The following is a 144,179-nucleotide window of genomic DNA, read 5'->3' on the forward strand; positions in this document are numbered from 1 at the left end:
CCTAAAATTGAAGGCAGTAGATAAAGCCCAAATCACAAAATGATTCTTGTGGACTATTTTAAAGCTCAGACTCCCACAATCCATGCCTAGAATAGGCATGCAAATATGAGACCTTTGGCATCAGAAAATATAAACCAAGAACAAACAAAAAGCAGATACTTAGGAATTCTAAAATTTGAGAATTTTTACAGTGCCCAGCATTAAAAACAATACTGTACCCCAGAGCAAACATGATATTTCATATGTATTACACTATAAAAAGACCAAAAGAATTTGAAAATAATTTTTGGAATCTCAAGAGAATTGGGTCAAACTTTTGAATGTTCATGGCACTGTAAAATAAATAAAGTAGGGATTTGAATATAATCTCTTGAGTGTTTTAATCAACAATTATACTACTCAATTTAGATTTCAAAGTAGAATTTGTTTGTTTAAATTTAAATATATTCATCGACACATTAAATGTCGTGCTATTTTGGGATGAATAGATTATTTTTATTTAGAAATAAATGTATAAGTTTTACTGTCATGCTTCATTTCTTTAATTCTTCACTTGGCTTCTGAGACATAGCACTCTCCTGAATCCAGTCCTTCCTCACGGATCATTTCTTCTTAGTCTTGCTTGCTGGGTTCTCCTTATCTCCCTGAACTCTAAACAATGAGTGTCTAAGAACTCAGCCTTTGGACTTCTTCTCTTCTTCTCATGGCCTCAAAATCTTGAAGCAAAAGCTGTCTCCCTGACATAGAGACTCCTAGATGCAATTGCTTACTCAACCCCATCCTTAAATGTTCAAACCTTTATCCACTTGCCTCCACCAAATCTGCTTCTCCCAAACTTTTCTCCATTTAATAAATGGCAATTCTGACCTTCCATTTGCTCAGATTAAAAACTTGCAATTATCCTTGACTTTCATTCTTTCACATTTTTAATCCAATTTGTTGGCAAATCCTATCTACCCCAGCTTCTAAATATATCCAGAATGTAACTTCTCCATCCCATCTCTACTGATAATACAAACCTTCCTCATCTCTCATCTGCATTATTTCAACAGCCTCTTAACTCGTCTATTTCCTTCCCTTTTTCTCTCGAGGGTCTATTCTCAGGGTAGCTCAGGTTTTCTTTTCTAAGTCATAAGGCAGATCACATCACTTATCTGCTAAGGATCCTTTGAAAGCTGTTCATCTGACTCAGAGTAGAAGCCACTCAATGGATGCCCCCCCAACACACACACATTCTCTACCATCACCATTTCTCTGATCTCATTCACTGCAGTTCTCTTTTTCTTACTCCCACTGCCTCTGCCACATTGGCTTCCCTGATACTCTTCACATGTTCCAGGGAGGCCCCTGTCTCAATGCTTTGACAATTGCTTTTCCCTCTGCCTAGAACATGGCTAGCTGCATGGCATCCCTAGCTGCATGGCTTGCTTCCTTACTTCCTTTGGGGCCTTTTGTGCAAATGTCATCTTTTCAGAGAGGCTCTCCCTAAACATTATCTTTTCTGCCTGATTTTTCTCCATAACACTTATCACCAACCAATATACTATATATATACGTATCTCCCTACGATAGTGTACATTCCACTGAGACAGACATTTTTGGAAGTTTTATTCATTTCTTCATGGTAAAATTATAATTTAAAAATAGCTAATATGCACACATTAAGAAGCACGTGTATCACACATTTAATAACTAGATGAGGCACATGGCATAGTGAAGTCTCCGTGTGGACTTAGTTTTGAAACAAATCATGGATAGTTAAGGTTCATCAAATGATTTAAAGATCAAGGCTTTTGCTTAGATGAAATTATGACAGAGTTTAAAGATATAATATTTAAGCAATCATGAAAAAGTGACAAAAACTGTTCCTAGAAAAACATTAAGTTTAAAATGTTTGCTAATTACATTAACCTATAATTACCAACAGATTTTTATGTATTAATAAACCATCAAACAACTCCAAGAAAGCAGCAAAAGAAACTTCTGTCTTAAATAGAGTGGATAGCTGACTATAATAGAAGACAATTCTACAATCCACAGTACAAGACAAGTTCTCATGACTATTAAAAATCTGTATAGATCCCAAGAGACTCCAAATAGAAGCAGGCCAGACATCATGGCATCCATGCAAAATTAGGTATGCCAATTTATTAAAAGTACCTTTTAGAAAGGATCGATGGTTCTTTTAAATTCTCTTGCTGCAAAACAAAACAAAAAAATAAGATGAAATCCTAATATCATGTTTAACTGGCTGACATTCTTTCTGTTTTTTAATAAAAAAAGGATTTCAAGTGCCACAATACCATATTCATTGTCAAACATAAGAATGATGTGTATGAATAAGAAATAAGTGGAGATGAGCGCAGCATGCATCGGTGTCCATATCAATCTTGTAAAGTTGTACATATTTACAAATTCTCTTGGCTCTGTACTTTCCCTTTCTGGGAATAATAATCTCTGGAATTTAGGACTGCTTGTTTACAATTTAGGAATATGTTTAATTTTTTCTGATATGAATGGGACTTATTGGTAATGGCATAGTCTTATTGTAAACACACCCATTTCTCAATAAATTCACAGCTTGGTGCTTTGGCAAAAAGGAAATGCCATTTAAAGGACAGACTGCAAACTGAAATACGATGCAGAGAAGCAGGAGTGAGGAAATTATTCAAAATAAAACTCATTCCACTACTAGTTGAACATTATTGAATCAATCAAGATTATAATTTGGGGGCTAATTTCACCTGCTAATGGAGAAGTTTGTCACAACCTCTAAGATTTTGAACTCAGATTTTATATGTTTTACAAACTTAAAAGATAAAGCAAAGGTTTAACTACTGTTTCCCACCCCTTTCTGAGTCTTTAACTTATGCAAAAGCTTTGTTAGGCAGGCTGGCAGCAGCCTTAAGTATTTTATTTCTCCACTGCTACATGAAGTCAAATTGCCATGGAGTGATAATTGCTCAGAAACTGAACTATAGGAGGCTCTGTCCATACAGTGTATCATCAGACAAATATTTCAAAGGGAATATTGAAACTCAGGCACAAATGATCTCGGCTGTGGAAGTCTTAGGATTTCAACTTCAATCAAAGGGAATAGGACCTGCTTCAAAATAGTCGTCTCCACGCACACTGCAGCCTGAAGTTAGCCCTGCATAATTACAGACAGTCCGTGTCAAGTGAATGGAAGGCTCCCCTTAAAGCAGGAATGCATGCGTGGCTCTCAAGGCAGCCCATATGGATGATTTGTGGCATAGGATCAGAAATCACTTCAACTTGTTTGAAAAAAAGAGCAACATACTTTAGAAAAAGAACACAAAATCCCATGTGATCTTGATTCTCGGAAACACCTATTTTCTTAGTAAATGTAAAGCATAGAGGAGTGCATCTTGTATTATTTATTCCTGGCCGGGAGTGTATATCAGAGTGGAAGGGCTTTGTGTGTGTGTGTGTGTGTGTGTGTGTGTGTGTGTGCGCTGGCATACAGGATTGGAATGAGACAAACAGAGCAACACAGATATTCCATTGTTTGCCTCTGTAGACTGAGGGATTGGAGACAAAGGCGCTAGAATGCTGGAGAAGCACTTTTGCAGAAATGCTGGTGAGAAGCACCAAATGCTACCCTCCCATCTCCCCAGCTGCTTTCATTTCTCTGGAGCTGAAACAAAGGTGACTCTAAAAGCACACACACACACCCACAAGTAATAGAAAGGTGATGTGCTGAGTCACAGTTACAAATGAGAAGAATATTCTCATAACATTTACAAAAATGAGAACCTACTCGGAGCCCCCCTCATCACCATGCATACACCCTCAATTAAAACAATGCCCCTGAAAGCAGGCAGTATAATCTGCATTTTATTTCACTCATGAGCAAAATAACAAGTTACTCAGGCCTGAGGCACTCATGAGTGATATGGGGCGTGTAATATCCTTTCCATTGAGTTTCCTATTATTAAGCTTGAAATAAGGAGTTCAGAATTAACTGTGACAATGATTTTATCTAGTGTTGGCATCACCATTAGCTTTTGCAGTTTACTGCTAATAAAACTTTAAATTTGCTATTACTTCTAATAACCTTCTTGCCACCTTAGCTGTAGAAATTAGACAAAGAACCCTGCTGACATGTGGCTAGTGACATTTTCTGGAAGTGTAGAGAACTCTGATGACAACAGTGACTATTATTTACCAAAGTATAATAAAGCCAGGCCCCACTGGCCTTCGGCAGCCTAATTTAAAGCACCTGTTCCTGGGGTTTGACGGGGCCTGTAAAAGAACAAAGCATAAAATTTTGGTTTCTGTTATTGTCGTTCCAAGCATTAGAGTTTTATTTTATAGCAGTCCAGTAGATTCTAAAGTAGGAAAAATAATTTGTGACAAGGGCTACATGAGTGAGATGAAATATTCAAGTCATTGCTCAACACAGAAACTCAAATTCATTCACCTAAAACATTAAAAAATGAGGCAATGATAGATACGTTTGTGAGCTTGATCACTTTCTGTCAAATCTCTAGTTTCTTTCAACCCTCCCTCTGTGATATTGGACATTGCCCTTCCCCAATTCACAACCCTAATTATAGGGTAATTGTTGCTCCCATTTTCTCATATTGTCCACAGAATTAATGTGTGTCTGAACATTATGACTTCTGGCTGTAGCTGAGATCTATCTTGTTACCTTGTCCCAACAAAATTTTCCCAAACTATGAATAAACAAACAATAATGAGACAATAGACTTAAGCACTCAGAAAAATATAATAATGAATCATTAAATATTTTTTAAAGTATTTGCTTTTAATCACAGTGAAAAGCATTAGCCAGTCACCAGACTTTATCTGGGAACCAGTGTGTATTTGGGAACCATCAGGATTATGTCTGGCGTATGAAGTCTTTCCCTCACACGTGTTCATCTCAGGGTATATTGTGATATTGGCAGGTTTGCCGTTTACTCTCAGTGGGCAGTGCAATTGTTTGCTGAGAAAGTCTGAGTTCCAGAAGATTGGGGAATCAAAATAAAGCCTGTCGGTCAAATAAAAACATATCTTTGTGCAATGGTTCCTTTTCATTCTATCTTCTTTAGTCAACTCTCTCCTCGTTTTACATAATTGAATTTTATTAAGAAATGTGCAGCGAAGAAATTTTTCTCCCAAGACACTCCAGTGAAGATGTTCTCTTCGCCAGCACTTCTAGCATCACTTTGAGCAAGATGGTCTGTAAGTGGCAATAGAGAAGGGAGCAACCTCTTGAGAGTTCCTGAGTTGTGAATGGGTTTTTGATAATTGGAGGAACATGCTCAGACCCTTTGCAGCCTTTACAGACTTGATTACAGCCACAGCAAATGGTGGTACTTCCTTTCTCAAGTAACTTCATCATCATTCTGTTTTCCCAGACCACTATAATCACTTTCCTAGTGAAGGATAGGCATGCACCCATTTCACCTTCCTCCTTTTTTTCTTTTTATTATTTATTTATTTATTTTTGAGATGGAGTCTTGCTCTGTCACCCAGGCTGGAGTGCAGTGGCACGATCTCGGCTCACTGCAACCTCCACCTCCCAGGTTCAAGCGATTCTCCTGCCTCAGCCTCCTGAGTAGCTGGGACTACAGGCACCTGCCACCACGCAGAGCTAGAGCTTTGCTACTGCTTTTCGGGGCCAGCCTTTCTGAACCAGAAAAAAGGTATATGGGTACCAACACGAGGTCTAACTAGGAGTCAGAAAAGGTGAGTATGTGTGAGATGGCTAGGAGGCTAAGTGCCAAGGGAAGCCCTTGGAACTGGGTGGGATATCAATGGTATTCTCTTGTTATGACTTTCTTGGTGACCCAGGAAGTATTTCTATGGCTTTTGTTAAATTTTCCAGTTCGCTGTCAACTCTGGGAAATGCTATCTTGGTATTCTAAGCCAGGACGGAATGTTGTCTTCCCTTTAATGAGCCAGGACTTTATTCTCTGTGAATGTGAACTATTTTTTGCACATCTGGGATGCATCTGTTCAACCACAAAGCGTCAGTTAAGAAAGAAAGAATTCAGTAAAGACAGGGATATTCAAGGCCAGCCCATTCTGAGCTGGCTCGGAATTTGGTTATAATAGATAGAAAATGACTGAGCACCAGGTGAAAATTACTGATGGATAGACAGTGTGAAAGGAAGCACACAGCTCCTGGCCCTCATTGCTGACCCCTCCAGTTGCATGTGATTCCTGCTCCTGTCAGGGCCCCATCCCACGTTCCTGTCTTCAGTCCAAGCATCCTGTTTCTAAAAACTCCATTTTGATTTTGTAAGTTATAGACACGACAGCTGGGGAAGAAGGAGAGAGAAGGATCTCCTGCTTTAGCATCCAGGGGGTCTTGCTCCTGATCTGCACCAACTTAGGGGTATGAAAAGGTGATTGCAAGTTCCCATGGGACTCTTGTGGAAAACGTGTGTTTGGACTCGAGTTAGAGCCACTGAAAGTTAAATTGTCAGTAGGAATGGCATTGCTAATATGAAGTAATGCATTTTGCGTTTCTGAGATACCTCCTCTCAACAGAGCATTGGAAAATACAATTGATTCACACGTTTGTCTTGCAAAAATGGGGGACTAATTTCCATAGATTGCCTTGGATTTTATTGCCTTTGGATAGCTACAAATAATCCATGTTTGTTAAAATTCTTTTTTCTTATTAAAATAGTGAAAACATTTCTAAGCTCATTATTTACCCCATAAGACAGTACTAAAATTGCATGTACTTGTCCCCAAATTGCCTTCTTCTCTGGTAGTTACTAATCACTTGGACTACTCATCTCAATTGCTGAACCACAACAACAAAACAAAAGGTATCTTTGGTTATATACAAACAGCTTTCAATTCGTTAATTAGGGCTAATTGGAGAGCAATTGAACTTTGATCTACTTATGTTGTTCTCTCTTTAAACCGCAAGCTGATGGCATTTTGCAGGCAAATAGAATGAGCAGCCTTCCTGAGCCTCATACTCTTTATTCATTCTGGTTCTATACTTTCCTTGTCAGTGCTGGTTTATATAAACTCTAGGAGTGCATCTGTGCTTAGCACACATGCTAGGGGGAGACTAAGGTGGCCGGATAGAGCTTGGTAAAGAGAACCTTTGGTGTAAGTTGGGGTAAGGAAACGTGTCCAGGAAATCTCTTCGGATTCACTTATTCTCTGTGCTATTTACAGATATTTCCTCTGTAAAAGTAAAATAAAAAAGTTAGACTTTTCTGTTACTCTGTTCCAAATTATTAACTAACATGATTTCTCTGATTCTTTTTATCAGCCTTGTAGGGTGGGCAGTTTTCTTAGCCCCATTTCTCTGATAAACAGAGGTTTGGAGAACTACCTGGAAAGGGAACATGACACAGTACAGTCTTTGAAGTAAGACAGCCTTGGGTTTAACTTCTGCTCCACTCTTTCTGTTGTTTACTTTAGCATGTTTCTGAAACACTTGGAATTTTATGTTCCCTCATTTCTTTATGGAAGGATAGTACCTAAAGATTTGGTGAGGCTGGGAGTCAAAAGTTAAATTCAGTGAGTTCAAGATTCATTTATTCATAAAACTCTCATTGAAATTCTAACTATGTGCCATATAAGGTACTGAAAATATGAAAGTAAACAAAAAAGGTGCTGTCCTCCAAAGAATTTTTATCCAGTGGAGAAGACATGCAAGGTAACAGAAATTCAAAAGACAATGGGATAGCACTGTGATATAGGAGATATGTACAGTGGCCATAGGAGAATAAGAGCGAGGCAGTCATCTGACTCAGTTTGGAGAAATTCAAGAAGGGAACCTAGAGAAGGTGACAAGTTAGCTGAGACTTGAAACAAGAGACAAGTTAACAAAATCAAGTGATGAGCGAACTTAAGGCAATGGTACTTAGGAAGCAAATGAGTGATGGCAGATGCCTATACAGAGAGTTCAGGGAATTACAAATATATAAGTTATGGATGAGAGCACAGGGTTCAGGGGAGTTGCTAGAGAAGTAATTGATAGGGTAAAAGGTAGTGTAGGTTTAAGATTATAATTAAGAAGAGGTGGAATCAGGTTTGAATGCCAACTTTCTGATTTCAAATCCTATCCTTTTTCTTCACAGTCCTATCCCAGGTCAGCATGAGTATGGATGTGGATGTGTGTGTGTATATGTATGTGTATGTGTATATGTGTGTATGTCCGTATGTATATGTGTTCATTTGTATGTGTTTGTTTATGTGTGCATGTGTTTATCTGTATGCATGTGATATGTGTGTATGTATGTGTGTATATATGTGTGTATGCCTATGTGTATGTGTGTATATGTGTGTTTGTGTACTTGTATTATGTATGTGTTTATGGCTGGATATGTATGAGTATGTATATAGGTGTATGTGTGTATATCTATGTATGTATGTATGTACGTATATGTGCATTTATGTGTGTAAGTGTATGTTTATATGTGTGCATATGTGTGTCTGTGTTTATGTCTATGCCTGTGTATGTGGGTGTATGTATAGTCATATGCTGAAATGAGTCCTTCACATATATACTTACCACTGTAAAGCTGGTATTTTCTTTACACACAACATGTAAATATAAATTTTAATCCTGTTCTAATGAAATTGGGGTGTCAACATACTTCGAGAGACATCTTTAGCTATATATTCTTCCTACAGTTATCTGCAGTTTAAAAATACAGAACAATTGAAGCCATTCAAAACTGTTCATGAAATATTCAAGCTTTAAAAAGTTGTTTTTGTTGAGAGTGCAAGCAAAGAATGAAAGCAAAGCAAATTTGGGCAGAACATAGTTATCATTTTATCTGAAGTGAGAACCAACCATCCTAATGGACTTAAAGGATTGTGAATATTTTTCCAGTGACTGGCAATTGTAGAGAGAACTCTGTAAGTAGGCTAGGCTATTTTTGCACTTGATTCATTGTAAATTTAGATTCATAGATAGGTGGATAATGGATAGATATTTTATCTATGCAGGGAAGTAGTTGTTACTTTTTTTAAAAAAAATACAACCAATATGTGTTACATAATACCTGGATTCAGTATGGAATGTAAATTTTCTGGATAAGAATGTCAGGTTCCTAATGAAAATAGATAAATTTGTATTTTTAAAGTAAGATCCAATGGCATTCTAATCCTCTAATTCTAACCCAGATCATTTGATTGCAGAAAGCATAATAAAAACATCTGTGAATAAAAAAATACACAAAACAAAAATAACTGAGCTCATATCTAATACCTAACAGATTTAAATGTTTACAATAAAATGGGCTCCTTACAAGGGTGTGATTTAGAAAGGAAAAAGTCAAAAATTCATATACATTTTAACCTTGTTTCGACAAACATATGATACTGATATCACTCTTTTTGTGGATATAATGCATATTTTAAAATATAGTCTATGATTAAATGTCTTTAAAGCAAATCCCAGTTTCCTGTTGTTTTTCTTACTAACTAGGGGGCATATTTCAATAGTCTGATTAGGAGAGTTTTTTGAGCAGGGAGTGAGGAAGAGGTTAGTTATTCCCATGGCTCCTGGGAATACTTTCACAGTATTTCTGCTTGCTGTAATGTTGTATTTGCTAAGAAGTGGAAGGCAAAGGTTAACAGATTTCCATTGCTTTTGTTCTGCTTTGTTTAATTTCGTTTAACTCCTATTTCGGAAGATCTTAACAGTTTCTCCCACTTATAGATACTCTTACTTCATCCTTGTTCTTCCCAAAGCCGAATCTCTCTCTTAACTTGGTCAGGGTATGTCATATGTGCAGCAAAAAGCTGCATTTTTGTTTTTCTGCTGAAGTTGAAGAATTGCAATTATATTGCCAGTTCTATGAGTATAGAGCACATATCTAGAATAAAATACTCTTATGATACAATGTTTTGTTTTGTTTCATTTTTGTTTGTTTTTTTAATGTGCCCTTCTGGATCACTCTGGGGCTTTCTCCCTTGGCTGTATGTTTCAGCAGGCTGATATGAATAGACTGTGAAACTAAGCTTTTTTTATCTGGTTTTCAGTGGGGTTCACCCAATAGGAGCCCCTGGTAGGAAGCTAGAAGACATGAAGAAAGAAAAGTCGGGGTGTTTGTTCCCTCGGTTCATGGATTGGCAGTGTCTGAGCTCCTCTTCCATCGGCCCCAGCTCCTGTTGGGTGGCCTTCCCTTCAGACTCAGGCTGCGTGGACTCTTTAAACATTCCCTTCTCTCTTCACTTCAGACGTGGTGGTGGTTGGGAGCCTCAGGAATGCTTGTTTCACCCTCCTTGGTTGAATTCCCTTAACCCTGCCCATGCTTTGTGCCTCTGTTGAAACTCTTTAATTGCTTCTTTTGAGTTCTGTTTCTTGCCAGAACTCGCTTAATGCAACTTCTTAAAGCCCCAAATGAAGAAAACAATGGAAACAAATAAATTTCAAGTTTGGGCATTGAATAAGCTGAAACTTGTTTCCTTGCATCATCATATACTGTATAAACCAAATTTATTTGAATATAAAGTGAATAATCTCTTTGAAAAAAGAGGTCTAGTCAAGACTCACAAATCATTAGTATTGCCCCATGCTTAGTACTTATTGTAGACCAAACATGTGCAAATGGTACCAATTTGTACTGGCAAGTAAACTGTGTTTTCTTCTGTCCTGGAAGGCCAATTTTATTTGAATATGACACTTTATTTTTCATGCAAAGGGATGTACAAAAGATGGAATTACAGAAGCTAAATATAGATGACTTCAAAGCCACAGTTTTGGGCATTTTATAGGCTCCTCATTCTGATAATGGTAAAATCCTGCCTGCCAATCAGTGGGCCTGTGCTTAAAAGACAAACTTCATTGTGTAATGACTTACCACTAACTCCATTAATGCAATTTGGGGGGTTTTGCTTTGTTTCATTTCATGGCTCATTTCTTGCTCCACACTTCCTTGGTCTCTGGTGCTGCTTTCCACCATAAGTTAGAAATGAATTTTTTAAAATAAGCACTTGTACTTTGAACCATAAAACAAAATCTGAAGCTGAAATCAAAGGCAGAAGGTAAATTACTTTTAGTGCTCTGCAAAGAAACTTTCATTTGGCTATTTCCTGTTGTTCTGAAACTCTGAAAATCAATACAGAAACATGTCATATTCTGAAGGCAGGTCATCTGTGCACTAGGTGTTTTTAACAGTTGGCTTTGAAGGGGATACTTATGCCCCCTTGACATGAATCTACAGTTCTTTGCACTAAGTGTCCCCATGAAACTACATTTTTGCTCAGGCTATCCATCTCAGTGGTTATTACTTTTTACTTTTCCAAGCTCCCATCTTCTATTATAGATTCACTGATAGATCAATATGACAGAGGCAAAATAAAAGTCAGTTAGCTGTACATGTCTATTATGAGCCTGAAAATTCAGACACACATTTCTCCTGACAGAAGCCAGGCACGTAACCGAGCCGTTACATGTCTGGGTGGTTTTCTAGTCCTTTCTGTACAAACTCACATTTCTGGACATCTTTCTTAATTTTGAGGTCCTCATGGCCTGTCAGGGAGTTAGGAGTGAGTGGCTCCCTAGGGGCAAGAGTGATTTTAAAATACAATCTTCACTTTTGAAAGGAGAGAACAGAACACATTTGCTGCTGCACTGAGGCAGTAAAAAGGAGTGCTGACATGCTCGGTTCCTAAACCACAGGCAAGCAGACTGTAAAACCAAGTGTTGTTTCCAAGTCGAGGGAAAAATCTTTGCAGTCCTCTGGTGGGAAATGGGAATGTGAAAGCTGGCTTTGGGCAGGTAGGAAACCTCAGGTTCCCTCTGGGGTTGATCCTTTCAGCTATTAATCAGCAACCATTTTGAGAAAGAAGTAGAAATCTGTCAAACATTTAAGCTACTGTCCACTAGATGGTCTAAAATATCTACTAGTATCAGTTGGGACAGAGTGCTTCAGGGACATGCCAGAGAAGGAAGACATGGGCAGCAAAAGAGGCTGAGATTCAAATGGTCTCATATTTTAAGATTTTTAGCGCTTATTGCAAGTTCTCATGGTTAGATTTGTAGCAAGAGATATAAAACTTGTAAAGCCCACCAAGATTATTAGAAATTCAACTAAAATGTAGGGCTTTTAATTCATTAATGTATCATGTCATGCATGGATTTGACACTCATTTATTGAGCTCTTACTGGGAATCAGACACTGTGCAAGGTGTTCAGGTTGGGAAAAGGCTGGTTTCCCTTCCTCAAGTAGCTTCCAATTCAGCAGCAGAGAGACAGGTGAATAGCAATTATGTGTAAAATATGCAGACATTTTCACAGTCTTATCCACAATCAAGAATCCATACATGTTTATGAATCCAAAGAATGCTATACAGCAGGTGGCTATAGGGAGAGGTAATGGCAGGAAAAAATGAGGATGCAGGAATTAACTAATTAAAATGAATTACAGTAATAAAAGAAAGACGTTATATGGACTGGTAACAATTGGCTATGAAAAAAGGTTACAGAAAAATAAAACAAAACCCAGGAATGATAATGCTGTGTGATGTGTACATGTGTACATAGAGCACTGCTGGCAACATGGATGAGGGTGCTTTGCTCAGGTGGGTTTAGGACAGGTAGTCTCTGATCCAGTAGCTTAAAATACGAGAGGACACAAATCTCAGATTTAGAAAGGCCTCCTGGCAGAGTTGGTGCTAAAAGGACTGCAAGAGGATGAGGGGGCTTATCAAGTGAAGAGAGGTCAGTAAAGCTATATCCAAATCTATATAAATATTTATAAATTCATCTATTCTATTGTAACAAATATATAACATGAGATACACCCTCTTAAATTTTTTAAGTGTGCAGTACAGTATTGTTAACGCTAAGTTCAATGTTGTACAGATTTCTAGAACATTTTCATCTTGAATGAATGAAACTTTATACCTGTTGAGCAGCAACTCCCCATTTCTGTCTCTCCCAATATATTTAATTTATTTGTAATTTTAATTTCTTCTCCTCTACCACACATAAAGACAAGGGAGCACTTATTTGAAGGCACGAGAGAGAACAGCAAATGTTTATTAGCTCCAAGGGGAGGGAGTGGCAAGATTTCCCGCGGCTGTCGGATTATGAAAGGCCTTCCAAGTTATACTATGAAATTTTTTCTTTTATCTGTATGGATTGGAAGCCACTAGAATTGCTTTTTTGTAAGGGTATGAAATGGCCAGGATACCCACTTCACAACCATCACTCTGGGGGCAATTAGGAGAGTGGACTCGAGGGGAGTGAAACCAGAAGCAAGTGAGCTAGTCCAGAAAATGTGGTAATTTAGGCAAAAATCATGAAGAGCTGAAGAAAAGCTGTGGCGGGAGCAGTGAGTGGGGGTTCCAGAAGAGGTAACTTAGATGACAGCACTGCGGGCTGTCTATTTACTCAGTTCTCACAACTGGGCAAGTTAAACCTCAAACCTGCTGCTGGAGGAGAGGCTGTGAACACGAAATTGGGAACAGCTCCAAGCATGCCTGGTGCAAGTGTCGTTTACACACTGAAGTTGGCCTTGATATGCAAACCCTAAGCTGTGGCAAGTAGTGCCCTTTCTTTTTCACAGGTGAGTTTTAAGAGCAAGCCGAGCATGAGTATCACAGAGAACATGAAAATGAAAGACAGAGCTGCAGTTCTGTGAAAAATCAGTGTCTATTATAGAACATCAAAAATTCTTCATTATTTCACTTTTCAAATGTGTCAAATATAGCAAATACGTGTGTGATTCTAAAGAAGCGATACTAAGACTTTTGATTTGTTCTGTTTTCACTATAAAGCTTCCAATCAAGAAGGTAGATATAAGAGAGCCTAAAACAAGAAACAAGCCATGTTTTGGTCAGAAGATGAGGCTGAAGTGTTTATGTAATTTTTACCAGCTTCACTGAGATATAATTCCCATAGTATAAAAATCACCTATTGACAATTAAATGAGTTTTAGCCTAACACAGAGCTGTGTAACCATCACCATGATCACTGTGATCTAAGTTTACATTTTTATTACCTGAAAAGAAACCCCTTGTACTCTTTGGCAGTTAATTCCCATGCCCTCCACCTCTGCAATGATCAATCTGTCTTCTTTATGTATAGAATTGCCTGTTTGGGGCATTTTGTATAAATAGAGTCAGGCAATACATGGGCTTTGGTGACTGGCTACTTTTATTCAGCATAATGTTTTCAAGACTCATATATCATCACATATATCAGTACTTCATTCCTTTTTCTTGCTGAGTAATATTTTATTGTATGGATATACCAAATTTTGTTTATTCATTCATCTGTGGATCCGTATTTGAATTGTTTCCTTTTTGGCCATTTATGTAATGCTCTCATGAACATTTGTGCAAGTTTTTGCATGGACCTAGGTTTTCCTTTCTCTTGGGTAAATACCAAGGAGGAGTATTGCTATGTTTAACATTTTGAGGAACTGTTTGACAGTTTTCCAAAGTGGCTGCACCATTTTATATTCCCAACAGCAACATACAAAGGCTCCAATTTCTTCATATCCTCGCAAACATTTGTTATTGCCTATCTTTGATTATAGTTCTCCCTGGCAGGTGTGAAGTGGTGTCTCATTGTGATTTAATTTCCATTTTCTCCGTGTTTGTATTTTAAATCTGGTGACTAAGTAATCTTTTCTTGCATTATTTATAGAGTATATTTTTCCTGTATTTTTTTGATACTGTAAAACTTTGTGAAAACTCTCCAGTTGTCTGTTAACACAATAATGCTGCTTAACAAACAGTATACGACTCAAGGGCTTAAAGCATTCAGCATTTATTAGTTCCTGAATCTGTGGATGATGTAGGCTGGACTCATTTAGGTGGTTCTGACTTGAGCTCACTCAGCTGTCCAGGGGCTGGCTCATTGTTGGCTGGCCTAGGCCGGCCTTAGTAGGACAACTTAGCTCTCTTCCATGTGTCTCCTGCCCTCCAGCAAGCAAGGCCAAGCATGTTCTTCCTAGACGGTGTCCTTATAGCATAAGCTGACTTGGCAGTGTGCGGATGCTTTTCTATGCGTTTGCTTCTGGCAAAATTGCTTCCATCCCATTGGCCAAGACAAGTCACATGACTAGACTCAGAGCCAAGGGGCAAGGAAAGATACTTCTTGATGAGAAGAGCAGCAAAATCTTGTGGCAAAGGGCATGAATATCATGAAGGGTGAAGCATCAGGGCCATTTATAACATCAATCCACCACATGTTACCCTGTCATTCAGAAGAGAAATGGATTAAATTGGTGGGTCAGCACCTGTTGCTTCACTAACCTACAATAGGGCCATATTTGTTTTCAAGGTTCTGTGAAATATTCAGGGTTAAATATTCTCCTGGTGACAGCTATTCTATTTTTTTTAAAGATAGGAAAGATGTTTATGTGGCAAATGAGCATTCTATTGTTTGAAAACATCTTCTGTGCCATAATGAGAACTCAGGACAAACCTAGATCAAACAGCAGCAGGTACTCTGAAATATTCTGGGAAGTGTTTTAGCTTGGGATATGTGACATTATTTAAGTATTTACAAATGTCATATCATCTGTTTTAGGAAAAGCTAATAGAATATCTTGCAGACATTTCAGGTCTTAAAAAAATTTGCTTCTGTAATCTATTTCTACATAATCGGCAAATGTGGAAGCAGACGTATTATGGGTCAATACCAGTGAAAGGGTGCTCTGCACAGACATAGGATTCACAGTCCATTAAGCTTCAGGTCTACCCTGATGTGGGTTCCCCTGATGTATTACTATTATATCCTATTTTTGTTGACTCAGTTACTGTGTCAGCAAAACCAAACATTTTGGCTTGTGGCCCAGTCTCGAGCTGTCTATGGAGGATATGTTTTTGCCTTTACCACCATGACAGTAATGAGCAACTGGCGTTAGTTTGATTTGCATAATTGTGTGCTTCCAACTTAGACTCTGTGTCAGTGGGAGACAACTTATTGTGATGATACCCACAGCATATTATCTGTTTTGTGCTATCAGCATTTATTTATGTAAATTCCATCATTATAAGGGGTCATTTTCCAACCATCTACCAGTCTACCACGAAATCACATTCTCTGCCAGTAAGCCGGAAGAAAATGCCATAGGAGGAACTGGGTGTATTCGGTCATTCACAGTGGTTGGTCAAGGAGTTGGAAAGGATATTTTTGGTGGTGGCTTGCTTGTTTGCATTCTAGGGTAGTTTGCTTTAAGGACTGACAGGTAAGATGACAATCGGGTAGTCTGTCTATGATCATTTAGAATGAATGCCATCAAGCAGACATTCTTTATCTCTCACAAGCACATATACATACACGACAAGGAGTACCCAACTCATCTAAGATTTTCTTTAGGAATAATTTATGGTCTAAAAAGTGTTTTGTGTTTCCCAGATGATGAGTGAATGCTTTCTTTGATAAGAAGCAGAACTCTGTAATTTATTCATACAAGAGATAAAAAGATAGAATAACTAACTAGGATATCCTACTTGTAAGAATATCTAAAAATACACTCAGGAACCATGTGAAATGTGAGGTTTCATTAACCAAACTTCACAACTCTGTTCACAAAACTATAGCCCAGGTTGATTGGATATCTTGTCATTAGAGGTGGATGAGCCTCCTAAGCATCAGTGTAACTGGAGCTGTAATTTATACATTGCTTTGATAGTTATCTCTGGTTAAGCACAAAGGGATGTCAGCATTTAACCCTACCTCAAGGAATGACAGTGTAGAAAAAAAGGGAAAGAAAAGGAGCCCAACAGCCAACCATTTAAGTCTAGTTGACACCTGTCAAAAGCAGCCCTTACTAAGAGGATGATAATTAGGGTATTACTCTGTTGCAAGCATGTAGTTCCCAGCCTGGTTTGTATCACTTTTCAGGCTGGTCAGAGAAGAGTAAGGAGGAGGAAAAAAATGAAAAAGGAAAAACAACTATCAGAAATCACATTTCATACTTTGGCAAGTTCACATTTAAGAATTCTCTTTGCCAAGGCTCTTAATGGGAACCCAGCTGATCATTCAGCTCAAAAGGAACTTGGAAATAATCTTATAAGGGATTCAACATAAAACTCACATTTGGGAAAGTTTGTAAGGAAGAGGTGGGCTTTCCCCAGACACCTTCCCAAGCCCCAGTGCTAAGTTGAGATACAACAGAAAGGTATTTCTCCAACCCCAAACCTAATAGGATAATCCTTTGAAAGAACATCGTGTTAGGTGTATGATTTTTTCCCACTTAATTTTTGACACTTTGGTGTGCAGGACGACAGCGGTTCACAGGTATATGATACATAAAATGACATGGGACATTCTTTCCCCTTGTATAAGCATTTAGAGCTTCAACTCACAACTAAATATGTTTCACATGACTTTTTCTCTTTATTTCAATTTCCCTTCTTGATAATATTGTCATTCATTTTGTATTTTATGAATGAAATCTCTCTATATAAAACATGTCGAATCTGCTGCCACTTTAACTTCTGTTTAGAACACATAGTGACAAGTGAAACTGGATCAGGAATACAGTGATCAAATGAGACACCATGAAGTACCGTATAAAACATGTGATTAGGAGTTATAGACAAGATTTAATTCCCAGTCATTTTCTACTAATTATGTAACATTTGCTAGCCTTTTAACATGTTGGGCCCTCGGTTTCCTCATTTGTGAAATGCAATCGAGAGCTCTAAGTGTCCTGTGAATGCAACCTTTGAAACAGCACTATGATTTGTTATCATTTGCTTGACTGCTTGCATTTGCAATACAACTAGGAATGGAAAAGTTAGGTCTACTGATGTTATTTCTCACGTGGTACAAGTTCTCAAAGGGAGAGGAGAATGCTCTCAAAGAAACACAAAGCCAGACCATCAGTGCACACCTTCCCATAGGAATACCTACTAGCAAAGAGTTCAAATGAGTGAGAAAGGAAAAGCTGGCTATAGAAGAAAAGCTGGGAGAAGGAAAGGTCTGGCCACTGCTTCATCTACAGTGGGAAAGTTACACCACACACACATGTCAAAGGGAAAAGGCAGCGTTTCTGAAGAGCCCACTGTGTATCTGGAGACGTGTAAGGTTGAAAGCCAATGTGAAATGTTACCTAAAAGCCAGAGGGGCAGAACAGTAGCACTGGGAAAAATAATACCCACCCCAAACGGGGGCAAGACAACTCAAGGTTGTAGTTTAAGGAACTGATTGAGACCCATGTGAGGCAGCTGAGCAAGAAAGACAGAAGGAAATGACAGGAGCAGTCAGGAAAAAGTGAATATGCTGGACCACAGCAACTGACAGAGGCATCTGGAAACAACGAGAGGCAGAATTTATTTTTCTTGAAAGTTTTATTTGAAAATAAAACTCTGGTAAAACAAAACCATATAACAATACACTCACATTTCACTTTCTTATGTTTTAAAAAATGATCTAAGAAACAGACATGAAATTCCAGCTTTGTTAATTAAGTGGAAATAAGATTTACAAAACAATTGCTTGTAGCCTTTTCTGATGTCATGAGGTCTAACTCTACTTAGCAGAAGACTGGGGCATAAGAAGATGGCTTAATGAATACTTATTCTCTATTCCCTATAACCACTCTTTACTCTGTGTACCCTCTTTTGGACACATGGAAACATAATGCAAGGAATGAACAAAAGACTCAGTGATGTCTTTTCTTGGCTAATGACAAAGGAAAAAAAACCATGCCGATCATTTATAACATGTAATGTACTCATATCAAAGATTACATAATCAGAGAAGAGTGGGTTACAAACTACCCAATTGACTCAGCAGGTATCACCAAAATATTTGCAGGTTGCTTGGTAACCCAATTAAAAGTCTCTATTTAAATCCCAGATCATTAGTGACTGAAAGTCACTGTCATTTGATGGCTCATCTCGGTCCAGTTCTTAGGGGAGATTTTCCTACATCAGAAAACCACCAACATATTTGGCACTAATTGGCTCCCTGGTGGCAATCTCAGCCTATAGGCCGAGAATTGAGTGGACCTGGGAGGATAAACTATTCCCCCAACCTGAGAGTTGGTGCTTCTCAACACAGGCTGAAGGACATTGGTGGGTTCATATGAGAATTTTTACATGGAGATTACCTGTCTTTGGACAGATTGAGATGTTCTATTTTTAAGAATATTATATTTGTGTCAAGTTCTTTTTTAAAAAATCAAGTTCCATTTAGGAATTTCTTATTAAAACATGTCTTCCCCATCTCACGTTTTTTTCAGATCCTCCCCCATGCTTACAATGATTAACAGGAAGAATATCAAATTTTATTAACTTAAAATTAGAAATGGGAATTACAGACATTGATGTAACCCAAAAGACAGGCCTAGAGTAAAATGGAAATTGTTTCTTTACCGAAAGTAACTGATAGCTTTGCTATTTTGCAGGATATGATAAGAACTTCTGCAGGGACGGACACATTTATACAGTATTCATGTAAGAACATTAGAGCCTATTATTTGAGTACTTTTCTGTTGAAAATTGGTCTGAAATTGCTCTTTTGAAATAATGGATTTTCCATATATTTTGATGTTGACAGTAGTAAAAAAAAATCAGTCATCAGTGAAGAGAAATAAATATGGAGAACATATGATTAGAGATTTCAAGGTTTGCTACTAGAAATGATATTATAACTAAATATGTCTACCTTGGACATTTGACTATTTGACATTTGATGATATAATGACAGATAATTACAAAATAAATTTATCATATTTATGGTACAATATTTCTCACACGCACATACATAAAAGATAATGAGGAGTATAGATAATAGAACAAAGTTACAAAAACTAAAACCTAATGTAAGAGACCTGGACTGAGTTAGATGGCCTGGGCTCCAGTCATACCTTGCTATCTCTTTAGTACTAGATTTTTTTACCTGCTTAGCTGGAATTAAGAATATAGAAGACCTTTTTTTCAGCTCAGGAATTGTGAGATTCTTTCGGAAGGTATTCCCTTATATATATTTTTTTCCTACTAATATCTGCTTTTTGGTATACTGAGGCTAAGAAGAGTTAGTTATATTTTATCTTAAAGATTTTTTAATAAAAATTTTAAAATGACAAAACCGGCTGAATTTATTGGACTGCAACATTCTCTATAATGAAGCTCAGAGAATCTACTATGAGAAATATTTCACCATATCAGGATAGTCCTAGCTTCGTTTCGTCAAAGTGTTATATAAAAGGAAGGTGGAATGATTAGTATTCAAAGAAGCAATAGGGAAAACCTCTAACATTTTTATAGCAATGAACTTCCTCAACAAGAGATTTATGAGAACAGCCAAGATGCACCTCCCAAGCTGATTAAGTGCACTAGCTTTCAACTATTTACAAATCATGAAGATTGAGATTTTTTCTGAATTATTTACTGAGAATAGCAGATCACAGTAATTTCTTAATTTCCATCATTATTTGATATGGTTTTGCTGTGTCCCCACCCAAATCTCATCTTGCATTGTAGCTCCCATAATTCCCTTGTGTTGTGGGAGGGACCCCGGTGGGAGATGATTGAATCATGGGGGTGGTTTGTCCCATACTGTTCTCGTGGTAGTGAATAAGTCCCACGACATGTGAGGATTTTATGAGGGGTTTCCCCTTTTGCTTGGCTCTCATTCTCTCACTTCCCTGAGGCCATGTGAGATGTGCCTCTTGCCTTCTGCCCTGAGTGTGAGGCCTCCCCAGCCAAGTGGAAATGTGAGTCCGCTAAACCTCTTTTTCTTTATAAATTACCCAGTCTCATGTATGTCATTATCAGCAGTGTGAGAATGAACTAATATACTATTGTTAATAATTTTTGTTGAATCTGGAACAAGTTTTTCACAATTGATTTTGCTCAGGTGATCTTTCATCCAGTTACTTATACTTTGAGGAGGCAAAGTTTTGAGCACCGTTTTCTAACTAATTTCTGTGAGAATATATATAATCCAGTTAAGTCCCATAGGCATTCAAATAGGTACCACTCATTTTCTGTGGCTGCTGTGTAGATATTCAGCTCACATTAATAAAGATGACTCAGCTCTAGCTAAGTACCCAAATCTGTCCTGAAATAGAAAAAGAGATTACAGTGGTTATGTTGAACCACTCTCTGATACACAAATTCCCCATAACACGCAGCAGTTTACCAAGCAAAGTTTGTAAAATACCAGTCCTAAAGGTGTCTAAATGAAAAATATGTTTGATGTTCTATTAACCTGAAACATTTTGCATGACATATCTTTCCTTCTGAGAATTACGGACCATAATAAAGTCTTTGAGAAATCCTGCAGTGGGAGGAAAAGGCTGCTTACTTGCTTAACCTAGAGTTTCTTTTACCAATTTGATCATAAATTCATTTTATTCTTTAATTTCTAGTGACCTATATTCTAAAGAATAAAGTATCTGATAAAGTAGCTAGGTATATCCAGGGATTTTCCATAATTTTTTTCCTAGTAATTCCTTCTATGTCTCTCACTAGAATTCTTTCTTGTTGCCTTCACCTATTCATTGTTACTGTACACCTTAAAGACCCACAGTGAATATTTACTTTGTGGCAACACTGCAAATATTTTAAATCAATAAAATAATTAATTTTGTCTCTATGACCCCTATCCTACACACTAAACACCCTCAGACCCTTCAGGCTTTCCTTCTATACACAGTTGCAAGAACATTTTTTATCTCTAAACAGGTTCCAATTTGGTACTGCTTCTCTTAAGGGCAGCACGAGAGAGGGATATAGTATCCCAAGGGACTACGACAGAGCAGAGCAGAGCAGAGGGAGGCTCACATGCGTTATGGAGAAGTCAGTAGTTTATCACGTCACCAGTGATCATTTGTTCTGCTTTTGCTGAGGAAGACCCATGACAGATGTCCACTGTGGTAGGCAGAACTCTAAGATGGCCCTCGAGATTTCCCACCCCCTCATGTTCATTCCCTGCCTAGTTCCTGGGACTCTGAATATGATGGATTTTACTCCCATTATTAAGTTTTGGCACAGTTGACCTTAAGATAGGGTGGGCCTAATGTAATTACACAAGCTCTTTAAAACTAAATTTTTCTCTGTCTGCTCACAGAGTAGTAAGTCAGAGATTCAAAGCAGGAGATGGATGCAAAACACAGTTGCTAGTTTGAAGATGAAGGCAACCAGGTGGCAGGTGGCATGGGATGTAGATGGCTTCTAAGAGCTGAGAGCAGCCACTGGCTGATAGTCAACAAGGAAAACAGAGACCCTAGTCCTAAAACCACAAGGAGCTAAATTTGGCCAAAAACCTGAATGAACTTGGAAGTGGATTCTATCCCAGGGTCCAAATGGCAATTGAGTTTAACACCTTGATTTTGGCATTGTGACATCCTGACCAGAGAACATGCCAACACTGTGCCAGATTTCTGACCTACAGAATCCTGAGCAAATAAATGGGTGTTTTTTTAAAGCCACTAAGTTTGTGGTAACTCATTACAGAGCAATAAAAAACTAATAAATCCAGATAACCAAAGCTTACCATCTTTACCATATTTTGCTTTTATATGTGCTTTGTGATATATGACAGTAATGCATTTTCCATTTTCTCTGGCTGAAAAGCTTTAAGTGTCCCACATAAATAAATATTACTTGTATGTCTTCTTTTCTTTGCTTCCAATAAGACTCTGCCAGCTTGCAGCCATTTTCTGATTCATGGATTTCCTCACAAATTTATATTTCATGGACATATAGATCTATCTAGCTTTGTATACTTTCTGTGGACTTTTTCCATTAAGTTATGCACTTCCAATTCTGGATTCTAAGCTTGAGGCACATGGCATAAGTGCTTTATTATTCATAGTAAGTATTTCCCTTTATCTAATAAGGCTGTAAGTTTACTCTGTTGATTATCCATACCCTAAAATTATTATGCTGATTGACCTCAAGTTTTGATTATGTCCTCTTTTCTCATTTGCTTCTTTCTTTTTCTGAATTACAAGGAGCTATCTTTCTCACTCACATTCTTTGTCCTTTATAATAACTGGTATTAAAGATGGCTTCCTTTTCTTCTCCTACATTTTATTTTATGTTTATTCAGCTCTTGTATTGTTCATTCTTTGACCAACTATCTTATGCCATCATTGCAATATCTTGAGCCATGGTCTAGGACACCTCAATCTGTTCTATGATATCTGGATATAGATAGCTCTTCACTGCGCATTACCTGACTTATCTACCAGAATTCCAGCCTTAAAATGAACAAAATGGTGGAGTTTTTATTTACCTAGGGCCAAAGTCCTTCAGTATTACATCCCTGAGGGTACTTATTAACCTTCTTCTCTTGTCCTGCATGAATAAGCAGTTATAGACAATAGAGGGTAAGCCTCAGAAACCTGTAACATCCCGTAAATCCTCTTCAAGAAGTAGCAGATCCCTGAAGAGACAAGTGATTACCTCAGCCTCCTAATATTGTTTCTGAAAATCCTAGCCATTTCTTCTCAGTCTCCTTTGTTGCCTCCCTTTCGTCTGTTGGGTGTATGTAAACACATTTCACTATGGGCTCAGTATGCGCTGGATTTTAGATTTGAATATGAAGCAAAGAACACTATACTTTGGATCCCATGTGTGTGGGTGGCTGGCTAACAATAATCTCAATAAAATGTCCTCCTCCACCTTTTGTAGTTTTTACGGAAATTAAGGGCTTGTACTTTGAAAATATGATTCTAGCTACCTGATTTGAAAAAGGCTTATGATCTATGCTACTAAATATCAAAGATTAATATCTAATGTCATTTGTCATAAATTGTCACATGGTCCCTAGAACCAGGGAAGAGTAAGAAGTCTGTCTAATTCTCCAGATAACAAACTTCAAAGGAAGCTTTTATTTTTGGTCTTGATATCCCAAAGAGTTCAAGGACCTCCATTAACCTTGATCTACTCCAGCAGCACCTATCTTTTGTCACCAATATTTATTTTAATCTTTTGGTGGCTTCACTTCTGAAAACTTGAGTAACAGGTGGGTGTGTATGGTGCATGTAAGTGTGTGTATGGGGCTGGTACTCTTTGCTTATCAGGTGTTCCCAAGTATTTTTCTATGCTTTCCACCTTGATCATTCATTCTGAAACCCATGAAAATTATTTGGCTTCCCCATTACCCTACAAATGTAGTAAATACACTTAGTTTTTTTGTTTGTTTTAGAAATATCTCAGTTGGCTTCCCTCTAATTAGTTCAATATTTCACTAATATTTACTTTTACTGTCTATGTTCTTTTGAAATTTCAATTCTAAATCGCAAAATCTGAAAATATTTCTTCAACTACAAAAATTTGATGACCTATTGTTAAAAATTCTTTTTAATAACAAAAAGTACAAATTATCTGAACATATGTATTGCTTATATAGTATATTTTATAGAATATTTTAACTTTCTAATATGCTCCTTAATGATAATACAATGTTAAATTCTGTTGTGTACTTAAATATTAGTACAGTAGAGTGACAAATGTGAATTTAAGCTGTAAAGTTATGAGGTGTGAAGAAAATCATATATATGTATATTTAAAAGGTCCATTGAAAATCTCTCTGAAAGGTCATGTTGAAGACTAGAAAACCAGTATTTTCCTTCAGCATTAGAACAGATTGCCATTTTCTTGGTTGAGTTTCAGATGAAATAGTTGGCATGAATTTAGGTGTCATATTGTAATGAAAATAAGCATCTTTCAGTGATGGGTGGTGATTGAATGGAAAGCCAAATCAAGTCTGCCATCTCTTGCTTGCTAGGTGATTCATACTCCATTCATTATTAGAATGGTGGGAAGAATCCTCTGTAATTATTAAATTGTTCTTTCTGTCTTTCTTTTGCTTGCTTACTCTTTCCTTTTATTCAAAGACAGCTGAATTGACTTAATATTACTGTGTGGGTCAACTGACTACCCTATACTAAACGATGTATTGGTATGAGAGCTGCTCATTTTTTAGTTGACTAACTTTCTAATGTTGAGAAAAAAATAAAATATATTTTATTCTAAATTTTCCCGTGATATACTTTATACTTTTTCAGTTTTATTTTGATCTGTTTGAAAATGAGGAAAGAAAGACAGGAAGGGGAAATCAAGAAGAATTGAGAAATATCAAGTATATGTTCTATGCTAATGATTCTGCATGCATTGTGCCATCAAATCCTTAAATTAATCTCATAAAAATGTATTATTTTACCCATATTACAGACAATAAAACAGACTCAGGGCAAGATCATTTGTTGAAGCTTACACATCTAGTATGCACAGATGCTACTCTACTAGGAAATACAGTTAATAAGAGTTAAAGCCCAGGTTCTCTCCAGGAAGCCACCCACTCTCCTGTCATCTGTTCTTATCCACGTAGTCAGACAAAAGGTTTGGGGTAGCAGGTTGAGGTTTCCTAGACCTTGTTAACTGCCCCCACAGTCTAAATACAACATTTTTTGTCTCATTTGCAACAAAGAGGAAATTTATTTTTAGTGGCCCCGATTTGCTACTCACTAAGATATTTTGTGTTTTACCAAGAACTATTTAGACTACAAATACGATGACTTTTTAAAAAATTGTTGGAAGTAAAATGTTGATATAAACAAAATGCAAGCACCTCAGACTATTGAAAACAAAGCTTAAACCCCTATGCTTATACCCACAATGGTGTACTGTAAACTTCGCAAAACATATGTTATTGCTTATACTTTTGATTGCTTAAAATTAACATCATAAACACAAAAGTGTGTTTTTTTTCCCTTAGTGTTTATGAGATATGTGATGCAGATGGATATGTGTTTGTGTGTGTGTTTGTGTGTGTGTGTGCATGTAGCTCTTATTTCATCTTGAACTTGCATTGGTAGAGTATTTATCTTCTTTTCAAAAATACCTATTTTTCTAGATATTTGTCCTACACAAATCAGCATTGTATATTGGCCCAGAATTGAAGCTATACTTGAGTATATAATGCCAAATATTTCATGCAAATTTACAGTTGTTATTTTTTAAATCATAGGAAGTCTGGTAGTTCAGAAACATTAAAAGTGAACTTCTCAATTTCCTTAAAAAATAGTTGAGACTATGGAGAAACAAAAATTAGTTGGAACTTAGTGAACTGAAGAACTGAACTTCAGTGAACGGAAGAAATAAATTCCGCTCTGGGTAGATCGACTTCCTAATGTCACAAGTCAATTTAGAAATTATGTACAAGATAAATCTCTTTTCTCTCATTGCACCAATGTTTTTATCTTAATCACAAGCATCAATGGAGACAGAGACTGAAAAATAAATTGTTCACTGTCTCCAAGACAAACCCCAAATAGGAAACTTGATATTCTGCCGAAAGTCTTTCTCTGGAATATGCTTTGGAAAAGCCATGGTATAATTATATGTAGTATTATAGAGATTCTTGTGTGTATAAATATTTTCAAAAGCCTTTGAAATTGTTTGTAAATCCAAAGTTTATAAATGACTTATGAAATCCACAAATTTGCTAAATATGTTTCTGCATTTTTGTATTATGCTCTCTGATTTTTCTTTCTATGTGGTGTAAGTCAAAGAAAATGATATACAATATGGCTAGATGGGACTAAAATCTCCAAACAAAAGAAGCATCTGTTTTTCTAATTTAGTTTTCGAATTTATGTTGGTTTCACAATTGGTTACACTGCAAACAATGTGGTTCAAATGACAATGACACTGATTACAATTCTACTTTGCACTAAGAGTGCTTTTTATTCAAGATTGTCAACTCCCTTAACTAACAATAACTAAGCCTTTCAGCACCTCTGTACCTTGGGTATTGTTTTACCCAATGTGAAGCAGATTGAACTGTAACTTTGCAGGAGGCTAGCAAGTTTTTCATGAAGCCAGAGAAGGCTAGAATTTTAAAGTCAGCAAGTTGCAACAGTTTCTCTTGATGTACATTTGGAAATATTAGAGCAAGGTACTTATGAATATGATTTCTTCCCTACGCTCATTTTTTCTAGTACTTTGAAATGACTCCAACCTCAGAGACCATGGGCCCTTAATTCTTAATTAACTATTAATGGTTTTCTTTAAAAAACATTAATTATTGCTTTCTTCCTGTTTCTATGCAGTGTGTCCCTACTGTCTCCCTTAGCCAGTGGAAGAGGTTATAAGTGGATAGCAAGCCTTCGGAGTTACATCCTGCCCCACAGATCTCTGAGATAGTTTCTATCAATTGTTGTAGTCCTTAGAAAGTTCTTTAAATATTCATGTCTGCACCTTGTTTTCTTAAAAATCTATTTACATCTATGCTCTGTCCACATAGACTATCAATCCTTTCAAGACTGGAAGAAATTTGAATTCCCTATTTCCTCATTCATTCATTCATTCTTCATTTGCTTATTCAGGAAACATTTATTGGATACCTATGATGTGGAAGACAGGTATGCTAGGTGCTGGTTCATGGAAACAAATGAACACATTTTTCTTCTTAAGATAGTGATTGTTTCAATACGGCGAGGGCCCCAAGGGAAATCCGTTGGAAACTGAGTTTACTAATGTGCTCTAGTGAAATGGTTTCATGATATAATTTGTGCCTATAATATCAGAAGCTTTACATTGTGTAACTTCTACAGTTGTAATGTTTTAGTCCTGATGACTGCCATTTTGTACTTTCTCTGTTGAGTGGAAACCTTGCCTTCCATGAACTGAAAATGGAAAACTCTAAATCATCTCTTGAGGGTTTTACATTCCTATGATATCTTCAGTGATTTCATTAGTGTTTAGTTTTCTATTAAAATACACTCAGAAAAAATAACTAATGAATACAAGTCTTAATACCTGGGTGATGAAATAATCTGTACAACAAATACCCATGACACAAGTTTACCTATGTAACAAACCTGCACATCCTGCACATATACCCCTAAATTTAAAATAAAAGTTAAAAAATAAATAAAGTACACTTTGTATTATAAGTAAGATAAACCTAATGGCCATTTTTCAAATGAAAAGAATAATATGTTATAATAAGGTAGTAAATGTAGATAATTTCTCAACAGCAAAACCAGACTAGAATTAATGTATGCTTTATCAAGTGGTATGTTATAGTAAAGAGAAATTTCAGCTAAAATGTTTAATTACTATCTCACTAAGAGAGCCAAAAATGGCCTATTACCTAATTCCTGTTTATACCATTATTGACATTAACTAGACATGTAAACTTCGCCTGAGTGTTGTTATAATATGGTGGATAACTAACCTGACTCTGGAATCAGGCAAACTTGGGTATACAACTTGCTTTCGCTTCTCACAAACTGTATAAACACAGGAAAATAATTTTGTCTTATGTAAAATGCAGTTTTAGCAACTGCAAAATGTAATAATAAAAGTGTTTCCATGAATGAATGCATGGAATACTTAGAAAAGAACCTAGTACAAAGTAGCCATACTAGAAATGTTAGATAGTAGTAGTAGTAGTGGGTTTTGAACAAATTGAATTTATGCTAAATTTATTGGAACAGACGAAGCAAGTCACATGAGATCCCAGATAAATTAGTAAGCTATTATTGACTGGTCGGAAAGCAACCAATACTTTTGGGGATTCTCAGGCTATCATTACATAGAAACTTGGCACATAGTTTTATTGAAGTGATCATAGAGCCACTTAGTAACTGTAAGAAATGTTTAGTCATCACAACATCACAACAGCATTATGAGGTAGGTAATGTGCTCGTTTTATAAGTGAGGAAACTGAGAGTCAGCAAGAGAAAGCTATTTATTAGGGTTGAATAACTGGGAGAAGGGCAGGCCTTGACTCTAGGTTTATTAACTTCCATATGTTTCTTCTGCATGCTTTCCAATAGCCTGTCATTCTAATTAGCATTATTTAAATGTAAGTAGCAATTAGTTCTGTCAAGAGTCAAATCATCAGCTATGATCTAATAATTATTAAATGTCTATTACCTGCCAAATATAATAGAACAGGCTTTAATAAATATTTTATAACATGCTCCTTCAGTCATTAGCTATACTTAAAAGCCATCAATTCTGCCACTGTACTAGCTACCGGGGACACAATGAAGAAGACACATTCCTCTACTTAAAGAGTTTTTTTTTTAGAAAGAGGTTTTTTTTTTTGTACTTTTTAGAGTAGTTTAGGTTCACAGCAAAATTGAGAGGTAAGTACAGAGATTTCCTGTATTTCCCCTGCCCCTGCATATGTATAGCCTCACCAGAGTATCAAATTTGTGACAATTGATAAACGTACATTGACACATCATTATCACCCAAAGTCCATAGTTTAATTTAGGGTTCACTCCTTGTGTATAGGTTTGGACAAATGTATAATGACATGTATCCACCACTATAGTATTATAGAGAGTAGTTTAACTATCTTCTATGCTCCATTCCTGCCCCCCTCCCCAGGAAACCACTGATTTTATTTTTTATTGTCTCCATAGGTTTGCCTTTTTCAGAATGTCATATCATTGGATATGCAGCCTTTTCAGTTTGGCTTCTCTCATTTAGTAATATGCATTTAAGCTTTCTTCATGTCTTTCCATGATTTGGCAGCTCATTTCTTTTTAGCACTGAATATTCCATTGGCTGAATGTACCACAGATTATTAATCCATCCATCTACTGAAAAGCATCTTGGTTACTTCCAAGTTTTGGCAATTACAAGTAAAGCTGCTACAAACACTTGTGTGCAGGTTTTTGTGTGGACATAAGTTTTCAACTCCTTTAGATAAATACCACAGAAAGTGATTGTTGGATTGCATGGTAAGAGTATGTATAGTTTTATAAGAAACTGCTGAAATGTCTTCCAAAGTGGCTGTGCCATTTTGCATTCCTTTCATCAATGGATAAAAGTTCCTGTTGTTCCATATCCTTCCCAGCGTTTTGTGGTGTCAGTGTTCTGGATTTTGGCTATTTTAATAGGTATACAGTGATATCTAATTATTGTTTTATTTGCATTTTCCTTGTGACATATGATGTGAAACCTGTTTTGGTAGGCTTACTTACCATCTGTATATTTTCTTTGGTGAGGCACCTGTTAAGGTCTTTTGCCAATTTTTAAATCGGGCTGTTTCCTTATTGTGATTTAAGAATTCTTTGAATAGTTTGGATAAAATCCTTTGTCAGATGTTTGTTCTACAAACACTTTCTCTTCCTCTGTGGCTTGTCTTCAAATTCTCTTGACACTTTCTGTTTAGAGAGCAGAGGCTTTTAATTTTAATGAAGTCCACTTATCAATTATTTCTTTTACGGACCATAGCTTTGGTGTTGTATCTAAAAGATCATAGCCAAACCCACAGCCATCTATTTTTTACCCTATGTTATCTTCAAGGAGTTTTGTAGTTTTGAATTTTACATTCAGTTCTGTCATTCATTTTGAGCTAGTTTTTATGAAGAATGCAAAATCTCTATCTAGATTCATGGTTTTGCATGTGGATGTCCAGTTTTTTCAGCACTCTTTGTTGAAAAGACTCTTTCTGTATTGTATGGCCTTTTTCTCCTTTCTCAGGATCAGCTGACAATATTTTTGTGGGCTTATTCCTGAGCTTTCTATTTTGTTTCATTTATCTATTTGTCTATTCTTTTGCCAGTATCATACTGTTTTGATTACTGTAGCTTTAAAGTAAATGTTGAAATCAAGTAGTGTTAGTCCTCCAACTTTGTTCTTCTCCTTCAATACTATATTGGCTATCTGGATCTTTTGCCTCTCCATATAAACTTTAGAATTCATTTCTTGATATCCCCAACATAACTTGCTAGGATTTTTAATGGAATTGCATTGAATCTATGGATCAAGCTGGGGAGAACTGACATCTTGACAACATTGTGTTGTACAACCCATGAACATGGAATTCTCTCCATTTATTTAGTTCTTTGATTTATTTTCTCTACATTTGGATAGATCTTGTACATATTTTGTTACCTTTATACCTGCAAGCTTTATTTTGGGGGTGCTAGTGTAGATGTATTGTGTTTTACATTTCAAATTCCACTTGTTCACTGCTGGCATACAGGAAGACAAGTGACTTTTGTCTATTAACCATGTATCCTGCAAACTTGCTTTAATCCCTTAGTAGTTACAGGATTTTTTTTAATTGATTCTTTTGGATACCCTACATAGATGTTCCTGTCATCTGCAAAGAAAGATAGTTTTATTTATTTCTTCCCAATCTGTACACATTTTATATTTATTTTTCTTGTCTTATTACATTAGATAGGACTTCTAATATAATGCTGAAAAGGAGTGCTGAAAGGAGACATCTTTGTGTTTTTTTGATCTTTTTGGAAATGTTGCTGACCATTATGTATGATATTAGTTGTAAATTTTTTGTAGCTACTCTTTATCAAGTTGAGAACATTTCCTTCTTAGTTTACTGAGAGTTTTTTTTTATTACAAATGTATGTTGAATTTTGTCAAATGACTTTTCTGCATCTATTAATATGATCATGTTTTTTTTTATATCCTGTTGATGTGTTGGATTATATTAATTGATTTTCAAGTGTTGAACCAACCTTGTACACTTGGAATAAATTCCATTTGGTAATGGTGTATAATTCTTCTCATACATTGTTGGATTAAATTTGCTAATATATTGTTGAGGATTTTCACATCTATGTCCATGAGAGATCTTTATTTTTGGTTCTCTTTTCTTATAATGTTTTTGTTTGATTTTAGTCTTAGGGTAATAGTGGCTTAATAGAATGGGTTAGGAAGCATTTACTCTGCTATCCTCTGAAAGAGATTATAGAGAATTAATACAATTTGTTCCTTAAATGTTTGGTAGAATTTGCCAGTGAATAAATTTGGGCCTGATGCCTTCTGTTTTGACTGGTTATGTGTTATTGATTCAATTTGTTGAAAAAGTATAGCCCTATCCAGATTATTTACTTCTTCTTGCATGAGTTTTCACAGATTGTGTCTTTCAAGGAATTAGTTTAGTTCCTCTAGGTTATCAAATTGGTGGACATAGAGCTGTTCACAGTATTATTTTATTCTCTCTTTTTTTTTTTAATTTTTGAGTTGGAGTCTCACTCTGTCACCAGGCTGGAGTGCAGTGGTGTGATCTCAGCTCACTGCAACCTCCACCTCCTGGGTTCAAGCGATTCTCCTGCCTCAGCCTCCCAAGTAGCTGGGACTACAGGCACATGCCACCACGCCCAGCTAATTTTTGTATTTTTAGTAGAGATGGGGTTTCACCTCGTTGGCCAGGATGGTCTTGATCTTTTGACCTCATGATCCACCCACTTCAGGCTCCCAAAGTGCTGGGATTACAGGTGTGAGCCGCCACGCCCACCCTTTCGTTCTCTTCTTAATGTCCATAGGATCTATAGTGATATACCCTTTTTTATTTCTTTTACTTAGTAACTTGTGTCCTCTCTCTTTTTTTCTTAGCCTGGTTAGAGGCTTATCAATTTTATTGATCTTTTCAAGGAACTAGCTTTTTGTAAATAAGTATTTATAATGTGGTGGTAAGGTGTGGGAGGAGAAGTGTTCATAGTCTCATGATTAGTTCCAAGTCTTTCAGGGATCCTATGCCTCTAGACTGTACTTCATAAGTATATCTCAGCTTTTTCTTTGCTTTTAGGTGGGACAGGATGGCTACAGTGGGCTGGACATTGGTATTTTCCTTCTGCCATGTGGAATAATAGACCTGGCTGAAGTCGGGTATCTCCTTTCCTCCAGGTTAGTTAGACTATGATAATACTCCTATGAAATTAGGGTCTAGTTAATTAGTTTTTCTTCAGGGAGGCCTTTTTAAGAAGAGAGTATTCTAGCATGCTTCAAAATGATTCATTTTCCCCTCACTTTGCTGAAAGCACAAAGAAATTTTTATCCAATATTTACTGGGTCAAGTTCTTAGAGATAAAAGACACAAAAGTATGGAGTCTCCCTTATGCTTAGGTCCTTCTGGAGCTGTAAACTCTGACTTGTCCACGCTGATTCTCCAGCAATTCATCAATTACAGTTTAGGTTTTTCTACCCTGGCACTAGTTCCTGCAGTGGTTTCCACTTGTGAGTCTCTGTTTAGATAAGCCATGACTCCCCTTTCTGTATTTGTCTGTGTGTCTCTCTAATCTTGGAGCCACTATTTTGCCTGGATCTTCACCTCTTTTATGGATCTAAAAAGAATTGTTGACTTTTCAGTTTGTTCAGCTTTTTACCTATTGTTACGATGGAGTGGTGGCTTCTAAGCTCCTTATATGTGGGACTGGGAGTTGGAAGTCTATTAAGTTTATAGTGTCATAAGGTAAAGGCACAAACAGTCAGACTACTACAGAATCATATAAGTGTTACCACAGAGAACTTTCCTCTCATCATTTTTCTATTTTTATCCGACTATAGATTAAGAAACTGAGGTTTAGTGAGGAGCATAAGAAGGAATAGAACAACAACTAATATGAAGAGCGGCTTAGATTCAACTCAAATCAGTCTATCACTTAACCTTTTAAAATTTTTTTCATATCATGTATATAGTCATTGTCAAAGATGGATTTCAGATGCTTAGACACACAGCTCTTTGATTTGCTGCATCTTGATCGTGAATGGTTCTACACCTGTCTGGCTCTGTCGTGAGGAACTGTTTTATAACCTAGAATGAATGTAGAATGTAGCAGATACTGCTGTTTTCCTGTAAACCACTATTTTCCACCTTCTTTATTAATAGAAGCTCAGGTTTGTTCAGGTATCTCGTGTCCCTGCACTCTGGATTATTTTTAGCTCCAAGAAGTAAATAAAGATGGGTTAAAAGAATCAGATCAAGAACATTCTCCTTGATAGTGTTGGCTTGGTCTTGTCACACAGTTCTGGTAAATAGGCTGAAAAGAGACATCTGCTGGGAACCATCTGGATAAAGTCCATTAAGGAGACCCATAGAAGGAAAGACTGCATTTATGCCTCTCTACATTTTACAGTCATCTTGGGTCCATAAAAGGCAAAGCAATTCACTGAGGATGACAGGTCATAAAGATAGAAAACACTTAGGTCACTGATGATGTCAATATGCCACTGAATTATCTAACTCTCAAACCTTTCAAACTTTAGACTTCCTAATATGTGAAACAATACATTTTGCTTATTGCTTAAGCAATTTTGCGTTGGATTTTCTTATTCTTGCAGGAAAAAAATATAAAAGGTGTTTTTGTGGAATTCCTTACATAGAACTTTAAAAATGTTTTCAAGTTCCTTCTTTGAATTTTTCTCTTGTCCTTCTTCCTTCCTAACACCACAATATTTTAGTGACATGCAAATATTATAGTCATATTGGAGGGCCTAAGATGAAGTTTAAAGTCTCTTACTGGACCCAGCATTAGATATGAGACCCTGATTTGTGAAAAAGGCTATGGTTACTGGGCACCTAAAAGTCACTCAGAGATACTTATGGATTATTTGGGAGTCCTGAGAGTGGGTTTCCTGAGAAAGGAACTCAGATAAGGCAAATTTAAGTTTTACATTTTAAGATTGGTTGAGTCAATTTTTATGTTTATCTAGAAACTATAAACATCAGTTCTGTGAGGAAGTTGGGCTGGTTTCAGTACCAAGAGAAACATTCAGGAACCATTAAAATAAGATTGAAATTGACACTGTAGGGAGGGTTATGTTTGCCTTCATATCTCTCTACATACAGTTAGAGAAAAGAAAATAAGCAAAGAAAAAAATTCATATTAAAAAAGAGAACCCCATGGAGGAAATTGAAAAAAGTAATCAAAGACACAAGAAGAAAACAAAGAAAAAGGAGTTTCAGGGGAGGAAAGATAGTTCAGGAAGAATGCTGAATAAGCATTTGTGGTTTGGCTTATCTTTGTATCTATCTCCTTTATCTGGTACCAGAACCCCCTTGCCTATGAGATTCTCCTCTCCCCGTGCTCCCTGCTCCCTTGTGTAACACATACATGTACCCAAGGTAAAGGTAAAATGATGCCAATGGGCACTGTAGCTCATGCCTGTAACACCACCACTTTGGGAGACCGAGACAGGAGGATTGCTTGAGCACAGGGGTTCAAGAACAACCTGTGCAATATGGTGAGTCCCCATATCTACAAAAAATTAAATGCATATCTAGGTGTCACGGCATGTGCCTGTAGTCCCAGCTACTTGCAAGGCTGAGGTGGGAGAATTGCTTGAGTCCAGAAGGTCAAGGGTGCAGTCAGCTGTGATCTTACCACTGCACTCCAGCCCCGGCAACAGAGTAAGATTCTGTCTCAAAAAAAGAAAAAAAAAAAAAGATGGAGAGAACATAGATGCATAGATGAAAGTAATCATGGCCTAGAAGTACTATACATTCCAAGTCACTATGGAGATTTTTGTTTTATGCCTGTGTTCCGGGTAAAATAATTAGTATTCTCCCCCTCACTTGCAAAGATAGTTTGGTACAACAATAAATTATATGTTTACTCTACTTGAAGGCTCTTCATAATCTGACCTCTCCTTAGCTATACAGCCACAATTTTCACAATTCTCTTTCCCACCTGTATCCTGAACTTAGCCAAATCAGTTTTCTTCCATTTCCTCAAATGCATCACAATCTCTTTTGCATCTGTGCCTGTGTGGATTATTTTTCCCCCGTATATCTATTTCACTTTATTTTTCAAGACAATTCAATGCATTGTTTGAACCCCAGAGCATGAATGATTTTCCCAGAGACCAGCCCTTCCTAATCCCAACCCCCTGCCTAGATTCTATGTCTTGCCTGCTCCTCTGCAGCCAGTACATTTCTGTACTTCCAAAACTTTTTTGGTTTGTTTGTTTTTTTTTTTATAGGATCCTTCTCTCTATCATGAAGCCATGCATTATTTGAGGTCAGAATAGGTTACATTTGTCTTTTTCCCCCACCAGGGCTTATCCAACATTTGCCTTCAAAATTACAAATATTGTTAGGTACTCAACAAATGCTTCTGAAATGAATGAAAAAAAGTAAATACTATTCACTCAAGATTTGCTGTGAAAAGTATGAGTGTAGACTGAGAGCACAATAATTAAGGTTAGTATTGATTAAGCTCTTACTGTGTCCTGGGTACTCTTTTATGGGCTTTACATTTTATTAGCTCTTTGAATCTTTAAAATAATCCCTTAATGTAGATACAATTATTATTCCCAGTTTGGTGATGAGGAAACTGAAGAACAGAGAAGTTAAATAACTTGCCCTAAATAATACAATTTATAAGTGCCAGAGCAGAACTTAGTTCCAGGTAATCTGCTTCTTATCCAGCTTTATTAACTACTACTTTGTACTGACTTTCTTAAACATGAGAAAACTGGGTGTGAAGTTTATTTTAAAGTTTTTTATTTAAATGTTTATATACTGTGAAGAAAAAAACTCAAACCAACAGTTTGTTTGAAATTTTTTTCTAACTAGTTTTTTATACTATCTAGATAGCTTATTTGTACTTCAGTGAGCTTAAAATTTAATCTACCGATTATATTTTATAAGAACAAAGCGACTTTTATATTCTCTTTGACATATAAAAAAGTACCAACATAATTCCGATTGTAAATTGCGCAAATATTGCCATAAACACTGGTATAAATTCAGTGATTTTTACAATATAACATAAAAATATTTTCAACAGTGGTTTCATAGATTATTTTTTGTGATTGTAGCACTGGTGGTTCTTCATACTTGTAAACAAACTTGGCTGTATTCCCTAGCTATTGGTTCCTTTAATTAAACTTGTAATTAAGAAATCATAATAATACTAATAACAAATAGTCCATGCTATGATCTGAATGTTTGTGTTCCTCCAAGTTCATGTGTTGAAATCTTAACCATGAAGATAATCGAATCAGGAGGTGGTATCTTTGGGAGCGAATTAGGTCATGATGATAGAGCCCTCATAAATGGGATTAGGTCATGAGAGTAGTGTCCTTATAAATGCGGCCTAAGAGAGCACCTTCATCCCTTTCACCATGTGAAGACACAGTGAGAAGGCTCCATCTATGAATGAGAAAGTGGGCCCTTATCAGACACAGAATCTTCCAGAGCCTTGTTTTTGGATTTTTGAGCCTCCAGACCTGTGAGAAATAAATTTCTGTTGTGTATAAACTACCCAGTTTATGGTATATTGTTATAGTAGCCTGAAGAGTCTAGGGCACTCCATATACTTTTAAACTAAAGCAAACCCATTAGCAGCAAATTAATTCAAATTTACTGGTTAGATTAAAATGACCAGTTAATTGCTATCTTATGAAAAACCTTAATTTACTTTCTTACTTTAAAGTCCTACAAAACTTATGCTGCTCTTAACATTTTAAACAAAATTTGGACTAATTTTTTTGTAAAATGTCTCTCAAATTGTAAAGGAAATATACATTTTCATTGTCAAAACAGTGATGCAAATAAGAAATGACATTTTGAGATATAGTCTTCTAAGTTTTAATTTTGTAAACATAAAGGGTTACAGATACATTGATAGATGAACATATTTAGATAGACACAGACATAGATACATTGGAGGTATATATTTTTGCCATCATTTTTCACTTAAAAATAAAGAAGTTTCATATCATTGAATACTTTTTACATTCTATGAATACATCTTAATTAAACTATTACTCTATTGCTGTACATTTAGGTCATACTCAGGATTTATTTTTATAACTAAAAAGCGGTAAAATCACTATGCATAAATCTTTGTTCACATTTCTGATAATTAGTTAGGGATGGATTTTTTAAATAAATAGACACATGGTCAAAGACATATTATACAAAGATACTGTATAATATCTTTATTAATATGTATTTTTAAATTACTTTTCTTTCTTTTTTTTTTTTTTTTTTTTGAGATGGAGTGTTGCACTGTTGCCCAGGCTGGGGTGCAGTAGTGCGATCTCTGCTCACTGCAAGCTCCGCCTCCCAGGTTCATGCCATTCTCCTGCCTCAGCCTCCCAAGTAGCTGGGACTACAGGCACCTGCCACCACGCACGGCTAATTTTTTTTTCAATTTTTAGTAAAGACGGGGCTTCACCATGTTAGCCAGGATGGTCTCGATCTCCTGACCTCGTGATCTGCCCACCTCGGCCTCCCAAAGTGCTGGGATTACAGGCATGAGCCACCGCGCCTGGCCTTAAATTACTTTTCAAAAAATTATACTAAATTGCTGCCTCACCAGGAGGTTATCAGAATATCTTTTTCATATTCTTGTCCACAGAGAGAAATGGGATAATAAATTATTTGTTAATTTGGAGAGCAAAAATTTCATTATGCTTATACTTTAATTTGCATTTATTTATTTGAGTTTAATTTTTCACATATTTATTGACTATTTGCCTCTTTAACTTGTATCTTTTGTTCACATCATTTATAGTATGTTTTCATATTGATTGATGTGTGCCTTAATTTATTGCTATTAACACTTTTTTCATTATTTCGGCAACTACTATTTTTATGATGTTACTTTAATTCTGTTTATATTTCGAGTTTCCTTTAATCTTCTTATGCCAAATGTTTTGACTATCTTGAAATTAATGAAATTAAGCACCTGAGTTATGTCAGCTATATTGTGCCAATAATATGCCAAATAGCTTTTAAACATTGGCAAATAACTGGATAGCCTACTCAATTTTTCATTTTTTATTATTAGTATTATCAGTTTCTAAGCCTCTACTTAACATTTACAATATAAGTGTTCAGAGAGTAAACATTGATTTAAAGTTAAAGAAATTGAGCAAGCATGCTCCTTACTAATTTTTGTCTTGAAAACATTCTATTGAGTACAGAGATAAAAATAAGACCTTCTCTTCAGTTTTCTGCTCTAATTATTCATTTTATTTAAATAACAGTCTGAGCAGCTAAGAGGCTATCAGTTGCAAAATGCAATATATGCAATTTTGTGGCTGTGATTTATTTGCTATTCATTTAAGGATATGATCTACTTTCAAAGAGGCTCACACTTGCCAGAACATTTGCAAATCTGTAATCTTCAACATACAGAAACAATTTTCAAGTATAAAAATATAGCTGTTTTTGAATTATTAAGGATATTAAGTTTGGTTGTATAAGCTATAGAAATTACATTCTAAACTGGGCAATAATTTAATTAGCCTGTTATGAAGACAATTTAATGAAATAAATGGCAACATTTGATTGAGAGCCTTAACATCCAGTATTGTATAATATCTTTAATTGAATTTCCTGTAGGATGAGCATAAAGAGACACTTGGAAAGAGGAATTTTTATTTCTATCATGATGAAGAAAAGAGGCTTTTATTATTTTAGGATCTAGTTGCACAAAATTGTCCACCAATAGTTACTTGATCAAAACTGGGATGATCATATCATTTATTCTCAAGCTGAAGCATTTTTGATAGTAAATGCAGATAGTTGAATAATTAGAATAATAGAATTTTTGAAATAGTTATAATTAGATTGATTATGCTGGTGGGCCTATACCTCAGTTCTTATAAAATTATTTATTATTTTAGTATTAGTCATATTATATGCAGCTCTTTACCATCAAATCATTGACTTCATTTTCATTGTATAATGGTACATAATATAAATTAGTTCAAGCATTGTGGAAAACAGTGTGGTGATTCCTCAAGGATCTAGAACTGGAAATACCATTTGACCCAGCAATCCCATTACTGGGTATTTACCCAAAGGATTATAAATCATGCTGCTATAAAGACACATGCACATGTATGTTTATTGCAGCACTGTTCACAACAGCAAAGACTTGGAGGCAACCCAAATGCCCATCAATGATAGACTGGATAAAGAAAATGTGGCAATATACACCATGGAATACTATGCAGCCATAGAAAAGGATGAGTTCATGTATTTTGCAGGAACATGGATGACGCTGGACACTGTCATTCTCAGCATATTATCACAAGAACAGAAAACCAAACACCGCATGTTCTCACTCATAAGTGGGAGTTGAGCAATGAGAACACATGGACACAGGGAGGGAAATATCACACACCTGGGCCTGTTGGTGGGTGGGAGGCTAGGGGAGGGATAGCATTAGGAGAAATACCTAATGTAAATGATGGGTCGATGGGTGCAGCAAACCACTATGGCACATGTATACCTATGTAACAAACCTGAACATTCTGCACATGTACCCCAGAACTTTAAAGTATAATAATAATAACAAAAAATAGAGACAAAATAAAATGTAATACAAGTTTAAAAAGAAATTTACTGAAAATAGGGGCTCATCAAAATTCTTCCTAAAGGTTAATACATTTCAACTCTTAGAGAATGTTAAAATTACATCCTCCATACCATTTGCCCACTTATCATCTAATCAATTCAATGTATCCCTTGCTTTTTAAGAGCTATCAATATCTTCCTGTATGAAAGCTTTATTTTCAATAAATGTAATTTGCCAAAAGCTTTCATATTTGAAATATGGGTGTTCAAAAAATTATAATCTTTAGTAGTTGAAATTTGGATGCTCCAGGATTTTGTTTAAAGATTTCCAACAATTTTGAAAAACATACAATCAGAAATGTCAGGACTCATTTACAAAATATTTAATACTTTGCTAGGATAACTAAGCAAATTTGCGAAGAGGTTATTCAAAGGTTAATTATTTCTCAAATCTAACTGATTATGGGCAACAAAAAGACCAAGTATGTATTGCCATACTAAAGTATTTCCTAAAATTATTTCAAATCAGCTTAATCATTAAAGTTTATAATTCAGTTGCAAATACATATACACACAAATACACAAGTATATATATACAAGTGTAAAAATATTCATAAATTGTGACTACTACGGTTTTATTTCTCTTGGTGTAAAACGTGAATTTTTGCGACCCTCTTTTCTTCAAGCTCACTTCCTTGTACACCACCACATTTCAAATATTTCTGTTCCACATATTTCTTAAGTTAGTTAGGAAAATTGTTTTACACATGATGCTATATTATATCAAAATTTGTATTTATAACAACAAAAATAAATAATTTTATCTTCAATTCACCTACCCCAATCTGTAATTTCCCACATTTTCCACTAAGGCAGCTACCATCACTGAAGAGTACAAAGAATTGACTATGTCGAATCTTTTTTTGCGAACTCGCTTTGTTTCATCAGTGAGCCCCATATGAGTTTTCCTTGAAAGGCAGGTATTGGTTACGTTGAGTCTGAAATGGGAAGAGATAGGTTATTACTGCTGGTCTTCTTTAAGATTAACTCCCATTTAAGGTGAGAACTGCATTCCCTGGATTTGTCTCATGCTACTTAGACATGATCATAACAAAGATTGGGAGTATGAAGTAGAGGTTGTAAAAGTCCATCTGGCTTATTTTCATTAATGATAACAATAATCATAACATTGATAATAATACTTTGTTGAAAGGTAAAGCAATCAAGGACAAAATGCTAAACTGGATTGGCCATCAGGACAATAGTTATAAAAGTGTTTCATTCCAGGAAACTGTAATGTATGGTCATTCTATTTAATAAGTAAATTGGTCTCTTTTGGCAAACCCTCTGTTCTTTTATTTTTGGTTAAATATTTGTAGTCATTTTATTTCTCTTATTCACATGGAACTTAATCATCATGAATAAAATTATATTTTACAACTTTTAAGACATTCAAGGCTATTCAAAATTGTTGCTATTACTAGTAGTAGCAGCAGTAGTAGCAGTATTTTGAAATATTAATCATTTACAAGATTGTTAGAAATACATATTTTAAAAGATCAGAGAACTCATTTATATGTTATAATACAGAGCTTAGTTTCATAGTGTAGATAATTTTACAGGTTTATTATTCCTAGACCAAATATAGTATAATCTAATTAAATATTACTCAACTTCCTTCAATATTTATATTTGTTGTCCTTAGATATTGTTCTTAGTTACATGCTATACATTGCACAATGGCAGAATTAAGACTTTTTCCTGATCTTTTTAAAGTGACAGATTTTTTTGGCTAGCTGCTCATTTTCAGTTTCAAAAGATATTTTAACTCAAACATCATATTGTCCTTATCATTCATTTAGACTCATTTACACAAATTCCACGTGGCTGTTTGAAGGGAAACATTGGGATGAGCTGTTGATAAGGCTTATGGGTACTTCCAAATACTTTCCAACTGAAATATTAATTTACTGTATCCTAATAAAACCATAATATGCTATGAAATATGAGATTTGGGCCACATGACTTAATACTGTGTGTGCTAACAATAGAAATAGTATAATTTTAACACAGATAATTTATAAATACATAGCATTTATTTACTTATAGCACAACAATATTCTTGCAATTATCCTTAGAACCAAATGAACATAATCTCTAAAGTAGGAAAAATACCCAATAGCATGTGCAGCACTGTGTCCAGTATGCAGTTGGTGAACCAGGAAAAAATGACACAGTGATAGTATAAGTGTTGGAAAGTTTGAGGGTGTATATGTTAGTACAGGACATTTCAGATGTGAAGGCATAAGCTTACATACCTGAAGTGTATTTTCCTCAGCTAATCTGGCTGGCGGGCAGGTACCTGCTTTGTCCTCACACCACCGTGAGTCACGTTCCCAAGGCTGAGCAACTGATGGAAGCAAATCACCTGTTCTTATTCAGCAGCATTGTTCTTCTTCTGAGATAATCTTCTCCTCCAATGGTCTAGTTGGGAATCGTAGTAGAGATCTCACCTAGATTATTGTAACATCTTCCTAAACAGGCTCATTATTTTCAGTCTCATTTTTAGTAGCTACCAGATTGATTTACCTAAAGCACAAATCTAGCCATATTATCCGTCTCGTTAAAACTCCTTAGGAGAAACTAGAACCCTACACATTGTTGATGGGATTGTAAAATCATGCAGCTGCTTTTCACAATAGCTTGACAATTTCTTAAGCAGATAAGCATAAATTTACCATATGACCCAAGAATTCTATCCCTAAATATCTACCCAAGAGAAATGAAAACATGTCTGTGTAAAGACTTGCATGTGAATGCTTGTGGCAGCATTAGTCATATTAACCAAAAAATAGAAACAATCTGAACGCCCATCAATTGGTGAAAAGATAAGCCAATGATGTTATATCCATACCATGGAATACTATTTTACAATACAAACAAATATGCTATGGATACTTACTGCAGCATGGGTAAATCTGAAAAACCTGATGCCTGATGAAACAAACCAGATGCAAATGACTACATATTCTATGATTCCATTTATGTGAAATGTCCAGAAATGACAAATCTATAGACATAGGAAGCAGATGAGCATTTGCCTGGTTCTTGGAGGTAGGAGTCAGTAGTGACTATAAATGGGTATGAGGGATATTCTGGAATGATGGAAATATTCTAAAACCTGTATTGTGTTAAGGATTGTACAACCCTGTCAATTTAATAGTAATCATTGAATTGTTCACCTAAGTGAATCTTAAGATGTAAATTAAACCTCAATAAAGCTTATATAATTTGTCTGTGTCCCCACACAAATATCATCTTGAATTTTAGCTCCCATAATTCCCATGTATTGTGGGAGGGACCTGGTGGGAGATAATTGAATCATGGGGGCGGTGTCCCCCATACTGTTCATATGGTAGTGAAAAAGTCTCATGAAATCTGATGGTTTTATAGGGGGTTTCTCCTTTTGCTTGGCTGTCATCCTCTCTTGTCTGCCAACATGTAAGACATGGCTTTCACCTCCCACCATGATTGTGAGGCCCCCCGCAGCCATGTGGAACTGTGAGTCCATTCAACCTCTTTTTCTTTATAAATTACCCAGTGTTGGGTATGTCTTTATCAGTAGTGTGAAAACAGACTAATACAAAAGTTATTTAAGTGCAAGCAAATATCCACAACAGCAAGCTCTTCAGAAGCTCCTGACCACAGGATCCAGCCTGGCTTCCTACATACTGTTCCTGGAGTGCTCCTCAACCTTGCCTTTTGCTTACTGCTCCACATATCTCACTGGTCCCAGCATCACTAAGTAAACTCCTATAGTATTGCTGGTAGTTCCTTGTGTGTTCTAACCTCCTTCTCAACTCTATACCTTTGCTCCTTCCCCTATACAATAAATGCCACTCCCCAATGTGTTCCTGCCTGAACTCCTTTACCAAGAAATGCCACTCCCCAATGCCTTCCTGCCTGAACTCTTTTACCAAGCATACTTCTTATTCATCCTATAAGCCTATAAGCCTATTCATCCTATAATGCCATATCTCCAAAGGAACTTATCTTGGTGTTTGTGTTGTCCCTACCACCTGACCCCAGAATGAAGCTGATAGGGTTTGGCTGTGTTCTCACACAAATCTCATCTTGAATTCCCAGATGTTGTGGGAGTGACCTGGTGGTAGGTAACTGAATCATGGGGGCAGGGCTTTCTCGTGCTGTTTTTATGATAGTGAATAAGTCTCACAAGATCTGATGGCTTTATAAGGTGGAGTTTCCCTGCACAAGCTCTTTTTGCCTGACCCCCTCCATGTAAGATTGTGACTTGCTCCTTCTTGCCTATCACCTTCTGCCATGATTATGAGGCCTCCCCAGCCATGTTCAACTGTAAGTCCAATACCTCTTTCTTTTGTAAATTGCTGAGTCTCAGGTGTGTCTTTATCAGCAGTGTGAAAATGGGCTAATACAGTGAATTGGTACGGGAAGTGTGGCACTGCTGAAAAGATACCCAAAAATGTGGAAGTGACTTTGGAACTGGGTAACAGGAAGAGATTGGATGGAACCGTTTGGAGGACTCAGAAGACAGGAAAATGTGGGAAAATTTGAAACTTCCTAGAGACTTCTTGAATGGCTTTGACCAAAATGCTGATAATGATATGGACAATAAAGTCCAGGCTGAGTTGGTCTCAGATGGAAATGAGGAACTTGTTGGGAACTGGAGCAAAGGTGATTCTTGTTATGTTTTAGCAAAGAGACTGGCAGCATTTTGTTGCTGCCCTAGAGATTTGTGGAACTTTGAACTTGCTAGAGATGATTTAGGATGTCTGGTAGAAAAAATTTTTAAGCAGCAAAGCATTCAAGAGGTGACTTGGGTGTTGTTAAAGGCATTCAGTTTTATAAGGGAAGTAGAGAATAAAAGTTTGGAAAATTTGCAGCCTGACAATGTGATAGAAAAGAAAATCCCATTTTTCTGAGGAGAAATCCAAGCCAGCTGCAGAAATTTGTGTAACAAGTAGCCAAATGTTAATCTCTAAGACAATGGGGAAAATGTCTCCAGGGCATGTCAGAGGTCTTCACAGCAGCCCCTCCCATCACAGGCCAGGAGGTCTAGGAGGAAAAATGGTTTAGTGGGTCAAATCTGGGGTCTCCATGCTGTGGGCAGCCTAGGGACTTGGTGTCTTGCATCCCAGCTGCTCCAGCCATGGCTGAAAGGTGTCAATGTAGAGCTCAGGCCATGGCTGCAGAGGGTGCAAGCCTCAAGCCTTGGCAGCTTTTACCTGATGTTGAGCCTGGTGGTGCACAGACGTTAAGAATTGGGGTTTGGGAACCTCTGCCTAGATTTCAGAGGCTATATGGAAATGCCTGGATGTCCAGGCAAAAGTTTGCTGCAGGGGCAGGCCTCTCATGGAAAACCTCTACTAGGGCAATGCAGAAAGTAAATGTGGGGTTGGAGCCCCCACACAGAGTCCCTACTGGGGCACCACCTCATGGAGCTATGAGAAGAGGGCCACCATCCTCCAGACCCCAGAGTGGGAGATCCACTGACAGCTTGCACTGTGCACCAGGAAAAGCCACAAACACTCAATGGCAGCCCATGAAAGCAGCCAGCAGGGAGGGGAGGCTGCATCCTGCACAGCCTCAGGGGCAGAGCTGCCCAAGACCATGGGAACCCACATCTTGCATCAGCCTGACCTGGATGCAAGACATGGGATCAAAGGAGATCATTTTGGAGCTTTAAGATCTGACTGTCCTGCTGGGTTTCAGATTTGCATGGGGTCTGTAGCCCCTTTGTTTTGGCCAATTTCTCCCTATTGGAATGGCTGTATTTACCCAATGCTCGTACCACTGCTGTATCTAGGAAGTAACTAACCTGCTTTTGAATTCACAGGCTCATAGGTGGAAGGAACTTGCCTTGTCTCGAATGAGACTTTGGACTGTGGACTTTTGAGTTAATGCTGAAATGAGTTAAGACTTAGGGGGACCATTGGGAAGGCATGACTGGTTTTTAAATGTGAGGACATAAGATTTGGGAGGGGCTGGGGCAGAATGATGTGGTTTGGCTGTGTCCCCACCCAAATCTTATCTTGAATTCCCACAAGTTGTGGGAGGGACCTGGTGGTAGGTAATTGAATCATGGGGGCAGGACTTTCCTGTGCTATTATCGTGATAGTGAATAAGTCTCCCAAGATCTGATGGCTTTATAAGGTGGAGGTTCCCCGCACAAGCTTTTTGCCTGCCGCTATTCATGTTAAGATGTGACTTGCTTCTCCTTGCCTTTTACCTTCTGCCATGATGGTGAGGCCTCCTCAGCCACGTGGCACTGTGAGTCCAATAAACCTCTTTCTTTTGTAAATTGCCCAGTCTCGGATATGTCTTTATCAGCAGTGTGAAAATGGACTAATACAGATGCTCTCTCCCTAATGTCTACGTAATACCTCCAAATAGAGCAACACACATTTTTACAGCTGTTTATGTGTGAGTCTGCCTTTTTCTTTGGACTCTGAGTTTGTAATGATTAATTTTGGTATCCTTCGGACCTAGCACAGTGCTTGGCACAGAATATGTGCACAAAATATTTGTGGAATAATGAATTAACATATGTATGGCTGCTAGAGGTTCAGAATCAGTATTTATGGGGCATTGTCATCTTACCTGACATGAACTACTTCTTTAATGTTATTTTTGGCAGCTGAATTCCGGGAAATATGACATAATGACATATACATGAGATTATAGATTAAAATATTTTATGTATAAGCTCACGTAAGTTCATGTTTTCCAGAACATGAAATGGCAATCTTTTGACCAAATTTATTATTTGCGCATAGGATGGATAAAGTGTGTGCATGTTGTGACTGGTGGCTCCTCGCAGTGATGGTAGATCATGTCATCTAACGGGTTGTCGTTTCTTGACATGATTTACAGTTCACAGCAGAGAACACAAGGGAAGATGGACAGCCACTTGGGGACCACCTGTTACAGGTGAGGAATGCAATGTTATTTTCAGCTGTTATGAAATCAACTCATCAAGAGGATTTGGAAGCTAGTCAACAGGCAGTAGGTAAACAAACATTCCAGGCAAACTAAACACCAACAAATGACAGATTTCAGACATGGGAGTTCAGATAAAGCTAGGAGCTTCACACTGTTTCATTTAGTTTTACTAGAACTGTGTAGGGGATTGTGATATCACTAAATTCTGCTGTACATTAAAATGAAGCCTCAAAAATGAACATTATTTCCTAAGGCAGAAATACCAAGCAGATATCATTCTATACAGTATATGTGATTTGTTTATTTCAAGGCTCTAAGGATTATGATTGAAAACAAAATGCCTAGCAAATGTTCTAAATACAAACTGTGAACAGGAACATGTTATTTATAACCATACAAGAAAATATGAGAAGAAAACCCTTTTAGAAAATGATAGAAGGAACGATGTGTAGCCTTATGAATCTTTGGTGTGAACTCACAGAATGTTGAGTGGAATTTCATGTACCCTTGTAGGGGTACGTGTCTCAGGTTGGTGGAGAAGACAGTAAGTCTTCCTAAAAGTGTATGGAACTTCTTAAAAATGCAGAGAGAGAGAGTCTGTATACACAAGAAATTGGAACTTCTATGGGTTGCAGCATGGAAGTTTAATTATTCTTTCTCTGGCTTTAATTTTAAAATGTATTAAAGAGTACAGGAACCAATTAAAGATGGCAGAGTAAAGACATTTCTGCCCCGTTCTTTGAAACCAACTTAAAACCAAAACAGAGAACAAAGAAGCAGAAATGAAAACCTGGAGGGCTGTAAAAGTGTTATGAAATTTAAATCTAGTTAAAATGAGGAAAGCAGCAGGAGGTGTGTGCCTCCATGTTCACAGAAAGCACGCAGAATTATCCAAAGGTAAGTTACACTTTCTGAAATGTCATCAGGGCCTCTTTGGAACAGCAAGCGCTCAGCTGCTGTGTCAGAGTCTGGGGCACCACTAACCTTGCTGGGCAGAAAAGAATGTCAGAGAAGGTGGAGCTAGTAAAGTGCCTACACACCTCTCTTTGCAAAACAAACAAACAAACAAACAGAAAAAGCAGAAAACAAAACAAAACAATACATCAATCCTTCTAGCTGAGTGGGAGGGAAAATGTTAGCAAGCAATCTTTCAGTTGATTATTTGATATACAAAAGTAAAATAAACTCCAAGTTACTGCATAAAATCTGGTGGCAAACATGATTGCATAATATGGAAAGTTTATCCCAGAGAAAAATCAAATTCTAGGACAGTCTTTTGTTGGGAAACATTTCAAGACACAAATTTGAATGCAAGCTACCTGAATATCTAACTCACTCCACTGATGTGCTTTCTAACATTATCCTCTAATGCATAGTTGGCCTGGGGAAAAACAACAAAAATAACAAAGACAAACAGAAAGAAAGCACATGAGAAATGCAGATACAATTCTGCAAAAGAACAAATAGAAAAAAGGTAAGAACACATCAAAAATATTTAGTCATAAAAGACATGAAAATAAGAAAACCCTTCTCTGAGAATTCAAAGAAATTTTTTTAAAGTCTTCTGATACATATATATGTGTATATATATGTACATATATACATGCATATACATATACATATATACAGATATGTGTATATATACACACATATATATGCATGTATATATACTACATGCATGTATATATATACACACATGTATATACACATACATATATGCATGTATGTATACACATATATACACATGTGTGCATATATACACATATGTGTACATATATACATGTATGTATACACATATATACACATGTGTGCATATATACACATACATATATACATATATATGTATCAGAAGACTTTTAAAAAAATTTCTTTGAATTCTCAGAGAAGGGTTTTCTTATAATTTTCATGTCTTTTACGACTAAATATTTTTGATGTGTTCTTACCTTTTTTCTATTTGTTCTTTTGCAGAATTGTATGTGCATTTCTCATGTCCTTTCTTTAAATATATACATATATATATTTAAATATATACATAAATATTTATATGTGTATATTATGTGTATATTATATGTTACTACCAGAAAATCTGAAGAAGAGAATATGCTTTCCAAATTATAAAAGTAAAACATGCAAATACAAGAAATATAGACAATATAGCAAAAATAAATGGCATTAAATACAGAAAGTAGAACTTGAAATAAAATGCCACAGCTAATTGCCATATCAGTAAATATCAATGAGATAAAATTGCTCATTAAAAGACCATCAATTTGGACCACAAAATGACACAGGTGCTATTATGATATTCATCTAAAATCAATAAAGGCAGGAAGCAAAATATAGGTAAACAAATTAAAACTAAAAGCAAGCAAGAGTAATTTTATTAAAATTATACAAGGTCCACTTTAGGGAAAACTGCATGAAACTACCAAACGAAAGACAATGAAAAAGTTTAAATCTACAATTAAAATTTGGTATGAACCTTAAGCTAAATAGCATAGTACCAAAATTCGAAATGCCAATTTTTTTACAAATGCAGGACAATTACACTGAGTGGAAAAAGCCAGTCTCAGAATATTGCATACTCCATGATTCCATTCATACTCCATGATTCCATGCATTTTTGAAGTGACCAAGTTATAGAGATGGAGAACAGATGTGTGCTTGTCAGGGCTTAAGGAGGGACTGTGAATAGAAAAGGGTAGCAAGGGAATCCTTGCGATGAAACACAAGGCTGTATCTCGACCACAGTAGTGCACACAGGAAATTGCACTGTGACAACATTGTGTAGAACTAACATACACACACAAGTGAATGTAAATCTGACATCTGAATAAGGTAGATGCATTGTGTCAGTGTCAACTTCCTACGTGTGACATTGTCCTGTAGTTATGCAAAACGTTACCAGTGAGGGAAAATGGTGAAAGGTATATGGAATTCTCTCTGTATTATTTCTTAAAACTGCAAATAAATCTACAATAATCTCAAAATTAAAAAAAGATCAAAATGTCAAAATGGTTTAAAACAACCATAAATAAATTTGAATGGAAAATAAGAAACTGGAAAAACCTGCCAAGATATATGAAAATTGGCTCATTTCTTCTAACTTATTAATTTTTAAAAATAGGCCAAGATTATAGACAGATAATTCACAGTAAGAGAAACTCAAAAGACTTTTAAATATGTAAAAACCTACTCATATTTGCTCATAATAAGACCATTATGGTTTGCATTTTAAACTACAATGAGATTTGTAGTTTGTAATTCAAACAGCAATGAGATAGCTTCTTAGTTACTGTACTTGCAAGGATCAAATGGTTTGATAATAAATGGCATTGGCAGGAAGTTTGAGGACAAAAGCAATTTTGTGCACTGTTGGTGGGAATATAAGTGAATGTTTCACTTTGAAGGCTATTTGGCACTATGTATCAAAATTAAAAATTCACTTGCCGGGTGACAGAAATTTCACTTCTCAAGATTTGTGTTAACAGGTATATTAGCCCATATATAAAGCACAGTATGAATAAGCATTACATGAATAAGAAAGGACTGGAAATGGCATAATTGTTCATTAAAGGTCAGTAATTCAATAAATTATGGCACAACCATGCAATAAAATATGCTATTAGGAAAAATGAGGTAGCTCTCTCTATGTTCTGAAAGGGGGGTAATCTCCAAATTGCTGTGTTAAGAGAAAATCACAAAGTCGTGAATAGTGTAATAAGGTATCTTCAAATGTGTAGCATTAAAATATACACATATATATGTATATGCACAAACAGACACACGCTTGCACATACACGTTTCTGGAGAGTTTACAAGATATTCAATAGTGACAGCAGAGATCTCTGTTTGGAGAACTGCATTCACTCTCTTTAGAGCCCTTTGTCCTGCTTGATATAGTTAATCCATATGTTTGTCTTCATTACTGATGTGTCTTACCAGAGCCTAAAATTTGCTCAGTACATTGCAGTCGTTAAATAAACATTTGTTGAGTTGCACTGAACAATATTTCTATGTTGTTCACCTTCAAGGAGTAGCGCTCAGTATTGCACCCACGAATTTGTCTGTAGAAAACTTCATGCTTTTTATAAATATTTTCGAATACATTATTTTATTTGATCCTCAAATGTTTTTCAAGTTATACAAAGTATGTGTACTTTTTATATATGTGCCTATTTCAATTATTCCTTGCAACTGAGTTATTGGTACCTGTATGATTGCATTCCTCGTATAAACTGTATGTTCACATTTTGTTGATTGTCCCCCTTTGCTTTCCAGTTCTCTTCTTTTACTCTTCTGATGAGTTCTTCCCTTGACTCTTAACACGTTAATCACCTACCACACTTTTTATTACTACATGCATGATTCATTATTTTTCTTCCTGCTTTCTGTTTTATCAACAAAATGCTAATATTAAAAAAAATCAATGCAAGCTAGTTCTCTTTGTGTTCTCCCACATTCCTTTGAAATCTATTTAGAAAGTCAGCATTACAATTTTCCCTCCCCACCCTCACCCCCACCCACCTATCTATAGAGAAACAGTTTTTTTCCCCAGCCCAAGAATTATTGGCTCAGGTCAGCAGTTTATCATAAAATATTCTACATGACATCCATGCTTTGTCCTAGCTCTTCTATTTCCTGTAGACTCTTAAAGATCTTTTTTAATATCCTTATTCTCAAATCCATCAATTTCCGTGTTATAAGGAGAGAAGGCCTTTGCAATTACTCTGTGTAATACTTTCCTGACTTCTTTTTTTAAGGATCTCATTCTGTATTCTTCATTTAATGTATTCTTTTGAAAAGTGAGCTGTTTCAGCTAGGCCCATTTCATAGTATTATTTACACTTCTGTTTCTATTTTCTGAACCTTTTACCTTCCTCCTAATTTTTTAAAAAACTCAAGTAGTCCACTAAAAATAGGATCACACTGTGTCCATTTCCACAGCAGTTCATTTTTTTTTCTGCTTTTGATCACTTGTTTATGGTGCATTAACAACTTTGTCCCTTTACTAATTTCTTACTTTTGAAATAGTTCCACTTTAAAAAAAACTTCTCAATCATTTGCAGTTTCTTTTTAAGCATGATATGAATCTGCCTGTCCATTTTTATCTCCTAGGCTTAATGTCTCAGTCTTCCTGACCACTGTAGGATGTTTCTAGAAATTTCTTAATCTTTCTTCTTTCTTCTATTTTGTTCTTTGGATTTCCAAGAGTTTGCTTATAGTTTTCTCATTGTATCTTTTCTCTGTCTTTTTAGTGATCATGTCTGCTGATGAGATGCCCACATTCTTTACTCTGAGCTACAATTGTTAGAATAGACCTGGCTGGTTTATTAGCCAGGATGCTGCATCACAAACAGCCTTGAAATGCAATGGTTTACAACAACATGCATTGATTTTTCTTGGCCATGTGTCTGCAGGTCAGAGGGGCACTTCTCTAGGATGAGTGTTGGCTACCCTTGAACCCAGCTCTTGGGATTGGCTAAGAGTCTGCACCACATCTCCTCATTCTCCCTGCATTAACAATTATGGGGCATGTTCTCGTGGTAGGCACAGAAGTCCCATATGGGCATGTTTAAAGCCTGTGCTCTTGTCCCCTCTAACTTTCCACTGGTCAAAGCAAGTCACAGGTATACTCGATTTTCTCTGCTCTACTGCATAGGAAGGAGTGAAGAATTGAGAATAAGTATGCAATCTGTCCCAGCTTCTATAGTGGGCTTCTTTGGATACCTTATGTCTATGTACCCTCTGCTTCTTCCTCCAGCAGAAAAACCCTGATTTCTCCCCTGCAGTCTTTGCATCCTGCTCCAAGTTCATTCTCTCTGGATGATGTACAGTCTCCTTCATCAGGCCTCAATTTGGCTCCTCAAGGTTCAGTTACCTATAGATACTTTTATTAACCATAAAGCATGAATAATCTCTCTGATTTTACAGCAGCCAACTCTTGCTGAGAAGAAATGGTGAGGACTCACTGCCCTAGTTGTGAAGTGAGTTCTTTAGTTGGTCCATCTGGCAGTCCCAGGTTCTGCTCTTCAATAAAAATTCTCTTGTTCATTTTCTTTCGTGGCCCCTGGATTTGCTCTTCAGGAGGTCTTCCTTTTCTGTTGTCCTCTGTGGCCACATCTGAAATGGACATTCAGGAGAATATCTTCACTAAGGACTGCACATATGTAGCAAGCCACTTCCTTTTAGTATGGGTTCATGACCCACTGGATTAGTTTTGGACAATAAGATACCCTAAAAAGTATGACAGACTTTCAGCGTAGTTGTTTTTTGGTCATCTCCAAGTGTGAATAAACACAGCCAATGACCTTGGGTAAATGGAATCATTAAGCTTGAAGACCCTGGTCTTTTATTTACAGACCTCTGTGCTCTGTGCATCTAAATAATTTTCAGCTTGCTGTCTGCTGCATTGAGAACATATGAAGTAATGCATTATCTTTGCCAGCAGGCTCACAACTTTTGTATGGTGTGGCAAAAGTCATATTTATCGCTAAGGCTAGAATTTTCAGACGCTTCTTTTAACTGTTTCAATTTGGAGTATAGGCAGTTGGCTTTTTCAACCATGAAAGTTTTCAAATTACCAGACTCTCAGTCAACTGAGATTGTGAGTTATAGGCAAAGAGTACCTTCCTTAGCAAAGGTGCATGTCTTTCCGTTTCAACTCTGAGACTGGCCAGGTAGTTAGTTCCACCTTGAATTTGTCATGCTAGGATTTTTCTGACAACCCATACCAATATTTTACCATTTCTCCTAATACTATATGTAGCCTTTGGCAGCATGTGGTTGGCTTCCAATGTGTAGCAGGTGATGACTTGACTAAATATTTTGTAGATTTATTATAAAGATGAGATTTTCGGCTTTCATTATCTGAGTCATTGCTATGCACCTATGCAGCTCTGCTTCCATTACATATTTAGTGCCACATTTTAGTTTCTGATACTTGAAGAACCTTACTTCCAAGTACTAAATCAGTTGGAATAAGCTTTAAATGTGTATAACCAGGGAAGGAAATAATAATGAAAATGAGAGTGGCTTAATCAAGACAGAAGTTTACTTTTTTTTTCAGTTAAAAGAGAAGTTTGAAGATAAATCATTCTGGTGGCATGAGGACGTTATCGGTGATACAGTCTATTTCTTCCTATATTCCATTTTTAGCATGGAGCTTCCTTCTTTGAGTTTATCTATAGTCTAAATTGGCTGCTATAGCTCCAGCCATCCCTTCTGTTGTAGCAGGAAGAGGTGGGGAAGGATAAATGATTATCCTTTCTCCTTGACTTATTGGCTCCCTTTAAGCAGCCTTCCCAGAAAGACTGTCACAAAATAGTAAGCTTACATCTCACTGGGCAGGACTTAGACTTATAAGCTCATTTCGCTACAAGGGATGACGGGGAGTGTAGTATTTTATTTGTTAACCAAATGTGATTGAGACTTGGTTAACAAAGAAGAAGGAGATCATATGTATTGCGATTCTGCAATTAATAGTCTCTACTAGAGAAGTAAATGTATTCTTTGCACTGAGATTTTTATTTTCATTTTTAAAAACATGTTCAATTAAGCTTTGACATCTTGAAAGGACAGAAAACATTCCCTCTTCTTTACCATCCTCATAATTTAAGTCATCTCTATTATAACAGGAATGTTCTCATTCTCCATACACACCTGCCACATTTTCAACCTGCATGAAAATTAATTTGTCATTACTTGTCTTATTTAAAAAGGCAGAATCTTTTTTTATATAGCACAACAATAATTCTTTCACATAGATCTTGCCAACTTGACTAGTCCATTTCCTTTTAAATACATTGCAGACTGCTACTCTGTTTATCTACATAGATTGTTTTAAAACAATTTTAAATGAACTTAGAGATAACCTAATTTAATCCTCTCATTTTGCAGATAAAGATGCTTTGGTCTGGAAAGAGTATATTAAGCCACTTCTGTCATGCAGCGAGGAATTAATAAACAGTTTTCATGCCTATATTTTGGATTTGTTTGTGACTCAATGTGTCCACATATTACTTTTTGTGCCCCCCACCTTCTGCCCAGCACACATCAAATTCCTTTATACTTTTTTTAGTTATGTAGTTAAAGTCTTCAAACTATTTTTATTATATGCAGAAGACAAGTCATGACCCAAAATAATATTTCCTTTTCAAATTCCTCTTACAGATGAAAATGGAGCATAGTATATTCATAAATCTGATATTTCCTGTCACTGAGGAAATCACACATATGATCATACATCTTCCACCTCAAATCTCATATATCTTTGAACATTTACATTTGTGTGATTGGCAACCCGTCTCTCTTTATTATTTTTCTTCCTTTTTAGCCAGTGTAAAGAGCCCTGAACTATGTTCCCACCTATGCAAAAGTAAATTGCCTTCTTATTTCTTCTTCTAAATGAATCTCATCTTCCCTCTCCCCTTTCATTCTGTTTGATTCACTTAGTGCTTACAGAGTACCTTTGACATGCAAGTACCTATGACTTAAAGTGGAAGCATGCAACACAAATAACATGAAAACATATACTTGGCTTGATTCTGGGAAGCTGCCTTTCAACTCTCAGATCTCTTTTCCTAGTGTGATTTTCTTTCTACTGCTTCTCTTTATCACCAGGATACAGCAAGTAGTAAGCAGTCATAAAATGTTTTGTGCATTATGTTTTGAACTTTAGACTTTTCTTTGCTTTTTTCTCTATCCTTCAGCATCTAATTTGAGGCAGATAAAGAACTTGTGATTATTTAGTTGGGAGAAGGGAAGTTTGGGTTTGGTGTGCATCTCAGGGTGAATGCAGGTACACTCACACTTATGGGTTATTCTTGTGATACTATTGCTACTGCAATTTTGCTTTCTTTCTTCATTAAATTTCACACAACCTTACTCATTCTGTATTTTCATCTTTTCTCTGATCTGTTGGAGGGTATACTTGACCTTGGACCTTTGGGTTCACTTTCTCTTTTCCCTTTCCAAGTCCATCTCACTTGCCTTTCCCTCAGGTAGCAGCATTGATTTTTTTTTTCAAACTGCACTATTGCTTTCCACAACAGAGGATATTCATGAATGTCGAGCATAATATGATGGTCAGCATTCGGTAAATGGAAATTGTTCTGATTTTTGGTACGTAATCTTTATCATAGTTCTGCATGGGTATGGTTGACCAAGGTGGGGAAAGAATGTCAGAGCTTGAAGACCAGTTTTCCAAAATAACGTAGCTGGACAAAAAGAAAGAAAGAAGATTAAAGAATAAGCAATATTTCTAAGCAATATGGGATTATGTAAAGTGGCCAAATCTATGACTTATTGGCACTTATGAAAGAGAAGGAGAGAAAGCAAGTAACTTGGAAGCATATTTCAGGATATGGTCCATGAGAATTTCCCCAACCTCACTAGAGAGGGCAACATTCAAACTCAGGAAATGCAAAGAACCCCTTCAAGGTACTACAGAAGATGACCATCTCCAAGACACATAGTAAACAGATTCCCAAAGTCAGCTAGGGAGAAGGGGAAGGACACCTTCCAAGGGAACCCCATCAGTCTAACCACGGACCTTTCAGCAAAAGCCCTACAAACCAGAAGACATTGAGGGCCTTGATTCAGCATTCCTAAAGAAGAGAAACTCCTACCCAGAATTTCATATCCAGCTAAACTAAGCTTCATAAACAAAGGAGAAATAAGGTCCTTTTCAGACAAGCAAATGCTAAGGGAATTCATTACCACCAGAACTGCCTTATGAGAGGTCCTGAACAGAGTGCTAAATATGGAAAAAGACCATTACCAGCCACTTTGAAAACACACTTAAGTACATAGACTATTAACACTGTAAAGCAACCATGCAATTAAGTCTGCATAGTAACCAACTAACAACATGATGAAGGAATGAAATTTACACATATCAATATTAACCTTGAATATAAATGGGCTAAATGCTCCAATCAAAAGGCAGAGTGGTGAGTTAGATAAAGAAGCAAGACCCAATGGTATGCTACCTTCAAGAGACCCCATCTCACATGCAATGACACCCATAGGCTCAAAGTAAAGGGATGAAGAAAAATCTACCAGGCAAATGGAAAACAGAAGAAAGCAAGGATTAGTATACTAATTTCAGACAAATAGATTTTAAGCCAAACAGACTTTAAGCCAACAAAGATATTTTAAAAATTAAAGGGTATTACATAATGGTAAAGGGTTCGATTTGCAAGAAGACCTAACTATCCTAAATATATATGCATCCAGTATAGGAGCTGAGTTCAATTCCTGGGTATCCTTGTTGACTTTCTGTCTCGTTGATCTGTCTAATGTTGACAGTGGGGTGTTAAAGTCTCCCATTATTAATGTGTGGGAGTCTAAGTCTCTTTGTAGGTCACTCAGGACTTGCTTTATGAATTTGGGTGCTCCTGTATTGGGTGAATATATATTTAGGATAGTTAGCTCTTCTTGTGGAATTGATTCCTTTACCATTATGTAATGGCCTTCTTTGTCTCTTTTGATCTTTGTTGGTTTAAAGTCTGTTTTATCAGAGACTAGGATTGCAACCCCTGCCTTTTTTTGTTTTCCATTTGCTTGGTAGATCTTCCTCCATCCTTTTATTTTGAGCCTATGTGTGTCTCTGCACATGAGATGGGTTTCCTGAATATAGCACACTGATGGGTCTTGACTCTTTATCCAATTTGCCAGTCTGTGTCTTTTAATTGGAGCATTTAGTCCATTTACATTTAAAGTTAATATTGTTATGTGTGAATTTGATCCTGTCATGATGTTAGCTGGTTATTTTGCTCGTTAGTTGATGCAGTTTCTTCCTAGTCTCGATGGTCTTTACATTTTGGCATGATTTTGCAGTGGCTGGTACCGGTTGTTCCTTTCCATGTTTAGCGCTTCCTTCAGGAGCTCTTTTAGGGCAGGCCTGGTGGTGACAAAATCTCTCAGCATTTGCTTGTCTGTAAAGTATTTTATTTCTCCTTCACTTATGAAGCTTAGTTTGGCTGGATGTGAAATTCTGGGTTGAAAATTCTTTTCTTTAAGAATGTTGAATATTGGCCCCCACTCTCTTCTGGCTTGTAGGGTTTCTGCTGAGAGATCCACTGTTAGTCTGATGGGCTTCCCTTTGAGGGTAACCCGACCTTTCTCTCTGGCTGCCCTTAACATTTTTTCCTTCATTTCAACTTTGGTGAATCTGATAATTATGTGTCTTGGAGTTGCTCTTCTCGAGGCGTATCTTTGTGGTGTTCTCTGTATTTCCTGAATCTGAACGTTGGCCTGCCCTGTTAGATTGGGGAAGTTCTCCTGGATAATATCCTGCAGAGTGTTTTCCAACTTGGTTCCATTCTCCCCGTCACTTTCAGGTACACCAATCAGACGTAGATTTGGTCTTTTCACATAGTCCCATATTTCTTGGAGGCTTTGCTCATTTCTTTTTATTCTTTTTTCTCTAAACTTCCCTTCTCACTTCATTTCATTCATTTCGTCTTCCATTGCTGATACCCTTTCTTCCAGTTGATCGCATCGGCTCCTGAGGCTTCTGCATTCTTTATGTAGTTCTCGAGCCTTGGTTTTCAGCTCCATCAGCTCCTTTAAGCACTTCTCTGTATTGGTTATTCTAGTTATACATTCTTCTCAATTTTTTTCAAAGTTTTCAACTTCTTTGCCTTTGGTTTGAATGTCCTCCCATAGCTCAGAGTAAGTTGATCGTCTGAAGCCTTCTTCTCTCAGCTTGTCAAAGTCGTTCTCCGTCCAGCTTTGTTCCGTTGCTGGTGAGGAACTGCGTTCCTTTGGAGGAGGAGAGGCACTCTGCTTTTTAGAGTTTCCAGTTTTTCTGTTCTGTTTTTTCCCCATCTTTGTGGTTTTATCTACTTTTGGTCTTTGATGATGGTGATGTACAGATGGGTTTTTGGTGTGGATGTCCTTTCTGTTTGTTAGTTTTCCTTCTAACAGACAGGACCCTCAGGTGCAGGTCTGTTGGAGTACCCTGCCGTGCGAGGTGTCAGTGTGCCCCTGCTGGGGGGTGCCTCCCAGTTAGGCTGCTCGGGGGTCAGGGGTCAGGTACCCACTTGAGGAGGCAGTCTGCCCGTTCTCAGATCTCCAGCTGCGTACTGGGAGAACACTGCTCTCTTCAAAGCTGTCAGACAGGGACATTTAAGTCTGCAGAGGTTACTGCTGTCTTTTTGTTTGTCTGTGCCCTGCCCCCAGAGGTGGAGCCTACAGAGGCAGGCAGGCCTCCTTGAGCTGTGGTGGGCTCCACCCAGTTCGAGCTTCCCGGCTGCTTTGTTTACCTAATCAAGCCTGGGCAATGGCGGGCGCCCCTCCCCCAGCCTCGCTGCCGCCTTGCGGTCTGATCTCAGACTGCTGTGCTAGCAATCAGCGAGACTCCGTGGGCGTAGGACCCTCCCAGCCAGGTGCGGGATATAAACTCGCGCTGCGCCGTTTTTTAAGCCCGTCGGAAAAGCGCAGTATTTGGGTGGGAGTGACCCGATTTTCCAGGTGCTGTCGGTCACCCCTTTCTTTGACTCGGAAAGGGAACTCCCTGACCCCTTGCGCTTCTGGAGTGAGGCAATGCCTCGCCCTGCTTCGGCTCGCGCACGGTGCGCGCACCCACTGACCTGCGCCCACTGTCTGGCACTCGCTACTGAGATGAACCCGGTACCTCAGATGGAAATGCAGAAATCACCCGTCTTCTGCGTCGCTCACGCTGGGAGCTGTAGACCGGAGCTGTTCCTATTCGGCCATCTTGGCTCCTCCCACGTTTCATAAATTTCTAAGGTAATATGTCTGTCAATATTTTCAGTGTTTAGTGACAGAAATCCAAGGAAAATTACTACCTTAAGGAAAAGGAAAATTTATTGGCTCATGAAACAAACAAGCAAAAAATAGGCTTTAGGCATTTGAATTCTGGGATTCGAAATGAAATGTTCTCTCTCTCTCAACTCCCACCTTAACTTCATTCTCACTACAAGTAGTGGCAACGTGGCCAATGGCAAATTGGAGTCAAATTTCTCTCATTGCTTACACCTCAGAAAAAGGGAGTTTTGTTTCTGGTTAGGTCCAGCAAAAGTCTTAAGAGAATATTAATTGGTATAGCCTGGGTCAAATGTCTATTTCTGTAACAATGGCCATGGCTAATCACTGGTCAGATTGTTCAGGACGGGTCATGTGTTTCCCTTGACAGAACCTGATCAACTTCTCTCAAACCACCTGAACTAATAATGAGTTTACGGTGGAACCGAGATGCCAGGGGTGGGGCAGGAGTTGGGGAGAGCGTAAGCATTGTTCTCCAAAAAGGGCTCCAGATGTTATATGCATACACTCACTACTGGTATCTTACAATTCTCTTTTATAGTTGAAAAACCTGAGAGCAAAAGAGATTAGATACCTTGATTTGTATTTTCAAGCTCATTAAAATCAGATCTAATAATTTAAAACTGTGAGTTACATAACGAACAGGACACCCAGTTACCTCATTTACCAATGAGAAAACTAAGGCATCCTGGGAAAGGTAAAGTTTGAAACTTTTAGAACCAAAACAAGATCATAGGTGTTTTTGTTTGTTTTGTCATGTTGTTTTGTTTTGAGACACAGTCTTGCTTCGTCGCCTAGGCTGGAGTGCAGTGACTCACTGCAACCTCTGCTTCCCAGGTTCAAGCGATTATCCTGCCTCAGCTTCCTGTGTAGCTGGGACCACAGTTGTGTGCCACCACGCCCGACTAATTTTTATATTTTTTGTAGAGATGTGGTTTTGCCACTTTCGCCAGTCTGAAGACCATAGCTTTCTTAGCACTCAACAATACTGTCATTCCAGGCTATTAATTACATTCTTCATTCTGTCATTCCAAGCTATTAATTATATTCTTTTTGAAAATTAATAATCAACAACTGTGTGTGTGCTGCCTCTATATCTGCAAAAATATGTGATTGTATAGAAACACTCTATACTATTGCAATAAGCAAATACTTCAGTGCTATATAAAGGATAACAAAACTGGCCCAAATTGTGAGATTTTTTTTTTCTGAGTTGATATTTTGAGTGTGAATAATTTTTATAACCATTAATTAAAAGGTAAGATCTTTTAAGTGCTGACTTATACATCATAGTCTTAACTGCTCTTCTGAGATCTTTGATATCTAGAACAAAGGTGAATTATATTGGAAGAGACATTTGAAGCATTTTTTGCAGCTGAAATTATCTAATGACAAGTATTTATTAATATTGTGAGGTTTTTCCAGAGGTCTTTCTTCTCAAAGCATCAGCTTGGAATCCTGCCATCTAGCAGGACTCTATTTATTCAAAGAGGGTGCTTACTGTCAGGACTGAGTGCTCTACATACTCTCCTGGGAATTCAGAGCCTTACAGTTGTTGTATGAATCCTTTTCTCTATTTCTTACCTAAGATGTATCTACTCCTAAAACCATTCATTTGTACCTCTCTTTAATCCCAAAACTGACCTTTTTTGTGGGAAAAGCCCCTGTTGCCTGAGAAACATTTTCTACTTGGGAAGGGGTCAGGCAAAACCTAAACTTCATTTGGAGTTGAGAGTCATACTGATTCAGAAGGATGCTCCTGGTCATATTTGGGAATTTTATTTTGTAGGTGCAGTATCCTAAGAACATCTTCCTCCTAATTAAGCCAATTTTCACATAAATTTGAAAAAGAAGTGCACTTTTCAATGGGAATATATATATACATACATATATGTATATATACATATATGAATATATACACATATATATGTGTGTGTATATATATATTTTGCAGTTGGAAAAGGAGTCCTTGTAGAAGAAGATCAACATTTATTGGGAAAATTCTTTGGCGTATTGCTTAGAGTAGAAATAAAGAAGTTTTATGTCCTAGGAGTGGATAAAATTCATGTGCATAAAACATAAAAAGAATTTTGTAGGTGTCTCTGAATAGGTAAGAAGAGACAAGAGAAAAAACAGAAAGTATGTATGCAGTTATTTATACAGGAAGGACTCATTTTCCCTTCCTGTGATTCCCCAAATCATCTCGGACACCACCATCACAGAATACTCTGTGATGTGGTGTGTGTGTGTGTGTGCGTGTGTGTGTGTGTGTGCACACAACAAGTGAGGTGGATGGGCTGTAATTGAAAATAGAAGGTGCAGAGTCAAGAAGGAGGATATAGAGAAAAAAATATTAGAAATTAAACCCTAGAGAGTTGCAGAAAAATTTGGTGAGGGCCTACACATGGGTGGTAGAGCTGGGATTCTTATCAGGTGTAGCCACTTCTCTGAGACAAAGAGCCTGCCATTCTTACATCATTATTCTTTCATTGTCTAATGGGCCTGCTTCTTTGCCATATGTCATTTTGGTCCATACACTTAACAACTGAGCATCTGCAACCCTCCACCCCATAAGTCACTGTGTAATAAGAAAGGACAGTTTGTAAAGTTCTTAAGTCTTTTGAACTGCCTCTTACTGTAAGTGACAAAACCTGAAACAATGACTTAAAAGAACAGATTACTTACTAGCTAATACAAAAGGAAATCAGAAATAGGTAGGGTTTAGTGTTGGCTAATCCACCACTGATATGGTTAGGCTTTGTGTCTCCACCCAAATTTCATCTTGAATTGTAATCCCCATAATCCCCATATGTCTAGGGAGAGACCAGGTGGACGTAATTGGATCATGGGGGTGGTTCTCCCATGCTGTTCTCATGATAGTGAGTGAGTTCTCATGAGATCTGATGGTTTTATAAGGAGCTCTTCCCCCTTTGCTCTTCACTATTCTCCTTCCTGCTGCCTTGTGAAGAAGGTACCTGTTTGCTCTTTGCCTTCTGCTGTGATTGTAAGTTTCCTGAGGCCTCCCCAGCCATGCTGAACTGTGAGTCAATTAAACTTCTTTCCTTTATAAATTACCCAGTCTTGGGCAGTTCTTTATGGCAGTATGAAAACGGACTAATACTAGCACCTCAAAAATCTTCCCATGGACTCTCTCTCAATTGGCTTTATCTCATTTCTTCATAGATTTGAGACAAATGCCCAAAGTAATAGGGGCTACATGTTTTCTCATTCACAACCATTGGGGAGAAATATAAAGCTTTCCTATTCTCTCTTAAAAGCAAGGAAGAACTTTCCCAAGGGCCTGTCATAAACCTCAAGGCATGGCTTGTTGTCCAGAATTGGTCACATGACCATGACTAAAGCAATCTCTGGCAAGTTGGTTGGGAGTATCCCAGGACCAACTAAACCTGCTTCCAGATCTGGGGAAAAATTCCCAAATTGTCATCTTGCTATTTGAGGGGAGTATTAATACACCACATTGTATCAACTGCCAAATATTATGTTAGATGACAGATAAAACTGGTACCCATTACTTTCCACCTGAGAACGTTCCAAATAACTGTAGAATAAGATTTCAATTGCTAAGACAAGTATGGAAACTTGACCATAAAACCGATTTTTTTTTTCAGTTCTGAAAACTGTAAAGAGTCCTACTCATAGTGAGCAGGGCTGAGAAAATGATTCTAAAGTATTGCTAGAAATGCTCTATGAACTAATGATTTTTTGAGTTCTATGAGAATATTTTTTAGGTATTTCTGATTATTTTCTTTCTTTAAAACTTGACAAAATAAAGAGCATTTCTGAATTGTTCACCCATGAAAATGACAGAGCTCAAACTTGAAACATTTATGTAAAGAAGGGAATCAGGAATGTTTATGCTTATATCACATTTTGTCCAGAAAATGATCCTTAAATGTAAAGGGAAATCAAGATGAGCATTTTTCTTCTCATCCATTCACATTGACATTGCCTTTGTAAGAGAACTCATCAGGAAGGATTATGTAAAGTATCCTGAATATTTTCACAGACCAAAGAGGGAATCAACTCAAGGAAGGCACTGGTTAATGGTTTGATCTCAAACAGAGCACTTTCTCTGATGACCGTTGGCTGTACCTACATCTGATGGGTTTGTTTATTTTTAATTGCTCCACAGTTGTCCCAGAGTGTGAGAAGTCAAGTTCCATTGAGCTGGCACTTCTAGTTTTAATTTATGCATAAGTATGTACATTGTTTTTCTCCTGCAGTTCTCAAAGAATTTTATGAGCCATTAGTGAGTGACTAAAATGGGTGCAGATTTTGCAAGCCTCTGCCAGAAGATGTTTATTACTGTCATCATTCTTAGGAAAATCATGTTCCAGCAGGTTCAGGCAGTGTGCAAAACGTGGCACATGTGTGAATTGGCCATTTCACACTGCTCTTACAATATTGTCAGTAATAATAAAACCAAGGGAAAGACCTTGGGGAGGGGGATAAGCTACACATTAATTTGGTCATGAAGCTTTGATATGTGATCTTTGTTAGACCCAGAGATGCAAAGTGCAGCTGGTTTTGTAAACTTCCCACCATGGGCTGAGGCAATAGCTTTATTTTAAAAGTTCCCACTTCTGAGGGTGGTTCCTATCTCATGAATTCATGTCCAGAATGTAATATCCTTGAAAGCTTCTGGATGATTCTGTCTCTGTACTTGTTTTGTTAATTTTGAAAAACCACGTCACAGGTCATCTAAACTTCAGTGGTAAGAAAAGCAAAACCCACTCAAGGTGGCAATTCAAATTACAGCACATCACTAGCATTGTAAAGCCTGCTGCAGACACTTCCATATTCATCTTTCCACCTGGCATCCCTATATTTCTAGAACAATGTTTTGTCTTCCTTTGGGATGGTTGTTTTTTGGTGGTTGTGAACAGAGTCCAGACATGTGAATTTGTACACATATTCAGCTAAATATCTCAGGTCCATACCTCTTGTCTATTACATTATATTGTCCCTACTTCCTCTTTCACCTGTTTCAGTGCCACTTCTCTTTTGATTCCTGAGAGTAATTGTCATGATGCAGCCATTTTTATATATCCTCAGAAACACTCTCAATATTTATATCCACTAATTGTATATAATTTATTTATTGTAATAAATTAAAAATGGGGAACTTATGTTTAATATTATCCCATAAAGGTTAAACTTTATTTCAAAAAGTCTAAATCAGTAAACACTCCAAAATTTATGCCATTTATATAAATAGGTAGCATATATCGATAACCTCTTAGTTCCAGTACATATAAATTAGCAAGAATAATTTGGGTTGAATTTTCTAAGGAGGGCATATAAACTTCCCTATAAAGTTCTGCAATCAAGGGTGAAAATATAAACAGCACAAAGGAGTAAAAGATGGGGCCTGGACTGTCACCCTTATCATTATTATTATTTATTTGTTCATTTATTTTTTGAAACTGAGTCTCTATAGCCCAGCCTGGAATGCAATGGCACAATCTCAGCTCACTGCAACATCTGCCTCCCAGGTTCAAGTGATTCTCCTTTCTCAGCCTCCCGAGTAGCTGGGATTATATGTGCGTGCCACCACGCCTAGCTAATTTTTGTATTTTTAGTAGAGATGGGCTTTCACCATGTTGGTCAGGCTGGTCTCAAACTCCTGACCTTGTGATCCACTCGCCTCAGCCTCCAAAAGTGCTGAGATTACAGGCATGAGCCACCGCACCTGGCCCACACCTATTATTAATTAAATCTAAGTTTAAAGCAATTTTTTTAGAGTTAGAGTGAAATGGCCTTCCTAAGTCTGAAGCTCAGAGTTAGAGAGCCTATCCATCCAGTCAAACAGACTGGGTCAAGATACCTCTTGCCTGCAACGGCAGAGACTGCCCTTTATACATGAGAGGCAACTTCCTCCCAGAGCTGAGCAAACTGTTCCCAATTTTAGTAATCAGTAAGAAGGCAGAGAGAGCCTTCTGTAGTACTTAGGGATGAGTCCTCTTCATTAAGACCAGGAGCATTGAACTGACTTTCCTACCTAACATTCCCATAATTACTGGATGTATGTGTGGTCACTGACTGAAATAATCAAATGAAAACTACAGCCAGTCTTTGTCTTATCTTTATTTATTTTGTTTCCCATAAAAAGTTGTCTTTTTTTTGTACTTTTACAAAAAAAATGTATTTTAAATAACTCATGTATTGCAGTCTAAATGAGATTTCAAGTACAATTTCATGGGACATACTTATGCTAAAATTTAATTATTGTTTATCTGAAAATCAAATTTAAATGGGTGCCAAGTATTTTTATTCAATAAATTTGTCAACCCTAATTTTAAGGAATTTTATTTTTGTTTAAAAATGTTTGAATTCATCACTTCCAGCTCTGGTTCTAAATTTCCATGTTTTATCCCCAAGACTCACTTTTCTTCCTAGCTATTTAAAAACGGCCTGGTTTTGGGTTAGGGGTAATTGCCTCATTCCATGATCCAGAGATGATTTTTGATAGGTCTAACCCTGTTGAGGTAACCCTATGCCACAATAGTAATTGATTCAGGGACCTAAAATCTATACCGTTAGCATATGATACTTCTTTGTTGACAGATAATTTTTCTGGAATGGGCATATGATCAAATAAAAGGGCCAAGTTGAGTCAAGCTTCAAAAATAATTATGCTTCTAGGAAAGATGATTTTCAGATTTCTCAAAGACCTACTTGTAGCCAACTTTTGTTTCATTCTGAAAGATGTGGCATAAAGATATGAAGTCTGGAACTATAAGTCATTTTGACACCATGAAGAAAGTCAGTGCTGGGATAATGCTAGTACTATGGAATACAGGGAAATAAAATTAAACTGGATCTTTAATGGTAATACTGAGCTGCTAAACTGAGCCAAATATAATCCATTCATCCACTGGAACTTCTGGTTGTATTAGCCAACAAATCACTCATATCATTAAACATTCATTGTTAGGTGAGGTTGGGTTTTCTAATTATTACTATTATTATTATTTGAACTGTGAAGAGTCCTAATTTATACCAAACATTTTTATCCAATACAAATTGTTTTTGTTAAGGGATACTAATATTCTGGAGTTTGAAGGTGAAACGAATCACAAAAGTTCCTCTGTTATCAATATGAAATATTTTTGGACTCAGACCACAGTACGTGCTTAAATCACTGAGTGGATTGTAGTCAAAACTTAAAGTTGATTTTTATGTCCAAATGCTATGTTGTGCTCACTCTGTGATCAATTGCTAAATTGAGAATGCAGAGGCAGTGAGATGATCACTGAGATAATTAAGACTTAATTCTCGAAGACTAAATTGAATACCTGGAGCTGAATTCAAAAACAAGAACGGTCCTAATTTGGAAGTGGCAAAAGAAAAAAGAGCTTTTATGAGATGTTTGAAACATGTCTGTAGACATCAATTTCCTAATATTTATTATTGAATATACACTTTTATATTTCTGGTTTTGGGTAAAAGTATTTTAATAGATGTCACAGTTTTCAGTGTGAAAAGTAGCAAAAAAGTTACAATTTTTCTTATGTTCCTTTTAGCTAGAATCACATAATATTATTGGAGGATGTGTCTTACCATTGATGTTGTCTTGTAGATACAGATAAAGAATATAGAGGTCTAACATAAAGTGCCAGTGAAATCAAGAGTGCCAATTTGATTATCACATGAGTAATGGTTTTAATTATTTCATTCAACAAATACATATTGAGTAGTTAATATGTGCCAGATGGTCTACTGCACCCTAGTGATTAAAAAATGGAAAACATAATATCTGCTCTCAAATAACTCACAATCTAGTGAGAGAGACAAAGAAGTAAAGAAAATATTAGACCACAGCACAATATTTTATCATAGAACCATGAGTGTACTGGCAACTGTGGGAGCAAAAAATAAATAAATACATACATACATACATAAATAAGTACAACTAACCCAGCCTAAAGCAAACAGATGCCTGAACTTCATCTTAACCCATTTATGCCTGAGGTTGCAATTTTTGAATATTTGCAATCAGACCTTGGTGATGACCTTGAGCAATAGGATATAAATAACTCCCACATACTTAGTGTTCCAACAATGGAACCCTAGGCATAAGTTGTAAAGCAGGAAGAAGAAACAGTAAGACAAGTAAGTGTGTGAGAAAGAGAGTTAGTGGTGGGGTTGTACGGAGGGTATGCAGAGAACAAACAGCAGATGGGTGCTGCATTTACCATATATGTGTGCTCAAAATGGCTAGAGTTTGTAATGCTTTGTAATAAATAAGAAGAGATGAAATTAGAGCCAAAAAATGTTGTGTGTTATATTGAGAAGTTGAGAATTTATTTAATCTTGGTGAGAATTCGTTGAGGAAATTTAAGTGATGGAATGATAAAGTATGTTTGAAGTCCTTCTGATCAAAATGAGAATAGGTACGAAAAAACAAAACTGATGACAAAAACTAGGTAGGAGGCTAAGTGTATCTATAATTTAGGTGGAAGTAATGACCATCTAAATTAAGGAGTCAGAGGTGGAGGTGGGAATATGAGAAGGTGTTTTTGGTTTTTGGTTTTTATTTGGTCATAGTCTGTGCCTATGGTTCTCAAAATTTCTAATGTGAATTCTTTAGAATATATGAACTATACATATTCAAATTCTACAGCAAAATATTAATCTGCATGTCTAGGTATGATATAAGAGGAAAGTTTCATTTTTTCTTCATCTATATATTCTAATTTTTCCCCTATGACCATATGTCTCTAACATAAATATGAGTTATAAAATATTTATAATGATTTGTTGATCATAGTTGGAGTAAAGTTAGCAAATCTTAATGTAAACCTTTTAATACACCTGAAATATTATCTCAGAGCTAGCATTATTGACAGGTCAATTTATTTTTTGTTTATGAAAGATATTATTTCTAAAGAATATATCATGTTAAAGTTAATTTTGCTTTTGATCATGTAAAGCTAACTGACAAGACTGACTTGCACTCCCACTTCAGATAACTAAGACACAGAAAAAGCATTATAAAAAAAAAAACTCCAGACATTTGAAAGCAAGCTGAATAGAACTGGAATTTTTTATATTAATAGGAGGCAAAAGAATCATAGCATGAACTTTATGATTACCATAGCTTCCTAACTGGAGGCACTAGACCATTGTGATAACAATAGCACAAGGAAGAGTAGGGAAAAATAAGTAAACTATTATAAGTTTGATTAATGTGAAGTGATATAACAGTGCTTGGTGGTAGAATTGATAAATTAAAGATGAGTGCTTTAAACCTTAGAGCAAATACACACATATACACACACAGCTAACATATAAATCACTAGGGGAGACAAAATATAATTATAAAAAATATCGAATTAAAAGAAGGCAAAGGAGCAAAACAAAAACAAGAAAAAGACATAGAAAACTTATTTATCTAACTATCTAATTATTATTCATTACATTAAGTGTAAATGGATCAAACACTCCAAATAAAAGGCAGAGTTTTTTCAGACCAGGTAAAACAGCAAGACCCAAATGTATGCTCATACAAGAAATTTACTTTAGGTAAAAAGAAACAGATAATTTACAATAACAGATGGAAAAATATATATTATACAGACACTAAGCATAAAACTTTTGGAATGATTGTATTGACATCAAAGTACACTACATTCCAAGGAAAATTGCCAAGGATAAAGAGGTAAATTTCATAACAAAGGTTTAAATAATCAAGGAAGAATAAAAATCTTTATTAACTTATCTAAATGTGTATGCATCTAATAAAAGAACCTCAAAGTACATGAAACAAATATTGATAGACCTGAATGAAGAAATAGACATATCCACATTGATAGTTGCAGATTTCAACATTCTTTTTCAATAATTGATAGCATAAGTAGACAAAAATCAGTAAAGATACAGATAACTCAAAAATACTTGAGATAGTATTGAAAAATACTTCTAAATTGTATTTTTTAACAAGAAAGTTGAAAATACTATCAACCAACTTTACCTGTTGCAACTGATAGGTCTATATAAAACACTACTTAAGAGCAGGAAAAGATATATTATTTTTAGTGTACATAATACATCCTCTAAGTTATATCATAAACTTTTCAAGTGTGTTAAGAAATTAAAAAGATTGATATATTATAAAACATGGTCTCTGAACACAAAATAATTATGTTAGGAATCAGTAGAAATATGTAGAAAATCAACAAATATTTGGAAATTAAACAATATCCCTGTAAAACATAATTTCTCATAAATAATTTGAACTAAATAAAAATAAGAACACAACTTTAAAATGTGTAGGATACAGGTAAGGCTATTTCCTTAGAGGAAAATGTGTTGCTTAAAATGCTTTATAACCTGGAAAAATGAGAGCAAATTAAACTCAAAATGAGTTTAAAGAAAGGAAATATTGACTATAAGGGCAGAAAAATGATCAAATGGAAAGCAGATAATAGAAAAATAAGTGAAAGCAAAATCTGGTTTTAAGAGAGATCTGGTCAAGAATAGGAGATAGTGAAGTAACCAGTATCAGGAACGAAGCAGTAACTCTCACTACAGATCCTACAAACACTGAAAAGATAATAAGGGGCTATGATGAACAAATATATCCTACTAAAATTTCCAACTTTGATGAGATGTACAAATTCATTCAAAGGTACAAAATTTAAAAATTTGAGATAAAGGAAAAAAAAAGAACAACCAAAGCCCTGTCCTAATATATAGATACATTGAATCCATAGTTAAGTTTTTCCTATAAACAGTAGTCTAAGCTCATATGGCTTAAGAGATTTCAGTCAATATCAATTATATACAAAGTCTTCTAGAAAATAGAAGAGGGGAAGAATCCCTGCTTATTTCACAAGATAAGCATGTGCTTATATGAAAACCAGACCAATACCCCTCAAAAACACAGAATTAAAAATCCTTAACAAAATATCAAATATATACCAATTGAGGTATATCTCAGGAATAAACAGCTGACTTAATATTTGAAAAATAATCAGTGTAATCTAATATATTAACAGAATAAAAGAGAAAAACCACTTTATCATGTTAATATATGGAGAAACAAATTTTGAAAAAAGTGCAGCACTGTTACAGGAAGTCAGGGACCCTGAACGGAGGGACCTGTTGGAGCTGCGGCTGAGGAACATAAATTGTGAAGATTTCATGGACATTTATCAGTTCCCAAAATTAATACTTTTATAGTTTCTTAATGCCTGTTTTTACTGCAATCTCTGAACATAAATTGTGAAGATTTCATGGACATTTGTCACTTCCCTAATAATACTCTTATAATTTCTTATGCCTGTCTTTACTTTAATCTCTTAATCCTGTTATCTTCATAAGCTGAGAATGTACGTCACCTCGGGACCACTATTGTAGAAATCTGATTGTAAAACATGTGTGTTTGAACAATATGAAATCAGTGCACCCTGAAAACGAACAGAATAACAGCGATTTTAGGGAACAAGGGAAGACAACCATAAGGTCTGACTGCCTGCGGAGTCGGGCAAAAAGAGCCATATTTTTCTTCTTGCAGAGAGCCTATAAATGGACATGCAAGTAAGAGAGATATTGCTAAATTGTTTTCCTAGCAAGGAATATAATACTAACACCCTAGGAAAAGAATTGCATTCCTGGGGGGTGGTCTATAAATGGCTGCTCTGGGAGTGTCTGTCTTATGCAGTTGAGATAAGGACTGAAATATGCCCTGGTCTCCTGCAGTACCCTCAGGCTTATTAGGGTGGGGAAGAAACCTCACCCTGGTAAATTTGAGGTCAGACTGGTTCTCTGCTCTCGAACTCTGTTTTCTGTTGTTTAAGATGTTTATCAAGACAATACGTGCACAGCTGAACATAGACCCTCATCAGTAATTCTGATTTTGCCCTTTGCCTTGTGATCTTTGCTTTACCCTTTGCATTGTGATCTTTATTGCCGTTTAAAGCATGTGATCATTGTGACCTACTCCCTGTTTGTACACCCCCTCCCCTTTTCAAGTCCTTAATAAAAACCTGCTGGTTTTGTGGCTCGGGTGGACATCACGGACCTACCAATATGTGATGTCAGCCCTGGAGGCCTAGCTATAAAATTCCTCTCTTTGTACTGTTTCTCTTTATTTCTCAGGCTGGCCTACACTTAGGGAAAATAGAAAGAACCTAGGTTGAAATACTGGGGGCAGGTTCCCCTGATACAGCACTCATTTAAGTTTAAAAATATCAGCATACTAGGCTTAGAGAAAAAATTTCTCAACCTAATGAAAGGTATGTATGTAAAACTTACAGTGACCATTATACTTAGTAGTGGAATTCTGAATGCTTCCTTCTGTGATAGAGAACAAGGCAAGATAGCTGTTTTCTCTAATTCTATTCAGTGTTATAGTGGAGGGTCTAGCCTGTGCAAGAAGAAAAGAAAAATGAAATAAAAGATACATATATTAGAAGGCATTAATAAAACTGTCCTTGTGAAGAGATGACATGACTGTGTATATAGGACATTATAAAGAATCATCATCAACAATAACAAAAATGTTTAAAATAAATGAGTTTAACAAGATCTTAGGATAAAAGAGCAATATATAAAAAGCAAGTGTATTTCTAAACTAGCAAGACATAATTAGAAAATACAATTTCAAGTAAAATATACCATTTATAATGGCATACAAAAACATGGAATATTTAGGAATACATTTAACAGAATATATTCAAGATGTACACAGTGAATAACTGAAAACACTGTTGGAACAATTAAAAGATACTTTAAATATAAGTGAAATGTAAATTAGTATATAGATGCTATACAATCCCAGTAAAAATTCAGTCATGCTTTTTAAAACAATTGACAAGCTGTTGAGTGCAGTGGTTCATGCCTGCAATCCCGACATTTTGGGAAGCAGAGGCAGGTGACTTGCTTGACCCCAGGAATTTGACCAGCCTGGGGCAACATAGGGAGACCCCTTCTCTATGAAAAAAAAAATTAGTTGGGAATGGTGTCATGGGCCTGTGATCCCAGCTGCTCAGGAGGCTGGGGTCAAAGGATTGCTTGAGCCTGGGAGGTTGAGGCTGAAGTGAGCTGCTATTGCACCACAGCACTCCAGCCTGGGTGACAGAGCAAGATGCTGTCTCAAAAAAAAAAAAAAAAAAGGGAAAAAAAGAAAAGAAAAGCAGTGACAAACTGTTTCTAAAATTTTTATGAAAATGCAAACACCTAAAATAGCTGAAGCCATTTTCAGAAGGAAGTTGTATTGCCTTATTTTAATACTTATTTAAAAAGCTACAGTAATCAAAACAGTGTAGCATTGTTGTAAGGATTCAGGTAGATCAATGCAACAGAATTAAGAGTTTAGAAATAGACACTTTCATAGTAAATAGATTTTTTAAAAAAGATATTGCATTTATTCAGTGGGGAAAAATAATCTTTTTAAAAAATTCCTATCCCTATGGAAAAAATGAACCATAACCCATACCTCATGCCATACACAGAAATAAACTCAAAAACTTTAGAAAGCTTAAAATTTCCAGAAGAAAACATAGGACAAAATTATTGCAATCTTTTATTAGGTAAATGTTACTTAGATGAGATGCAAAAAACTGTAAATAAAAAGAACTGATAAGCTTGATTTCATCAAAATTAATACAGCACTTCTCTTCTTTGAAGACTACCATCAAGAAGATAAAAAGGCAACCTAAAGATGAGGTGGACATATTTGCATTGCATATATCTGACAAAGGACTTATATTCAAAATATAAAAATCATTCTTACAATTCAGTAAGAAAACTAGCAACCAGATTTTTTTTTTTAATGGGCAAAATAGTTGACTAAATATTTTACCAAAAAAGATACATTCATGACTAACAAACACAAAACAAGAGGTTCACTCTTTCTAGGCCTTACAGAAATAAAAGTAAAACCACAGTGAGATATTGCTCTATACCTACTAGAATGGCTAAAATTAAAACTATTGAAAATATCAAGTGTTTTCAAGGTTGTGGAGCAACTGTAAGTCTCATATGTTGCTGGTAGGAATATAAAATTGAATAGCCACTGGGGAGATGTTTGTCCATTTTTTGACAATACACCCAATCAACTCTACTACTAATTATTTACCTAAGAGACATGAAATTCCTTGCACTGAAATGTTTACAGAAGCTTTATTTTCAATAGGCAAAAAAAGTCTGTAAACCATACTAATGTCCATCAACAAGCGAGCAAGTGGGTGGAGAAACAAGATGTAGTATATGCGTATGATGAAATATTACTAACAGTTAAAAAAAAAAAACCACTAAGTTACCCCAACCACATGAACAAATATAAGAAGCATTATGGCAAGCTAAGGAAGCTGTGCACTACATGATTTTATTTACATGACATTCTAGATCAAGAAAAATTAATCTATAGTGACATAAAGCTTATCGTGATGTCTAAAGTAAAAGGTTGGAGAATGACAGCAAATAAATACAAGGGAAGTTTCTGGGTGATGGAAATGTTCTATGAACTTGATTGTGATGCTGATTACACTAGTGTTGTCAAAGCTCATCTAACTGTTATTCTAAGTAAATTTTATAAAAATTATACAGAAAACTTGATTAGAGAAGAGTATATTATTTAAACTCATAAAAGAGACAAAAAGAACTGTGTGATTTGGTGCTAGTCCCTTTTTCTCTATAGGTCATTTCCTTCTATGTTACAAGAAGAAAAGTTCAATTAGAAAATATTCAAGACTCATCATATGACATGTTGCTTAAAAAATTATTACATTTTTTCCTATTTTTATCTCCAGAGGAGAAAGCTTGATACAGAAAACAGAGATGGTCTTGGATCAGAATAAACATTTGGGTTCTCACACATTTGCCTGGTGAGAGAAAATTTAACCTTTTATGGTTGGAATTTCCTTATCTACAAAATTAGATGCAGATAAACACCTATACTTTATAAATTTGTTGTGAAAAACCAAGTGATCAAAAAATTAATGTAATCCTTGGCCCTCAGAGGCTACTGAATAGATAAAAGTTCCCCTCCCCTTTCACTGCAGAAAATTTCAAGATTCAAAACTAAAAGTAAAGTTAAATAGAATACCAACTATGTACCCTTATCAACTGAATCCTCCAGAGAGGACATTTGAGTTTCTATAAAAGATCTCATCTTCTACTGTCTTTGCAGATGCTCTGAGTGTAGCACCTGTCATACTGCTGAGGGTGAGAAGACAAGCATTGTGGAATGGCACAGCAGTGGGAATAAGAGAGGCCATCCTAAGGGAGCCTTCACTTTGCGCTGGTTTCTCATGCTCAGTACCCTTGGACAGCTGAACCACATGAGTCTTTTCTTACTCTCTGACTCAACGGAAGGACTCCCAAATGAGCTATAAAAGTTATTTAGTGCACTTTCTTGGGTATCTCATATGTGTAGTTGAATATAGGGCAGCACAGGAAATTCACATTAAAAACAAAAAAACCTACTTTGATTTTGCTTGGGTTACTTTTCTTGTAAATTAAAAAATAAAATAAAATCCCTAGCCAGTTGCGTCTATTGAAGCCCTGATGCCACAGGTAGAATGATTTAGTATCTTAAGACCCTTGTGGGACACAAAATGTGACATTTTCTTAGACACACAACAATATTTTCTTTATGAGCAAAGACTTAAGGCCTTTACCATATCACAAGAGGACAAAAGAGTTTAAATGAAACTTCAATGATAAACCAAACGAGGTCAGAAAAAGGTAGATATTTCCAAACTCAACTACTACCTATGGACAGAGAACATTTCACAACCAAGGTATCAGCCAACCACTGCCAATGGGGTACTTTAAATAACTCCTCTAGGGCCAATTTAAAAGGGTAAACATGAGAGAAGCCTTTATTAATGTTTCCCTTCATCACAAAAGCAATTTCCCACTGTCATCTGAGCTTTTTACGATGGCCCACTACCAGCACAAGCCATTTTAGTTTACCTCTGACTGTGCACAAGGCAGAAACGAAAACAAATCAAATAATTAAAATGGTCAAAAATATACCATTTCAAAATGGCTCAATTATTTTAAAAAATTTATAAGAGCCTGCTTTTCTGAAGAGGGAAAAATGCAAAGGAGGAACAGAGCAGTGGCTTTCTCTTCTTCTCCAAATAAGCCAAACAACCTAAAATCTTCTCTTCTAAGGATATTTCAAGGTCTTCTGCTGTGACTACTAAACCAGCTGTTCATATCTTCATCTTTCCACCTCTAAGTAATATCCTTAGTGATAATCATGGGTCCCAGTGCTTTTAGGACTAGAAAGCTTTCTGACTGATTAAAAAATTTATACTGGTTGATCATGGTGAGAAATGAAGATTCTCCTTATTCAAGTGTAAGAATAATGAATCAGCCTCTTGTTTCTCTGTTGAGGGCGGTATTGTTAGAAATTTGATTATAAAAGAAACTATGTGTTAACTATTGTAGGGTGGGTTCTGGCAGAAATAGGGTTAATTTTTTTTCCCCTGAGCCAGTAGCTCCCACACCTGTCAACCATCAAGGCTGGGCTTGCCAAGAACCTAGGAGTGAATGGGCATGGGCACAGCTGTAGCAAATTAGAGTATCCTGAGGAGGTCCAGCATAAAAGATGTGAACTTTTGCATATGTCTCTGTGGGGTTTTGACTGATCCAACAACTATGTTGCTATGGGAATCAAGAGTGGTAGGAGCCTCAGAGGCTTAGCAATATATAATATGTATTCCCGTCCCTTAGCAATATATAATATATATTCCCTTCCCTTAGTAATAATATATAATATGTAAAATTGGATATGTGCCTATATTTGTGTGTGTATCTATTTTTCATAATGCCCTTTGGGATCACAGCACAGCAGCAATGTTTATTTATAATTTTTTAAATTATAAAAAATAATTTGAAAAGAAGTATAATGATGAAAATGATCTTCCAGCTATGTCCATCATCAGGTATGGAAGCCACATAATTATTGATGAAATAATATTTAATAAGTCTCATCAATGCCTATTCCCAAGAGTACATAGGTACCATAATACAACAATCATATGTGTAAATGTTTTAAAGAAAATGACTAAAAATAAATAATTTGGAGAAAAGATACTTGGCCCTGTTGTGACAGTAGCTTATATCTGTCAGTGCAAATTTCCTTGTTATTTTGAATCCTGAATTCTGATTTGGGTTTGTTTTCTAATTTTAAAAAATATTGAATGTATCTAAAGAGTTATGTCATAATAGGCCGGGTGCGGTGGCTCACGCCTGTAATCCCAGCACTTTGGGAGGCCGAGGCGGGCGGATCACGAGTTCAGATCGAGACCAGCCTGGCTAACACGGTGAAACCCCGTGTCTACTAAAAAATATAAAAAATAAGCTGGGCGTGGTGGCGGGCGCCTGTAGTCCCAGCTACTCGGGAGACTGAGGCAGGAGAATGGCGTGAACCCGGGAGGCGGAGCTTGCAGTGAGCAGAGGTCGCGCCACTGCACTCCAGCCTGGGCGACAGAGACTCCTTCTCAAAAAAAAAAAGTTATGTCACAATAAGTCTCTTATATTCTTGCATGAGTATAAGATGTTCTAGGCTTTTGAAACCTGCCCATTTTCAGCTTTGTGTGTCAGTTAAAAGGAGTGGAATTTCAGGAAGAGGACAGAGTTTATACAGTGAAAGAAACATAAAAGGTGAAGAGAACATAGAAAAAATGCTTAAATGGTACTTTACATTCCTGTATTCATTAAATTTCTCCAGTGGAATGTGAAGTAGATATTTCAAGCAATAATAGAACAAAATCATTGCAGAATTCTGTGTGTTCTTTGCACTGAGCAGGAACTAAAAAGCAAGTGGGGACAGAGGGATACATCTTAGTGATTCCACAAAGCCAGCATATATTCTCAGTAGAGGGGTAAAAAAAGCAAATACAGTATATCTAATTGCTCATAAAATTTAGGTCCATTGACCATCGTTTAATTACAGTCCACCAAATCCTACATTAGAATAAAAAAATGTGCAACCTTAAAGAATTAAAATAAAATGACATTCTGGCTGAGGAAAAGTTCCAGAATCTTACAGGGTCATGATTTAATATCTCACACACTGTAACCATCATTAATAGCCAAGATATAATGAAATCACTTTCTAAAGAGACTGTCTTCCAGCACTTTCTTTTTAGGTGTGATTTTTTTGAAGGGGAAGAAGGCAATTTATGGGATCAACATCAGATTTGGCCCAGCACAGACACTCAAAGCAGATTTTTAAAACAATCTAAATTGCTATTTGAACATTCAGAGATCTTGCACAGATAATTGATTTAGAGACTTCTCAATTTATCAAAATACCCCAAGCATCTTAAGAGTAGGAGTTGCTTTAATTACAGTGGCTATTATTGGACATTTCAGAACCCATTTCTTAAGGACTTGCAGAGTCTGCAAAGTCCTGCTGAGCAGACCTTGCTCTGAGATGTTGATGACTAGCTGGGTCTTAACTGACTCAGCAAGACCTAACTGACCTGCAGAATAGAAAGTGCAGGTCCTCACTTTCTTCACTTTTCATTGACACTGACCCATGACTGCCCCCTAGCTCTGCACTCATCTTTTCTTGAATGGTGGAGGAGTGCTTAAGAATACTGTTACCTTGCTTATTCACCAAGACTACCTAACACATGTCCTAGAACATGCACACTGGAGTATATTGTGATGTGCATGTTTTCAGTCACCTTGAGATTTTCACTAGGCAAGCAACTTATTTCACATGTGCTCATAGGAAGGCCATGAGTTGGAAGGATATTTTTTTTCATTACTACCAGTTGAGTTCAATATAAACCATTGACCTGAATTTACTGAACTTATGTTATTTCTTTCCCTTGAAGACACTCCCCACAACTACACTATAAAATCATAACTGAAGGAAGAAAACAAATTTCCAAATTGGAATTCTGATCTTCATAATGATTTAATTCAACAAATTGCTTAAAAGTAAGAATTATCTACACTAAACTTATTTGATTAAATACTAATGGTCTTTAACCAAGGATAACCAAAGAGTATTTGTGATAATCTGTCATAGAACAAAACAGATGTGTAAAACATAAACAATTTAATTATGTAATAATGATCATGCTGCCACATAACAGAAGTGTAGGGATGGCCGCTGTCTTGCTACTAGTTATCGTAGCCACGACAATATCCCTTCTGATGTAGGGTTGGGATCAACAGAAACAGCCTCCTCTTTCTCTGCTCAGTGCTGGCATTTCTTAGAACTTTGGCCATAAGAGAAATGATGTGTTACTACTGTAGGATAAGTGGTTAAATTTCACATATGCAGAACTTATACCTGAAAAAAGTCATATTCTTTTTATCTAATTTTCTGAAACTTGGATTCTCTTTAATGGTGGTGGGAGGAGCCAGGATGGATGGTATTTTAAATTTGTCATTTAAAGGTAACTCATCTCTTTCATTTTAAAATGGTTTGTTTTTCCCTTTCTCCTAGCCAAGATGGTACCTGGACATAGCATGAGGCATCAGAAAAATCTCAAATTTGAGTAGTGGTGTCCCCTAGGATGTCCTTTGTCCCACTTGGTTGTTGCTCATCTACTTCTGACATCTATGACAGATGAAAGTCATGTTTATGTTTTATTTTGTTGTTTTTTTTTTTTCTGCACAGTGAGTGCCTGCAGGTCCTTTTCCTTGTACAAACAGGTTACACTGTTCTGACATGGCTCCACTTCAGCCTCCCCTGCCACTGCTGTTCTGCTGAAGCTCAGTCATGATATTCATCTGACCCCTTCCTAATTACCCAGTGGTTTCTCTCTTCCCCATTGTGGGCACACAGTGACTTTTGAGACATTTCCCTCATTAGGTTTAGAATGTGTGGAATCAAAGGTGAGAGTAGGGTGGAGGACTATCTATGAACATTTAGCCATCATTACTCAGCTGCGGTTGCTTACTATTGTTGTGGGATATTCAGCCAAGTGGCCTCCTCCTTAAGTCCCAATAGGTTGTAGGGCCCCAGCCTCCTTTTCTTTTAGCCACCCCCACCTCCATCCCTCTCTTAGGGCTTTCCATCACTGCTCAATCTTCATCTTGAGGCTTATCCTATAGTGAACCAGATTGAGATGAAATGGAGAACTAAAGACACTGGTATCTTGCCTCCTACTTTTTTATTTTCCCCTGTCTCTCTCTCTCCTACCCTGTTCAGTCTACAGACTCACATATGTGTTTTCTCTGGAATAGCCTGTAGTTGCTTTCTTTCCACCTATATTCTACATAATAAAACATAAAATTCAGATCTCCAAAATGTTTTAACTTGTAAGAAAATTTGGAATTTGTAAATTCTTTTGTCTTTTATTTAAGTCTGGATTTCAAATCTATTGTTTTATTGGGACACCAAACCCTGATTTACCACAAACACTTGGCAACTTTGTTCAGATTATTTCAGAATTTCTCCAGAATCACGGAAACCCTAGGATTGAATGAATGAAGGTCAAAAATATTATAATTTAAAGTGATGATAAAATATATAATTTAAACTTTGAAAAATATTACACCCATTTCTGAGACCACAATGTAATATTAAATATAAGGATTCTGGGATGTTTCACAAACCAAGTGAGTAATTGCATTTTAGCTCACAGTTGTCTGGAGCCAGGGCTCACCCTACTGTGGAAAACCTCATTTTCATTTCCTATCTTACTCTCCATGTCATTATATGGCTGTTTTCTTTTCATCTCTATCAGTGTTTCTCCTCACAGACCAGCTTTCTCTACATTCTAGTGTACAAAATGAAAAATATGAAAGGTGTGTTGAGGCTCTCCAGTTTTTACACTTCCATTTCCTCTTCAAGAATCCAGCTTTAACTGGGACTGGAATACCACTGTACTCTGTCAATTTACTAAAGAGGAAACATTAATAGTCATAACTTGGATCTTGAGCCCATCTTTCATTTAACCTTTGGCCAAGGGGAAAAATGGGGTAGTATAAATATGGAGTCATGCTTCATATGAATCAGGGTTGGAAGGGGAAAAAATGGGATAGTATAAGTATGGAGTCATTTTTCATATGAATCAGGGTTGGAAGTGAGATTTTCTTTCTCTCTCTGTCTCTCTTTTTAAGAGAAAGAGTGTCAGATAAAAATATATAAATGTTGGCCGGGCACAGTGGTACATGCCTGTAATCCTAGCACTTTGGGAGGCTAAGGCTGGTGGATCATGAGGTCAGGAGTTCAAGACCAGCCTGGCCAAGATGGTGAAACTCTGTCTCTACTAAAAATATAAAAATTAGCCAGGCGTGGTGCAGGCACCTGTAATCCCAGCTACTCGGGAGGCTGAGGCCAGAGAATCGGTTGAACCCAAGGGGTGGAGGTTGCAGTGAGCAGAGATCATGCCACCGCACTCTAGCCTGGGTGACAGAGTGAGAGTCTGTCTCAAAAAAAAAAAAAAAAAAAAAATATATATATATATATATATATATATGTCAGCTATAATATTCTTTCTAGAATTTATATTGGCTTATTTCTATTTACTTATTAAATAAATCTGGTACTCCTTTGTGCAGTTCTTCTAAGACATACATGGAAAATAACTTGTAGAATTTAATTTTTTAATTTGTAGACTTAAACTCTTTTATGCTAATGTTTCTGTAATTCCTCAAGATAATGTGTCATAACAAATTATTTATGGATAAAACAAAACAAAAACAAAAGCCTCTTATGTTATCAATCTTTTCTAGACAAAAGGTCATAGTTATTCAAGATGTATTTTTATTTCTGTTCTCTAGTACTTTGAAATTTTTCAAAATCAGTAACACATGGAATATTTTTGTTTTCAGTGCACACTATTTTAACTAATTTGTTCATCTTGCATCCTAGTCTGGTGTTACTTTAAAGTCTTGCAGTTTAACTTTTATCTTAACTAATACCATATTATGAAAAATACATATTTTTCACTTTAACTTATTGACATAATTACATTAAATTTCTAATATTGAACCATCTTTGCATTCCACTTATAAACTGTTTATAGGGTATATTATTTTCAAATATTAGTAGATTATTCTAATAGTTCATTAAAATATAATTTTATTTTGGATTGTGTATTAACATACAAAAATTAGCCTGAAAGATTTTTTTGTCAACCTGCCTTTGGCAGGTATTGGTATCAATGTTCTACTGCTTTTATAAAAGATGTTGGCAAGCATTGCATTTCTTAGTTCTCTTTAATAATGTAAATAGAATTAGCACAACTGGTTGGTTTAAGTTCTGAAGGTTTAAACATTTAACTTAAAACCTTCATTACATCACTATCCGAGTGTTACTCTGCCACGTTTATTAATTTTATATATGATTTTTTTGTTTAGTTTTCAATGTTTTCTTCATTTTTGTAATTAATTTACTCTAAAAAGTTGCATATTTTCTTTAGGTTGTCATATTTATTTACATAGAATCAAACAAAGTATTCTCATTTTTAAAATTTTACTTTTTGATTTTGTTTGACAAAAATATAATAAAGAAAACTAGAATATTACTTATTGTAAAGGCAAAAATATAAAAGGCATTATAATTTAAAAATTGATTAATGTATAACTTCAAACAGAATGAACAATTTTGTTCAATGGAGTCATATGAACTTATTGCCAACATTCAGTTTTTTTGACTTATTAGTTGTCATATCTTTCTAAATTCCACCTTAAAATAATACTGAGGAAAAAAATGCCTGACTTGTAATATTTTTCAGGTATAGTGAAATAATCAACAATGCCGAGGATAATGCCTAACACAGAGGTAATTCTCAGTTAATTTTATTTTCATTCCAGATAAGTTTTTCCACCTGGTAAGAGTCTAGGTTAGAATTCAAAGATTATTCAATTTTATTTATTTTATTTTATTTTATTTTTGACAGAGTCTTACTCTGTCACCCGGGCTGGAGTGCAGTGGCACAATCTTGGCTCACTGCAACCTCTGCTTCCCAGGCTCAAGGGATCCTCTGACCTCAGACTCCTGAGTAGCTGGGACCACAGGCATGAGCCACCATGTCTGACTAATATTTGTGTTTTTTTTAGAGACAGGGTTTCACCATGTTGCCCAGGCTGGTCTTGAACTCCTGAGCTCAAAGCCATCTGCCCCCTTTGGCATCGCAAAGTGTTGGGATCACAGGTGTGAGCCACTGCATCCAACCAATATTTTTAATTTAAATAAAATTAAATAAGGAAAGTCAAGTGACCACCACAATGGATAATGATGTCAACCCTAGTGCCTTGTCCTGACCCTTCCCAAAACACATAAATATGGATAATGATATTGAATTTCTCCTTCAAAGAACTTTTCACATATGTGTAAAATATGGCCTTCTCTAAGAGGCTAGTGATACAGAATTATGTTACATATTTTAAAATAATTACATTTTAATTAAGTAAAAATATTAAATTATATATTAATTGAATGTATCAATTAAATGAAATTATCTAACTAAATTAAAATTAATTAAAATAAAATTTTAATTGATTAAATACATCATTTTTATTTCAGTTCTCTCACAATAATCAGTGTAATGCAAACGCAGTCCAGTGTCATGTGAAGCATCCTTTTCTCTGAGGTTCTATCTGCTATAAATCAGAAACTTGATGTCTTATCTTAATCTAAGAAAACTTTTTATTTAGTTGTATTTCATAAGAGGAAAAACCAAAATCTGGTCAGAACTTAGAGTCCTATTACTCTTAAAGAGTTTGACCGGACTTTTGGTTTTTCCTCTGACCAGACTTTTGCTTCTTTCACCGTTGCATGTTATGGCTGCAAAAAAACAGGAAATCTAGATTGCCAATGCAAGCTCCAGTTTAAGAAAAAGGCCCAAGTTAACTAACCATGGTTTGACAAAAATTACCCAGTTCAAGCTGTGGAATTGCCTGATGCAAGATCCAGGCTGCAGCAGGACATGTGGTTATATCCAAGGACCAACATCACTGCTTATAAAACAGCATTTCATGAGATTTCAAGTTAAGGGGGTTTAGCATTACACCAACCGCAAAGCTCAACATCAGAGAAAATTGAATGAAATGTCTTTCAGTTTTGCCATTACTTGCATCTTAAAATTTTTACAAACATACATGTGCACATATGCTTACACATTTGTATACATTTTACCAAATGCACACTCATATTATTAGAATTAGAGGTTTTAAGATGGTGACCAGATTAATTTATTGATTTGAAATGTATCAGCTGAGTACATATTGCTACTATACATTGTTCTTGGTGCTACAGATTAAAAAAAAAAAAAAAAAAAAGCTTATAAAAGGGATCCCAAATTGTCTTTTTAACTTCTTGTGATCATTGTCTGTAACCTAGACTACTGCAGCAGCTTCTACACTGCCTCTGATATTTGTCCTTTTCCAGAGTACAAAGCTTATCACTGTCAGGTCATTTCCCTGCCTCTTGGTGGTTACCTATTGTCTTTGTACATTTGTGTTGCTATAAAGGAAGACCTGAGGCTGGCTAATACATAAAGAAAGGAGATTTATTTGGCTCATTGTTTTGCAGGCTGAACAAGAAGCATGGCACCAGCATCTGCTTCTAGTGAAGGCTTCAGGCTGCTTCCACTGATTGTGGAAGGCAAAGGGAAGCAGACCTGTGCAGAAATCATATGGAGAGAGAGGAAGCAAGAGAGAGACAGTGGGGATGTGCCAGGCTCTTTTTCATAATCAGCTCTTGTTGGAACTAATAGAGCAAGAACTCACCAAGCCATTCATGAGGGATCCGCCCCCATGATCCAAACACTCCCCTTTACGTCTCCACCTCCAACGCTGGGGATCAAATTGCAACATGAGATTTGGAGGGGCAAACACCCAAATTATAGCACACATTTTCCTAGCACGAAGTCTATCGTCCTAAGTGTGCTTTACAAGACTTTTATGATATGGCCTCGATTCAAGTCCATCTTGAGATATAAAGTCTAAGGTCAAGAGCCAGGGACTCTAGAGTCATGCATCTTGAGTTTGAATTCTGATTCTACTTCTAAGTAAATATGTGACTGTGGACAAGTAACTTATCTTTTCTTCACCTTTGTTTCTTCGGGTATAAAATGAGAATCACAAATATACCCTATGTGAAAGTTTGTAGAAAATTAAATAAGTTAATTAATGTGAAATGTGAATAGTGCCTAGAACATAGTGAGCACTCAACAAATTAGGCTAGGATTACCTGTTAAATTTTGGTCTTTCCAGTTCATATCCTCAACTGCAGGTCCATTTCTGTGATGCTGAACAAACCAGGCCAATAAATGTGATGGCCTTTTTTTACAATGCTCTTTATGAAGTCCTTACCCCTGGCCTGCTTTGGCTTGGTTATGTCCTACTTTGACTTTAGATCCATGTCAAGAACTTTAAAAAGTTTGACAGTTTACTCTACTTGCAAGCTAACAAGTTAGGCTTCAATAGTTTTATAGATGCTGGCAGAAGACGGGACATTCCTGGGTCAGGGAAAAAAATGTATTAATCATGGCAATAGCAGTAGCAGAGTTTTAGTATTTTCTCTGATTCTCTGACCCTCTGTTCCCATAGGGTGATGCCAAGAGGGTTAAAGTGACACCTGCATACCTGTTGCATTTCAGGAGAGAAACCTTGAGCTTAGGGAGCCCAACTTTTATAATGAATAATAAGCATGTCTACCTTTTGCTGCCAAGAGAGAGGTTATACTTCTAAGACTATAAGCAAGCCTGCCTTCGCTCTGGACTGAGATACTATATCTTCCAAGTCTATTCACTGTACAAATATCATTGAAAAGATAGTTGGGACAAAGGCAGTCAGTACCTCTGCTATCGAGATATAGAGAGGTGCAAGAATGCCACAGGATAATTGTCTCAACAGTCTCAACTACAATTCTTCCATTCTGCCCTCACTCAGGACAGGGTTATTGGCCCTTGTAGGCCATAAGCTCCTTGAAGACAGATTCTTTGTATTTTTCCCACTTATCCCAATTCCTAGCATAGTTCCTTGCACATAGTAGGTACTCAAAACACTTTAGAATAAATAAGAGAATTTAATATAAATGATATTATTTTCATTCCTACCATAACCAGTTGGAGAATAAAATTGAAAAATAAGTCTCATTCATATCAGCAACAACTTTATAAATACTTTAGTAATGTGCATACTTTATGAAAAGTGTGCACAAACTTTACATAGAAATCTACAAAATGATATTAGTAACATAAAAAAGATTTAGGTATATAAAGCTACACGCATAAAAATGGGAGCAGCACAGGTCTTGAACTGCAATGAGAAACACAGCTTTCATTTGCATCTTTGCAACTTAACAAGCTACATGCTCTTAGAAAAAAAGTGGAAGCTTTCATAACTTTTTATACATTTATTCAACAACTATTTACTGATCTCTCATTAGAAGCCATGCCCTTTTTCAATTGTAATTGTCTTCGTTATTCAACCCTAATTAGTAAGAGTGACTTCTTAGAGCTAGCTTGTAATTTGGTATAATAAAAGCAATTGTTATTTCTAAGCTTATGGACCATATAGGAAAAATATTTGGGTCTTTATAAAAATGTATTATTATGTATAATATTATACATTAATACTGTATGACATAAAACATATGAATAGTATGTCATTTATATAATTAAATATCATATTACTCTTGTAAAGGTTATTAACTCTATTTTTCTTTGGTTTTATTTTTTATTTTTTCCTAGAAAACCTACTTTCTACTTCAAATAATCTCATATGTATATATATATGCATATATATGAGTAGTTTTATATATATGTAAATATATATATAACTACTAGTTAGTAATCACGTCATGCCAACAACTCGATAAAAAGACTTTTTTTTTTAGTAAAAGAAGGAGCAATTCACAATATAAATTCTGTATTTGTTGTGAAAGCTAACCAAGGCAGATAATTAGAAAACTCAGTAATGGTGTAAATTTGAATTATATCAATAAAACTCATAGCTGTATATACCATTTTTTTCTGTTATGAAAAAAATGTGGATATAGCCTCATAAAATATATGGGACTAATTCATTATTTTACACCAGACAACTAAATGATAATGTTTAGTATTGGTGTAATAACCAGACCTCTGGACAAGACAGTCTCATTATCATTCCCAGTAAAATAGCACTTCAGTATTCTGCAAGACTGCCATCACTGTCAAGCATCATTGGGTGGTGTTTACAAATAGTTAACCAGCCTTCCTCACAGCTGTTCAAAATTGAGGGCTCATGAACACTTATGCAAGCAGGGTAAAATCTTATAAGCACAGATGAGCAGGAAGAGTGGTGATACGCCAAATGCATAACAAATAAGAATTTTAATTCATCTCATCTTGAAAACAATAAGAGATGAAGAAAGAGAGGACAGAGGCCTTGGATGCCCAGAATTAGAGACTTAACTCAGATCAACAGTGCCTGTCAGACTTAATGAAGATTGTTTATAAACACAGATTTGGCATATTTCAGAGCTGAATGTAGGAAACAACTGCTCAAGTGCTCTTTTTGTTGTGTGGCTAATATTTGAGGGTATTTAAAATTTAATCATTAAATTTAATCAATTTAATAGAGACTCTAGACCATCAAGTATTTAGATAATCATATAATTAAAGTTTCTCTGGGATATTTCACAGTGTCATGTTTTAGAAGATGTTTAATACTCTTTTAAGATTTTGCTACTCAATATATATTTCTGTGTGAAATATGAAGACCCCAAATCTTTAGATAATAGTTTATTTAATCCAATGTAAAAAGAAGAAAGTGGTGAAATCTCCATCGTTGTTTTGTGATTTTTGAACTAAGTCCAACTCCCTCCTGTCAGAGAACACTGAGACAGAGGTAAATTAAGTCTTACCAGAAGACCTAGACATGATAAGTGGCAGAGCAGGAATTATAGCTCAGGTCTCCTGCACCTTAATCTGAAGTTATTTCCCCTCACCTTTCTTTCAGGGCAAGGTCCTTCTATAAGTGAGACTCCAAAATGTAAGATTCTAGTAACTTGAGTATCTTGATGGACATAGCACAAGTAAACCCAGTCTGTACATGCTGTTTCTGAAAAGCAATGGACATTGATATTTGAAAACTCCTAGTTCCTTTTCCTGCTCTCATTTAACAACAGTGGCACATTCATGTTAAGACATCTTCAGCTAATGTGACAGACCCTAAAATTTCATGCCTCTCTTTGTTTTCACACATGCGATTTAGAATTGAGTTTAGTTCTCTTACTGACAAGTCGATTTGGATTTTTTTCAATGCACAAAATTAATTTTTAATTTATTTTCTTGGTTAAGTGTGCATTGATTAATGACTCACAATGAGGTGGCGCAAAGTCGTAATTTGAGGAGGTTTCAAGGAATCAAATTTTTTTTAAATATTAGCTTTATTTTGCAAGATTTTTTCAGTCACTGTACTTTTTTTTCTAATTCCATTGATGCTAAAATGACAAGTGTAAGTAGAATACTTTTATAATTGATTTAATTTAATTTTTTTAGCCAGAAAAATTCAATGAAACTTTCTAATCTCAGGTAGGACTTAAGACACGTGCCAACTATATAATAATCTTCTAGTTGTCTTCTTTCTTTCTTTCTTTCTTTTTTTACAGTACATAGCAATTGCAAAGTTAACATTTACTTCCTCAGTACACTGAAGTGGCATAGTACCACTCAATTGTGTCACTTTTTAATACTCAACACGTTGATACTATTTCAGTATCTTAAGAGCCTGGTTTCATGAAGACACTACTTGCCTCCACGTATTCTGCAGAAAAAAGTCTAAATTTACAAGAAATCTTTAAATAATTTTTATTATTTACCTTCACATATAATAGCTCTTGTTATTCTCTGACATAAAATTTCTCCATACAAGTAAGTTGCTTTACTAACACCTAATAATTGTTTTTTGTGAAAAGACAAACAAAATCAACGAATCTCTAGCTAGACTAAGAAAAAAAGTGAAAAGACCCAATAAAATCAGAAATGAAAAAGGAGACATAACAGCTGAAAGCACAAAGAATCACTAGAGACTATTATGAACAACTATAAGTCAACAAATTGGAAAGCCTAGAAGAAATGGTTAATTTCCTGGATACATGCAACTACCAAGATTGAACCATGAAGAACTAGAAAACCTAAATAAACCAATAGCAAGTAAAGGACTGAAGCCATAAAACAAGTCTCCCACCAAAGAAAAGCTCAAGACCCAATGGTTTCCTGGCTGAAATCTACCAAGCATTTAAAGAAAAGCTAATAATAATTTATTCAAATTCTTCAAAATCAAAATCGAACAGCAGGAAATACTTTCAAACTTGTTATATGAAGCCAACATTACTCAGTTATCAAAACTAGACAAGGACACAACAAGGACAAAAACTATAAGCCAATATCACTGAAAAATATAAATGCAAAAATCTTCCACAAAATACTAGCAAACTGAATGCAACAACAGATTTTCACCATGATCAAATGGGCTTTATCACAAGGGTGCAATGAGTCCAACATACACAAATCAATGAAGATGATACATCACGTTAACAGAACCAAGAACAAAATCCATATGATCATTTCAATACATGCTGAAAAAGCATTCAAGAAAATTCAACCTCCCTTTATATTAAAACCCTTCAATAAACTGGGTATAGAAGGGGCATACCTTAAAATAACAAAGGCCATAGATGACAAACCCACAGTTAGCATCATACTGAACAGGGAAAAATTGAAAGCCTTTCTGCTGAGATCTGGAGTAAGACAACCCTTAGTTGTAGTAAACCACTAAGATTTTGTCAGAGTACAGTGTAACCTAGCAAAATTAACTAATTAATAAAATGGAACATGTAAGCTGTGTTCTGCTGAAATAGAACACCAATATATGTGCCATTGGCTTTTGAACGGGGTAGTTGTCTAAGAGGGTATTTATTGTTGATGGGATGCAAGACAACTCATTATGCATATGTATAAGCGGAACATTTAATATCATTGTTGCTTGTAATTACTTAGAAGACAGGCAATGTATTGTATGAGCTTGAGCTGTACGTGGACACGTTGGAAAACAGAAAGCTACTCATGTAATGTTGGCAGCATTTGATAAGGTACTTGAAGAACAAGATGAGAAAAGAAAGAATTGGCCAGTTTACTAACAGAGACAAGAGGTGTAATTCCTTTACATTTCTGTCAGTAAAACATAACATTGTGAAATTTTAGTGACAAAGGCTCGTTAACACTCAGCCTCAAGACAAAGACCCAATTGGGGGTTAAGGGAGCTAAAGCCTATTATTAAAACTCAGAAATAACTAATGTGGCACCCATTCAATCTTTCCAATTGGTCAAAATTTCTCATGGAAAGGAGACTCAGAGTAAGACCTTCCCATAGAATCTTGCTAAGTTTAAATGACTGGCAGCTAAAACTAGAGAGAAAGGCCTATTTTAGGGGGAAAAAGTGTGTACATTGGCACTGGAAACTGGTATCAAATAAATAAAAATCTTACTATGCTTTTGAGAGAGTTGTGCCAGCACTCTAAATTAAACAGACTATAATTATTTGAGACTTGAAATTCCCTTTGAGTACTAAGGTGTCCAGAGTAATAAATAAAAATACAGAATGCCGAATTAACTTTGAATTTCAAATAAATAACAAATAATATTTTTAGTATAATTATATCTCATGCAATATTTAGGACATACTTATGCTAAAATATTATTTGTAGTTTATCAAAATTCAAATTTAACAGTGAACACTATATTTTATCTTGTAACCCCATATGGAGATCCAAACTTTTACAGGCAGAAAATAGGCTGCAAAGCCATCTGAGCCACCAAGAAGGGCATATCCTTTAATAACCTCTTCAGATATGGCTGAGGAAGAGAATGGAAAAAGAAGGTCTTTGTAGACGTCAGTTCCAAGATCCATGACAAATAAAGAACTGAAGATGTTTTGCTTTCAGGGAACAATACCTAATCCAGAAATGTCTTGGGTCTTTCCATATCCTACTTCTCATTGCCATGTTATTTGCAGTATTAGTTTCTGTGAGGGGTTTGTAAGTTCATCCCATTGAGTCAGGTGACTGACTTTGGTCAATGTACGTGTTAGTAGAAATAACTTATGACATTGCTGAGCAGCAACTTAAAGCATAATCACGTTGTTATTCAATTGCTCCTTTCCCTCTGCCACCAGATCAGCAATGTGGGAGACAGGAGCTTCACCTTCAGGCTGGATTCCATGATGGAGAAAACACATGGAGCAGACCAGCAGTTATTTGCAGCTATCATGTGAGGTGAGTAAGAAATCCATCTTTTTGTGGGGATAGGGGAGTGAGAAAGCCCTAGATTTGGAGGGCTTAGGATTGTTTGCTAACCTTGCTAATATGCTGGTACTAACAGGTTCTGAAAAAACATTCATTCATTCATTCATCTATTCCAATCACAACACAGCTATAGTTTATTATAGCTATAAAAAATATTTGTGTTGTGATCAAGATTAAACAGTTTGCCCAAGGTCATTGAGGAAGGCAAAACTCAGATTCATTTATTTATTTGGCTCCTTCTATGGACTTATTGCTATTCAAGACATTGAGAAGTACAAGAGAATAAAACAGTCCCTGACTTCAGAAAATGAATCACTTTGTTAGAAACATAAGTTCTATCCATGTTTACACACATGTGCACATACTCCATGTGGTTTGAGTCACGTCCCTTATAATATTTTACATTGTTTCTTACCCTCACCTCTGCCTCCTCCAGCAGCTGTGTCATGCTGTAGGACACATTGGCATGCCTTGGATGCCTCTCCATCCACATTTAAAGACCATCATTGTATTGGCTTTCTTTTCCAAGATAAACTCTGCTACCTGCTTTATAGTAACATATTTTTTTAGTGAAAAATAATGAAATGTAATTGTATAAATGTAACTTTGTCCTGATATGCTAATTTTTTTCCAAGATGTATACATTTATCTAATGAAAGAAAAGCCAAACAAGAAAATCATTTTAGTTGTAAAGAATAAATGCCCATTCAAAATATTCCAAGAAAAACTGGCTGGGTGAATTTTTATTTTATTTTATTTTATTTATTATTATTATACTTTAAGTTTTAGGGTACATGTGCACAATGTGCATGTTAGTTACATATGTATACATGTGCCATGCTGGTGCACTGCACCCACTAACTCGTCATCTAGCATTAGGTATATCTCCCAATGCTATCCCTCCCCCCTCCCCCTACCCCACCACAGTCCCCAGAGTGTGATGTTCCCCTTCCTGTGTCCATGTGTTCTCATTGTTCAATTCCCACCTATGAGTAAGAATAAGCGGTGTTTGGTTTTTTGTTCTTGTGATAGTTTACTGAGAATGATGATTTCCAATTTCATCCATGTCCCTACAAAGGACATGAACTCATCCTTTTTTATGGCTGCATAGTTTTCCATGGTGTATATGTGCCACATTTTCTTAATCCAGTCTATCATTGTTGGACATTTGGGTTGGTTCCAAGTCTTTGCTATTGTGAATAATGCCGCAATAAACATACGTGTGCATGTGTCTTTATAGCAGCATGATTTATAGTCCTTTGGGTATATACCCAGTAATGGGATGGCTGGGTCAAATGGTATTTCTAGTTCTAGATCCCTGAGGAATCACCACACTGACTTCCACAATGGTTGAACTAGTTTACAGTCCCACCAACAGTGTAAAAGTGTTCCTGTTTCTCCACATCCTCTCCAGCACCTGTTGTTTCCTGACTTTTTAATGATTGCCATTCTAACTGGTGTGAGATGGTATCTCATTGTGGTTTTGATTTGCATTTCTCTGATGGCCAGTGATAGTGGGCATTTTTTCATGTGTTTTTTGGCTGCATAAATGTCTTCTTTTGAATATTTTAAGATTTGAAAAGGAAATGTGGACTCATAGGATCCAAGGCATCTTAAAACAAGTACTTCAGCTTCACATCTTTCTGATCCTGCAGGTTTCTTGCTTCTTAGAGTCTGTTCCACTCTTTTAGTCTACAACTGAATTTTCCCTGCCCACCCTTTCTGTTTATTCATCATTTAGGAGGTTGTAATAATTTGCAATGTTGTCAGCTCAGGCCAAAACTTTTACATAACTTGTCCAACGCAGAACCTGTTGCCTTCAGAATACAGTTTCTCTGCCTCTTATTTCTGATAATTAAAGAAAAAACTGATTGACTATTGATTGGATCTCCTAGAATCAAATATACACTCCAGTCTAATTATAGGCATTCATCTGAAATACTGCAGGCTTAATTCCAGGTCCCCAAATAATGCAAATATTGCAGAAAGGTAAGTCAGATGATTTTTTGGTTTCCCAGTCGATAAAAAATTTATGTTTACACTTACTGTAATCCATTAAGTGTGCACTAGCATTATGTCTAAAAGACAATGTACAAACCTTAATTAAAAATACTTTATTGTTAAAAAGTGCTAACAATCATTTAAGCCTTCAATTAGATGTAATTTTTTTGCTTGTGGAGGGTCTTGCCTCCATGTTGATGGCCGTTGACTAATCAGAATGGTGGTTGCTGAAGATTGGGAAGGCTATGCCAAGTTCTTGAAATAAGACAACAAATGAAGTTTGTCACATCTATTGACTCTTTCTTTCATGAAAGATTTCTCTGTAGCATGCTATTTCCTTTTATAGCATCTTACCCATGGTAGATCTTCTTTCAAAACTGGAGTAAATCCTCTCAAACTCTGCCACTGCTTTATCTACTAAGTTTTTGAAATATTTTAAATAATTTGTTTTTATTTCAAAACATGTTCACAGTATCTTCACTAGGAGTAGAATCCATCTCAAGAAATCAATCACTTTCTTTGTTCAGCCATAAGAAGGAATTCCTCATCTGTTCGTTTTATCAGAAGACTGCAGTGATTCAGTCACATCTTCAGGCATTATATCTAATTCTAATTTTAATTCTAATTCTTTACATCTAATTCTAATTCATCTTGCTATTTCCACCACATCTTCAGGGACTTCCACTGAAGTCTTGAATCCCTCAAAATTATCCATGAGGGCTGGAATCGACTTCTTCCAAACTTCTACAAATGTTGATATTTTGACTTCTTCCCAGAAATCACTAATGGCATCTAGAATGGTGAATTATTTCCAGAAGATTTTCAATTTACTTTGCCCAGATCCATCAAAGTAATCACTATCTATAGCAGCTATAGCCCTATAGCCTTAAAATATTTCTTAAATAATAAGACTACAAAGCAAACATTACTCCTTGATCTATGTGCTGTAGAATGGATGTTTTGTTAGCAGACATGAATGCAACATTGATTTCCTTGTATGTGTCCATCAGAGCTCTTGGGTGATTAGGTTCATTGTTAAAGAGCAGTAATATTTTTTAAGAGAATATTTTTGTCTGAAGGGTAGGTCTCAATATAGGGCATAAAATATTCAGCATGCCATGCTGTAAATAGAAGTGTTGCCATCAAGGCTTTGTTATTCCATTTTATACAGCACAAGCAGAGTAGATTTAGCATAACTCTTAAGGGTCCTAGAAGTTTTGGAATGATAAATGACCATTGGCTTCAACATCAAGTTGCCAGCTGCATTAGCCCCTAACAAGAGACTCAGATTGTCCTTTGAGGCTTTAAAAGCCAGACATTGACTTCTGCTTTCTAGCTATGAAAGTGTTAGATGCTATCTTCTTCCAACAGAAGGCTGTTTTTCTGCATTGAAAATCTGTTCTTCACTGTAGGCACTTTCTTCGATGATCTTAGCTAGATCTTCTGGATCATTTGCTGCAGCTTTTGCATCAGCACTTGCTGCTTCATCTTAGACTTTTATGTTATAGAGATAGCTTCTTAAACCTCATGAGCCAACCTCCTCTAGCTTCCAACTTTTCTTCTGCAGCTTCCTCACCTCTGTCAGCCTTCACAGAATTGAAGACAGTTAGGGTCTTGCTCTGGATTTGAGTTTGGCTTAAGAGACTATTGTGGCTGTTTTGATCTTTTATCCAGACCACTAAAATGTTTTCTATATCAGTAATACAGTTGTTTCATTTTATTATCATTGGTGTGTTCACTGGGGTAGCACTTTTAATTTACTTCAAGAACTTTTCCTTTGCATTCACAACTTGGTTAACTGCTTGATGCAAAAGGACTAGCATTCTGCCTTTCTCAGCTTTCAATATCCCTTCCTCACTAAGCTTAATCATTTTGAGATTTCAATTTAAAGTGAGAGGGAGATATGCAACTCTTCCTTTCACTTGGACACTTGCAACAAGCCTGTTCAACGCTCAGCCTGCAGCCCAGGATATGCGTTGACCAACACAAATTTCGTAAACTTTCTTAAAACATTATGAGTTTTTTTCTGATTTTGTTTTTTAGCTTAACAGCTATCATTAGTGATAGTATATTTTATGTGTGGCCCAAGACAATTCTTCTTCCAATGTGGCCTAAGGAAGCCAAAAGATTGAACACCCATGACTTAGAGGCTATTATAGGGTTATTAATTGGCCTAATTTCAATTTTTTCTCAGGAAATAGAGAAGCCCAAGGAGAGTGAGAGAGATGAGAGAGCAGTTGGCAAAGTAGTTGGAATGCACACAACATTTATTAAATCCACATGGGTGTGGCTCATGGCAGGCACTCCAGAACAATTACAATAGTAATATCAAAGATCAATGATCACAGACCACCATCAAAGACTACCATAACGTAATAATTTAAAAGTTTGAAATATTGTGATAATTACCAAAATGAGACACAAACACAAGAAGTGAGCACATGCTGTTGGAAAACAATGCCAATAACTTGCTGGATGCAGGATTGCCACAGACCTTCAATTTGTTAAAAAAAAAAAAAGTGATATCTGCAAAGTGCAATAAATAAAATAATAATAAAATGAGGCATGCCTGTATCTATAACCATTCATGTGAGGTCAGCTGGTATGTTGCATATCTCTTTTAAGAGTTCGAAGAAGACAAATTATGTTAAATGGAATTGGGATATGGCAGGCATATTAAACTGACATGTCCAACACAAAGACATGGTCTGTAAAAGCAACACACACATATACAGGCACACAAGTCAGGAAACTAAATATATATATGTGTGTGTATTGGTGTGTATAGTTTCAAATTTTGTAGCACTTTGGATTTCAGATTTTTGGATTAGGAATGCCCCCAATCCAGAATACTCTAAAATCTAAAATTGAGCACCTACATGCCATCAGAAAATTTCTTACTTGATCTTAGGTGGCAGGTCATAATAAAATGCCATCAAAACTTTGTTTCATGAACAAATTTATTTAAAATATTGTATAAAATTACCTTCAGGTGATGTACATAAGACATACATGAAACATAAATAAATTTTATGTTTAGGCTTAGGTCTCATCGCCAAGATAGCTCATTAGATATTTGTAAGTATTCCATAATATAAAAACAATTTATATATTAGGACTTCATAAAGTTTAAAACTTTCTCCAAAACCAGATTGGCACAAATATATTTAAGGATTATTCTGCTTCGTGTATATTCAATAATGCCGTATTAATTTAAATTTCATAAAAGATTCTGTTATTGAAATTTAGGAGGTAGTTGATACCGTTAGAGGCCTTTTATTTATACCTTTTGTTTTGATCTAAACTGTTGGTGATTTGAAAATCTTAATTTCTGAGTGAATTATACAGATAGTCATATTGCTTAAGTTTATCATCTTTTTTGTATAATTAGGATGAATAATTTAGTTTATATCTTTTGTATTTAATGCAATTAAAAATATCCACTGAAAATACAATTCTATTAGCTGATTTGAGAGAATGTCTATGGTTAACTCGCTTAATAGCATTGACTGGACAAAAGCGACTTTTATCATAATTCTCTTGTCTTCTCAATTTCAATATGAAATATTACCAGTGAATAAACAAATGAATTGAGAAAAGTTCACGTTCTTTGCTGAAACCCTAAGGGTCTGGTGAATACATTTACATTAATGGTGGATTTAAAAAGATAAAATATAAATCCATAACATTTTAAGAAATATTGTGTGGGCTGGGCACGGTGGCTCACGCCTGTAATCCCAGCACTTTGGGAGGCCAAGGCAGGCAGATCACAAGGTCAGGAGTTCGAGACCAGCCTGGCCAATATGGTGAAACCCCGTCTCTACTAAAAATACAAAAATTAGCCAGGCATGGTGGCAGACGCCTGTAGTCCCAGCTACTCGGGAGGCTGAGGCAGGAGAATTGCTTGAACCCGGGAGGCGGAGGTTGTTGTGAGCTGAGATCAGGCCACTGCACTCCAGCCTGGGAGACAGAGCAAGACTCTGTCTCAAAACAAAAACAAAAACAAAAACAAACAAACAAACAAAAGAAATATTGTGTGTGTGAATAATGTGCATTTGAGGACAGAATTTTATAATTACTTTAGTCATCATACTTAATTTTAACAGTAAGAAATTGTATGAGATATGTGATGTAATGTTTTCTTATCTAGTAAAATCATTGAGCATACTGTCTCCACAAAACTCAATGAGAAACGGTAGGTAATATGTTAAAGAGTAAGAACCCAACAAATGTTATTTTCTGTTAGCATGATTGTGATCATTATTATCATTTTCATCATTAGTTTACACTCTGGATATGCAGCAACATAACAAGGTAATGTATGTTTTGTATTAAGTGTCAATGTTAATTTTACAAATATTAATATTTTTAAAATCCTGATTTCTAAAAGATTCTACTAATGATATCACAGACAAGTACAGTTTTGAATTTATAGTTATATTATACATTATATCCACCAAATTCTAAAATTTCTCGCTGGCTAAAATAAATTCTCCTGTATTCTCTTTTCTCATTTCTTCCTGAGTATCAACAATTTTGTAAAACTTTAAGGTTGAAGAAATTTGGTAGCAAATACAAAGAAGAAAACTGCCAATTTCCTTCCAGCTAAACATTTATTTCTACAGAACCATATATTTTTATCACTTTCTGGTCCTGCATGATCACAAAAGATTTTCTCGTTTCTCTTTGTATAAACAAATATGCCTTTCCTGTGGATAGTGTGATGGCATTCAAATTATTCTGATTTTCCCCAATAATCTAGCATTGTTCATAACACACACACACACACACACACACACACACACACACACTCATCTAGTAACCATCAAAACCCGGAAGAATAACCAATGTTTCAGGACACAGATGTAATTGCAATGCAATGAAATATAGATAAAATTTCTAAATCTCCTAAGAGAAAAACATTTGGAAAAGCCTTTTTAAAAAGCTTTAAAGAACTCAGAACTTGCACACACCTGGAATCCCAGCTACTCAGGAGGCTGAGGCAGGAGAATTGCTTGAGCCCGGGAGGTGGAGGTTACAGCGAGCCGAGATCGTGCCACTGCACTCCAGCCTGGTCGACAGAACGAGACTGTCTCAAAAACAAACAAACAAACAAAAACAGAAACAACAACAAAAGAAACTCAGAACTTTTGACAATCACAAGTGAAACAACCTCCCCAAATTTCTTTAAAAAAAAAAAATTGATAAGCTCTAACCTCTAAAGACAAACTGGGGAAGAATATCCTTCTATAGCCAACTTTAAACGAACAATAACAAGCTTATAATACCAACTTCCAGGGAGAGAACATCATGGGATATCTATAACTAAATTTCAATAAAAGAATTAAGCTTCAAGAAGACTGGAATGCCAGATTCTGATGTGAAAAGTAAATGTAATGAAAGCTATCTCAGAGAAAGAAATGAAATTGCATATTGGTTATCAGCACTAATTATATAAATGTTCATATAATGATAGGGGCATAAAAATCATGTATAAATCAATAATTTAAAAATTGAAATAAATGCAAGAATCTTAGGGATACCATATTTAATTTTAATTTCCACAGAAATTGATTTAAATCGATTCTGACAAAGTACCTTTTAGAGGTGAGTGAGCCTTGAGCCACAAAAAAGATTGAATTGCAGTCAAGCAAATCCATTCAGGAACCAGCATTCAAAGCCACTGTAAATTCTGTCGCTTCTTCATTTAGGTCCCAGCTCCTTCATTATGTTGACACGTATGTTAGAAAATATTCTCAATTACTCTAAAATTACCAGGAGATCAAAGTACTGGAGACAGAACAAACAAGTTTGTGAGAAACTTAAAAATAATGATGCTCTTCTGACAAAAAAAAAAAAAAGTATTTTTGAGGACTTTGTTTTTCATTTTCTTTCTTATGAATCTCTAAGGTCTCCACTGAAATTTATATCATATCAAAAGTGAAAAACAAAATGGAATAGCTATTTTTCTACCTCATAACTTTCATGAGTAAAACATTCATCTTTCCTGCTGAAGGGAAGAAAAGACACTTCCTTCATAATAATTCTTAACTTTTTCTTCATGATACTGTGCATCAGAGAAGACAATAGATGGACTATAATAGGACAGATGAAAATCAAGGCTTTGAACATTTTGATAGGTGATGGAAATAATCATTTATTTAAGTACCTTCACACAGTTCTTGGTAAACAAGAAAGTATATTCAGTGCAGCTCTGATAAATTTTAGTTGAAAAGAATCTCCCTTTGCTAAGTTTTCAATTTTGTTCCAGATAGATGAAAACCATAGAAAGCACTTATAATCTCTTTCTTAATCATAGATCTGGAGACAAGGTATACTAGAATATATTTGGAGCTAGATATTGATATGTAGTAGACTACATTGAATAAGTTAATAACTCTCTTTAAATGAAAAAGATATTCCATGAACCTATTGATTTGAGTCATTTAAATACATTACACTGTACCTGCCTTTTGGTCATTATGCCAATTAGATTGGAGAACCATTTATCAGGGTGCCAATTAAGTAAATTCTATACTTTCTGGAGCTTAACAAAACGGTCTAGATTGGACTGACTAAATAACTCCTGTGTTCCTAGGCACTTTAGTTGACTTGATCATGTAGCATGACAATAATTTCCTGCTATGTGAACTAGGGTTATAGCTACTGAAAGACATAGTTTATTCATTTAGTTTGCTTTATCATCTGAATTTGAAAGCTAAAAACTTTAACCAAAAAATATTGGCTTGGAATCTTACTTTTAATTTTGTTTAAAAACTGATTTCAATGAACATTTCCTTTTAGTTGATTCTTGAATTTAAAGGTTAATTAACTTAATGATTCTTGGGTTGGTAGACATGTAATTGTGGTTGATTGAAATTTTTTTCACTGCCACATTTTTCAGAAGATACAGAAGAATGAATTAAGAATTAACTGACATTCAATAATAGTGGAAACTTAAAAAACCCTTATAATCAAATTTTTGCTAAAAAGGAGTTCCCGTTTTTTAAATTATTAAATCTAAAGGACTTTTTAAAGTGATTTTTTCTAACATCTATTAAAGAATGGAGATGTTCTCCGAGTATTTTAACCACTCTTTGAGGAGAAGGGTATGAAATTCTGTATAGTCACTCATAGAGTTACTATACTTAGTCACACTGTACATTATTGAGCAGAACACCAAGAGGTGGTAGAGTAAATATTCAAAAACACAACTATTCATTTAATTTTTGTAACTGACATTTAGAGTATTATAATTATATACTAATAAAATATGAAACAAAACATTTCTGAAACAGAATAGTTTTGCTGAGAAATCTCCAAGCCATTTTTCTGTTGCCAGTATCTAAATATACAAATGTTTTTACTAAGTCACATGAGATGCTGGTGTTGGTCAAAGAAATTCCATCAGTTGTTTTAAGTGAAAGATATACTTAGATATTAAGTAGTCAGTTAAATAATTATTTTGTACTCAAATCAGCTCTTTTTAAAATTATGTAGTTCAACACTATGGGTGTCAATGTAGTGCTTTTTCTGAGAATACATAATATATTGCAAAATTCAAATAATGTGAAGGAGTTCTTATGCATTTTTACAGTGCAACAAAGTGGTACTCACAGGTTGGGGAGAAGTGAGAAGAATTGAAATCTCGATTGAATTTGAAGAGGTATATATGATGAGATATGAGAGGCAACCTTTGAGGAAATGAGTGGTACAGCAATTGAAAACAAGTTTTGTAAATCAAGTTGGAAGAGATTAACCTACATCATCATAGCAGATCAGATATCAGAAGAAATAACTATAACACAAGAACCAAAATAATCAAATAATTTCAGATATTAAATTTAAAATTTTAATCAATTCTAAATGATATACACACAAATTAGTTTGCTTGCAAAAGTCAGAGAAAGCCTATTTTGCTTAATTATAGTCCTTGTAAACATTTCTCTCTACATCTATTTACTGTTATGACTTGTAGCAGCAAGAAAACCCTTTAAAGTCAATATACTTAATATCCATAAGGGGAGATGACTTAAGTTAGTTTTTAATCAATTTAAGGCAGTTTAACATATACTTGAGGATCTACTAAGCTACAAATGTTCTTCTGAGGACTTCAGGGAGTGTAAATATGAACATGAAGCACTCCTTACAGCAGCTTACAATCTGAGAACTAAGGTAGAAGGAGTTTACATATGAATGAATTACATGATAGAATAAGGTGAGTGCCAAAGTACAAAATGGTGTAAAAGCGTTTACCAGAAACAACAATTATCTTAGATGGTTAGGAGGAATCAAGAAAAATATCCAAAAGGAAGTAGACCTCTGCACATTTGCCCACTTATTCATAGCCAACAATGGAAAAAATGTGGAACATGATGAAGAAAGAGCTTATGGCCAAGACAGGTTGAAGTGTAGTGCAAGTGGTAAGGGGAAGTGAAAAATGAGGCAAGAAAGATAGACTGGAGTCAAATTGCAGGGCTTTGAATGCTGAGTTGACAATTATTAGCCAAAAAAAGTGACACTGCCTCTTCCATCACAGAATAGATGACAGTAGACCATTCTAAGAGATGCACATTGAAAAAACATTTAGAGAGCATGATGTGGCCTTTGAGGAATTTAATCATCAAACATTTATTGAAGACCTATTATGTGCCAGGGCTGCTTTGATTGTGAAATTTGTGCTATGCATGAAGACTACAGAAACACAAAGTAAAGTCCTAGTCCTTAAATGGTTCAAAAGTGAATGAGAAAGGACACTCCCAGAATTGCTGTGTAAACAATTTAGGATATTATCAGGAAACAGGGGATGTTTGGATTATCTATTACCATGTAAGAAGAAATCCCAAAGCAGTGGTGTTATGGGTTGGATTGTGTCCCCACAAATTTATATGCTGAAATCCCAATCCCAAGTACCTTAGAATATGACTGTATTTGGAGTGTTAAAATACCTTAAAATGGAGACAAGGCCTAAAAAATCTCTGAGAAGATGAAACCAGTGAGGCCTCATAAATGACTTAAACCTTGCTTGATTTGCGAACATCAGTGAAACTTAACTTGAGCTACTTCTTGTAAATGCCTATATTAAAGAAAAGCAGAGCTTAAGCTCAACCAATCAGAAGTAGCCAATAAACTTATAATTGTAAAACTAGAGACTTTCCAATGGGATAGGCCAAAGAAGGCAATTGTATAATTGTACTCAATCAAATATTTTCTTTGCTTTCCCTCTGTATTCATCCTATAAAAGCCTCCTCCTTGCATTTCCTCACTGGAGCTCTTGAACCACTTCTGGTTTGGAGCTACCCAACTCATGAATTGTTGCTTGCTCAAATAAACTCTTTAAGGTTTTATTGAGCCTCAGTTTACTCTTCATCAGGAGTAGGATGTTTAAAGAGTTAATTAAAATGAGGTTGTACGGGTAGCTCTTGTCCAATATGACTGGCATTCTTTTAAGAAGAAGAAATTAAGCACAGACACACACAGAGGAAAGACCACTGGGAAGATGTAAGGAGAAGACAGCAATCTATAAGCCAAGAAGTCAAGCCATAGGAAAAACGAACCCTTCTGACACTTCGACTTCAGACTTCTAGCCTCCAAAACTGTGAGAAAATCAAGTTCTGTTGTTTAAGTCACCCAGTCTGTGGCACTTTGTCATGTCAGCTCCATGGCTCTTGGGTCTGGTCTTTAAATTCTTGGTTCTGCTTCTGAATTATCCTTCCTCTTCCATAATATGTAACATGTGTTTGATGAAGTAGTTTTCTCAGTCTGCTTCCTGCTTGTATAAATTTGGAGTCTAAAGACCCCTTTTCATTTTTTAATGTCTCTGCTCTCACAGTCCAAGTTGGCAGTGTTACTCCATGAATAAATGTTTTAAAAATATTGAGTTTGTGTCATTATGTAAAAGCCATATCTATACAACACCAGATGATGTGAGTCATCTGAACACTGGAGGATCTGCTTCTAAGATGGCTCACTCACACAGCAGGCAAGGTGGTGCTCTGTCAGCTGTAAAGCATAGCCATGACTACAGAGTGGGAACTTCAGTTTCTTTCAACATGGGCTGGTCCAAGTAGCCTGGGTTACTTGGCTCATTTCCAGGGGTGATCATTTTAAGAGAAGGAGAGAAAGAGACAGAGAGAGGGAGAAAAGAGAGAGAGCGAGAGAGCACTAGCACCAGGCAGATGCACTATCCCCTTTTAATGCCTAGCCTTAGATGTACACAGCTTTGCTTCTGCCATACCATATCAGTTGAAAAAGTCAAAAAGTCATAAGGACCTACCCAGGTTCAGAGAGCAGTACATACACTCAACTTCTTGATGGAGTAGGGGCAATGTTCTAGAAGAGAATATGGGTCCAGACATATGATGGCCATTTTTGGAATACTCATTCTGCTCTCCAGTGAGCTTTGAGTCTGAGTATCTGTTCCAGAATGAATGTACAAATCAAGATATGCTTGAGAGAAGACAATATTTTAGCTTTGTTATATTTAGCTATGTAATAGAATATTAATAATAAATTATTAACCAATGTCATATATTTTGGGAGCTTTTTATGCTTCATTTTATTTAATGCTAACAATAATCCAAAAAGGTAGATTTTATTATTCTTTATGATAGATGAAGTAACTGAGGCTTAGAAATGCTATTTAGTTTGGTATTTAATTACTAAAGCTCACATTACTGTGGTACTTCCTAGAGTATGTTCAAATGCTGATGAAACTAATCCTACAGATATAGAGATATATGTTTTAGGAAAGATGGATAACTGTAGGAATAAAGTTCTTGAGTTGACAAAAAAAGGGATGAGATCCAGTGTATCATTGGAAGTTTTGGCCATAGCAATAAAGTTCATCAGTTGTAACAGGTGGAAAATGGAGTTCATGGGCATAGATAATGATAATTAGGTAGAATTGTTAGTGATAAAATGAAGTATTTTGTTTTATGACAGCATCCATTTCCTCAGTGAAATAGGAGGCAAGACTATCAGCTGAGGCATGGTTATCAAACTTTGACCATGGAGCCATTATGAAATAATCAAGTTTGGGAGTGGAGGATGGGGGTAGCAAGAGGATGGCAGGGCTGTGCTCAGCACCTACTTGAGGTCTGTGGTCCTGAATTTATCTGAGACCAGGTGTTCACTGAAGTCAGGTGTTTTTCTCTAGTGATAGTTCACTGCTGGGTTTAGATGCAAAACAGGAAGAACATTTAAATGTATCCAGTGGTGTAATTTTTGAAATAGCATGAAGAAGGGTAGGAGAGGAAAAGACATTTTGAAAATGTATAAATAAATAATTTCTGTGATTGGTCTCACGACCTAACTAAGGAAAAGTAGAAAGTCAAACGTTGACAAATGACAAAACAGAAAAAAAAATGCAGGTCCCAGTGCAGTGAAAAAATGTGGGAATAAAGTAAAGAAAACTCCATAGTCATAACAAAGAGATCAGTGAGTACCTGTAGAGTCAGTGCCTGACCCTTATTCCTTCCTTTTGGTCCTCCTTCCAAATGAAAACAGTTTTTGGTTGTTGCTGTTATTGTTTTGGTCTGAGGACTTTCTTTTCCTTTGCAAATCATAAGCGTAAGAGAATTAATACCTTTCTGAATAGACTGCAACCAAGGACTGCTGGCAGTTATAAATACTCCAAATCCCTCTCCCTTAGGTGTGATAAATTTGAGACTGTGTCTTACACCATTTCCCAAACTTCCCCAGTTGGATTAGGCTTCAGCCAGCCAGGTGGGAACTTGCTGGACAACGCGCCTTTAATTGACTCTATCTCTTTCCTGTCTTGCTTCCTCACTCCCTACTAGTGTTCCCTGTAATCATTTCCCAAATAAACTAATTCTATTCAAGTCCTTATTTCAAGGCCTGCTTTCTCAGGGGACCCAACCAACAACTCCTCCTTTGAGCCTCTAGAGCTCCTCTCAAAACACTTACCAAAATACACTTTGTGGTTTCTTACTTGTCCTTCTCTCCATTAGACTGTTTCCCCATGAAAGGAAAAGTATGTCACCACCTTTCTGGCTCCTTCTCCTAGTACAGTTCCTGCTATGTAATAACAACAACTTAAATATACAGTAAATGGAACAGAATGCTCAATTAAAATGGATGCTTTTGCTGACAAAGGATTGGAAGTATCTTCTGAACTTGTGGAGGCAAAACTAGATTAGGTTCAGTATAACATGAACATTATTTGTAGCATATTCTTGGCAATGTAATTCTTTGAAATTGATAATCCACAGTAGAATGTCAAGTCTAAAATTTTCACCAGCCAAAATATATCACTATTTTAGATTGTTAAATTTGAGGGAGTTGAATAATATAATATGATCTCTTCAGATACATATTTAACAATGCTAAGGAGTTGTGTGATTACACATTTATCATTTTTCCCTAAGCTGTTTATTCTATGAATTCTTTTAACGTCAGCAACACAGAAATAACTGTAGGAAAATTTTTGTTTTTTGCATCATAAACACTTAACATGGAAGATGCTGAGTAAATATTCATAGAATAAACATTCTTGTGACAAAGATTATCATTTTAAAGTAAATTATTGTTGGAATAGATTAAAATGTTTTTAAAATTAGGAAATAAAAGCACAGTAATAAAGTTCTTTATATATTTTTTAATTGTGATTTGACTATCATCTAAGTAACTGCTATTTATATACCTGTTTGCTACTGCTGATTACTTTATAAAGTTCAATTACTCTGATGGCTAAATATCACAATCATTGTGTAACTAACTAAACCAAAAGCCATACTCGCTGTGATACAGATATATTTGTGACAATGCTTATTTGCATTTGCATATCTCAACAACTGCTCAAGTATCTGCTTTCTAGCAATTAGGCAGCTGCTACTTAAAATCAATAGTGGTAAACTCTGGTTGTGTTTGGTTTGGAAACGAAGTGTTGTCTTGTGCAGCATTCTGGTACTTTGCAGAGTATTAATGAAGTCACTTTGCTTCATGCTGTTGTATCACAGCTACTTGGCATCCTTTCCTCCTCAGCTGGCTATTGCATTACTTCATCTATTTTCCTTTCATCCTTTGTCTCATTCACAGGCTTTGCCTTTGAATGGTTTTGAATTTCCCTTGTCAAGAGTTAATTTACACTTTTTTAAAAATGTATAGCTGTGAAGCCTGACCTGGTTGAAATATGTTGGGTAATTTATTAACAAAAGCTGTGTGTGAACTATTTAGGAGTTCCATTTGAATTTCCTAAACAGTTGGGGAATTAGCTTCATGGAGGGCACAGGTATGTACGGTAAAAACTGGCAGGCAAGTGGACATTAATTGACTGAAAAGAGAGCTTCAGTCATACTGGCTTCTGTACAAGTAAAACAATCAGTTTTGAGTGATGAATTATATCTAACCCTGTGCTAATAATTGAAATATATACAAAACACTCTTATATCAAATCTCCTGTATGCGTTGCCTTTGTAATGTTATGGCTTATACTTTAGCGCCAAATTTTGCCTTGTTATGGTGTTTGTGTAAGTTCGCTTAGGATAGAAACATGTTTTAGAAATATAGTACAAAAAATAGCTTAAAAATATAATGATGGAGTTAAACTAAATGCTATCAGAATACTGCTCTACAGTTTTTAAAGACACCATGCTGTCTCATACCAGTGTACCTTTTTTGCACATGATATTTTTTCTGAAATTTACTTCCCTCACCGCAAGCCCCATCTCCTGCCTACCCTAGGAAATTCTGCATTTCTTTCAAGTCTGTGCACAAACTTCACCTGAATCTCCCAGGCTAAGTGAGACAGTCCATTCATCCTCCTTAATCCCATTGTACTTGTCTCTGGAAGACAGGATAATACCTGCCATGGAATTAACTATGTGCTAAAGGCTTTAGTAGGATGATAAATGCTCGAACTCAAAACTCCCTAATTTTGTTAAATATATATCTGAAGAGACAATATTGTACTTTGTCACCAGTTCTCACTATTTTACATAATTAGGCTCACTAAATAAATATTTCTAAAGGCATTGCTTTGCAGATATGTCTTATAAAGTCTCCTAAATCATTTCACTTTAATCCAGGATTTAATATTACTGTGTTGCTCTACAGCCTTTGGGCTTTATCCTTTTAGAACATTTTGTAACTCTTTTTCTCTATCACCTGAAGTCTCACTATTTTTCTTCTGGATCTTCATCCTTTTCCCTAAGTCAACCATATAAGCTACCTTAAAAATAGTTAAGAGTTGTAATGAGAGGTACACAACAATTTCTTTTCTGCTATAAACCCTGGAATTAGTTGCATGAAGTTTTGGTTGACCGTATCTCAAAATCACAGTCTTAATGCCCATCACAGCAAAATGAGATGCTATCTGCCACTAGAAAAAACTTCAAAAAATACAGAATATACAGATCCCTCCTATATATTTGATTATGTGAATGTTTAGTTTCCCTTCCTAATTTAGGGATACTAAATAAAACATTTAAGAACTTAAAGAAGATAATATTTGCTTGCTTCTCATTGTGCAAGAAATCCCATTATAGTGCCATCGAATAAATGAATTATACTGAGTCTTAGAGTCGCTTTGGGTTTGGAGATTTTAATACTTTACAGAGGTAGTCTACTCAAAGTATGCCAATTTTTCATGTTTTGTTTTTAGGGTGGGGATTCATGCCTATCTTGGAGCCATGACTACAGTAATTGGAAAACAAGTGGCTCTTTAAACATTCTTCTACTATTGCTCAAACTATAGGCCTATAAAATGTATAGACTTGAATCATTTAAAAATATTGTATGTTAAGCTTTAGAAGTCAATAAGCTTGAGTTGTACTAAGGGCTTCTTAAATGTAAAGGTTAAAAGCCTTCTACTAACTATATCATGATGATTAAAAACCATACATTTAAATTTGGAATTGAGCATATAAATCATTCAATCAACTAGAAAATCATGGGAACAAGAAAGTAACTTTTAGGCATTTCTTAACCAAATCATCTCTATTCTCTATATGCATCAATAATAACTCAAGTATTTGATTTAGAAATGTGTCTATTTTGTAATGAGCTGCTTCACAGTGGAAAAAAAAAAGGTGGGGAAAGCTGAAACCAATTTTCTAACACCTTAGACTGTAGTCCATCAGAAATGCAAATGTGAAATTCCCTGAAGTTATGATAAGCTTCATAGACAAAACAATGACTTTCATAGAAGATAATTTGTAGCATTCAGGAACTGAAAAGTTGGCTTTGGATGATTTCAGACTCAAAGAAGAAAGGCAGAAGTATCAGTCTGAATGAAGATATGTTTATTCAGCTTACATAAAGTCATAGCCAGCCATCTTACAGGTTTTATTAAATTTCAGTTTCCTCAAGTCTAAAATATTCTCATTCTCATAGCATAAATCGCTAACTTTAAGAGTGTGTGTGTGTAAATCTGATCATATTGAAATGCAGGTGAATGTTTGGCTCCACTATGTCTATTTACTTTACGTTGGCACTCACCACACAAACCAGCTTGCCCCCTATTTCCATCCATAGCAGCATCAGGTTTCTTTGAAGTCTATAAACCTGGCTGCCAAGGTAATTCTAGTTTTGGAAAGCATCACGTAGTTGAGACACAAAGTTAGAAATCAGTTAAATATTGAGTTAGGGGTAGGTTGACAGAAATAGGGAATTGTCTGAAGAGTAGTACAGATTGCAGTGATTATTTCAGGGGCAATTTAAGTTCTCTGATTTAAGCCTTCAGCTGGCTGTTAAGGATTGACAGAACAGATTTATTTGTTTGTCCTTTCATTCATTTATTCAACATTTGCTTGAAGGAGTACTTGTTGTAATAGAGAGATGGATAAGCTCCGGAGGCTGGAGCCACAGGTGAGTGGAGGTGGGTGAGGGTCAATACCCAAAAACTTTGTTGCACCTTTTTATTTACATGTGTATGACAAGGTAAGAGACAGACACTTTTTAAAAAGATATGATCTTGCAAGATTAACGTGTGCACTGGAAAATTATGTGGGATAGGGAAGGGAGTTTCTCAGTAGAAGGAAGAGTGCTGGTGAAGTTGTCAAAGTTTCCCACCACCTGGTGTATCTACAGGTAACTACAACAGGTGACTAGGTTGAAGCAAGGGAGGTCACAGGAACAGGTCACATTGGAGAGCTAAGTGTATGCACATGTCGCTGAAGTGCTTTAATCGCAGTGCCATCCCTCCAAGTAGGAGTGCTGAGGATTTCCCTGATACACAAGGCTCTTTCAGGACTTAATTTCACTTCACTCTCTGTTTCTTAGTCTTCTAAATGTTTTGGACCATTAAAGGGGACTGGAGAATGGCCATGCCAAGTGGCCTGTGTAAAAAGTAAGCAAAATCATGGGGCCAGAATGCCATTTTTCTGAATGAACCACAAATGGCATGCTGTTGATGGAAAACCACTGAAGACAGGAAGAAGAGGAACAGGCAGTTTGAAGGTAAGCACAAAAATCAGGCATTGGCTTGGCTTCTGCCATTGGTGAGACTCCCATTCAATGATTTCACACAGCCCCTGGGCTGGCCACCAAAACTGTCTCCTTATATCTCTCCATGCTGACCTCCTGCTCCCCTCAGCCACTGCTCATTCCCTCTTCTCCCAGACACGAAAATTTTAGGTCGCTTTTCCTCATTCCTCTACACTGTCTTAAGCCTCAGTAGTAGTCTTCTTCTTATCTCTCCCGGAGTGGGAGCTGGATTCTGGTATAAACTGTGCTGATTCCCTCAGGTTTCCTAGCTGAATGTTCAATGCCTGATTATTGACTATTTTATTTGTTTGTTTTGTTTTGTTTTGTTTGAGATGGAGTCTCGTTCTGTCGCCAGGCTGGAGTGCAGTGGCGCCATCTTGGCTCACTGCAGTCTCCGCCTCCTGGATTCAAACTATTCTCCTGCCTCAGCTTCCCGAGTAGTGCCCGCACCACTTGCAGCTAATTTTTGTATTTTCAGTAGAGATGGGGTTTCACCATGTTGGCCAGGATGGTCTCGATCTCTTGACCTTGTGATCCACCTGCCTCAGCCTCCCAAAGTGCTGGGATTACAGGCATGAGCCACCAGGCTCGGCAGACTATTTTCTTTCACTCTGTTTCCTGTTACTACCTTAGCAATGCAAATGCTTTCACTTAACTAAGGGTTACTTAGCAGGATGAGTAATACGCAAGATATTATATAGTTGTCCAGGTAAATAGAATACTTTTTCTCCTTAAGTTAATAATGAGCCATTGAAGTATTTTGGAAGGGAGAAAAAGTCAACAACAATGATTTGCTTCTTAGAAAGTTCCCTTTGTCTAAAGTGGGAAGGATAGATGGTGGGAGTAGCTGACTATAGAGGAGGAAGTGTGGGGAAGCTATTGCTCAGGCCTGGGAGAGGGAAAACGGGGCCCTAAACCAAGGCAGTAGCAGATAGGATGCAGAGGAGGTTCTGCACTAAGGAGATGTTAAGGAGACGTGGAGACTACACTCTAGGGGAAATAAAAAGAAACAAAAAACTAAGATAGTCTCTTTTAGGCATAACCAGCTGGGGGGATAGTAGTGCCATTGCCCATATAGAATGCAGAAGTAACCTACTTGAGCAAAATTGTTTTGAGTTCAGTTTTGGACAAATTGAGCTTGTCTGAGTGAAGATATATTTATGCTATGGTTCATCAGAGGACCTGGACTAGAAATTTATATTTGGACAGCAGCTACATCATATGGTGGTTGGTGCTCAGGGTGAGAATGAGATGAGGAAGGGAAAGTATAGATGGAACAGTGAGCCTGTGACAGAGCTTTTAGTTCCTCCATTCTTACTTTCTCTACAGAACTGTCGGAATCTTTAAGTAAATCAACTTCCCCACAGTCCTCAGTGTATTCCACTGGGATTTAGGAAGGAAGACATTTTATTGATCCAGTTTGAGAAATTCTTGCCATCAATAATTGTGAATACTTGCCAGATGGCTCAAAACAAGAAATGAGATCAAATAAAGTCTGGAGTATTGCCTGAATGCAAACTTTTATAGGTCTAATGATGTGGTCAAATATATATGGACAGTGTTGAGATTAGAGCTTTCATCAAAGCCGTATGTTTCTGCTTGCTTTGCCTATAATTGCATTCCCATTTGTGGTAACAAAATACCTAAAAGTAACCTCAGTGAAACACGTCTAGTGTATATTTAATGAAAACTACCAAATATAGAGAGAATTAAAGCAGACTTAAGAAGTTGGATAGATACACCATGCTTCAAGCAAGAGGGATGTATATTTAAATATATCTTCATGCTAAATTATTTATTTAATGTAATTTTATTATAAATAAAAGAAATAATTTTTGAAAAACTGGAAATTAAAATTTCAAATTCCATATGTTAAATCATATGAGGAGAGCTAGTTTTCAAAAAATTAAAATGAGGAGCAAGACATAATAGACATCAAATGTTATAAAACTATAATACTTAAGTGAACATGGTACTAACAAAATTAGGTAGACCTCGATGAACACTACAAAACATATTTATAAGAATTAGGCCTTATCTTCCATGAGAACTACTACAGTCATAGAGGTATCACAAACCAGTGAGAAGGAGACAGATTATTTAATAAAACTGTTTTGGTAATCAGTTTGCTATTTAGAAAATAATGAATTTATATACTCAACTCATATATTATTCCAAAATAAGATATGAGATGCAAACATTCAAACATGAATTCAGGGAGAAATAAAAATAATAATTCATTAAATCACAAGATAATGAGATGGTTATCATTTTAAGTATATTACAGTAAAAATGGATTTTTGGTACATCAAGTTAGAACCTTGTTCAAAAAGAATACAAAGTTAAATAATACAATTAAGAAGGTCACATTAGATGAAATATCAATATTATTAATAGTAACAATATTAATAAATGAAGACTTCAGAAATCAATCAAAAAATCCTATAATTCCAATAGATAAGTGGCCAAGGAATATGATCTGATGTTTAAAGAAAGAGAACATATAAATCGTTAATAAGCACATGGGGAAAATGAAATATAAATTTTTATTCTATTAAAATTAAGCATATGAAATCGTACATAATAATAAATGTGTGGTCAAATATAGTATGATAAAATTATTTCAGAAATAATTTGAGACAATTATGATTTTTCTTTTGACACAGGGTCTGACTCTGTTGCCCAGGCTAGAGTGCAATGGCACAATCACAACTCACTGCATTCTCAACCTCCCAGGCTCATGAGTTCACCCATCTCAGCCTCCTAAGTAGTTGAGACCACAAGTGTGTGCCACTACGCCCAGCTAATTTCTAGAAAGTTTTCTGTAGCAACAGAGAATCCCTATGTTGCCCAGGCTGGTCTTCCAACTTCTGGGCTTAAGTGATCCTCCTGCCTCAGCCTTCCAAAGTGCTGGGATTACAGGCAAGAGCAACTGTGCCCAGCTGAAAATTTAAAGTTAATTATGCAATTTGATCTGGTAATTCCATATCTGGAAATCTATTATAAGAAATTAATTATAAACTCTGAAACATGAACAAAAAGATAAAATAAGCACAAATACTGATGACAGAATAATTCCGAACAATCAGTAGGATTGTGTCCTGTGATGATTAATGTTATGTGTCAACTTGATTGGGTCAAGGGGTGCACAGATGTTTGGTTAAACAAATACCTGTTTTTGGATGAGGTGAGCATTTGAATCAATAGACTGGGGAAAGAAGATCTCCCTTCTCAACGTGGGTGGGAAGCATTCAATCTGTTGAAGGCTTGAATAGAAGAAAAAAGGCAGAGAAATGGAGAATTCACTCTCTCTCCCTGACTGGATGGGCTAGAACATCCATATTCTCCTGCCTTTGAGCTGAAACTTATATCTTCTTCTCCCCAGTTCTCAGACATTATACCATCAGCCTCCTGGTTCTCAGGCCTTTGGACTCAGATTAGAACTAACTCACTGGCTTTCCTCAGTCACCAGCTTGCAGAGGGCAGATCATGGGACTTCTCAGTCTCCAAAATCAAGTAAGCAAATTCCTCATGATTAATCTCTTTATAAATCTGTTTCTATATCTGTATCTCTCTATATATCTATATTGGTTCTCTTTCTCTGGAGAACCCTGACTGATACAGAATCTCTGTTTATGATAGAATCATGGCTAAGTAATTATAGTATATACATTCAGTGAGCTTTTATAATGCCATTAAATATTATATAAGAGACGCTAGCTCTTGGAAAAAATATATATATATCATTTTCATAAATGAAAAGGAAGGGTTTGGAGTTGCATAATCACTATAAAAAGCAAATATATAAATACAACAAATAAAGAAGTGAGTTAAAACACACTTGGATTACTATAAAGAGGCAAAGATGTTCGTGATATTTTTAAACAAGATATATTTTTGGATTTCCCAAAATAAATTTATATTAATTTTAAAATGAAAATAATCACCTTAATAGGGGGTCTACCAGCCAAAAATATTAAGTAAACCTGATAAAATGTGTACCTTGTTATGCCTTGAGAACACTAGAATACACAGGAAGACACACATAAGTACAAATGCATGCCATCTACTACCCAAATACACACACTGAAAAATAGAAAGCACTGGCCCACTTGACTGCTAATGCTTCCACAGGTTCTGGAGTACTTAAACTTCATTTAAATACGGCCACTTAAGCAGAATGGGGGAATATTTAACGCTATAATGCCAATAAACCACTTCTCTTGGCATAAAGTGGCTCCTAGGCAAGAAATACCCAAAAAGGGACTGGGATGGCTTGTTATATGCGTTTCTTACTAGAATATAAATCAATTTACTCCTGTTAGTGAACAGTGGTAATATCTTCAGTCCTGTTAGTGAACAGTGGTAACATCTCATACTCACATGCACACATACTTTTTTCTATCAGAGAAGCATGGAATATTGATACAGGAGATAGAAATAAACTGTTTAGGCAGATAGTAAGGGCAAGAGTCCTTGGTGCAATTTCCCTTTTTAACAAAAAGCAGCCCCCAAATCATTTCTTTTCTAACAAAGAGCAGCCTGAAAAATTGAGCTGCAGACATAGATAAGCAAGCTGGAAGCTTGCATGGGTGAATGCCAGCAGCTGTGCCAACAGAAAAGAGCTACCTGGGGGCCAGGTAGGTTCAACATGGAGGCTCTATCTTCCCTCTTCTTTGTCACCAGGTGTACAGTAAACAAACAGGCAACATGGCGCTGGCAAGGTAGAAAATCCGTCTGCATAATAAAAGATCAGGGTGGGGGTGGCCAGCTTTTTGTGCCCTATGCAAATGGCACACCTAGTCCTAATTAGTTTTTTGTGCCCTATGCAAATGGCATACCTGGTCCAACCAATCTTTTGTGCCCTATGTAAATCAGACACTGTCTCCTCAAGATCATCTATAAAACCTGCTGCATTTAACCCAGAAGAGAGCTCTTCTCTTTCTTTTGCCTATTAAACTTCTGCTCTGAACCTCACTCTTCGCGTGTCCATGTCCTAGTTTCCTGTGGCCATGAGACAACGAACCTCTGTATCACCCCAGACAAATGATGCTGCTTCAATATCATGAAGACGCATGTTAAAGAAAGTAAAAATTTGAAGATAAAAATAAAGTTGAAAAAAACTCTGGCCTGGAAAGATCAATACTAAATATTCAGTCATGAAATTTGTATAACAAAATTAATGTTCACCTTTCCAGGAAATGTCAATAATTTGTTTTTCTTGCATATTTATTACAAGGGCTCTCTGATGACTAGAATTGATTTCTTTTTCACAAACATTTAATATGGGAAGATTATTTTAAGAAACTGATATGCAGTTAAGTTTATGATAATGAATGTAGGTAGGTTTGTATTAAGTTTTACGTAAAAATCATAATTAGATGCTGCAAAATATAAATGTGTTTGCCATTGCAGCTTTGCTACACTTTGGTAGCTACTTATGATTTTTCTTTAATGTTTAATGCCAGCCTCAGGGTTCTGCTGTGCCTGAATCCTATTGTCCTCATTGACTCTGGGGAGTCCAGTTCCAAAGCAGTGTCCCCTCCATCGACCTGGCTTAGAAAGGACACAGTGTTGGTGCCATCCTTACTAGCTCATCCCATATTGATTTACTAAATGGAGAGTCCTCTGGGCTCTCATTGAGAAATAGGTCAGGTAGTGAATAAATTCATTCTAGCACGCCTACCTCTCTAAGCGTTTTTAATTCTTCCACACTATTCTGCCAAGGCATTTCAGCATCTCCATCCATTTATTAGAGGCCGGCATTTTTTTCCCCAAGCTTCAGGGAGCCATTTTAGTAGCAAATTAGAACAAGCTCCAGGTGTCCTTGTCAGTATGTTGCATACTGTACCATTAGATTGTTTCTTATATTTACAAACTCTCCCCTGTATAGCTTTATGTTCTGCATGCCACTCAACACCTTCCCTCCATTCATCTAGTGCCCTCAGAACTCATTCCTGGGGCCCTGTCAGTACATATTTGCAAGAACTATAGTTTTTTTTTGAGGGGGTGAGGGATGGAAGAATCCCTTTCTTCCCAGAGGAGGTAATTTACTAAACTTTATACCAGCTATTAGTCTAGAAATGATGAGGGGAAGTGGAGGGAAATCTTGGAAAATTCCATTATCAACTTGGGAAGCATCCATCTCAGCAGAGGCCTCTGCAAGGTCTCCAGGCAAGAGAAGCAGGCCTCTTCTGCAGCCTTGGAGGATTCAAGGGAATGGGAGATTAAGTATTCTCAAGTGTGTCTGCTCAGATATTCCCCTCCCAGGTAGCCAGGGCACATTCTTTTTGCACCTAGGGCCTTTATTCGGCAGAGGAGACATAAGTACTAGGAATCATGCCTTCTCTGTAACTCACCTACTCTCACAATGAGGTGCTGGGTCTAGTTTTTGTCCTGATCTGCCCTCTAGTTGCAGGAGATGAAGGAATCTTTAAATACTGTCAAAGATCCCCTTTGGCCCCTCCCACCCCACCGGGAAAAGGTATCTGTTTTCGGATTTGAGCCTGTCAGCATTTTAATTTTGCTTATTAATAGAATTTTAAAACAACTAAAGAATTCCACAGTCTGTAATGACCGTTGCCACCATACCTCTTACATATCAGTGATATTGCATCCTCTTCCACAGATATTCCATTTCATTTCACCACTGGTGAAAAGGGCATTAATGGTTATGCTATAGAATGTCAACGATTATCATTATCCCGACTACCACCAGCAATGCAGTCTTTTGCTATCTGGCCAGCCCCAAGACCCAACCCCAAAGTTCTCTCTGAGGATCTGTTTCCTAGAACAATTTCTAACTCCTTTAATTAGGTGACCCTAAGAGAATCAGACCCTGAGAAAAGGATGATACACCCTTTGTTTATTTGGGAGCTGCAGGAAAAACAAGCAGAGGACTGTGGAGATGATACAGGAAGGGAAAAGCAGGCCGTCAAGTTGTTCTGGAGCACAATCCCCAGGTCAGCTCTGAGAAAAGGTGAAAAGACATGCCTCAGGATTATTCTTGCCAAGATGAGCAACCTAGGGTATTAAACCCACTGGCAAAGGCTCTCAGAGACATGCTAGCCCCCAGACATTTCTGGTCAGCTGTGCATTGGCAAAGAAGGTTCTGGAAACAGAGGACAGCCTTCCAGTACAGATGGCAGTATGGGTGGGGAGTCAGACTGCCACTCATAGAAGAGATAAAGGACCCAAAGGGAAATGGGCAGGGAACTGACTATGATAAATATAAGTTTAATGTATTTTTCATTTCTTATTGAAATAATGATGAGTTAAACATAGTCTTAAATTGCTGGGTAAAATATATATTTTTGTAGATAAATAAACCAGATACTTCTGTTAAGTTACTTCAAATATCAGTAATAGAACATAGTAATCAAATCTTAAACATAGCAATCAGAAAGACAATTTTTTAAAAGTGGCAAAACACTCACAGAGCAGAATTGTTGCAAGAAATCATTCACTCAAAAATTATGTAGTAAATGCCTCTCCAAGGGTAAAGATATACAGGTGTGAGAGCACAGTCTCTACTATCAGGTACATAATAGGTGACCAATTAGTGCAAATTCATTATTGCTGATTTAAGTAAAGTACTTAATAGTAAGCTATTTTAAAGAAATTTGTTCAGATTAGTGATTATTCTCATGGATTAGTACTTAACAATTTACAATTAAACCAGTAATAATACTTAAATGCAACAACTGGGCAAACTATTGCTTGGAAATTCACTGAGAATTGATCCACATTTTGAAACATCACATCACTGACAGCAGTGCTGCTAGTGGTATTTAAAATCATAAGGAACACTTGAATTTATTATTTCAATTATTTAATAAAGTTTTTACTGAGCACATACCATGTTTCAGGCATAGCTGCAGGTACAAAGGAAATAGCAGTGAACTAAGTAGAATAAACACATGCCTTTCTGAAGTTTACATAACCTTCACTTATAGCTACAACTTCATTGTAATTACACCCAGGGGTTTAAGTATCTGATTATTTCATTATGTCTTCTAGTGCTGTTACGTTGAGCAGTTTTTTAGAGAAATATTAACTTTATTAGATGTCTTTACTCCTCCTTTATACTACATTTAGGGCACTGTATTTTTTAATTATCTGTGTAGGTATTATGTGTATATTTAATTTCAGGATAGTAGAGGGAGCATTCCACATTATTTATTATCAGAGTAAGTATTACATCTGATGGAATTGATAACAACTTCATTAAAGTACACACATTCTTACTGTCAAGAAAGTGATAAGGTCCTTGGGATCTATTATATGGATGGCAGCCTGGAGATTCTGCAGTAAATATCCTGGTATCTTCAAAAAGATGTAATGCCAACTTAAAAATAAATATAAATTACTTCTAAAATCACTTTATCACCAAAGAGAAAAATATGGTATAAACATCTATGAAGTTTCTCAACTAGAAAATATTTGTTGTTGTTGTATTTCCGAAGTAATAATTCTCTATATCTCTATAGTGGGGAAAGTATCCAATGCTTCAGTTGCTAATTTGCCCACACCCCTTTCTTCAGTTATTGAGATAGTCTGACAATTCTTATTGTCTTTTAATGACCCAATTCCCTTACATAGGCCAGGATCTCCACATTCATTTCTCAGTTGGAGGTCTTCATTTGCATATTCGGCAGATATTTCAAATCCCAAATGTAACTCATTTTCAATTCCTTTACCCAAATTTACTCTCTATCTTTTCTCTCTCTGAAAATGGCATGAGGACATCCACCCAGTTGAATAGTTAAAGACTGAAGAATCACCCTGAATGCCTCCTTCTCACTTGTATCCAATCCATCTATCTCCTGATCTGCTGTGAAATTCTCATCACCCTATTCCAATTGATACTACTCCATTTTAGAGAATCATCATTCCTAGCCTAGATGGCCAAAAAAGCTTCATAAGTTGTCTCCTTGCTTTGATACCATCTGATCTTGCCTATTTCTCATCCACTTTCCTCTTTGTAGCATCCAAAGTAATCCTTCTAGAAAGGAAATCTGATTATGTCATGTACATGTTAACAATCTTTTCAGTGGCATCACATTACCTCTGGATTAAAGTTCAAACTCTGAAACAGGATCAGATTTAATTCTCCAGGTTCTATTTTCCTTATTTTTAGTTCTTTACTCATAAACTCCTTCTCATCATTCAGGCTTCCTTGGAGGTGTCACTTCCATCATGGAATCTTCGATCACCTACCCAGGTCTAGGATTGATAGGTTTCCTACATGCTCTCAAAAAATACTGTCTTGACAGGGCTTATCACAATATGTAGCAAGTAACACTTGGTCTCTCACTTGTCTTATGGGCATAGAGGTGTTCAATATGTTAGTTAAATTAATATGTAAAAGAGCTATTATTAAATAGTAAGGTAAGGTATATTCACTTATAATATTTTTGAAATATATAAACAGGTGTTTTTAGTTATAAGACTACTTTTAGAGCAGTTTTGTCCTATAGAAAAATTGAGCAGAAAGTACAGAAAGTTCTCATATGTACTTGCCTACCCCAGTTTCCTCTATTATTAATATCTTGCATTTGTATAATACATTTATTACAATTGATGAACCAATACTGATACATTGTTAGCTAAAGTTCATTGTTTACATTATAATATATTCGGTTTTCTATTTTTTCTTTGTTTCTGGTACTTCAGAATAAATCAGAAAATTACATTGTGTATTTTATAAACATAAATGAAATTTCTGAATATTTGAGCCAAAAATGGGCAAACACTGGTGATATTTGTCTAATATACTTAATTCAGTAAACAAATATTTGTAAGTACCACAAATATGTGAAGGACAGCACTAGATTCTGAGGGCTCAAAGCTGAATAAGACAAAGCCCCTGCCCTTACTGAGCTCCAAGAAGAAGAGAAGTTGAATGAGTAACCTAATAATGTAGGGCAAGATGATAGGTCCTGTGATGCGGTATCTACAGAGTGCCACACCAGTGAAGGAGAGGGTTTTTAAAATCAGATTGCATGGAGAATGTGACTAGGAAAAGTTTTCCAGGGGACATAATTATTTGAACTGAATGTTGAAGTTTGAATAGAATTTAGCAGGTAAAAGAGAAGCACAAGCATTTCAGTTTGAAAAACAGCATTTTGCATAACAGCAGTGTGAATGTCGGAATCCTGAAACAACAGAACATAGCTAAGGAGAAGGAGAACAGAAGTTACAACGCAAGAGAAAGAGACATCACTCAGTTAATGAAGGGCCTTCATGTCTAAGCTAAGGTTTTGACTTTTATCTTCAAAAATAGAAAGAACATTAAGTGGGAAAATGAGATTATTGGTTTTATTTTATTAAAAAGATCATTCTCTATTGCTAGAGGAAAATAAATTTAAAAATGAGTTCATGAATGTTCATACATTTATGCTCAAAATTTTAAGATAAATCACTGGTAGAATAAACATAGGTATATTATTCTCAAATCACTAGAAAACAAAAACGAAAGAAACTTTGAATAGTATAGCAAAATCAGTGAACTGACTGGGGAATAGCATGAAAACTTAAGGGCATAAAATATAAAGTAGATAACAGAAGCAAGCCCAACTGAAAAAAAAAAAAAGTGTTAAACCCTACTACTTGAAAACTCAGGAATTAGATTGCAAAACAAAAAACAACGACACTACATGAAGACTGATAGCTAAATAATATAAACAAAATGAAAAATAATGTGACATAAAGAAAATTACAAATAAAAGCATTAGTGGCAATATCATATTGCACAAATATCATCATTTATAATCATCATAGCAATTCTTTGTTTAGCATGTTGTCAGGTATTATATGAGGATAAAAGGTGTACTGTAACATGAAGATTTAGCTATCAAAAGTCATCTATGAGACAAATAATATATCTCTGAACTATATTAAATGTTCAAAATAAAAAATAAATGGGAAAATAATTATTTTTCAAACTTTCTGAAGATAAAATAATCAGAAATCAAATGAAGAAATTAAGAAATTGAATAATATAATTAATGTTTTAGTTCCTAGGCAGAAAATATATATTTTAAAAAAATATTTTCAAATACTCATGAGGTATTTTAAAATATTGATTATATCCTGGGTCTTAAAAAATCTCAAAAGGAAAAGAATAAATCGTAACAATTCTACTTCTCTTATTTCAGTGAAATAAAAACATTAATAACAAAAGCATTACTTAAGGAACATATTAAATCACATAGGAACCAAAAATAATAACCTAAAGAACTCTTGAGTCAAAGAGGATATCAACTTCTCAAGACAGAATATATCAAAAAGTAGGAAACACAGACAAATATGATATGCACTCTGAAAATTTATGCCTGCAAAATAGGGAAAATAAAAATAAATGAGCTAAATATGCCACTCATAGAAATGTGGTAGGCAGAATTCTATGAGACTCCCAAGATTTCTGTCTGTTGATAAACACACACCTTTTCCCATTATTCAATCAAATACCAATATAGATGCTGTTGTGAAGGATTTTGCTAGTGTAAATTAGGGTCTAAAACCAGCTGACCTTAAGATAGGAAAATTGTGCCTGGCTCAACCATGTCATCTCTTTAAATCTGGGTCCAGAGGTAAGAGACAAGAAGTCAGAGATTCAAAGCATAGGAAGGATTGAACATATTGTTATAGGCTTGAAGGTTGAATACAGTGTTGCAGGCTTGAAGACGGAGAGGTCACATAGCAAGGAATGTGGGGGGACTCTAGAAGCTGAGAGAAGCTACTGGGTTGACAGTCAAAAAGAACACCAGGACCTCATTCCTACAAGAGGAAGGAAATGAATTTTGCAAACAAGAATGATCCTGGAGGCTGATTTTTCCTCAGAACTTCCAAAGAAGACTCAGCATAACCAACATCTTGAGTTTAGCCCTATGATACACTGAGAGGAGAAACCAGTGATGTCACGCAAACTTCTGACTTGCAGTGAGCTAATAAATGGGTGTTGTTTTAAGCTGCAAAATCTCCTATAGTTTGTTCGCAGCAATAAATATTAACAGGGAGATAAGAAAGTACACTGAATTAACTCCTATTGATTTAGGATGTTTGCTCTTTTAGCTCAGCTCGGTTTGGGTTATTGTCTCATGACCAGGAAAAATTAGGCACGCAAACCTCAAAGAGTGAGTGGAGTAAAATTTAAGGGAAAGAAAAGCTCTCAGCAAAAACAGGTGATACGGGAGGGGTGGGGTGGTTCTCCTACCTGAAGACAGGAAGGTTTTCTAATGTGGTGGAGCCTGGGGCTTTTTATGAGCTCAGAATAGGGAGTGTGTGCTGATTTGTTTGTGAGTATGCAAAAAAGGTCAAAGTGAAGAACACCATTCAAAGATGGGCACTACAGTGTAGAAAAACAATTAAGAAAGGGTAGGTATATGTAAAATATGTGAAGGATGGGGATCAAGGTCAGAGGATAGTGCATGAAACAGGAAGGCAGGTTCTTAATGGGGTCCAAGGATTTACCAGGAACAGTTTCCAACTTGAAGATTGGGTTTCATTGGGACCTGCCCCTATCTGCCTGGGCATCTGTCTGCCTCCTGCCTCGATCACTATGAAATCAGTAGAAAGGAAGTTGTAAAGATAATAACATAAGTAAGGGAAGTTAGAAATGAAAATACATCTAATGCTAGTTATTTAAGAACTATAATGAAATAGATAAATCTCTAAAAGATACTCATGGGAAAATGCGTGAGAATAGTAATTCACAATATTAGTGTATGAAAGGTGATACAATCACTGTCATAGAAATGTTTTTTCAGATTAATTACATACATGAAATTGTGCTTAAGACATTTAAACACTAAGTGAAATAGTAAACTTTTTGTCATAAAGTTAGGTTATTATACAGAATAAAGAAATTGTTCAAATAGTTTCATGACCCAGATGGTTTCATAGTTGAGTTTCTACAAACTTAAAAAAATTATTTTATGATATATTGATGAACTATAGTTGTATATATTTATGAAGTAAAAAGTGGCATTATAATTTTTGAATGTAATATGAAAAGTTTAAATTAAGCTAATAAACATATCCATCACCTCAAATACTTAATATTCTTTTGTGATGAGAACATTAGAAATTTACTTGTTATGATATCGTAATATATAAATTAATTATTAGCTATATTCATCATGTTGGCAATTAGTCAAAAAAAAATCAAACTTATTCTTCCTTACTGAGGCTTCACTATCATTTCCCCACTACCCCACCCCCAGCCTCTGGTTACTATGATTCTACTCGCTGCTTCCATGAGTTCAGTTGTTTTAGATTCCACATATAAGTAAGAACATATGGTATTTGTCTTTTTATGTTTGGGTTATTGTACTTAGCATAATGTTCTTCAATTCCATTCATGTTGTCACAAATGATTGACTTTCTCCCTTTTTAAGGGTTGAATTGTATTCCATTGTGAATATATTATCACATTTTCTTTATTTATTCATCCTTTGATGGACACATTAATGGTTGATTTCATAATTTGACTATTGTGAACAGTGCTGCAAACTTTTAAGAAGACACAATTTCTTTGCTTTTCAATCCCTTCCAAGACACGGAGAAAAGAACAGAAACTTTCTAATTAATTTTTTAAGCTAGGATGATGCTGTTAGCAAGCTTGTAATAAATATTAAATAAACAGAACAAAAAAAGATACAGCAATCTACAGACAAATTTAGGTTATAGATAGAGAGATACAAAGTGAAAGATATTAGTAAATCAAATTCATCAGAGCTTTAAATTCAGAAAGTACCATTATTAAGTGATAGTCTCTGAGAAGATTCAAATATTTTTCATTATTCAAAAATAGATTTCCATAATCAATCATATTACACGGGCAAAGGGGAAAATTTTGATGAACTTTTTGACAGATGCCAAGAAATCTTTAATAAATTGAATTCAATTTCTGGTATCAGACACATTTCCTCACTAAATACCATCATGATATGTTTAGTTCAACTAGGCAACAGGAAATATTTAAGCCAACATTATGCATCAGCAAAATCTTAAAAGGTGTGTCCACTGTAAAAGTAATAAGAATGCAAAATGAAGTTGGGGAGTAATGGAGTTAAAAGGTCTATGGTTCAAGTAGTATAATGAAAGTGATAAATAATAGCTTGTTTTAAATTGTAATAAGTGTAGAATGAGTTATATACTCTCTAGGGTAATCACTACAAAGTAGTTGTAGTTAATGAGTTAATATAAGAAAAACGTTCTCACAATATTTGACAAAATCAAAAGTCATCAAGAAAGCAGTTAAAAGGGGACTTTGCAGGATAGCAGACATAATCACAGCTCTATCCATTATTATTTTAAATGAAAATAGATCAAATTTATTAAGGAAAAAACAATTATGTTTAAGATATAAAACAACAACTATATATTGTTTATAAGAATACACTTTAAAAATAAGAATGCAGAATGGTTGAAAGTGAAATAATGGAAGAAAGCATGATAATCACTAACCAACAGAGAGCTAGTTCTGCTGTGCTAATTAATGTAAGTCAAAGTAGATTTCAAAGTAAGACAATGACTAGAGATAAGAGGGACATTTTAAAATATAGAGTCTATCCAATAGGAAGATAGCACAATACCAAATGGGTATTCATCCACTACCATAGCTACATACTACAGAACCTAAAAAAGAAAAGAATAAATCTGCAATTTTTTTTTTTTTTTTGAGACGGAGTCTCACTTTGTCGCCCAGGCTGGAGTGCAGCAATGTGATCTCAGCTCACTGCAGGCTCCGCCTCCCGGGTTCACGCCATTCTCCTGCCTCAGCCTCCCAAGTAGCTGGGACTACAGGCGCCTGCCACCACGCCCAGCTAATTTTTTGTATTTTTAGTAGAGACGGGGTTTCACCGTGTTAGCCAGGATGGTCTCAATCTCCTGACCTCATGATCCACCCGCCTCGGCCTCCCAAAGTGCTGGGATTACAGGCGTGAGCCACCGTGCCTGGTCTAAATCTGCAATTATTTAACACTCTTCCCTCTATAACTGATAGAACTGGCAAAACAAAAAATGAGATGGTAAGAATAATTAAATTTTTAAACATGAACTAATCGATATATAGAAAACACAACACCTGAGGAAAGCAAGGTATATATTAAGTATACATGTATGAAATTTAACCATATGCTAGGCCAAAAAGGTAGCTTCAACAATATCTAAGGATTGAAGTTACTCAGTTATGCTATGAGAAGAAATTAATCTAGAAGTCAATAATAAAAATAAAATTAGAAACTTCCCAACTGCATAATATTAAATAATACATTTCTTAGTATTTCAAGGTTTAAGTAAAAAAAATCAAGCAAAGTAGAAAATATTTTGGTGTGATTTATAATGAAAATATAACAGTGTAGAATGTATGCAAGATATGGAACTTCTGCTCCTAGTCAAGCCTGAATTTACCTTTCCTTCTTAAACAACTAGGGAATAGGGGGAAAAATATGAAACAAATGTTTTCAGACATTTATTGCAGGAATTCAACAGATAGTGCAGGAATATGATTCATGCGAGAAGGGTATTAAACAAAGTGAGGCCTACAATTACAGGCACTAACTCTGTGGAAGCATTTTCCAACTGGCAGCACCAGATTTAAGGTCTTGCTGAATTGAGGAGACAGAGAAGAGAGTTCAAGAGGCCACAGCAGCAAGAATTTGTGGGGAAGGTCTAATTCTCTTATTACATTCTTGCTGTTTGTTATGGTTTGTGATAAAATAAGTACAGAAGTGAAGATCAAAATTTAGAAATTCATTAATCCAATTTAAATTAGATAAATGAGGAAGTAAGAAATATGTTCATTTGCCACATTTGAAAACTTTAAATATTGTTGTCCATGGTATTCATTCAACATGTGCAAAAATGTATTTGGAACGGGAATTGTTTTACATATAACTGTTTGTTCAGTTACAATTGAGGAAAGAAAAAAAATATGGGCATAATAGTGATTCTCTACCTACATACACATTTTAAATGGACAATTTGCAGAGTTTCCATAGTTCCCTTTTTCCTATGAAATGTTGTTTTGGTTATATTTATTGAAATGTAATTTTATCCCTGATAAATCAAAAACTAAATAATTTAGACTTGTATTTTGGATGTCTTTTTTATTTTATTTTTGTAGTAATTCACTTTTTTTTCTCTTTACAAAAATATTGGTCTCTGAATGACTGGGGAAACAAACAAACTAAACTCTGATTCTTCACCTGTTTGAAATGCCCTGTCCTGAAGAGGGAACATGTTTCTCTTGTCCAAACTTCTTTAGTATTATTTATATCAGAAAGTTAGTTCAATACTGTACATATACTATGCTTAATACATATTTTTGGTTAAGGCATTAGGGAGAACTCAAGTTAATTAGATTAAATAATTGCAGAAACCAACGATGGTATCAATACAGCATCATTGAAACCAAAATAGTTTATGAAAATTTTACCTAAAGTACCTTTAAAAAAATTGTCTTTTGCTAGACTGATGAAAATAATTGTTGCTGTTGAATTGTGGACAGAATACTATTATTTTAAAAATCATTTTTAGATTTAATTTTACAGATTTTTAAGCCCAATTATTCCCCATTTGTCAGTGGACATAAATGATTTGGACTGAGAAAAATTAACACATACATCCCTATAAGAATCCTGATAGCATGTTAAGTACCTGGCTCAGATGCCTTATATTGGAAGGCTATGCTACACTTCAGTTTGCCTTGCCCTTAGCTGTTTTAGTTTGGCCAGTAATTCTTTTTGTCCTATCTAGTCCTAGAGATGTCTCTGAAAATTAAAGTCCTGAGAAATACAGCAGACATATTTTCCCTTTAGTTCCTCAGGTGCATAGGGCATATTTTTGCCTGTTTGCATATTCATGTATTCAGATGAAGTCCTTGGTGCTTTTATCTCCACTGTATAACCTTGGCACATTAGGGTCAAAGGGCGCAAGTGTAGAAAGGAAATTTATGACACAGGTCTGGAGTTATTTAATAAATCAAGTTGTATTTCATCTGCATGTCCACAAACAATTACACATACACACACACACACACACTCACACAACCAGTATGGAATTGGGTGTTACCTGACTTTAGCTGTTCCAAAAGGCATTATAATGTTTTATGTCTAAATTCCAAAAGGGTACTCTTGGAATTCTTCTACTTGTAAGGCTGTTTATAAATGCTTACATGAATGCATGGTTAATATATGTTCTAAAGACCCTCGTGAGACTAAAATTTACCTGTTTTTCTGTTCTCCTTGGTCAGAATCAGGCAGTCTGACAGCCTGACAGATAATATCAGACAACATATATAAAGGTCTTAGACACTGCCTGCCCAAGAAATGTAAACTGTTAATGGGATAGGAGGGGAATGATCAATCTGCTTAAGTGATGTATGTCATGGGTGGTGGGCAGTTGGGGAGAGCTTCATGGAATCAGAGGCCCTTGATTCATTTCTCTTTTTCATTCAAGAATTATATACTGAGTGTGGAATCTGGGCCATATGTTCTTCTAAGCACTGGGGATAAAACAGAGAATAGAGTAAATATTGTTACTCTTTGAGCATATATTTTAGTCCAGGAGATGAACAATAAAAATTAAAACACACACACACACACACACACACACACACACACACACACACACCCTAAATAATATAATTTCAATAAGTAGTAAGGGCTATAAAGAAAATAAAGTAGGCTAATGTGATAGACAGTGACCAGGTTGTCTACTATGGTATTTTCCACAGGATCTCAAGGAAAGCCTCTCTGAGGAGAAGCTATCAAGCAGAAATCTAAATGATGTGACTGAAGCTTCTCAAGTTCTAGTGGGAGATTTTTCCAGAAAGAGGGATGGAATTTGGCAGGTGTGGGAACAGCAGGAAGGTAGTTTGGATGGACAGGGAGGAACCAGATTCCAGGGTACTGGGCACTGGTAAAGGCTGGGATATCATTCTAAGTGTTGGAAGCTCCTGGAAGGTTTTAAACAGAACTTTTTTCAAGTTATATCCAAGGGTCATTTGGTTCAATCTGCTCTATCTTCTAAATTTCTATTTCTATTTCCCATAATAACTGATTTACAAGATGACAACCATGAGGCATCACAGTGTTCTGAATCATTGGAAAAGGTTCCGTGATGTCCACTACCATGGTGCTTTCTAAGGCAAGAAAAAATACTAAGACTTCTCCAAAATATAATCTGCAATACTGACTGAAATACACAGAGGACCTAGTTAACCATTGTATTTATTTTTTTAGACTAGGATATTACCTAAGGATCCTAATTAAGCCAGAATGTATAAAATCCTTTTTGCAGAGTATCTGAGAGGTTGAATGCACTATCAACATGGCGACTCGTTCCTTACCTTTCATTTATGAACCGTGGCAAAGAAAAAATTCCCATGAGAAGCACTGCTTTGACAGTTTACTCTCCTTCCCTCAACTTAAAAGCCTAACATCAGATTCCACATTTTTCTCTGAATAGTGAACTGCAACATTTTGAAGGATGTCTGTGTCATCTACACCCTCCAAAATACCTTGACTTTTATTTTAAGCATTTAAGTGAGTCAGAAGGCACATCTGTTCATTAGGGTATCATCGTAGTGTTCAACAATATTAATTTATTCAACCAATATGTATTCAAAATCTGCCACTTGTTTGACCCTTCAGCAAACACTGGCAAAAGAAGCTAAATGGAAACCTATATATCCTCTTGTTTTTGTAGTGTTTACCTTCCAGCAAAATAAAAAAATATGTATAACAACAAATATCCATCAATGAATTATGCCTACGCAATTATTAAATTTCAATTCTGACAATGACCCAAAGGGGAGGTCCTCAATGGTACAAAACCCTGTTGCAGGAGGATGTGACTTAGCCAAGGAGTAATATAAGACTCCATAAGAAATGGTAGATGACATGTGGCTGAGAGATAAGCAGTGTGAACTACTAAGAAGGGAAGGGAAGGAAAAACATCTTGGTAGAGATAATTGCATGTGTAAGATCTTCATGGTGGGAGGAAGCATGGCTGATCTAGAGTGATGGCTCCAGGGAAGGAAATGATAAGGAAATAATAAGAGAAGAGCTGGAAAGGTAGACAGTGTTCACATCATTTATTGTCTTTTGGGTCATTTTATCTTTTTATCTTGAGGTTCTTCATGGCCATCAATTTAAGAGGAATGGAAAGCCATTGAAGGGTTTTAAGTAACAGTGGAAATAATATGAGCAGACCAACATTTCAAAGATCACTTCTGCTATAGCGTGGAGAATGAACCGTCATCCTCCTGCCATTTTCTGCATAGCCTTCCTAAATTTACACTTCTTTGGAGGCCTTACAGTTCTGAGAAGCACTGAGAATTTTCATTGACATCTCTTGTTCACTTTCAATTCACAGAGATATTTTGTGATTAGGGTTGACTTCAGAGTCAGAACTATTGCCACAAAGCAAAATGGAACTATTCATGCCAATTCTTCAGGATTGAAGGGATCCGAAATCTGTGCCAAGGACTCTTAGCATAGATCCACTTGACATGGAGATCCACTCTACTGAAATGGCAGTGGTATCATCAGAGGCACAGTAACATCCAGACGCAATCCTTACTGCCTGTGGTTCCTAGATACCTAGATGACAGTTTGAAGACTTCACTACGGTAACCTTCTCCACATTTTCAGTTGAGACATTACCTATGATTGCCATAAACACCCTTTTGTGTCTTAGCCCTTTCCCATTATGTATTCAAATGTCAATAATGTTTTACTTTCTCAACAAATACTTTTCATTCTATCAGGGAAGGGGAACCCATCAAGCTACCCACCAAGTAGAAAGAGCATTTAGGTTTATTTCATCATGTGTTTCTCACTCCTAATTGTGCCTTTTATCATGCGTTTCATCATACCTAGAACCCTGATATATTTAACATGTTGTTTGCTTCATACTTAACCTATGCTATATTATTGGTCTTAGACTATAAGCTCTTAGAAGGGAGGCAACATGGAAAGAGGAAATGCTATGTGTGTCACATGAAATTAAAAACTTAGAAAATGATTTTTAAGATGATAAACTAATATGGATAATGTTAACTACATCATTGTCTATGTATTTGTTAGGAGGATAAAATTATGTTACCATTTATTATATATCTTTACTATTTTCTTCTTGATTTATCAATATGTGTCTGACACATATTTATTTATCAACGCATGTTAATATATGTCTGCCCAGGCCTAGATAAAAGATAACATTGCTTTCTCTCAATGTATTCTCTCATTTGAGATAGAGAACCTTATAACTGGTATCAGTTAGTACAGTTTAAGTTATGTGGCATAACAAACAATGCCCATTTGGCTCTTGCTCATGGTCAGCACATGTGAATTAGAAATCTGGAGCTCAAACAACCAGGTTATTGAATGTTCTACATTTTTTGATAATTCCATTTTAACACCAGGCTTAGAGGTTTGCATGGCAGAAGAGAATTGGAGAATTAAGGTCAAGTAATTAAATGCTTTATTGAAGGAGATATTTCCACTTACATTTCACTGGCCAGAACCAATCACTGGCCACACCTAACTTCAAGTAGAAAGGAAAGCATAATTATCTGTGTACTGATAAATGAAAATAAACAATTATTGGGCAACACTAATGGTATCAACCATCTGGTATATTCTGATGATATCATTTGCCAATATTTGGGATACAATAAATGCATTTTTAATTCTGTTTAAATTTTTTATAATTTTTTCACAACAAAAATGTTCAGTTTTAAAATATATTAATTTCTTCTCTATATATAACCTCTATATTATATAATCTTTATGCTTTTGATGATTAACATTTTTAGTGCTTGTACTTCCATCAATTACTACAGGACAAAAGCTTTTAAATGTACTTACATTTTATAAGTAAGACTATTAATATTTTTATATTACAGATGAGAACATTTATTTTTAGAAAGATTAATTAATTTGAACAAGGGCTTACAGCCAGAAAGAGGCAGAGTCAGGATTCGAACCCAAGCCTATTAAATGTATAATTAGTATATAGTATAGGTTCCCTAGTTTAGATTTTAACCCATCTTCTGAGGTTCAGATCAATTGTTCCATCTTCTATAAGGCTCTTAAACCTTTAGCCCTCAACGATCAATCTTTTCCCTCAGCTGTTCAAATGCTTGTTTATATAAACATTTAGTTTTATCTATGCCAGCACTTTTAAACCAAATTTTATTAAATTAAACTGAATCCAATAGTGGTGAATATGTTAATTAAATTAATTATAAAGCAGGTTCTTTTCTCTGGTTTTAACAGTAATGTATTACAAGCTTATGTGTATTTGCTTATTTATTTGCAGAAGAGCTGCCATTCTTTTCTTCAGTAAGTTCTATTTTCTCCATGAGATAATTAGATACAGCAGAATCACCCACCAAAGAATTTTATACATGACCCCCTGTGTGTATGGGCACAAATATTAAGGTACAGATATTAGTGAAAACATACTCAGTACCCTAAAAGCATCTGAGTTCCAAATGAAATAGCAGCATGAACTCCAGGAAAGTGAAACCCCAGCACTGAATTGAGCTGCTAGTGCCTCATTTCCAAGGACCCTTACCTTAACTCCACTTCAGCCAACCACTCCCACAGCCACCTGTGCACTTGTCTTCACCAGGACATGTCTACTTCTGAATTCATGAATGCAGACATCCCACTTTCTGAGCATAATCTCTTACCAACTCGGACCTCTAGTGGTTACTCCTCCACACTTGTCCATGTAATTTATGGATACTTCCAAATCTTGACCCCTCTCCTTTCCTCCTATCATCAACTTTCTCTTTTTACTTCCTTTCCATCTGGCTTATATTTCGTGATCCACTATTCAACTTACATTAATTTCATGTAAATCTCATAGAAAATCTTAACGGGTCCATGGTTGAAATCACCTTTATTACCCAAACCCACTCTCTTTCCTGTGTTCTAGAAAATTACATTACCGTCCATTCTGTTGTCCTGACCGGAAACCCAAGTGCCATTTCTAAATCTCCCGTCTCTCTTGCCTCACACACCTAGTCATTTACCTGTCGATTTTATCTCCTAAGTATCTTTCAAATTCATCTGTTCCTTCTGCTACCACCCCAGCTGTGCCTTAGATCATAGCCTATGTGGATTGCTGTAATAGCTTTTTTAATGGTTTCCCTATTTTCAGCCTTGTCTCTCTCCAGGCAACTCTCCAGACGTCAATAAGACTGACCCCTAAAAAATACAAATCTGCTCATGTTAAATTCCTATGCAAAACCCTATATGATTTCCTATTGCCCTTCTGATCAATTTGAAATTCTCTAGCGTGGCTCGCAAACCCTTTCAAGATTTTGCACAGTTAACTTTATAGGCGAGTGTCCTTCTAATCCACACCACCCACTTAATCAGTAGAATTTACTCCTATTGACTTTCAGTCTTTCTACATTACAACCATAAAAAGGAGAAATAATCCCAAGGATGTTGTACATTGTTTCCTACACTGAGAAAACTATTTTTCCTTTCTTTGCCTTTTCTACCATCTTGTCCCTAATTATTTCTCCTCCTTAAGAGGCTATCATAGGTTTGTTTTCTTTTTAGACCCTTAGGTCTGGTTTAGATATCCCACTCATGTGTTTTATTGTATACTGAATTTCCCCAAGGATTTCACATGGAATTATATTTGCTGATTTTTCTAATCACTCCCCATGGAATTTGCCCTAAAAATGGTCCCAACATTCCATGCGTCTATTCCAATAAATTTTCCATTAAACCATCCTCATCTATTTTTATATTTCTAGAGGAAATTTCTTGTGCTACCTGCAAACCCATTTTCTGAAATAGTGTTTAAAGGTGCTTTAAATATTTCAGATCCCACAGGAAATATATAAATTTAGAGAGTATATATAAAGCGTATCTTTGAAGTATATTTCCTCTACAAAAAAATACAAAAATGACAGAAGCAGAAAATAAAGTTCTGTCTTTCACCAATTACAGGTAGCCAAATGTGTCATAGAATTGCAAGTGCTGTTAAGCTTCAAATTATGCATTTTTATAAAAAGGGGTTAATGGGATTTTATACTAAGTTATAAAGTCACCTAGAAGGACAACATTTTTAAGCTTCTATTTTACTGTCAATGACATCCATTTTAATTTTGCTTAGCTTAGAAATTGAAACAAAAAGGAAAGTTTTTTTTTTCTAATTGCTCACATTGCAAAGTTTAGATTATGAAAAATCAAGCTGTGTTCTCTCTGGTTCAGTATCACCTCAAGTAATAAAGTTTCTGCAATTAGCACTTTACTGACAGTTCGGCTGATGATGCATGAGGCAGGGTGAAGCCAGCTCACTCTTCCATAGCTGTAATATCACAGCGTAGCTAATGGAAGTGTAATTTTAAAAGAAAAGCCAGCAGATATGTCTTGAAAACACCCAGGGAGCTAATATGCTGAATAAGAAGGTGACATTTTTTACGTAGTTAACTTTTCTGAGTACATCCAAACCATGGCTGCGACTCATGGTTATCAGCATTTTATTCTTAGCTAATGGAGCTTAAATCTTTTGGGTCCTTACAACTGCAAATACAATTACCATTTTATGATTTGTAATTTGTATGTGCTTCATAATTGTCTCCAAATTAACCTGGATCGATTTAGCTAAAATTAAAATACTTCCTAAAGTTTGTACCACCTCTATTAAACTGGGCTATTGCAAAACAAATTTGTTTTCTTTCCTACCCCTACGTGGAGACAAAATAATCCTGTGCATATCAATCCAATGCAACAGAATATATTCTTAAATGTAAACTAGAGAGCTCTGTGATAAATATTTGAAAATTAACTATTTTTACTTATTCTTTACTGACCTAATTTTAATCTACAAATGTTACCATAAAGACTCTGTAAAATTCATTCCACATTAAGACAGTCTCTTAATAGTCCCCCAATTTATTTTTACTCTAAATTAGTTGTCTTTTATGTATCTACCCATAACACTTTATTATAACGCTTACCTCACTGAAATACAGGTGGTCCTGGAATTTCATTTGACTTTCAGACTGTCTTCTTTTCCTTTATTTTACACCTGTAAAATTGACTTTCATACTCCAGAGAGGACCTTTATGTGAAGTCACAATGAATTTGAAACATCCTAAGGCTCTGCCTCCCAGCCAACAGTTCATCTGGCTCTTTTTGGGATTCATTTATGTTGAAGTGCAAAGCTTCATGGTTGCATAATATTCTCGGAAGCATATATAACATTAATCCACCTTTTTAAAACTTCCTCCAAAATTAAGGACAATACACCTACCAGAAAAAAATCTTCAAATTTAAGCAGACTCCATGGGAAAGGGTGGAAATATTATGCTCAGGAACTCAGTGCAGTGTGTATTGCACTAACAAGAAAGCCACTTGAAGTTGGTTTGGCAAGTTTTAGTACTTTGCTGTTCTAAGGTCTTCCCAACATGAGTGCCGATATGTTTCTTCCCTTTTAGCCAGAGAAATATGTCAGACTCGGAGAGCTGTGAGACGTATTTGAAAATTGACTATTTTTACTCATGCTTTGCTAACCTATTTTTAATTTACATGCATTATTGCAAGAACTCTGTTTTATAATTCACTCCAAAATATTCATTCCAAGAATTCAGCTCACTTCTCTTTTTTTGTTTAGCTATTTTCAATGCCTATTCAAGAAAGGCTGCTGAAAATCACTAATCATTGCTATACCCTACACTGTCCAACACACATATCATAGTAGGAAATTGCTTAGCTTTGCAGCTTCAATTTCTAAAAATAAATGTGTGTACTGCTTTATCAATTTTTGAAAGTTCAAATTGCAAATATACTCTTTTAACTTAGAAAGAGCTTATCTTTTCTGCTTCCTGTAAACGTTTCTTATAGATAGCTAAGAATAAACTTTAAATAGAAGTTTAATGTTGATAAAATGTTCTAGGCATTAGGTTTGAAGATACTTTTTTTTTATTATTATACTTTAAGTTTTAGGGTACATGTGCACATTGTGCAGGTTAGTTACATATGTATACATGTGCCATGCTGGTGCACTGCACCCACTAACTCGTCATCTAGCATTAGGTATATCTCCCAATGCTATCCCTCCCCCCCCTCCCCCCACCCCACAACAGTCCCCAGAGTGTGATATTCCCCTTCTTATGTCCATGTGATCTCACTGTTCAATTCCCACCTATGAGTGAGAATATGCATTGTTTGGTTTTTTGTTCTTGCGATAGTTTACTGAGAATGATGTTTTCCAATTTCATCCATGTCCCTACAAAGGACATGAACTCATCATTTTTTATGGCTGCATAGTATTCCATGGTGTATATGTGCCACATTTTCTTAATCCAGTCTATCATTGTTGGACATTTGGGTTGGTTCCAAGTCTTTGCTATTGTGAATAATGCCGCAATAAACATACGTGTGCATGTGTCTTTATAGCAGCATGATTTATAGTCCTTTGGGTATATACCCAGTAATGGGATGGCTGGGTCAAATGGTATTTCCAGTTCTAGATCCCTGAGGAATCGCCACACTGACTTCCACAATGGTTGAACTAGTTTACAGTCCCACCAACAATGTAAAAGTGTTCCTATTTCTCCACATCCTCTCCAGCACCTGTTGTTTCCTGACTTTTGAATGATTGCCATTCTAACTGGTGTGAGATGGTATCTCATTGTGGTTTTGATTTGCATTTCTCTGATGGCCAGTGATGATGAGCATTTTTTCATGTGTTTTTTGGCTGCATAAATGTCTTCTTTTGAGAAGTGTCTGTTCATGTCCTTTGCCCGCTTTTTGATGGGGTTGTTTGTTTTTCTCTTGTAAATTTGTTTGAGTTCATTGTAGATTCTTGATATTAGCCCTTTGTCAGATGAGTAGGTTGCAAAAATTTTCTCCCATTTTGTAGGTTGCCTGTTCACTCTGATGGTAGTTTCTTTTGCTGTGCAGAAGCTCTTTAGTTTAATTAGGTCCCATTTGTCAATTTTGGCTTTTGTTGCCATTGCTTTTGGTGTTTTAGACATGAAGTCCTTGCCCATGCCTATGTCCTGAATGGTAATGCCTAGGTTTTCTTCTAGGGTTTTTATGGTTTTAGGTCTAACGTTTAAGTCTTTAATCCATCTTGAATTGATTTTTGTATAAGGTGTAAGGAAGGGATCCAGTTTCAGCTTTCTACATATGGCTAGCCAGTTTTCCCAGCACCATTTATTAAATAGGGAATCCTTTCCCCATTGCTTGTTTTTCTCAGGTTTGTCAAAGATCAGATAGTTGTAGATATGCGGCGTTATTTCTGAGGGCTCTGTTCAGTTCCATTGATCTATATCTCTGTTTTGGTACCAGTACCACGCTGTTTTGGTTACTGTAGCATTGTAGTATAGTTTGAAGTCAGGTAGTGTGATGCCTCCAGCTTTGTTCTTTTGGCTCAGGATTGACTTGGCGATGCAGGCTCTTTTTTGGTTCCATATGAACTTTAAAGTAGTTTTTTCCAATTCTGTGAAGAAAGGCATTGGTAGCTTGATGGGGATGGCATTGAATCTGTAAATTACCTTGGGCAGTATGGCCATTTTCACCATATTGATTCTTCCTACCCATGAGCATGGAATGTTCTTCCATTTTGTTTGTATCCTCTTTTATTTCCTTGAGCAGTGGTTTGTAGTTCTCCTTGAAGAGGTCCTTCACATCCCTTGTAAGTTGGATTCCTAGGTATTTTGTTCTCTTTGAAGCAATTGTGAATGGGAATTCACTCATGATTTGGCTCTCTGTTTGTCTGTTGTTGGTGTATAAGAATGCTTGTGATTTTTGTACATTGATTTTGTATCCTGAGACTTTGCTGAAGTTGCTTATCAGCTTAAGGAGATTTTGTGCTGAGACAATGGGGTTTTCTAGATATACAATCATGTCGTCTGCAAAGAGGGACAATTTGACCCCATCTCTTTTGAGTTAAATTCATTATTTATCTAGGTATTGCCTATTATAAAATAATAGAGACTTCAAGTGCTTTATATGTAACCATTAGAAAGATTCGTGCATAAGCCAGTCTCCATAACATAACTGAGATGGGGTTTCACCGTGTTAGCCAGGATGGTCTCAAACTCCTGACCTCATAATCCGCCTGCCTCAGCCTCCCAAAGAGCTGGGATTACAGGCATGAGCCACCGTGCCTGGCCTTATTTTTTATTTTATTTTTAAAATTTTTAAATTTTTTGGCCGGGTGCAGTGGCTCATTCCTGTAATCCCAGCACTTTGGGAGGCCGAGGTGGGTGTTTTGGGTTTTTATTTTTGTATATATATAAAGGACCCCAAAGGATATATGTTTCCAATATGATTTCCCTTCCATAATCTGTAACATAAAATAAGGTATACAATGTTCATGGTTAACTTCACCAGTGAGCTTTGTAAAATGTTATCCCCCTATCCCTTTTCCATATCTCCCAATTCTGATCATGTTGCCATTACAGGGGCCAGTGTCATTCAAAGATGTGGCTGTGGATTTCACCCAGGAGGAGTGGCGGCAACTGGACCCTGATGAGAAGATAACATACGGGGATGTGATGTTGGAGAACTACAGCCATCTAGTTTCCTTGGGTGAGGATAGCTTGCTTTCTGAATGCTCTCAGTTGAATGGGGTTTTATGCTTGAGTTTGAAGAAATAAGTGACAACACCATTTAATTCCTTGTGGGCACTAGCTGCAGTGTTTATATTATTCTTCTTTGAAAGGTTCTAACTTTGATAAGGTAAAAAATGGAGCATTTCTGTTATGCAGCTTATGAGGTGGCAACATCTTGTACTTCGGAGATTCTGAAGCCGAGCAACTTGCCCAAGTCCTTCTTCTTTTCCCATTAACAAGATATGATATCACCAAGCCAAACGTCATCATTAAGTTGGAGCAGGGAGAGGAGCTGTGGATAACGGGAGGTGAATTTCCATGTCAACATAGTCCAGGTAAGTTAGTAGAGTATCAAATGTTAAAAAATGCTCATCCCAGACCTTTGGGAGTGACTAAAGAGTTGTTTATATGTACTCGGTACCCTCAGTAACACCTCCCAACCCCCAAATATCACTTTCCTTCCCGCACACATACATGAACTCTTTTGTTTATTTTATATTTGATTTACATTGGTAGGGATTTTTTCATTCTAACCTATACTGGGGACCCATTCACTTCCTCTTCCTCCAGCATTATCGGTCACTTATTTACTCCCTCGCCATTAGAGAATTGTTGTGGGCTGTTTGTTTGTACAATTCTCCTGCCTCAGCCTCCCAAGTAGCTGGGATTACAGGCATGCGCCACCATGCCCAGCTACTTTTGTATTTTTAGTAGAGATTGGGGTTTCACCATGTTGGCCAGACTGGTCTTGAACTCCTGACCTCAGGTGATCTGCTTGCCTTGGCCTCCCAAAGTGCTGGGATTATAAGCGTGAGCCACCGTGCCCAGCCTGAATTGTAACACTTTAAAATGGTATGTGGACTGGGTGTGGTGGCTCATGCCTGTAATCCCAGCACCTTGGGAGGCTGAGGTAGGAGGATCGCTTGAGACCAGGAGTTCAAGACCAGTCTGGCAACACAGTGAGATCCCATCTCTACAAAACAAAAATTAAAAAGTAGCCTGAGTCGGGCCTGGCACAGTGCAGGAGAATTGCTTGAACCCGGTAGGCAGAGGTTTCAATGAGCCGAGATCACGCCATTGCACCCCAGCTTGCCAGCTTAGGCAACAAGAGTGAAACTCCATTCAAAAAAAAAAGAGAACTGTAGGCAGGATAGTTTCATCTACCTGTCTTCATGTGTTCAATGACTCTGTCTTCCATCTGCTCTAATGAATTCAAAATAGTCTGGTGAATTTTTCATTTCCATTTCTATACTTTTCTTTTTTTCTTTTTTTTTTTTTTTTGAGATGAAGTTTCGTTCTTGTCACCCAGGCTGGAGTGCAATGGTGCGATCTTGGCTCACTGCAACCTCTGTCTCCTGGGTTCAAGCAATTCTCCTGTCTCAGCCTCTCGAGTAGCTGGGATTACAGGTGCCTGCCACCATGCCTGGCTAATTTTTGTATACTTTTCAGCTTCAGACTTTGATTCCTTTCAATAATTTCTATTTTTTTCCTTTCTTTTCTTCTCTAAGCTTTAGTTTGTCTATAATAAATTCTTTTTTTGAGACAGGGTCTCACTCTGTCACCCAGGCTGGAGTGCAGTGGTGCAATCTTGGCTCACTGCAGCCTTGACTTCTCATGCTCAGGCAATTCTCCCACCTCAGCCTCCCAAGTGGCTGGGACTACAGGCGCATGCCACCACACTTGGCTGATTGTTTGCATTTTTTTGTAGAGAGGGGGTTTCGCCATGTTGCTGAGGCTGGTCTTGAAATCCTGGCCCCAGGTGATCTGCCCGCCTCAGCCTCCCAAAGTGCTGGAATTACAGGCATGAGCCACTGCCCCTCACCTGTCTATAATATTTTCTATTTCTTTATTGATGTTCTGCATTTGTTGAGACATTGTTCTCCTTGTATCCTTTAACTCTTTATTCATCGTTTCTTTTAGCTTTTTGAGCAGATTTCAGACAGCTGATTTAAAGTCTTTGTCTAGTACTTTCAATGTCTGTGCTTCCTTAAAGACAATTTGTTTCTTTTGTGAATGGGCTGTACTCTCTTAATGTCACTGCATGGTTTGTAATTTTTTTTTGAAAATTGGAGTCAGGCACAGTGACTCACACCTCTAATCCCTTTTCCCCCAAAAAAGAAAAAGTAAAATTAAAAAGAAAAAAATAGTCCAGGCGTGGTGCCTCACGCCTGTAATCCCAGCACTTTTGGGAGGCCGAGGTGGGCAGATTGCCTGAGGTCAGAAGTTCAAGACCAGTCTGGCCAACATGGTGAAATCCCATCTCTACTAAAAATCCAAAAACAGTCAGACATGGTAGCATGTGCCTATAATCCCAGCTACTCAGGAGGTTGAGGCAGGGGAATTGCTTGAACCAGGGAGGTGGAGGTTGCAGTGAGCCGAGATCGCACCACTGCCCTCCAGTCTGGATGACAGAGTGAAGACTCCGTCTCAAAAAAGGAAATCAGACATTTTGAGTATTATAATGGGGTAACTGGAAATTATTTTATCCTCCCCACCACCCCTGGGTTTGCTTTTGCTGTGGGCTGTAGCTGTTTGTTCAGTGACTTTCTAAACATTTTTGCAAAGTGTGTCTGCTTTTACATGTGCGGTCTCTGAAAGTCTCTCTGCCGTTAGCTTGTGTTCAACTAGTGTTTTAACAGAGATTTCCTTGAATGCCAGAAGCCAAAGGTAAAAAAAAAAAAAAAGAAAAACCCAGCTCTTTCCATCTTTGTGGATTGCCACTGTGCTGGGGCACTGGAGCAGTCCTTCAGGGCTTAGCCAGTCTGTGTACAACTTTTTATTTATTTTTTTGAGATGGAGTCTTGCCCTGTCGCCTAGGCTGAAGTACAATGGCACGATCTTGGCTCACTGCAGCCTCTGCCTCCCAGGTTCAAGTGATTCTCTGCCTCAGCATCCTGAGTAGCAGGGATTACAGGCTTGTGGCACCACGCCTGGCTAATTTTCCACCACACCCGGCTTACTTTTGTATTTTTTAGTAGAGACGGGGTTTCACTATGTTGGCCAGGCTGGTCTCAAACTCCTGGCCTCAAGTGATCTACCCGCCTCAGCCTCCCAAAGTGCTGGGATTACAGGCGTGAGCTACCGCACCCGGCCCAGTCTGTGTACAGCTTTGCCCTAGGCTTTACTCCCTGCCTGCAGGGAGGATGGAGAGGAGCCACAGATGAAAGCTCAGCATCCTTTCTCAGGTCTATTCTGAGAATGTGCTCTGCACTCAGCATGTGCATGGCTACTGAAATTCCATAGTACACATGGGCAGGTCCGAATTTCAGTACCCAAATTTCCCATAGAAACTCTCCACAGCTTCTTTTGCCATGCTGTCAGCACACCTATAGTTTGCCTCAACTGTAATCTTTTGCCTAGGCATCAGCAGGGTATGCATTTGATTTACAGTGTTTTCAAGGAATACCCTCTGTGTAGCCACTTTTCTGCCCTGTGTGAGTTGTGGGTTAGGTGAAACAAAGGCAGCTGCCCTGTATCAGTTCTTTTGGCAGCCCTCAGGCAGCTGAGAACAGGAAAACACAATGCTTTGAGAATAAGGTCTGCTCTGCTGCCTTCAATACCAGAAACCACGCTGGGAATGTGGGCTGCCATCTTCAAGTTCCCACTGAACCATGGAAGGTTGTGGGGCAAAGGCAAGTAAAATAACCCAGTTTTCCTACCATTTTGAAGTTGCTTTTTTCTTGAGTCAGTGTTCATTTGGAGTATTAGTCAGTTTTCACACTGCTGGAAAGAACTGCCTGAGCCTGGGTAATTTATAAAGAAAGGAGGTTTAATTGACTCACAGTTCCACTTGGCTGGGGAGGCCTCAGGAGACTTACAATCATGGTGGAAAGCTAACAAGAAGCAAGTACCCTCTTCACTGGCTGGCAGGAGAGAGGGGAGAGTGCAGGGGAAACTGCCACTTAAAAACCATCAGATCTCGTGAGAACTCCCTTACTATCACGAGAACAGCATAGGGCGAACCGCGCCCGTGATCCAGTCACCTTCCACCAGGTCCCTCCTTGACCCCTGGGGATTACAATTCAGGATGAGATGTGCTTGGGGACAAAGAGCCACATCAGATGATCTGGTTATTGTAAACCTTTGATTATTTTTCTACAGTTCTCATGAAGTTGATTCAGGCAGTTTTGCTTGGTTTATCAATGTTTCTGTGGGGGGATGGGGACTTGGAGATACCTACTCTCCCATTTTTGCTGATACCAGTCAACATGTTATATTTTCACTTTTACATAATTCAATATGTTTTCCAGTTTCCCTTGCGACTCACTCTTTGACCCATGAATTATTTAGAAGTGTATTTAATTTCCATGTGTTTAGAGATTTTCTGGTTTCTTTTTAAAATTGATTTAGTTTAATTATTTTACAGTCACAGAACGTATTTTGTATGATTTCAGTTATTTTACATTTCTTAAGATTTGTTTTGGCCGGGCATGGTGGCTCACACCTGTAATCCCATCACTTTGGGAGGCCGAGGCAGGTAGATCACCTGAGGTCAGGAGTTTGAGACCAGCCTGGCCAACATGGCAAAACCCCGTCTGAAAAACACAAAAATTAGCCAGGCGTGGTGGTGCATGCCTGTAATCCCAGCTACTCGGAAGCTGAGGCAGGAAAATTGCTTGAACCCAGGAGGCGGAGGTTGCAGTAAGCCGATTGCACCCCTGCACTCCAGCCTGGGCGACAGAAAGAGACTCCATCTCAGAAAAACATTTGTTTTATGACCCAGGTTCTGGTAAATCTTGCTGAATCTTCCATGGGCCAAGAATGTGTACCCTGCTGTTGGTGTGTGAAGTCTCCTGTAAATGTCAGTTAGGTTCCATTTGTCGATGATGGTGTTCAGTTATTGTATTGTTTGCTGATTTTCTTTGCTGTTTTTTTCCTGTGAATGGTCTAAGCTTCCTATTTCCTGTTTCTTTGTATATTTTGTGGTTTTTTGTTGAGAACGTTGCATTTTAAGTGTTACAATGTAATGACCCTCAAAATGTGATTCTCTCAGTCACCTGGGATTGCTGGGTTTTCTTGTTGAGGTCTGAAGCTCCCCTTTTGTTACTTTTCCAAACTATTTTTGCAAAGTGTTTCTTCCTTGTGCTTGTGTGGTCACTGAAATTTGTTTCATTATCTCTGCAGTCAGCCAGCCACCTAACATGGATTTCCTTAAATAGGTGGCTTTAAATGGGGTGGGGCAGAGGAGGATTTTGTCTCTTTAATAAAATCTTCTGAAGGATGTCCCTGGGGAAGCCACTGTTGCTGAGAGGGCCAAATAAACCAAGGCAAGCATCCGGGCTGGTCCTCAGAGACCCATTGGACCCACCAAGGTGCAGAACCCACGGTTTTGGAGGACAGAGTTCCGCTGCTCACCCTGGCATCAGCCAGCTGCTTCGGGAACTCAGGCTCAGGAATGGGGGAGTGTTGGCTGGTTGGCACATGCCACTCACTCGTGAAGATCAGCAGCCTCTCTCTTCATTGTTTAAGTATGTCTCTGGTTGTTAGGAGTTCCTGGTCATGTTTCAGAATTCCAAAAGAGCTGATTCCAATCACTCTTTCTAGCTCAGTGGTTGCTTCAGTGAAGGGACTGATCTCTACACTACAGCTTCCTACTCTGCCATCTTATGTGACTATTGATATTTATTTGTTTATTGAGACAGAGTCTTACTCTGTTGGCTGGAGTGCAGTGGTGCAGTCACGGCCCACTGCAGCCTTGACCTCCTGGGCTTGAGTGATTCTCTCACCTCAGCCTCCCGAGTAGCTGGGACTATAGGTATGTGCCACCATGCCTGGCTAATCTTTTTTTTTTCTTATTCTTTTTGTAGAGATGGGGTCTCGCTATCATGCCCAGGCTGGTCTCAAACTCCTGAGCTCAAGTGATTCCCCCCGCCTCGGCCCCCTAACGTGCTGGGATTATAAAGGCATAATTTACCACACTTGGCCATGAGTCATTTTTAAAAAAACAGATTCCAACAACCTTTTTGATTGCTGTGTTTAGAAGATTTATATTTAATTTTGGACGGGTTTTTATTATCTATTTTCTACTTGTTCCCTCTGGGTTTTTTTATACCTGTTTCCCTTTTCTTGCCTTTTTATGGGGTACTTAGACATTTCTTAGTATGCCATTTAACTTCATATGCCGTGCTAAATCAATTCAGTATGCCATTTAGTATATATTTTTGTATAGGATTTTATAGGTGGCTGTAGAGATTATATTATACATACTTATGATCATTGGCTAGTATCAACCTTTTACCAATTCAAGTGGAATGTAGAAACTCTACTGCTTTCTAGGCCCCTCTGCCCTTCTTTATGGTATTGTTGTCGTGAATATCACCTCTACATTCATTGAGAACCACTGAGATAATGTTATGGTTTTGCTTTCGCCCATCAAATATAATTTTTAAACTCGAGATTATATTCACCCAGATATTTACCCTCTTACTGCTTTTTAAAATTTCTCTTTTTTAATTTAATTTTTATACTTTTTCTTCTGAAAAAAAATCTCTCTGGATTTTTCTTCATTTCTTTTTTTTTTTTTTTTTTTGAGACAGAGTCTCACTCCGTCGCCCAGGCTGGAGTGCACTGGTGTGATCTCAGCTCACTGCAACCTCCACCTCCCTGGTTCAAGTGATTCTCCTGCCTCAGCCTCCCGAGTAGCTGGGATTGCAGGCATGCACCACCATGCCTGGCTAATTTTTATATTTTTAGTAGAGATGGGGTTTCACCATGTTGACCAGGCTGGTCTTGAGCTCCTGACCTCAAGTGATCCTCCTGCCTCAGCTTCCCAAAGTGCTGGGATTACAGGCGTGAGCCACCACGCCCGGCGTCTTCAGATGTTTTTTGGGCACTGCACTCTTTTTCCTCTCCTTCTGGGAATTCAGTGACATGAATGTTAGAGCTTTTGCTGTTGTCTCATTGTTCATTTTTTTTTTCTATTTGTTTTCTCTCTGTTGGTCAAATGGGATTATTTCTACGTAATTTTTTTTCTTATGGCAAGATTGTCACAATACAGATTGAATCATTTCTGCTGCTCTATCATCAAGGTCACTAATTTTTTTCTCTGTTGTATCTCCATTCTGCTATTGAGTTCACCCATTGAGTTTTTTACTTAGTTATTGTAATTTCTA

The 144,179-nt window shown here is 36.4% G+C and overlaps 1 long non-coding RNA gene across 2 annotated transcripts; it reads right to left on the minus strand.

Moving 5' to 3' along the window:
- Positions 1 to 24,950: 24,950 nt before the first annotated feature.
- LOC117975059 (uncharacterized) lies at positions 24,951 to 107,960 on the minus strand. 2 transcript variants are annotated; one of them, XR_010112618.1, is made up of 8 exons: positions 104,940 to 107,960; positions 104,459 to 104,565; positions 103,288 to 103,427; positions 100,629 to 100,705; positions 98,610 to 98,801; positions 97,985 to 98,100; positions 42,298 to 42,463; positions 24,951 to 40,977 (listed from the first exon to the last, which is right to left on the minus strand). It is a non-coding gene; the product is annotated as an uncharacterized LOC117975059 (long non-coding RNA). The 2 variants fall into 2 exon arrangements; XR_008625863.2 differs by having other exon boundaries at positions 103,288 to 107,954.
- Between the last annotated feature and the right edge of the window lie 36,219 nt (positions 107,961 to 144,179).

Source organism: Pan paniscus, chromosome 6, assembly GCF_029289425.2.
Source record: "Pan paniscus chromosome 6, NHGRI_mPanPan1-v2.0_pri, whole genome shotgun sequence".
Classification (NCBI taxonomy): domain Eukaryota; kingdom Metazoa; phylum Chordata; class Mammalia; order Primates; family Hominidae; genus Pan; species Pan paniscus.